Source organism: Pygocentrus nattereri, chromosome 16 (genome assembly GCF_015220715.1).
Source record: "Pygocentrus nattereri isolate fPygNat1 chromosome 16, fPygNat1.pri, whole genome shotgun sequence".
In the NCBI taxonomy this organism is placed as follows: domain Eukaryota; kingdom Metazoa; phylum Chordata; class Actinopteri; order Characiformes; family Serrasalmidae; genus Pygocentrus; species Pygocentrus nattereri.
Genome location: NC_051226.1, coordinates 37631999 through 37744498, shown reverse-complemented (window position 1 = coordinate 37744498; position 112500 = coordinate 37631999). Strand labels below are relative to the sequence as shown.

Sequence of the window (112500 nt, the reverse complement as noted above, 5' to 3'; positions counted from 1 at the left end):
CTTTAGGTATTAAACACCACTGCGTCTGAAGTGAATGTTTATTGGAACCATCTGTCGATCCCCTCGGGGTGGTGGGGGCGGTGGTGGGTGGAGAGGGGTGTTATTGCCACAGCTGCGTTATATGCGTTCGTTAAAGAGATGATTCAAAACCATATAAACAAAAATCCACTTTGGCTGGCATAGAACAGAGGTGGGTGGGTGGTAAACACACGCTTAAAACAGGTGGTTCTTCAAGGTTCATTAGTAAAGACAGTGGTTCTATACAGAACCATAAACACTCAAAAGAACCATTTGCATGCTTAAACGGTTCTTTGCATGATGGAAACGGTCTTCAGACTGATGGAAAACGTGTTATATATGGTTCTCACACAGCACCAAAAGGGTTCATCTGTTGTTACGATGTCGTAACAGGAGCAGAAAACTTTCCACACAGAAAGCATATGGCTCTATATCGAAGCCATGGTTCTAAACAAAACCCTTGCCTTTAAAGAACCCCTGAGGAACCATCGCCTACATTCACTCAGTTCCATGTATCTGAGTGTAATTGTTGATTCGTCTGCACTTCAGACATTTTCATAAGACTCTTATTTGACCTCAGTTCCTCTTTTGCTGTCATTCGTATTTAGTCTTTAAATCTTGGGCTGCTTTCCTGTCGCTCAGTTTGCCGATTTAGCATCTTATTTTGAGGCCAAAATGACACAAAAAGAGAAGAATGGAGTCTAACTCAACTTCAGTTCTACAGATCACTCAGTTCTTGAGGACCTGATAGATTTTATTTATTTTGTTTTTGTTTTGTTTTTTTTGTCGGCTGCTTCTGACATACTTTTCACTACTGACTGTGTCTCAAAACGCTTCTACCATACTAGAGAGTATAGCAAACATAGTACACTGCCATTAAACTCACTCATTAGTGTAGTGTGTGTAGTATAGCGGTGCGCGTTTCGAGACACAGCCATTTATTTTAATCGATTCGTGGGGGAGGGATACATTCTCAGGCAAAATAGCCCTCAAATAAAACCCCTTTTTCCCAGATTAATCACTATATTGCTATTTATTTACGTTCCATCTTGTATTAGGCCCAACATGAGGCCCAGTGTTTTTCAATTTCATCTTTCTTCCTTCCCCATTTCTTTAGCTTATCAGCGTATCTACTCATCATATTGATTATTCATATTATTGATGTTTTTGATGTCTGATGTGAAATTCCCTGTTCTAGGTAACCTTACCGAGTCAGAGCTGTTCACAGTGGTGGTGATAGGAACCAGACGTCCACCTCTAAAAGCTCCTCACAGAGAGTTCCTACATGTGCACTGCCTGATGCACAAGACGTTGTCTAAGATGTATGTATGTATGTACACGCAAGGTGTTGTGAGGCAAAAAAAAAAACACATAGATCTTCCACTATTTTCCATCATCAACATTCCATATAAACTCAGAAGACTCGTGTAGGTTCTCTGGTGGTTCTGGATGGTAAATAAAGTGTCTATATCTGTGTTGTAGTCATGGCGACGTCTGGTTCCCATCACCACCACTGTAAAGAGACACCAAACCCTCTCTGAATCGCTCTGTTGACGTCTCAGCTACTGAATTCTAAAACTCGGTGGAGTTCCCCTGTAAACCGACTCTAATGACTCTTACCTCAAACTCGCTGTGTTGAGTTTGTACATTGCACCACCTGGCGATGGGCTCCGGTACGACCTCCCACTCTTTATCATGTTCCTCCAAAACGCGGACAAAAGTGGACTTTCCCGCCGCTGAGGACAAAAAACACGACCTGTAACAAACTCTTTATAAATGCTTTATAAACGTCGTCAGATTTCACCCTGAAAGTACCGCAGCAGATCAGCGACAAATCCTAACGTCAATCCGTCCGTCGTCCTTCCTGGATAGCCGCCCTGTGTGCACTCGGGGGTTCTCCAGCAAAGCGATCGCTTCTATTTAGAACCCCGAGAACCCTTTCTTGTGTTGCATACGGTTCTATATAGCGCCAAAAAAGGTTCATCGTAATAACAGAGGTCCTTCTGGTGCTATGCAGAACCGTTCTCAAACATGTTCTTTACTCAAAAAAACCCGAGAACCCATCTGTTTAAGAGTGTCGCTGAATAACTGATTTATTACACCGTTCAGCGCAGTTTGGTGTTTATAACCTCTCATATCCAGTATCTATAACGCAGTTACGTCTTAACGCTGCTGTGGGAGGAAAACGGTCACTTCACAGGAGGGAAAATAAGCTACTTTTAATGTAAGTCAATGGAACCAGACGTCGTTTTGGGTCATTTCTTTTGGTCCATTCGTCAGGAAATTTAAACACGATGTAAAGGACAACAGGTATTTTCACATTACGACCAAAAAAAACTGAAAAAGGCCAAAACAGATACCAAGGCTTTCTACAGCTACATTAGCTGACATTTTTGACGAGATTTGTCTTATCACCCAAACGTCAAATGAGAAAGGTAGCTAGCTATATGGTGTAAAAATAATAAAATAATAAATAAATAAATAGATAGATAGGAAAATGAGAAGCAGTTGTTGTTCGCCTTTCCCGCTGCGCCGTAACGTTAACGGCTGCGCCACTTAAGGTGGACCGGGGAAATTCGAACAAGACGCCGGAGAGCAGGAAGCTAAATTCCACTCAGCCTCGTATATAATGCCGCTTCTTTACTCACCGATGTTCCCCTCGATGGAAATGCGCCTGATGCTCTTCTCCAGGCTGTCGTTCAGAGGGCTGGGATAGGCTCTTTTGGGAGTGCGGATCATTTTAATCGGTAAATCGATTAAAAACCGGCCGCAGCTGCGAGTCCAGCGACTGTACTGACAGCCAAGCGCGGGAAGGCGAAGCGCGAGGTTCATTTTTGGCGGTAAGCCCATCCAGCCAATGGGCGACGGGGAGGCTGCAGCAAAGGCTCCCCATTGGTCAGCATTAGGAGGATTTTGATTGGTTAGGCTGTGTTTTCGCTTTCGACGCCACAGCTGTAGTAGTTCAACCATAACAATGATTACACTGAATAAACAGGGAGAACCTGTTTACTTTAAAGGGCAACTCCACCGGCTTTTCCAAAGAATGTACACGTGATGAAATAGTCGAGATGTAAACAAAGTCATTCACAGCGGTTTGGTGTGAAATGCTCCCTTCTAGAGACACGCACAAAGCCAGAATTCTTCACAGTGGTGGCGATAGGAACCAGACCAGATGACCAGAAACTTTAAAATAAGGGTGGAATGGTTTAAAACGTGTTTATTAAGGGTTATTATTTAGATCATAAACACTTTATAACTCATTTATAAGCAGTTATGACATTCATGAAAAGGTGAGCTCATACACCTGATGAATATGAAGGCATGATGAAGCCAGCGGTTCAATGCTGACTGATGGATTAAGATCAGTAAGCATCAGAATATGAACTTTAACAGTATAAATGAACGTGGGTTCACTATTAGGCAATCAATAGACCTTTTATTGAAGTGTTATAGCTGCTTATTGATGATTATAAGGTGTTTATGACGTGATTAATAACCATTTATAAACTCATTTTAACCAGTATGAAGGGCAACAGTGATCTGATGTTTGTCTAACAGAGAACCCACATTCATTTATACTGTTAAACCTCAGGTTCTGACAAGTACGTTGCTAAAATATCTTATTTTCAAGATGAAATTGAGGCTTCTGTCCATTGGTCTCAACGATTCAGCTTCATTTTAATGAGCTTTGAGAAACACTTGAAATGTCACTTCTGCTCATTGATAAATAGCACCATGTCTTTTTCTTGCATTGTATTTTTTTACCACCTGAGCTCCACTGATCATGTCTGAGTGGTTTTATGTCACAAATCCAGTCATAAATCGTGTTTAGGACCATTTCCCAACCTCTCTTTATCCCTTCAGATTAATCAGGCTGGTTTCGTTACTGTGCCTTTAAGACTGATGTATGTAAATGCACAGAAAGCAGTCTAAAAGTCTGAAACACTCCTTGTAACTTCAGTGTGAGTGGGCGGAGCTTAACTGCTGCAGACTGAATAGGCAGACATATGTAAATGTATTGTGACATCACAAAACCAGTGAATTCAAATCAGCTTAATTTCCACGGTATTGGTATGGACTAGTATGGACTAGTGTGGACTGGTATGGACTAGTGTGAACAGTATGGACTGGTATGGACAGTATGGACTGGTATGGACTGGTGTGGACGATATGGAATGGTATGGACAGTATGGACTAGTGTGGACTGGTAAGGATGATAGGGACTGGTACGGACAGTATGGACTAGTATGGACTATATGGACTGATATGGACAATATGGACAGTATGGACTGGTATGGACAGTATGGACTAGTATGGACTGGTATGGACTAGCGTGGACTAGTGTGGACTGGTATGGACTGGTGTGGACTGGTATGGACTGGTATGGACGCTATAGACGCTATGGACTAGTATGGATTGGTATGGACTAGTGTGGACTAGTGTGGACGATATGGACTGTTATGGACAGTATGGACTAGTATGGACGGGTATGGACTGGTATGGACTAGTGTGGACTAGTGTGGACAGGGGAGCAAATGGTGGGCTTTGACATTTTAGCACTGTTTATGTACGACATCAAACTTTTCCATTATATCTTAAGAAAAACAAGGATTGAACATATTACCCCCCCACACCCCGCCCCCTCAGCCCCCCCCCCCTCAGCCCCCACCAAGTTATCCCATCATGTCATAAGCACCACTCATCACCACAAATGGAATTGAAAACCCAACCACTCTATTTTTACTTGCCAATGTACAGCATTTTATTACTGTAAAACAATCATCGGTAACCTTTCCTGTAAAACGCTCGTTCCAGCTGCCGCAGCTGTACATATCATTTAGATATAATTAAACAAAAATGCCCTAAATATTATACAATCCAGGGAAAATATATCTATCTATCTATTTATCTATCTATCTCCCAGTGGCAAACATTGCTATTCATATAAATATTTAAAAGTTTCCAATAACAGTTGGCACACCTGCTGTAATATTCCTGGGGAAAAAATAGCTGTTAAGGTTAAACCGTTAAACAATGCAGAGTAAACGAACGAACCCGCTAAGGAAAGAGAGATAGTGTTCTATAAACTAAAACAAACAGAGTGGTCAGTAAAAGTGGACGAACAAGAACTACAAACAAAACCAGACACTTAAAAGAGATAAACTCGCCGAGCGTTCATGGCCACTTAATCACCACCAGCGATTCCAATGTCAGATCTACAAAACTAACTACAGAGGGCCACAGTCCACACGTCGGCAGCTCCGATCGCTGACGGAAAACCGCACCAGCTCTGGCCCCAACGGTCCTGAGTTAGTCTGATTTTAACAGCTCTATTAAATATTAACGTATTTAAAGTGTAGATTGCAGCGAGCCGCTCTTTCCACGCGGAGCCAACGCTCGTCTAACATAACACAACTAACGGTGAGGATCTGTGCTTGTTAATACAACACCAAGGAATCCGCATTAAACTAAATCAGCATAAATCATATTCATATCACAATCCTGTCCATTTAAAAACAAAAAAAAAGGAACGCAATAAACTGAAAGCAGAGAAACGAAGGAGAAAATATGAACCGAATATTAATGACTAGTGTTGCTGAGCGTTAACATAAGCGAAACAGCAGTAATTGCATAGGAAAATAGACTTCATATATTCATCTGTATGGCATCCTTTCGCTGTCAGCTTCACCTGCACCGATAACCCAGATCGCCTCCGAGAAGAGACACGAGCACGTCGCGCAGCCTCACCGGTGGATACGTCGTAATAACGATGAGCGGCCACAAGGGGGCGAAACTAAACACGACTTGAAGGCTCGAGGTTAGAAAATAAACACTTTTCCTTCCTTGTAAAGCAACAAAACAACAGAATATATCGCCCAGTTAAGAGTGACCAGCTCACACTCCCTTTACAGCCATTAGCATCGCGCTAACTTGTTTTCTTGTAGCGTTTCCTGTTGCCCGGCTAACGTTAGCTTAGCGTGTGCTATAGAGTACAAATCAGGGAAGGGCGTCTGTACAAAGCGTAAGAGAGGCGGAGAGAGAGGCAGAGAGAGGCAGAGAGAGGGAGAGAGAGGCAGAGAGAGGCAGAGAGAGGCAGAGAGAGGGAGAGAGACGGAGAGAGACGGAGAGAGAGGGAGAGAGAGGCAGAGAGACGGAGAGAGAGGGAGAGAGGCGGAGAGAGGCAGAGAGAGGCAGAGAGAGGCAGAGCGTATGATGGAGAGCGGTAAGATGATGGAGGGATCACTCTTTCTTCCTCTTGTCTCTCTCTATCTGTCCTTCGTTGTCAGTTTCTCAATTAGCTCTTGAAGGGGTGCAAGTTCCTTCCTGTCGATCAGGTTAAACTCCTGAAGACATAAAAAAGACAAGAAACACAGCAATGAGCAAAGCAAAGCTGGACAGACGGTCCCCATCACTTAAAATAAAATAAAAAAACTATAAAAATAGAATATACTATAAATAAATACTACATTTATACTGGTAACCGAATTGTGAAGTCATTATAACGAGATGCTTTCTCGATATTCCGTCTCAGAATACAATTAGTATCTCAAATGAATCGCTTAGTATCTTAAAACAACGACTTGATACCTCAAAATAACGAGACGGTATCTCAAACTGATGTCTTAGTATCTCGGAGTCCGTACCTCAAAATAATGAGAAAGTATTTCAGAATAATCACTCTGCCTCAAATGAATGACACGGTAATTATTTTAAGATACTATCTCAAACTAACAAGATGGTACCTCAAAATAATGAGACAGAATCTCAAAATAATCCCTTAGTATCTCAAACTAATAAGATGTTCCATCAAAATAATGGGACACTGTGTCAAAGTAATCACTCTGTATCTCAAACTAATGACTTGCCATCTCAAATGAATGAGATAGTGTCCTAAAATAATTCCTGTCAAAATAACAACTTAGCATCTCAAAAATAACAAGACGGTACCTCAAAATAATGAGATATCTCAGACAGTACCTCAAAATAATGAGATAGTATCTCAAACTACTGAGATATAACCTCAAAACAATGAGACACTGTGTCAAAGTAATCACGTGGTATCTCAAACTAATGACGTGCCATCTCAAATGAATGAGATAGTGTCCTAAAATAATTACTGTCAAAATAACAACTAAGCAGCTCAAAAATAACAAGACGGTACCTCAAAATAATGAGATATCTCAGACAGTACCTCAAAATAATGAGATAGTATCTCAAACTACTGAGATATTACCTCAAAATAATGAGACACTGTCAAAGTCATCACGTGGTATCTCAAAATAATGATCTCAAATTAATGTGACGGCATCTCAAAGTAATAACATTATCTCATAATATTCAAGTATACTGTTTTGATCTTAATGAGTGTTCAGTTGACCTAAGTGGGCAAACAGAGAAACGAAGAGGCTGAGCGACCTGTACGAAGAAGATGAAGTGTTTGAAGGAGGTGTTGAGGTGGGCCTCTTCCTGTAGCTGCATGACCGAGTCAAAGTGCTGGTGGTAAATATGAGCATAGACCCTGAACAGACGCTTCAGGATGGTCTTTGCCACAGACATGAAGTTTTTAGGGAAGGGGACACCTGGAGAGAGAGAAGGAAAGTGAGAGAAGGAGGAGAAAGACGGGCACATGGGCGTTTTATCTCAGCACCACACTATTCTACACACGTCCTGCACAATACGGATAAAATTACATTCAGTCAGTGCTGCACAGTAACTGAGTAACTGAGTAACTGAGTAAATGTAATGAGTTTCTGTACTTTAGTATTTTTGGTGTATCTGTACTGAAGTTTCTCTGTTCTGGGCGACTTTTTCCTTTCACTCCACTACATTTCAGAGTCTAATATCAGACTTTTTCCTCCTACATTTTGAGAAATCTGTCGTTCCTTTTGGTTTCTGTGTGTATAAAAACGTCACATGTCAAAACGAAAGAAGCGCAAAGCCAGAGCACCAATCAGGGCCCAGCGGTCACTTTGTTTACAGCTGGTTTTGACCTGTTAAAACCTGGCATACTGAAAAGGGTGCGTAGACTCTTTACATCCACTGTATATTAAAATCACCTTTGATGTGATCGGGATTGTCACTACTGGCCCCTCCCAGTCTTCCATGTGCTTTTGTTTTGTTTCTTCCCGGTCCTGCCCCCTTGTTTCTAAACTCCACCCTTGATCGCGTTCGCCTGTGTCTCGTTAACCCGTCTCTGTATTTAAGCCCTGTGTTTCTCCCTAGTTGTTTGCTGGTCTTTGTAGTGTATGATATTGTATTGTATTGTGTTGTTTGGTGTAGTCTCTTCTGGCCTTATTGGTCCTAGTCTCTGTTTTTGTGTCTAGCCTGTTTTCCTTTTTATTTTGTCTGTCCCTCCATCTATCCGTGTTGGCTCTCTGACCCTGATTCCGGATTTGCCCCTAATAAATGTTGCTTTTTTTCACATATGCGTCCGCCTCATCATCGCTCCCTAACATTGGATAAAGATGGGCCTCTACTATAATTCCATCATGTGAATGGCCTGATTCAACAAAACTCCCACTGAAACTCTCATGTGGATCGGAGGTTTAGTCCGGACTCCCAGCCCTCATAAACTACCGTGTGATTGGCTGGAGTCTAACCTGTACACTGCAGCCTTCTATATCACTAATCTGCTCTAATCTAAGCGCTTATTAAAGGTTTGTTCAGTATTTTCTTTACCTATTTTGGAAGGGAAGAGTGTTTCGTCGTCCAGCTGGTCCTGCACCCAGGTCATCAGGTAGTCTATGTATTTTGGAGCAGAGCATTTGATTGGCTTCTTGATGTTGGTCCCGTCTGCCCAGTGATACTCATATCTGTTTAGGAGAACAGCCGTCCATTAACATACACACACACACACACGACTCCATAACACAGACATAGCCATGCCATAAGCATGTCGTAGCATCTGTAGCTGTCATGAGCCACAATGACAGATTCTGTCACGTTGCCATTACTGTAAACTGTCATAACAAACGTCAATATGTCATGAAGTTAACTAGACCACATTGCAAAAATTAAAAGGTGTCAGAACGTCAAACATGATAAGCACCGCTAATCTGTTATAACAAGTCATGACAGTTTGTGGCATCTGCCATGGCGTGTTTATAGCATGGTTATGTCAGTAGCGAACGTTCCTGCACATTCACATGGTCCTCTCAAGCCAAGAAGTATGAAAATGTCTGGTGCAAAACAGAAGGTCACATATAAAGACACGCGATCGGACAAGGTCGGGGTCAGAGGGCTGGAAATCAGGGACGCGCAATGATACCAGAATTATATCGGTATCAAAAGATATCTGCATAAAAAGAGAAGCAGCAGCGTCGGACAGATGTTTAGATTTGGCCGATACTTCAAACTGATATTTCATGACATGTTTATTAAACTCCAGAAGAGCAGAATGTTCAGGTGACACTGGGCTCCTACATTAAAACATCTGCATTTTACTCATTTTACTGCATGTGACCATCTACAAATAAATGCTATATTTCTCTTAGATGCCACTACAGTTTGATTTAGTCCTAATATGATATTTAATAAATGAAGATATGAAGATATGTACATATAAAATATCAGATATTGGACCACAATTTTTACTGAAAAGTCGCAGGGCTGTTGAAATTCACCCCAGGGGTCACCCAAGGACCCCCTTCCACCATGGAAATGCCAAGTGCAAAATCCCATTGCTTTCTTCTTTAATGAAGAAACCATAATCCACGTTTTTCAGCTCATTTTGTGGTAAAAAATCTAAAGCAAATCAAGCTATTAGTGATATATTAGGAAATCCTTCAGTACAATCCGTCAGAATATATGTAAATAAATATGAATATATGTAAATAAATATTAATATATGTAAAGAAAAGCTGATATAAACCGTTTTGTGTTAGCCTGGGAAATATGTGACAGTCCTGCCTCTACAAGCTTTTCGGTGAAATATGACTCGACACGGTTGTGCCAGATGTTGGCGAAGCTACGGCCGCAATTAAAGTGACTATTTCAGTGATGACTGAGATTTTCCTCATTTCGGTGTTGGTATGTTTGTAAATAAATGCTAAATGCTGTTTCCAATGATGAAAAGCTTTGTACTCTTCATATTTGTCACTTGGAGGTTGTGTTGTGTTTTCTGAATATTGCATTTAAGTGGCTAAGTATTTAACCCCTGTGTGGTGTTGGTGTGCTTGTTACCCACCAAATTATTGTTTATTTTAAATCAATACAGGCATAACAATTTATGTAAATACCAGATGTTTAAAATATCACGAGTGGCCAGCGTAGGGTTCTACTGTAGCAGCTGTAGCTAGTCAGCAGCCTGTCCATGTTGTCCACCCTCAAGAGCTGCTACATGTGGGCATTTTTAACAGTCCAGACAGGACATGTCAGTACAATAAAGGAGTGCTGTGGTTTGGAGAGTTTTCCTCTCTTTTTGTCCTCAGTGAGTTTTATGCCTCAACACCTAAGAGCACCCGATTCAAACAACAAGACTTTTTCAGTACAGAGCAGGCTAACGACTAGTCCAGTCAAAGTTCACAAGAGGCGTCGTCTCAAAGCAGCTTCCCAGTAAAATCATCCTTCTAAAATAAATATTCTTCTGCTGAGTTTTGACATTTCTTCATTTCGTCCTGTAGTGTACAGGTTCCAAACCATTTATATAGAAGGGTCTCTGTACACCCAGCCTAACACACACACACACACACACACACACAGGCTTACTTGGGTCCCGCTGACATAACCGGACAGCTGTCCTCAGAGCAGAAGTCTGTGATGGTCCCATACAGCATGTTGATCTGATTAAAGAAGTCCACCGCTGCAAAACACAACACAGACACTCTAACATGTGCGTTTAAAAGCAATAACAGCCAGAGCTGAATACTGAACAGCATGCAAAACATTCATAATCCTGTTACAGTCGTAGGAGAATACGGACTTCGGGGTTTTGCCCAAGGATTCTTATGTCGCTGTTGTTGGAAGCCCGAGTGCCATTAAAGCGACAGAAGGACACGCTGAACCAAATTCTGAAATTCATGTTTAAACTTTAGATACTGAGGTAAGATCCAACTTGTTACCGACATCATTTCCAATTTAAAAACTTTGAAAAACTATGAAACCAGAAAAGCAAAACAAGCATTCCTACTAGTGGTCTGAGAGGTTTGGACCCCACTGTAGAAACTTTAATTATATTGTAATCTACGTTTTAGGCTACACTATATCAGTTAGAAGCCCAAGGCTGGTGTCCATGCACCTCTCATGGGAACAAAGCTGTACAAACAATCTCAAAGAGGGTGTGTTTGGGTGGGTGTGTTTCCGGAGGGTGGTGGGGGTGTTGTTTGGGGTCAAACACTGTCCATCAGCTGTATGTGTGTGCGTGTGAGTGTCTCTGGTTCCGGACTGTGTGTCTCTGTGTAAATAAGGCTGCGCCACTGAAACGGAGAACAGGACAAAGCGGCCTACTTAAGATTCAGCGCAGAGCTCCACACGGTCACTTCAGAACAGGACACAATCAGATCGGCAGCGCTTACACTTTTGCACGACTCCCTGTTTAAGTCCCAGCGTTTTTACGATCGCTAGCAAGCAGCAGTACAAACCTGGCGGCCACGGTCAGCAAGAGCGCATTTGACCCTCATAGTTCATAATTACAGGCTGTTTGCACTGTGTGAGGTGTAGCTCCTCCTGTGGGGTCAGAGAATGATTGAGTAGTATGAGCATTTATGGGGACAGGATGAGGAGGAGGGGGTAACGCCAGTTTCCCATGTGGCTACTTGATTCACACACTGCCTTTACTTCAGAAAAGAGTAGAAAACCGATAAACAATGAATTTAACCGTTTATTTTGTTCACCCTAACCATCTAGATTTTACAGCAACAGTACATTTTCTGTATTTTTCTATAGGTTTTAATATTTAGAGAGATACACCCGATATAGGACGATACATATCAGCTTGATTTGAGCAACAGAAAACACAAGTAACTGCTTGAACGGTGCCATTCAGAGTGGTTTGTAGTGAAATGGCTGATTGTAGAGACTCGGACGTCTTTACAGTGGTGGTGATGGGAACCAGGGGTTACCATGACTACAACACAAATATAGACATTTTATGTACAATCCAGAACCACCAGAGAACCTACACGAGTCTTCTGAGTTTATATGGAAAAACACTGTCTCAGGCAAAGTATTTGCAACCAATCATTTTCTCTGAGATAGCTTTTAAAGGCATTTAATGCTTTGGGCATCTTAAATCAGCCACGTGTACATGCAGCCTAATAATCCGTTAATAATCCGACTAATAGCTTGACTGGAATAGAACAAGTTCATGTAAACCCGTCAGTCGGAATTGTCTAGTCCAATTGAGGCCATTCACACAGTTTCTATCTGACTGATCGAGGTGGGTAATCCTGTAAATAATCCGTTAAATAGAATAACATCCGTGTAAATGCCTGCATCCGATTACGTTCCCTATCGGAAAGTTTCAGTCCGTTCTGCATGAGCGTCGCGTCACAGTGAGAGTTCATACCGTTCAACACAGCGGAGCAGAAGCTGGTCTGCAGAGGAGACGAAGTTCATGCTCTGATCTTTAAAAGACGGCGGTGGGACGGACGTCCAGCTTATGCGTCTCAGAGCACGACGTCTTCCTCTCGGCCTTCTTTAATAAGGACGTGTGAAGGACGTTTTCCTGAGTCTGACGTCATTTTAAAGCAGTTAAAAACACAAGCACTGCTCACTGCTGCTCATCTCACTCTGACTGGTTGGCATGGTAACGTCTACACTAAGCGGTCCTCTATGTATGCACATCATTTTGGATAGGATTACTTGTAGTGCACATGTAAACGGGGATTTTCATCAGATTGTTGAGCAGAGTGAGAATAAATACCTCAGTCTGAATCTGTAATAAGAATGAATTCAATCGGATTGGAGAAAATCTTTGCATGTAAACACAGACAGTGAGAATTTGTAAAGAGAACAAGAAGTGGCTCTACTCTGGCATCACCCCATGTTTGTCTGTTTGTAAGATGACGAGGACGTACTTTATGATGATTTGAGTATAGTAAAGTTGTCTTGTTTAAAAAAAGCAATAAACATGTTTGACATGTTTGCATGTTTTTGACTTGAAAAGGGAAAGAACTGGTGATACTAAATGTGAGACAAATGTAAATGTAATTCATAACGTAGACGTGAAAGCAATGAAAAATCAACATGCCACAACTGTTCAGCGAAAAAAACGATGATGCAAGAAAAATCCAGAATTAGCCATCCAGTCCACCGAATTCACGATCGATTCACCAAATCTGAATGACGAGACACCGACAACACTTCAGTGAATTCTTCTCATCCAAAGCAATCCTAGAGCCAGCGCTGAAGAACTTGGTCAGCCAAAGTGACGCTTGCCTTTTCATCTATGGCCAGTTGCCATGGTCACCATCTGAAAGGACCAAGTGCTCTGGAGAGCTCCGGCCAACCCGGCGTGCCAGCAGACATGCAGACGACATGAAATCTACAGAGCGTTAACACAACTTGGGGTTCGCCAACGGTGAACGTTTCTAAACGCAGACCCCAGAGTCACTACTGCGGTTTTGCTTTGCTATTAAAATGTAATTACATAGTTACAAAAACCACATAGTTCATTACACAATGAAGTAGATTTGCATTTGGTTTGAATTCTCTTTTGACCGTTTTTTCATTGAAAGGATATTTTTTTCTTTCTGAAAAACAAGACTGTTCAACAACAATCTCCTCTTCTACACACACAGACGTGGTCCAAACTGAAAGTTTAAAATTTGCACTTTCGCCGCTTCTTTCAATGAGTTATGAGTCAGAAACAATTCATATAAAATCCCAGCATGATTTTGATATTGGCAGTAATAACTGTGATGGTTTCACTGTTCCACATTCAGATGTGAGCTTTACCCCCCCCCCAATCACCCACTAACATCATCAAAGAAACACTATAATATTCGTATTCTCATTCTAACAAAGACTTTGTTATTTTTTGGTTTGTTTATTGGTGTTTATATAGAAGTGAAATCAATTCCTGTGACAACGTTCCTGCCTTCTTCCCCCCATGGAGCCAATGGCTTTTCCGCTGAGCTTAATAGTAAAAGCATCACGGGTCTCAGAGGAGGGGAAGTTCTAGCCTTCACCCTCCCAGCTTGGTAGCATTGTGTGAGAACAGGTAGGAAATGTAAACGACTAAACAGGGAAGAAAAGTGCACGTAAGCTCCCTCTTACTGTTCACAGCCACCCATTCGTTGAGGTCTTCTCCGTCCGGCAGCATCACGGCCATCCGCAGGTTCCCGCTGCCCAGCGTGGCCTCCGCATGTTTCAGCAGCTCATACTGATGAGAACCTTCCGGGATGTTCTTCTTCGGCTTGAACGTCTTAGACGAGCGATTTCCACTGAGAGGAAAAACACAGGCAGACAGACGAGAAGGAGGTCAGAGAGACAGAGAGAGAGAGAGAGAGAGAGAGAGAGAGAGAGACAGAGAGAGAGAGAGAGAGAGAGACACAGACAGAGAGAGAGAGACAGAGAGAGAGAGAGAGAGAGAGACAGAGAGAGACAGAGAGAGAGAGAGAGAGAGAGAGAGAGAGAGAGAGAGAGAGAGAGACAGAGACAGAGAGAGACAGAGAGAGAGAGACAGAGAGAGACAGAGAGAGACAGAGAGAGAGACAGAGAGAGAGAGACAGAGAGAGAGAGAGAGAGAGAGAGAGAGAGAGAGAGACAGAGACAGAGAGAGACAGAGAGAGAGAGACAGAGAGAGAGAGACAGAGAGAGAGACAGAGAGAGAGAGACAGAGAGAGAGAGAGAGAGACAGAGACAGAGAGAGACAGAGAGAGAGAGACAGAGAGAGACAGAGAGAGACAGAGAGAGAGAGAGAGTTATATTCAAACACTTATACATGGGTTTATGAACCAAAAACAGCCATGGTCACTTTCCAGCCCCTCTTACTCCGACAATTAAACAGGCTGTTTTTGTTACTGTGCCTTTAAGACTGGCATATGTAAATGAGCTCTGTTCTGATTGACTGTCTCATTCAAAAAGCAGACTGAAGCACTCCATATAACTTCAGCGTGAAAGGGCGGGGCTAGACAGCAGCCTTCAGCCAATGAGTGATAATACAGAACATGGAGAGGTAAATACACGTCGATATTGTTACCACTTTTATTCTCTTTCTCGTTTTTCATTGCTTCACCTTTGTGACATCACAAATACAGCAAAAAATAGGCCACTTTTGCTGATTATCCTGCATGTATGGACATTACGGACTGGCACTTTTAGAACCTTTAACGATGTTTATATCCTACATCGAGCTCTTATCCCAAAAAAAAAGAGGAAATTCGGTTTCCCGGGACGCGGGCCCTTTAACGACCCCGGCTCGGGGGATGTTTACTCAGAGAACAGCTCCATTTGCTGAGCTGCTGGCTGTGGAAAGAAAAGCAGTTCCCTTTTCATGATGTGACATGTCTTGAGAGAGCAGTCATGGGATATTCACATCACGCACTGCTTCCTCACAACATCTCCGTCCAAGTCCTCCTTCCTGTCCGACAGGACCGCAAAGACAATGAGCTCATGATCTTGATTTCTCAGCCAACTTCAGGTCGGTCAGCTCAAACCAATCAACAGTGCAGGCTTCCAGAGTCCAGTCAAGCTCTGCACATCAATCAGCCACAACACTAAAACCTACGATTCACCTGTTTCTCTGATACTCCGTTACCCTGTTCTTCAGTGGTCAGGACCCCCATGGACCCTCACAGAGCAGGTACTGTTTGGGCAGTGGGTCATTCTCAGCCAACTGACGTGGTTCTGGTGTGTTAGTGTGTGTTGCGCTGGTGCGAGTGGATCAGACACAGCAGTGCTGCCCAAGCTTTTAAACACTGTGTCCACTCACTGTCCACTCTGTTAGACACGCCTACCTCATCGGTCCACCTTGTAGATGTAAAGTCAGAGACGACAGCTCATCTGTTTGTGTTGGTCATCCTCTAGCTCTTCATCAGGGGTCACAGGTCGCTGGATGTTTTTGGTTGGTGGGCTATTCTCAGTCCAGCAGTGACACTGAGATGTTAAAAACTCCGCTGTGTCTGATCCACTCAGACCAGCGCAACACACACTAACACACCACCACCACCACGTCAGTGTCACTGCAGTGCTGAGAATGACCCGCCACCCAAACAGTACCTGCTCTGTGAGGGTCCATGGGGGTCCTGACCACTGAAGAACAGGGTAACAGAGAAACAGATGGACTACAGTCTGTAACTGTAACTACAGAGTGAAACTAAGCGGTCAGCGGGGCTGAGAAAGTGGACAATAAATGTAGAAACTCCAATAGAGACCATCAGATTCCTGGAGAATACCTTTGGATCCCTTTAGGAATCCAGAATCAGTAGCTGGTCACCTGTTAAACCATTAGGCATCCTTTACACGGCGATAACAACCCATCAGAAAAGCCATAACACACTACAACACCATCAGGAACCAACAGAAACACAATGCTTTCTATGGGTTTTCCCAGCAGGGCTACCGGTTCAACGGCAACACACAGGCATTACATAAGACACTGCCACCCAAACGCTGCTACAGCTGGCTAAAAGTTGACTTCCGATTCGCCAACCTGTTCTTCGAATTGTCCCGTTCCACCTTAAAAGACGCCGCAGTTAGTGCTATAACGCCTGAGGCGCCAGAATGGAACTGCTGCGCCATTTAAGGTGGAACGGGACAATTCGAAGAGCAAGCTGGCGAATCAGAAGCTTCAGCTTCTTAGAAAAAAAAACATTTATCAGCGGGAAGATTTAAGACATTTACTGTCTAATTAAGAGTCAAATTAGTCGAACTGCTCCCTCAGCTCCCAGCGAAGCGGCCAGCCGGGCTGAGCAGCGCTGGAGCCTCAGCAGCTTGTTGTGCTAACGGCTTAGCTCAGTAGCGCAGAGGCGTAACTAACACCGACGTTTTCGGGCCGTTTCTCGACAAAAACAGGCGCTAGCGACTCTCGGGACTCACAATAAGAAGCTCATCGTCTCGTGTGAAGGTGGTGCAGGCGGGGAGGCTCCCTCCAGCTCCCAGCTCAGCCGCGCTTCTGCTGTTCGGGGGTTTATGGCCGGCTGCGCTGCTGATCTACAGACCATCTGACCGGAGAGGCTCGTTCCAGTCGTTTCCATCGCGCCCTCGTTCACTTCCCCTTACGGTGGAACCCAACGACGTTCGGCGTACGGTTAATGCCGGGAACCCGTTCCTATCAAAATATAGAGCTAGGAGAACGTTTTCCATAATTACGACCTAGTATCTCGTTGTTATGAGCCAGTATCCAGTCATCACAGCGTAGTATCTCATAATAATGGCTTAATATCTCATAATTATGGCTTAGTATCTCATAATTATGACTTAGTATCTCATAATGATGGATTAGTATCTCATTGTTATGAGTCAGTATCCAGTCATCATAGCGTAGTATCTCATAATTATGACTTGGTATCTCATAATTATGGCTTAATGCCTCATAATTATGACACAGCATCTCATTACTGTGACTTAGCGCTTCATAAATATGACAGTATCTCATAATATTGTCTTAGCATCTCATGATGGTGACTTATTATCTCATAATAATGGCTTAATATCTCATAATAATGATTTATTATCTCATAGTAATGACTTAGCATCTCATAATAATGGCTTAATATCTCATAATAATGACTTAGCATCTCATAGTAATGACTTAGCATCACATAATAATGACTTAGCATCTCATAATAATGGTTTATTATCTCATAATAGTGGCTTAATATCTCATAATAATGGTTTATTATCTCATAGTAATGACTTAGCATCACATAATAATGACTTAGCATCTCATAATAATGGCTTAATATCTCATAATAATGACTTAGCATCTCATAATAATGGCTTAATATCTCATAATAATGGCTTAATATCTCATAATAATGGCTTAATATCTCATAATAATGGTTTATTATCTCATAGTAATGACTTAGCATCACATAATAATGACTTAGCATCTCATAATAATGGTTTATTATCTCATAATAGTGGCTTAATATCTCATAATAATGGTTTATTATCTCATAGTAATGACTTAGCATCACATAATAATGACTTAGCATCTCATAATAATGGTTTATTATCTCATAATAATGACTTAGCATCTCATAATAATGGCTTAATATCTCATAATAATGACTTAGCATCTCATAATAATGGCTTAATATCTCATAATAATGGCTTAATATCTCATAATAATGGTTTATTATCTCATAATAATGACTTAGCATCTCATAATAATGACTTTCTCAGTTTTCCTGTTGACCCCTGTTCTCCCTCAAATGCAATGCAGGACAATTCACAAGTTTACAAGGTTTGTCTGACGACCTGCTTAGTCTTCTGGTTTTAAGGTAATTAAGTCACAGTCTGGTCATGGGACTCCAACAGGCAATCGTGTAATGTATTATTATTATTATTATTATTATTAATAAACCAATATTGAATCTCAACCACTTCCTCCATGTATATCCACAGCACTGTCTATCATTCTAAAACTGGTAGTCAGGTCACTTAACCTGCTTTTATTTTGTAGTACTGGTTCACTACAAAGTGAGCACTGGAGTGATTTGAGACGGAACCCCAGGTCTAGCCCGGTCACTCACTTTCGTTCTAAAGTAGTCTATAGTAGTGCACTACGTAGGGACCTAGGAGTCGGTTAGAACACAGCCAGGGCCTCACGGGACGGTGTGTTCAGCTGGGCTGTGGGTCTATGGAGGCGATGAGCCTGCACAGCTCTGAGGGGCGTTCAGGTAAAGCAGGTTCAGAACACAACAGACAAAAGAGAGCCAGGAGTGCCGCCCTGAAAAGAGATCCTACCAAACACCACCGACACAATGACGCGCTGTTACTGAACATGCAGCTGGTCAGCGGTTTTCAGTACTGACCATATCCACCATCCTCAAAGACGCAGACCGCGGCGTGAGCTGTAACCTGGCATGGCTGTGACCATTTCACACAGGCAGAGCAACAGAATGTTCACAGCAGTATCAGCGCAATGTATAGATGTATAGTGTAGCAGCTACTGGTAGACAGGTAGATAGAACAGGTAGATAGAACAGGTAGACAGGTAGGTAGACAAGTAGGTAGGTAGGTAGACAGGTAGGTAGGTAGACAGTTAGGTACGTAGGTAGGTAGACAGGTAGACAAGTAGGTAGGTAGGTAGGTAGACAAGTAGGTAGGGAGACAGGTATTTAGGTAGGTAGACAGGTAGGTAGGGAGGGAGACAGGTAGGTAGAGAGACAGGTAGGTAGGGAGGGAGACAGGTAGGCAGACAGGTAGGTAGGGAGACAGGTAGGTAGGGAGGGAGACAGGTAGGTAGGCAGACAGGTAGGTAGGGAGGGAGACAGGTAGGTAGGGAGGGAGACAGGTAGGTAGGTAGGTAGACAGTTAGGTACATAGGTACGTAGACAGGTAGACAAATAGGTAGGTAGGTAGACAGGTAGGTAGGGAGACAGGTAGGTAGGGAGGGAGACAGGTAGGTAGGTAGGGAGACAGGTAGGTAGGAAGGGAGGGAGACAGGTAGGTAGGAAGGGAGGGAGACAGGTAGGTAGGTAGGTACAAGTAGCAGTTAGACAAAGTGGCAGATTCTAGAAAATTAGGTACAAAAAGATATAAATGAGTTTTACCATCATGAAGTTTGACACATCATAAAAGCTACTGGCCTTTACAAATAATGAAAAACATTAAACTCTTACACGTTAAAAAGTAAAACATAAAAAACTCAAACCACGAACTCGGACGAGACCCGACCCGCCTGCGCTGATGGGACGGAACCCGGAGCCCTTGAAACGAGTAATGGAGAGTCGATTCCAGAAGAATCGATTCTGTGATCCTGGAAACGACTCCGCGTTTTCTGACCGAAGCGAGGAGCGAAAACCAAACGCGACAGCGAACAAATCGACTGATCAACTGCGGGATTCGCCGAATTCAGCCCCGTGGAAAGACGCGGAACACAACAAATGCTGCACTGGACAACTTTACTTTAAATCAGCCTAACTGGCTGAAAATGGTTTATATTGATATCATTATAAGCACAGCGGGTTAGTAAGTTTCTCGACGTCATGTTAAATAAAGGTTCATCATGTCATCATCATCGTCATCATCATCATCATCATCATCAATCAATCTGCAGCCACTCAAAGTAAAGTGGAGTCGATTCCATCGGCAGGAATCAGGAGTCGGAGTCGATTCCAGAAAACTCGAGTTTCGACTACTTGAAACAGGTGACGTTGCGCAGTGACGTGGGTGTAGACTCCGCCCATAACGCAACGCAACCGGGGGAACCTCCGAGAGAAGAAGCCAAACAATGGGCCACTGAATTATCTCGAGAAAATACAGTCGGCCTTTACAGCGGAGCAGCTTTAACCCCGCGGGGGTTGTTGGATCAGGTTTACAGCTTTCCACACACTGAAGGGCGGAAGGATCGGCGGCGGTTTGGAGGAGTTATCCGGCTGATTTTGCTGTATTATTAATGCCCGAGCGTCCCTATGATAAAGCAGGACGCAGGCTGATAAACAGGCGCTCAGTGTTTCTCACTTCCCTGCCATCTGGATCACCAAACGACACATCTGAGGCGCTTTCACCGCCGACTGGTTTGATAACGTCTGTCGTTTAACCGACTGGAGTCGTTACCGTGGCTGTCGAGTACTTTGAGAGCGTTGTGAGAAGCACTGGACTGGACTACAGTGGACTGGACTGGATTGGATTAGAGGTGGGCGATATGGCAAAAACATATTGTGATACTTTTTCACGATACATAATATCCCAACAAAATTTGTCTGGCCCACATCCCTGGGTTTGTTCTGGCCCAGATCCGGCCCAACAAACACCGTAAAGTGAGTAGAGCTAATGGATGATGTGGCCCAAATCTGGCCTAAGTACACATTTAGCCCGCAGGAGTCACGGCATTGGCCCCCAAATGTAGACACGAGGTATCTGATCCTGTTCTGGCCTGCATGCCTAACATCTGCCCAGCAATCGCATCGGAAAAGCCAGAATCGGCCCAAAACTTAGAAGAATAGGCCAAAAAGCTGAACTGAACACATTGATTTTTATTTAGTGTTTGGCTTAATTTGACACTAAATCCAGTTAAACGAGACTCGTTTTCTCTCTTCAGAATTCAACATGCAGTTGGTCAGTGTTTTTCAAGCACTGCTGATATACACAATGTGTTAAAACAAAACACAAAAAAAAAGCTTATTGTATTGTGACATCATTTATCACAGTAATGCTATACACTGTCCTGTTGCCCTTCTCTAGACTGGACTGAAGTGGAGCAGAGTGGAGAAGGACTCAGCCACCGTGTGCACTGGTGATCTGCAGGTGTTGTGAATAATTGAGGTGTAAGATGAGCTCAGAGGAGGCCACAGCTCCAGCCAAAGCAGCCAGCGATGACGACGGCATGTCATGGTGGTACCGGTGGATCTGCAAAATTGCTGCTGTCCTGGGTGGCATCTGTACGTATCACTCCTGTAGTTCACCATCACGTTGTTACCTAAAGATGAAGCTCTGGAGCTCTTTCAGGAGCAGTGAAATACACTATGTGGACACCTGACCATCACACCTATATAAGCTTGCTGGACATCCCATTCTAAAGCCATGTGAATTAATATAGAGATGCCTCAATTTTCCAGCTATAATAGCCTAGTCTGTCTTGGGAAGCTTTCCACAAGATTTTGGAGTGTGTCTGTGGAAATTTGTGCCCATTTAATCAAGAGAGCATTTGTGAGGCCCAGCTATGTGACTGTAGCTGAGCTTTTGCTTGTTGACTCTTCCTTTTCACAATAATAGCACTTACAGTTGTCTGGGGCAGATCTAGCAGGGCAGACATTTCACAAACTGACGTGTATCTCGGTGACATCCTATGATAAAGTCGCCAAATGACCTTGTTTACCGCCAGTGTTTACGTAGGGAGACTGCCTGGCCATGTGCTTGATTTTATACACCTGTTAGCAATGGGTGTGGCTGAAACACCTGAATATCATCATTAGAAGTGTCTGCATACTTTTGGTTATATAATATATGAAACTGCAAATGTAGGTGGCCCACAGGACTGGAGGTGGCCTCTGCAGAGTGTCAGAGTACAGTGTTCAGGGTAATTCAGTTGGATCCGGTTTCTAGTCCATTTTTTTCATTCCATCACTGGTGCTCAGGGCTCATCAATGATTGGGTCAAAGGTGCTGAGAGCTGGAATTAAGTAAACACATGGACTGGATATCAGGGGAGGGACCGGGATTTCCACAAATGCATTCTTTCCTAGCTAACAAACAAAATAGAACCTATAATGTAGTAATAACAATAATAATAATAATAAACCTTCAACTACAATGGTTTTTATAATGATTTAGTAGCTAGACTGCACTACATCCAGTAATGTTTGTAATGATGCATGTAGTAAGTCAATGTGTTATAAGTACTGATGATATTCACAACATACTCATAAAAGCGTATTGTAACATATTTTATTACAATAATGATAATATAATGCCAAATTGCCCACCCCCATTTAAAAACGTAGAAACTTTTAAAGGGGGCAGAATTCATAATCAGTCATGCAGTCTGGCACACATGCATGCAAATAACATACAAGGACAGGTACAAATGATATATAATATGTGTGTGTGTGTGTGTGTGTGTGTGTGTGTGTGTGTGTGTGTGTGTGTGAGAGAGAGAGAACATTTTTGTTTTATTTGCAATGCACATAATCTTATATCGTCACCATTGCAGTGCCAGTGGCCAGAATATTTCATGTTTTGTCCTAAACATGGACCACAGACCAACTTTCACACATTCCCAAATAAGCCTTGATTTTAAAACAAAAGAACTATTTTCACCTCCTACGCAAGATCCAGAGCCCACAACTAACTGCATCAGATCAGATCTGTAACTCTGTGATGGCTGAAGGGATGGCAGCGCACTCATCAATATAATTTTTGTTTTATTTCCTTCTTTAAAGCCTCGTCTAACCAACTTTTGGTATTGAAGCCTATCTGTTGCCGTCTGTTTACTTTATTGGCTATTTCAATTTCAAGACACTTATGGTTTGGAAGTGAAAAGCAAGAAAAAGCAAAAGGGCATTATATTATGTGGTATTTGCTCTTGTTTATGTAGTTCGTCTTTTGCAAAAATGGGAGAAAACATGTCCCAGCACTGGCAATCAAGATTTTGGTTGATGATTGGTGGAGTAAGCAGAATCTTAACTGGCTTCAGCTGTTCTTGCTTGGCCGGCTCGTAACCATAGCTATGAAAGAATGCCGTGAAAAATATGAAAGCTATGAAACGCCTCATTCAACACCAGAGAGGCGTGTTATAAAGTACACATGTTTCAGGAAAGCAGTCGAAGTCTGAATGAACGCGCTTAACGTATGAGCTACTACATCACTTTTTCATTATGGCAGTTGACAATACAATGAGGGCAGACCGCTGGTGTGAGCGGACAGTTGTATTGGTGATCAATAAAGTCGATTGGGTTTGCTCCCTGGACAAAGGTGCATGGACAGACAGGCGGCCCTGCACCATTAATCAGTCAAATGATTCCTCAGACCCACCAGGACTCCTGCGAACAGGCCTTACAAGGCACTTCAGTTTTGCCACATTCATCATGTTCATGCATGAAGGCCCAGGGTTTTCTCAGGGAAGCCAGTTCAGGGCGTATTAGAACCGTGACCCAGTCCTGATGACCGGCGTGATGTTTCATTAGACGTGTGGAACATGGAAAAAGCAGGTAGAGGGTCCTCATAACTAGGGATGGGTATTTCGCTCGAATTTGATGTTCAATTACATTTTTAAGCCATTATTCCAGAATAATTGACTACCCTGTAAAATGGATGGGAATTTGAAAGTTAAGGCCACACCAGACGCATCGGGACACTGTGACCAGAGATAGAGACGCATCTCTGTGCTCCTGAACTACATTAAACCCAGACCGCAAATCCATAGTACACCACTAGAATAAAGGGTTCCAATATTATTTTATTAGCGAGCCTAGGATTTAGCCAGGCTGGACGTTGAGCACATATTTCGCCCAAGGTACAGTGAGTCTTAGGAGTATATATGGGGTCAGTGCAGTGCAGCAAGATATGGCACAATTCAAAGTTGTTCCCTAACTAAAGGTACTGAAGATGCACTCTTGAGGGTATGAGAGAGCTAACGTGATTAGCTAAGCCACATATTTCACCACATTTTTGCTGAAAACAGTGAGTTTGTGAGGAGCTGGCTAACCAATACCAAACCTGATAGACCTGCTAACGGATGCCGAGAGTTTTATTCCATTAAATCTATACGAGTAGAGCGTAAAATGAAATAGCTTTTAGGTAAAAGCAGTGAGTTTGTGAAGAGTTAGCTAGCCGATACCAAACCTGACAAATCCGCTGATACTGCAAGTTTTATTCCATTAAATCTACAAGTAGAGTGTAAAATGAAGTTGAGCCTTTTTGAGGTTTTCTGTGACGCCTCCTATGTGCTAAGGCTGAGCTCTTTACTGTCTGCTACCCGGCATTCAAGATTCTCTAGCTGGGGCAGCTTCTCGTTAGTTGACGATAAGTGTTATAAGCTCTCTGGTGGGGTTAGTGTAGTGGGTAACACCTCTGCCTTCTACGCTGTAGACTGGGGTTCAAACACCCACCTGGGTAACCACCCTACACTATACCAATAAGAGTCCTTGGGCAAGACTCCCAACACCACCTTCACCTACTTGTGCAAAATGATCAAATGGTAAGTCGCTCTGGATAAGAGGACCAGCCAAATGCCGTAAATGTAAATGGTGGGGAGGATGGACAGGCGTGAAGCCCTCTAACGGACAGAGAGCTCGCGAACCCTGGCTCACTTGGGGGGCAACTAGCTAGCTGACTAACCATGCACCTGTCTCAGTGGGATTGTGCTGTTGTGAGTGAATGGCTAGACTTCTGCTCCTGGCCTGCCTTGTGAGTAAAAGCCACATATCGCCACCTAGCCTGCTTAACACACAAAACTTAACACTTTTTTTGCTAATTCCAGATTGAGGAACAGTAATTTTAACCTAAATACCTCAGATGCACAACCATGCACACAGAGTCAAGGAAGACGTCCACCACGCAGTCAGTATCATTCAGTAGGGAGACAGAGCTGTAGTGTGCACAAGACCTGAACACATGCATAGTGTGTGGGTGGGGGGTTGAGGGGGGTGTTCAACCCTCATGAATAGCTCTCTGTTCTTTCTAGCCTATGTGCCATAACCCCAATGACTTACACGGTTGTTCAGCAAAACCTCAGAAAAATGTTTGAGAGTGGCCTGTAAGATTTTCAGTCTCTCAGCTGCAGATCCTTCAGATCCCCTGGTGTGTATGTACACTATATTGCAAAAAAGGTATTCAGTCGTCTGGCTTCACACGCATATGAACTTGAGTGACATCCCATTCTTAATCCATAGGGTTTAATATGATGTCGGCCCACCCTTTGCAGCTATAACAGCTTCAGCTCTTCTGGGAAGGCTTTCCACAAGGGTTAGGAGTGTTTATGGGAATTTTTGATCATTCTTCCAGAAGAGCATTTGTGAGGTCAGACACTGATGTTGGACAAGAAGGCCTGGCTCACAATCTCCACTCTAATTCATCCCAAAGGTGTTCTGTGGGGTTGAGGTCAGGACTCTGTGCAGGCCAGTCAAGTTCTTCCACACCAAACTGGCTCATCCACGTCTTTATGGACCTGCTTTGTGCTCTGGTGTGCAGTCATGTTGGAACAGGAAGGGACCGTCCCCAAACTGTTCCCACAAAGTTGGGAGCGTCAAACTGTCCAAAATCTCTTGGTGCTGAAGCATTAAGAGCTCCTTTCACTGGAACTAAGGGGCCGAGCCCAACTCCTGAAAACAACCCCACACCATGATCCCCCCTGCACCAAACTTTACACTCGGCACAATGCAGTCAGACAAGTACCGTCTCCTGGCAACCGCCAAACCTAGACGCGTCCATCAGATTCCCAAACGTAGAAGCGTCACTCCAGAGAACTCGTCTCCACTGCTCTAGAGTCCAGTGGCGGCGCTTTACACCACTGCACTCCACGCTTTGCATTGCGCTTGGTGATGTAAGGCTTGGATGCAGCTGCTCGGCCATGGAAACCCATTCCAAGAAGCTCTCTACGCTGTTCTTGAGCTGATCTGAAGGCCACATGAAGTTTGGAGGTCTGTAGTGATGGACTCTGCAGAAAGTCGGTGACCTCTGCGCACTATGCCCCTCAGCATCCGCTGACCACTCTGTCATTTTACGTGGCCGACCACTTCGTGACTGAGCTGCTGTCGTTCCCAATCGCTTCCACTTTGTTATAATCCCACTGACAGTGGACTGTGGAATATTTAGTAGTGAGGAAATTTCACGACTGGACTTGCTGCACAGGTGGCATCCGATCACGGCACCACGCTGGAACTCACTGAGCTCCTGAGAGCACGTTCCATGGAAATATAGTGTATGTATATATCTATATCCATAGCACTGTTGTCCGAATAAAACCGCGTGTCTTCAAAATGAACTTCAGAGGAGAAGGGAATATACTACTTTACTTTCAGTGTAAGTCAATGGAACCAGACTTTTTTCCAAGTCATTTTGAGCCATTCATCATGGAATTTACACACAAAGTGAAGCGCAGCAGGTATTTGCAAATTATGTCTATGTGTAGTGTGTGTTGCGCTGGTCTGAGTGGATCAGACACAGCAGTGCTGCTGGAGTTTTTAAACACCTCAGTGTCGCTGCTGGACTGAGAACAGTCCACCAACCAAAAATATCCAGCCAACAGCGTCCTGTGGGCAGCGTCCTGTGACCCCTGATGAAGGACTAGTAGACGAACAACACAACCTATGCAGAGAGACATGAGCTGCTGTCTCTGACTTTACGTAACACAAAGTGGACCAACAAGGTAATAGAGTGGACAGTGAGTGGACACAGTGTTTAAAAACTGCAGCAGCACTGCTGTATCTGATCCACTCGTGCCAGCACAACACGCACTAACACACCACCACCACCTCAGTGTTCCTGCAGTGCTGAGAATGACCCACCACGCAAATAGTACCTGCTCTGTGAGGGTCCATGGGGGTTCTGACCACTGAAGAACAGGGTGAAAGGGGGCTAACAAAGTATGCAAACAGATGGAGGTTTAGAATGTATTGTTCCCTCCAAACTCATTTACATATGCCCGCCTATTCAGTGGACAGCAGTTTAGCCACACCCGCTCATACTGAAGCTGAAAGGAGTGTTTCAGCTGCGGCTGCTTTTTGAATAAGGCACAACACAGGGCAGCAAATTAGAACAGAGCTCATTTGCATACATCAGTCTTAAAGGCACAGTAACAACACCAGCCTGTTTTATTGTAAGGCATAACAAAAATGGAAAATGGTCATGTAAAATTTAATTACAGTGCTTTTTTTCTGCCGCCAGTTCGTTTTATTGGTCACTCTAATGTATTTTTTGCTTTCTCCTTCTGGTTCTCTCTCTCTAGCGTGTGCGGTGATGGGGGTTTGGAACTGTGTGACGGTGCACCCCTTAAATATCGCCGCAGGAGTCTGGATGGTGTGAGTACTCGTACTGTGTTCTGTTTTATGAGTGTTGGTCGCTCTGTATGTGTACGAGCCGGCCTACCGCAGCCACTGTCTTGTACTGATGTCCACTGTTGAAACCTGCCTGCGCGATTGTTACCCGAGACAGCAGGTGCTGCTGTGCACTATTAAGTGTCGCCCTCATCACAACACTACCTACATAACTCCAACAGGTGACAGAAGAAAGCAGAATCACATTTATTAAAACAATTTGTGGACAAAACAATAAAGGTGAGAACTTGAGGTTGAGCTGTGACTGACTTCCGTTTGGCTTGTTTGTTTATTTTGCCATAAGCAGTGTTGTTTATCTGTTGTTTACTGTTCCGGGTGAGGATGCAGCCACAAAGCACTAGTACATGATCACCAGAAGGCAAACTGCAATATTATGACGTGTCGATCGCTGTATTGAAAATGATGGTTGTGTAAAGGACTCCTCAAGTTAACTGAGAAATTCACCATGTTGGCATATACGCGGATGTGCCTAAAGCCCTGGGTTAGCTGTACGCAAATTGACCATGAAGTGGTGTTTCCTCAGGCTCGGGAATGCCCACACCTGTGTGAGCTGTGTGGTGTCATCTTGTGAGTGAGGCCGATCACTGGTCAGCACGTTTATTGCAAGGCAAAGTGAATTACCAGAGAATTCCATTCCCAAAGTTGTGCATGCATTTAACATTCCTTGATCCTCAGCGTCACATGTGTACCAGGAATACATCATAGAAGGCAGTACCACCCACAGTGGACACCGCAGTGGCTGACCACGAGTGCTTAATGATCGAGATCGGCGGCGTCTGGCTAGAATTGTTCGTACGAACAGACAAGACACTCTGGCAGAAATCACATCCACATTTAATATAGGAGGCCCCACAATCATATCCAGCAGGTCAGTGCAACGTTCCTTAACCTCCATGGTAGCAGAAGACCCACTTAGAGTGCCTCTGTTACCTCACCTGGGCTCATGAGGTTGCTAACAGGACCCTAGAAGACTGGTAACATGTGGTGTGGTCCAATGAGTCTCAGTACCAGTTGTTTCAGGCTGATGGTCAGGTTTGTGTGTGCCGAAGACCCCATGAAGCCATGGACCCGAGTTGTCAACAAGGTACTCTGCAACCTGGTGGTGGTTCCATTCCGGTGTGGGGTATGTTCTCATGGCACTGGTCTGCCTGAATACATCTTGGACTGGTTAACACCACATTTTACTGTTTGCTGACCATTTACAGCCCTTCGTGGACTTCATGTACCTCCATAGTGATGGGACATTCCAGCCATCGGGCCATTGGGCCCAAGGTGTCCAGAATTGGTTTGAGGAATATCGAGTTCTGATGAATGGTTTTTGCCTGACGTGAGCCCATTCCAGCATTTATGGGATGTGGTGGTGATGTCGGTTTGCACTGAAGATGCCATACCTACAAACACCACTGTGCTGTGAGTGGCTCTCCAGAAGGCCTGGCTCAAAGTCCCTCCAGACGTCTTCCAAACACTGAGTTGCTGCAGTTCCCCGGGACAGGAGGGGGTCCTTCACGATACTAGTTCCTGTCCCATGACTTTTGGCACGTCAGCGTATAGTCGTTGGCATGTAGTCAGTTTACTCTGCTGCTGTCTTGGCAGCACCACCGGGCAGATATTTTTAGTCCTACAAGACTGGACTTCTATCTTTTTGAATGGAGAGTAATCAAAAAATTTGACGGGTCAAATCCCATTTTAATAATCTTTTAAATTGCTGGTAAAATCTGACAAAACTCACATACTTTGTAGTGTTTGGCTGAAATAACAAACAAAATAGTGTTTTGCTGTTATAGCGAGTTGCTCTGGCTACAGCGCTTGCACAGATCTACAAAGAAGCAGGGAGTATTGTCGCTATTGGCTAAACAAGCAGGCTGATTGGCTAAGTTTATTGAAGGCGGGACTTTCTCCACAAATGGACGTTATATCAACCAGTGACCGTCTCCTCCTTTATTAAATATCTGGTTCTGCTCAAAATGAGCTAAAGTGACCCTTTATCTCAATTATGTCTCATTTTATTAAAACAATAATTGAGCTGTCCGTTTTGTCACCACCAGAACAACCACATCTCTACCGAAACCTTACCAAATGTTCCGCAGTGACTGTTCCGTTAGTGCTCTGATTGTTTTAGTAGAGGCAAAATGGAGCGGTCAACTATTTATTGTGATAAAATTATGATCATTTAGGTATAGGGTCACTAAAACAAAAGGATTTTAGTCTGAAGTCCAAACTCTGACTTTGAACCAGTTCAGTAGAATGAATTATGTTATATTGCATACATATAGCAACTGCTTTGCATCCATTCTAGTGATATATGGGGTGTTTTCCAAGTAAACATGTGGCCGTGCGTCCTCAGGTTGACGGCGTGTGTGCTGTTTATCTGCGAGGTGCCGTTCTGCTGTCAGTTCGTGGAGTTTGCGAACGCGGTGGCGGACCGGGCGGACCGCATGCGGCCCTGGCAGAAAGCGCTGCTCTACTGTGGGTGAGTGAGAGACATACAGACACTGCTTTCTGAGAATTTCAGCTTAATTCGGTGTGTGAGGCGTAAACAGATTCAGAGTGGGTTTGGTGTGAAGTGGTTCAGATGTATTTACAGTGGTGGTGATGGGAACCAGGCGTCACCATGACTACAACACAGATATAGACACTTTATTTACCATCCAGAACCACCAGAGAACCTACACGAGTCTTCTGAGTAGGTAGTGGAAATAGTGGAAAATCTATAAATATGTTGTTTTTTTTTGTTTTGTTTTGTTTTTTTGCCTCACAACACCTTGCATGTACATACAAACATACATACATCTTAGACAATGTCTTGTGCATCAGGCAGTGCACATGTAGGAACTCTCTCTGAGGAGTTTTTAGAGGTGGACGTCTGGTTCCTATCACCACCACTGCGAACAGCTCTGACTCGGTAAAGTTATCTAGAACAGAGTATTTCACATCAGACATCAAAAACATCAATAATATCAATAATATGAGTAGATACACTGATACGCTAAAGAAATAGGGAAGGAAGAAAGAGATGAAATTGAAAAACACTGGGCCTCATCCTGTCCACTAGATAAAAGCCCTTGTTACCTAATTAGCAATCACATTGTAATTAGAGACACAGCCTATACTATTCTGAGGAACAAATAAAGCTGCCGTACAGTTCTCAATCACAGACTAATTCTCTCTCTCTCTCACCCCCCCCCCCAGGATGGCCCTCATCCCCATCTTTCTGAGTCTCACCCTGACCACTCTGTTTGGGAACGCCATCGCCTTCGCCACAGGAGTGCTCTACGGACTCGCGTCCCTTGGCAAAAAGTGAGAAAATCCTTCATACGCGCAAATTTTTCTGTCATCATAACTAAAAGGGAAAGTTTGTGAACAGACGTTTAAGTTGGTTTGACGAAGCCAGTCCATAATGTTTCGAAGGTTAAAGCAGCTGCAGAGCACTGTTTATTCCAGGTGGTTGCTAATGGTGTTGCTATTAGGTCACTATGGTATTCCATGATGTTGTTAGGCCATTGTTAGGTAGTTGCTAAGGTGTTGCTAAGCTGTTTCTATGGTATCGTATATGGCTGTGAAGGTGTTTTTAGGCCATTGCTGTGGTATTCCAGGTGGTTGCTAAGATGTTGCTACACCATTGCTATGGAATTTCATGTGGATGCTGAGGTGTTGCTAAGGCGTTGCTGTGCTATCATAGGTTGGTTAAGGTGTTGCTAAGGTGTTGCTGTGCTATCCTAGGTTGGTTAAGGTGTTGCTAAGCCATTGCTGTGGTATTCCAGGTGGTTGCTAGGGTGTTGCTAAGCCATTGCTGTGATATCCTAGGCGTATGCTAAGGTGTTGCTAAACCATTGCTTTGTTTCTCCAGGTGTCTGCTAAGGTGTTGCTAGGCTGGTGCAATGTGAGCCAAAGTGGTTGTTAAGGTGTTCTTAAGTCATTGCTATGGAAAACCAAATGGTTGCTAAGGTGTTGCTAGGCCATTACTGTGCTATCTTGCGTGGTTGCTATGGTATTCCAGTGGTACAGTATAGCAATCTGGTTTTGCTGTATAACAGTGGTTATAATGGTATTATTACCATTAAGTAAAAATAAATAAGAGTAAACAAATATATATATTTTAGAAAGTTACATATCTAAGTGTGTTCTCTGTAGAGAATTTGTTGTTATTTTCACAATCAACTGGCACATGTCTAGACTAAACAGCCCTGCACTGTTTTCTGCTGTGAGTATGGTGAATGGCATTGTGAAAATACTCATTACTTTTCTCTCTTTTTCTCTTAATTTACTTTAAAACATTTGTGTTTTTCACTTTTTTTACTACTGATAATCATTTAATATTAATATTACGTGATTCACTGTTTGTTACATTTATTATTTTCATTTTTAACATTTTGATATTATTTACATTATAACGTGAAGTCGTGTGCCCTGGCTAATGTCTCCCTAATATACTGACTCACTGACATACTCATCCCCAACCCCCTTCTCTCTTCCTCTCTCTCTCTCTCTCTCTCTCTCTCTCTCTCTCTCTCTCTCTCTCTCTGTCTGTCTGTCTCTCTCTGTCTCTCTCTCTCTCTCTCTCTCTCTCTCTCTGTCTCTGTCTCTCTGTCTCTCTCTGTCTGTCTCTCTGTCTCTCTCTCTCTCTCTCTCTCTCTCTCTGTCTCTCTGTCACTCTCTCTGTCTCTCTCTCTGTCTCTCTCTCTCTCTGTCTCTCTGTCACTCTCTCTGTCTGTCTCTCTGTCTCTCTGTCACTCTCTCTGTCTGTCTCTCTCTCTCTCTCCTTTCTTTCTTTCTGTCTCTTTTTCTCTTTCTTTCTTTCTTTCTCTCTGTGTCTCTCTCTCTCCTTTCTTTCTCTCTTTCTCTTTTTCTCTTTCTTTCTTTCTTTCTTTCTTTCTTTCTTTCTTTCTCTCTCTCGCTCTTTCTTTCTTTCTCTCTCTCGCTCTCTTTATTTCTTTCTTTCTTTCTCTCTCTCTCTTTCTCTTTCTGTCTCTCTCTGTCTCTCTCTCTCTCTTTCTTTCTTTCTTTCTTTCTCTCTCTCTCAGGGGCGATGCGGTCAGCTACGCCCGGCTGCAGCACCAGAAACAGGCTGACGAAGAGAAACTGGCCGGCACGACAGACGGCACAGCCCCATGACCCCTCCTCCCGCCTCCTCCTCCTCCGTTATCCCTCGCTCTTCTACCTCTCCCACCCCTCCCTCCATCTCCCTGAGACTCCTGCTCTCCTGCGTTCAGTGATTGTGATTTTATTTCTGTGGAATTCCCTTTTTTCTTCTTTTTAAACATCAGGGTTGAGCTCCGTGTCCGAGTTCGCGAGTTGTCCTGTTGTTGTTTTGGAAGGTCGCTCTGGTTTGATGGGCTGCAACTTCTCCTCCTTATTTATCCGTAACTTATGAAGCAGACACTAAGTGAAGAGTAACCTCACGCTCCCACGTCCAGACATGAGAGCAGAATGCATGTCACTGACGTATCGGTCATCTCCTGTCCATCTGTCGCTACACCTTTACTCACTGAAGGTACTGGGAATGTCAGCCAGTGAGACTTTTCTACCAGAATGCTGTCAAATCCATGAGATTAGAACTAGAGCTAGAAATTTCCTCCAGTGGAAGTGCATGTGTGGTTGATGTGGTCACTAAAGAGGGTTTTAGCTGCGTAACTAACCCTGCTGGACGACTCTCGTGTGTGCGTATGAGTGCGTGGTCCTCTCACAAATCTGCCTTTACACACGTTTCCTGCTGCAACACGTCGCTCGTGATTAAAGAGAAGAATGTACTCTTCGCTATGCTGCTCGAAATTCAAGACACCCGCCGTCTCTTTACAGTGCACACGGTTGAGGAGAAACGTGGTCTTACAGGGGAACTCTACCGCTTTTTCAGAATTTCTGTATAATTCAGTGGTTGAGATGCAAAGAGAGAGATTCGGAGCAGGTTTGGTGTGAGGTGGTTCAGTGTCTTTACAGTGGTGGTGATGGGAACCAGACGTCGCCATGACTACAACACAGATATAGACCTTTTATTTACCATCCAGAACCACCAGAGAACCCACACTTCAGAGTTCATATGGAATGCTGATGATGGTTATGAAGTACCCTCACCTCTCCACCATGAATTCATTTAAAAAATCTGTTTTAAGCCAAAGCCTTGTGGCATGACTACTGTACAGACAACGTCTCAGGCATACGACAGTGCATTTCCATCAATTTGATGTACTACCTGTCCGTAAGGGAGCTTTTAGAGGTGGATGTCTGGTTCCTATCACCACCACTGTAAACCGTTCTGACTATAGAACACAGGGTTTCACACCAAACCACTCTGAACGGCCCCGTTTACATCTTCCATCCATCCATCCATCCATTTTCTAAGCCGCTTCTCCGTCAGGGTCGCGGGGGGTGCTGGAGCCTATCCCAGCAGTCTTCGGGCGGAAGGCAGGATACACCCTGGACAGGTCGCCAGTCCATCACAGGGCAGACGGACAGACACAGACAGTCCGTTTACATCTTAACTACCGAATTATACAGAAATTTTGGAAAACTGGTGGAATTCCCCAGTAACTGTACATTTGAGAGTGAGGAAATCTGTCCTCTTTACTCTTGAATGCTGTGTGCAAATGTTCTAGAACATCGTTCTACTTGTAGAACGTCAATGTTAGTGTTGGGGAACACTAGACTGAGCGACATATATTTAGAACGTTCTGTTCATCTTATTCACTGGTCACCGGTTTTTACCTCTGCTTGTGCAAATAAGGTCTGATGAAAGATGAAAGTTCACTTGCCAAGATACAATATTTCCGCCAGATGGAGAAGAAAAATCACACCGATGTTTTTTTTTCTTTCCTCCTTTGTTTCTGACGAAAAGTTTAAATGTCCAAAATCTGACTTCATATCTCAAAAATGACTTATTTTCTCAAAATATTGACAATTCAGTTTTTAATTTCACCAACTCGTTATTTCAACATGGCATGGAAATCTCAGGAAAATTGGTCAAAATTTTGGGAAAATGGTACTTATTCAGAATACCAAGTCAATATTTTTTAAGACGGGGAAAAAAGCAGTTATTTTTAGAGATGCTAAGTCAAAAATTCGGGCCTACGTCCACCAGAAACAGTGGAGAAGATGGCCTGTAAACTGACCTGTTCAAACCCATTATTTGACCTACAGGTGGCCGCCTGTGAATAAGATGAAGGTACTTGTGGCCTGTTGCCGGAGTGTGCTGGGTCGCCTGCGTCAGGAGGGCTGGTGGTAATCTAGCTTTTTGCAGCCGATTCTGGGCCGTTCGTATGCACGTTTGGGACTTTAGCTTCTCCTAAAGCCATCTTTTAACAAGGTTCCTGACCTGAAGGGCTCTTTTTCTTCTGAACTGAGAATGACTCTTACCTCCGCTCTGCGCTCTGTAGTGTGATGTTTGTTTTCAGGTGTTAGCCGTTAAATCTCTGGAGAATTAACTTAGGAGCTACTATTGTTGGGTTACCTTTACACTGCAGACCATATATAATTAGGGGAAAGAATATCTCTGCAAGCTCTAAAAGACGTTCACGGCACAGCTGGCGTCTGAAGTAGTTTGGCTCAGAGGAGTCATTTTTGTGAGGCCAAAATGTGAACAAAGTGAATCGTCTTCTGGACGTTTCTTAACATTATTCAGGTACCGCTCATTAAACGAAATGAACTCAAAAACGAATGTAGAACATGAAGAAAAAGCCCCCAACCCAGGTTCACCTAATGATGGGTGAACTTCGGTCCCACGACACAGTAAAACCACAACTAAACCAGCAAGACTTCAGACTTGACCAGCAGATAAACCAGCTTCCTCGGTTTGGATCATTTCTTTCTGAAGCGTAGTCTCACTGACCTCTATAAACCACAGTTCATCTTCACCCCCAGTCTTATAATATAGTCCTGTACTGCACAGGTTCTTCGAGGGTTCTTCGGGGGAACGCCGTGGTTCTGTTTACAACCACGGTCAGGAGTTTTATATAAAACAACTTCATGCTTAAATGACTCTTTGCACAGCAAAATGGTTCTTCAGATTTAAGGAGAATGTGTTGTATGTAGTTCTATATAGAATGTTTTTGAAAAGGGTTCTTCTATTGTTACAAGCTTGACCACTTTTTTTGGAGATATGTAGAACCATACACCGCACATTCTCCATCAATCTGGAGAGCCTGTTCATGCTTAAATGTTTCTTTGCATGGTGAAAAGGTACTTCAGATGTATTGGAATAAAAGGAACACTGAAGAACCCTTGAAGAACCAGTTTCTAAAGAGGGTAGACACCTCACGCAGAGCCTGATAAGCACCTGGAGAGACCAAGTGGGTGGTTTGGAGCAGAGAAACCGCCCGAATGTTCTGCGTAGAAGGTCCCCAGATTGAGAAGAGTGGGTTCTTCCTGTCTGCCAACATGGCCATTTCAACTCAGGCCCTCATCAGGTGCTTCATGGGGTGGTGACTCTATCTTGTGGACTTGAGAGTGAAGACCACTGCCTGTTAACAGTCTGTGTGTCGCCAGTAACATTACTAACTGTGAATTTGTGATGATGCTGCATTGTATATACGTTGTGGACACGTGTGGGACACTAGCCTTCCACTGACAGTGAGGTTTTCTGTCTGTTCTGATGGTAGACAGCCTTGTTATTGCCCCCAACGTTCTACTGACTGCATGCTGCTAATTCCTACTGAGGCATTAACCAAGTTTGTGTTTGTTGACTACTGAACAAAAAGATTTAGCTTGTGTTTAGAGCTCCCTTCTTCACAACCTGTCCTATTTGGGCCCATAAATCACCACAAAGCTGAAAGAGCTGCGGATAAAAACCCAGTGGAGGTGGCTAACTGTGGACGGAAGCTAGCTTGCTAACAGCTAGCCTTCACTGTAAGCCAAGCTACCCAACTATTCCTTCAGTAAAGCGCTCAAAATGGCTAGAATTGGTAATAATCAGTGAAATAGAGCAGCAGCCAGCTGGCACAGCAGGTGAAAAGAGCTGAACGACCCCCACGTAGCTTCAAAACACTGTTAGCCGTGTTAGCGTTGTTAGCTGATGCTATTTTCCTGTTACCACAGTACAATATGCTACTCACAGGTTCACAGACGTGTAGGAAAAGGGAAAAAACTTGACACCAAAATGTGCAAGCATGACTTGAATTATCTCTTCTGATTGTACTTAAGTGTGTGTGTGCATGTGTGTGTAGAACCGTGTTGGGTTGATGAGAAGATGGTCCTCAAACTGGATCTTCTACATTGTCTGACCATTTTGGTGATTGTTTTTGTTCCTCTGCTTCATGCACTACAAAATAAATTCATCTGCCTTTTACAGCTGTTTTGCTGGGTGCTCATTTTTCTTCAAGGCTGCAATATAGCCCATTCAGAATGATGACCACACCAGGCTTAAACGCTGTCCGGACCGCTACCCGATTTATACCAAATGGTCCCCTACCGCACAGGTTCTTCAAGGGTTCTTCAGGGAAGGCCATGGTTCTGTTCAGAACCAGTCAGGACAACTTCATGCTTAAATGACTCTTGGCACAGCGAAATGGTTCTTCAGATTGATGATGTGTGTAGTTCTATATATAGAACGTTTTTGAAAAGGGTTCCTCTAGTGTTACAAGCTTGACCACTTTTTTTGGCGATATGTAGAACCATACACCGCACATTCTCCATCAATCTGGAGAGCCTGTTCATGCTTAAATGTTTCTTTGCATGGTGAAAAGGTACTTCAGATTTATTGGAATAAATAGAACCATTTCCTTTACTAAAGAACCCTAGAAGAACCAGTTTTTAGAGAGGGTAGACCCCTCATGCAGCTTATGAAAGGCCTGATATGAGTCACAACCAAGTCATTCAGGTGAGGATTTCACATTTCTTTTAATATTACATATTCAACATGAGGGAGACAATCCTCAGAGAAAGTTCAGTCTGACAAACTTTGTCCTGCGCGTGACATCTTCGCTATAAAAAGAGCCTGAACAGTGAGAAATGAGCTCTAACGTGCAAATTTACACACAACCCAACCACAGGAACACAGGAACACACACTGTGTGCTCCTACATCGCACAGTTGGCCATGTAATGGTGAGCAGATGACGGGCAGGTATGAGTGAAACTTCTGATCCTCAACCAACTTGATGTATACGAACAAGAGAAAGGCATTAGCGTCACATTCGGGCCCAGTTCTGGAACTCTGGCTGGGAAAGGCACTCATTACTGGGAACACGGTGGAGTCAGTCTTATCCTGTTAGTTGCTTAAACAACAAAATGTCATCCGTCCCACACTGAATAGGATTTACAGCTCCGTACTGTCGATTGGGTTTTGTTGGTCTCTGGTGTCCAAGCTGTTCTGAGGTCAGCTAAGACTGTGTTTCTTCACTCACTGTATGCTGTGTAGGAGCTGCTCTCAGGTCAGCTTTCGCCTTGCGAGGGCTCTTCTGGGCTTTTATTCCAGCCTTAAGCTCTGCCTCCCACCGCTTCTTTACCATTGTGTACAACCGCATAGTGGCCTGGGCATCCTGGACCTGCAACACATGCACATACTTGAATGGTTCTGTCATTTGCTGTGGTAAAATAAATAGCACACAACTAGATAGGTTTTATTCGTGGTTGCTTGGTATTCAAAATATGAATACTACTACATACATCCTAAAAGAAATCTACAACTAGTAATGCATTATCAGCTACCCACGTTACAGGTATTAGTAGTCTAGTCAAGTAGTCTAAGGAATTTTACACTAGTTCAGGGGTGCGACTGCTGAAAACAACATTCATTTTCCCACGTAGAGAAGACCACCTTAGACGTGTAGTTCCTAATGTGGGGTGACGCCGACCACAGAATGACGACCAACAGAGGTTTAATGCGCAAAGCATAGAATGCATTGGGAATCTGAAAGAGAGATTTTCTAACAAAGTATATTGCAAATACAGAAGGCCTGATGGACTGTCAGACCTCCCATTCAATGTCACTACGGTTTCTGGCAGAAAATAAAAGCTTAAAAAATGCAAATGCCTGTTCGCTTTTTATGTCTTTTTTTATTGCTACGCCACCATCTCTGAAACTGCTGCACTGTCCTGATCAAGCAAATACCTTGAGGTTGTCTAGTTTTAGTCGTTTTAGTGTTTGAACGATTTTGGTTAATGATCAATAAGGTACGTACCTCTGAAATCATTTGCAAATCGAGCGGACACCTCATTTAAAATATCTGAGAACTGATGCCGAGCAGACAGAAACAAACCAGTCATCAACCATTTCAGACGAACTGACTGCTTAGTAATAACTATGCAAAGAAGTTACTGGCATAATGTCAACGATTTCCAGAAGCTCAGTTTTGCCCCTCGACATGAAAATACAGGGCGATTCAAAAAGATTCACCCGATGTCGAAGTGACGTATTTTCACAATTGTGAGGCGCCGAGGAACCAATCACAATCCAACTGTAAGAGGGGGTCTTAGAGTTTCTGACTGGCTCCTTCAGTCTGAGAGGAGCTGAGACCCCTGAGCAGAACGTTCTGCGTTCTCCACGTCAATAAGAGTGAATCCGTCAGAACTGTGCAGCCTGATTTTCATCAGCAGTGAAGCTCCAGCAGCTCGGAGCGTTCGGCGCTGGGTCCACAGCACTGGACGATCTCTGAAATCCCACTGAAAGAGCCGTGAGAGCAGCGACGCCCGACACGCTCAGTCCAGTCTGGGATGAGTCTGACTGTGGTGTTGATGTCGTCCGTCCAGCTGGAGGAGGTTCAGACTGAGACCTTGTACAGTTACATAATAAACTATATTCTCATTTAAACCGTTTACAGCTCACTGCACTGATCTGTGATGATTTACAAGGGAAATCAATCATTTGGAAATCAGACAAATCTTTTTGAATCACTCTGCATTAATGGAGATTCAGTTGGCGTGTGGTCGAGGCCGAGCCCTTCAACACACAAAAATCTCTCACTTCAACTTTGTACCGTGGGAATTTCTCAGAAACTGAGTGTCCATTACTGACACATAAGACTTATATGCTTCACGAGGACAATTAAGAGCAGCCTCAGAAGAAAACGAGTCTCTTAGCACTTTGTGTGTGAACTATTGTCCAAAAGAACCCGAGGAATACGTACAGAGGAGTGTTCGCCCTGCTGCACGTTCACATTCAGGACCTTCTTACTCAGAACTCTCAGCGCAGGACGGGAACTCTTAGAGAACGGGAGAGAGAGAGAGAGAGAGTTTAGTAAGAGTTAAATAGTGGGGGGAAAAAAAGACTCATTATATTAAATATTCATTGATTAATTGATTTATTACCTTTGTGATCTTCTTAAACTCTTTGTACTTCTGTGTATCTCTGATCATCTTCTTTGGGTGATCCAACAGCAGAATCTGCACAAAAACAGACAGAAAGCCAAACTTGACAAAACCTCTGAATGAGTTGAAAGCATCCAAAGCAGGTGACTGAACTGAAGCAGTGTCCTGCACCTTTAAATCATTGTGAATGGCGTGTCCCACTAATATTCTCCCCTTCAGAATCTCAGCCACTTCCTTCTGGACCGTGCTGATGTCCTCTCCTGCAAAACACGCACAACAAAAACGCACATTAGTGTGTCAGGGCCGTCGGGGAAGGGCTAATGATTTCTGGGAACTAAACAAAATACATATCTGTACTTTCAGTCCATTCATTTTCAACAGAATGATGTTTAGACTTAAAATCTGGAAGTATCACAGCACCTGTCGTTTCATTGTTAAGTTCTAGACGGAAACAAAAGGGTTACATTCTTCTAACGAAGAGAGGAAAGTTGGCCGGGCAAAATTTTCCGTGGCACCGAGGTAGAAATATCTAAGCGAGCTCTCTGATTGGTTAGAGCTTCAGGAGCTGAAGAGAAGCCCCAACACATTAGAGTAACAGGACAATTGTGTGACAGAAGAATCAACCAATCACTATTGAATTACAAAGGGACCAATTTTGCGAGACAAAACTGAATATTTTTGGAGGTTCTAGACACATCACTGACTAAATATGAACAGTAGTCTAGTCTAATCAGCTGTTAGAAACTAAATCAGCAGCAACAGCCTAGCAGCCCCTCACTGGGGGTCACTGCGAACCTTCTCCTCTGCTGATTTTTAGTTTTTGACATAACGTGAAAATGCCTGTTGTCCTTTACATCGTGTGTAAATCTCATGATGGACGGACCAAAAGAAACGGCCAAAAATTGCGTGGAAAAACGTCCGGTTCCATTGACTTACACTAAAAGTAAAGGAGGTTTTTTCCCTTTCTTGTAAAATTATATACATGTGTAAAAAGTCGCTCATACTCCAAGTAAAGCGTCTTTTAGAAGCTTCAGAGGTCTGTGTTTAATCTAAGACGGCCAAAAAATGTTCATGGGAATCACGGTTAGCTTAGTGCTAACAAACTATTCAAAGCCAATAGGGATGCTAGATGTTAGCATTATCGCAGCAATGGGTTTTCTCACATTTCAGAGTTTTGACATTTCTGGGCCGAAGGCCGAGCTCTAATATTCATGCTTCGTATATGCACCAGTCCTGCAGTTGGCACCACGCTAACTGGTGGCTTATAGGCTTTTTATTAATCGTCGGCTACTTTCGCCCCGTAGCTCTAATTCAAAAGCTAAAGCGGCAAACTTTAGACACACTGATATTTCACCACACCATCACTTTAATATCAGGACTGCGACTGTAATACAAGAACGAACCCGTCGAGACATCATAAGGAAAGAAGGCGTGTCCTCTCTCACCGTTCTCGATGTCTGCAGGGCGGATGCCGCTGAAGGCTGTTCGGTAGTCGGTGACCTTCTCCGTGGGTTTGACGTACTTGTCGTAGATGCACTTCCCGAAACGGTTGACGATAGAGACGCGCGCCAGCATGCTGTCCTCTCCGCCGGGCCCCACGCCCACCATCTCGCAGTCCATAGCGACTATGTGCGTCACTCTACACATGGCAGTGACAGCCAGCGGGAAAGAGAAAAGGACAGGAACAGAGCGAGGATTTCAGCTTCGAGACGTACGGTCGGGTGGAAAAGTTCGGTCAAATTTACTGTGAAAATAAGTGAACACGACCTCTACAGAGAACTTCTGCACACCGTTTCTTTTCATTTAACACACGTTCAAAACACAATATTAAAAACGTGCCGTCACCTTTGCACACATTCAGGCCCCCCCCCCTCCGAATTTAACGTTGATTAGTTAAAAATCAGCAAATAAACAGTAAGCCTGCATTAAAATGTGCAGAAGTGTGTGTCTGTAGAGGTTGTACTCACTTCTTCTCACACAGAAGATCAACAGCTCAATGGAATTTGAGCTAAACACACAGCTGTACATCTACAGAAAAGTCAATGTAAAAAAGTACAATGTAAGAATGATAAACAACATTGTTTTTCACTCGTCGCTCGCCGAAAGGCTCGAGAAACTGCAGGAGAGGGGACGCACCCAACCCAGAACATTAGTATTTTTAAGCAGAATATTTCATTATTTGAATTTAATAAGAAGTTACTGTTGTGTGTTGAGTCTTGTGCCGAAGAAAGAAAAAGATTTTACCATTTTTTTTTCAATTAAACCAGAAAAACATTCAACTCCCATCTCTCGCTTTGCACTCAAGCAGGAATAACCAAGATAACTTTAACATGCAGGTGATTTCTGCTAGCGATGTTTTCATCATGCAGTGCAGGTTGAAAGGTTCGGAGGTGAATAACTACAGTTGCTGTATTTGTCTTAAGCTTTATGGTGAGCTCAACCACTTAAAACGAGCTGCATTCATACGCTTCCAATACCTAAACCGCCTGCGACTGTAAAACGTGTGTCTTTATAGGGCCGACTGCGTCCCGGCGTGATGAGGACCGCCCGGATTTAACACCGAGACCTGTAGCTGAATGTGTGAGAATGAACTGCGGTGTGTCTGCGGATTTCTTTGAGAAACTGAAAGTGAGCTTGCTGAAAAGAACGGAAGACAGAATAAAACAAAAGATAATAAATATCAATAAATACTGAAATTTCAAATTATATTGAGTTGTTGAGGCTTCTGTTTAATGTGCGACTTTACAGGAGAAGGAAAAAAACAAGTTTTACTTTTAATGCAAGTCAATGGAACCAGAATTTTTCCCCCAAGTCATTTTGGATTGTTTCTGTTGGTCCATTCCTGCTGAAATGTAAAGGCCAACAGGTGTTTTCAGATTATGTCAAAAACTAAAAACGCCTTTTTGTTCAATGACGGTGAAAAACGAAGAGCACCTAACGGCTGTTTTGACTGGGAACTAAATAAACGAAGGTGGTCTCTTGAGGCACCAGCGAGTGAAGCTCAATTCACACAGAAGCGCAGGGGGCAGTTTTAGGGGCATACCCGTCGTAAGAGCGCTCCTTCACTAGCTCTTGCTCCGTACTCTCCTCAATGCTCTTCGTCACACCGCTCCTCTTCCTCACGATGTCTGCAGCCTCCGAGCCCAGTGCAGCCTCGATGTCATCAGGGTCGACATCATCAAACCAGATATCTGGCCTTAAACAGACAGCAGAGAAGATATTACTTCGCAACAGGGGTGGGAGATAAATCTCAGATTTATATTGTGGTGTTTTCTGGACATTAACAAAATAATCATTATCATTTTTTGTAAAGCACTTAGATCTGCTACATGTCAGACTGGTTATTGTTATTAATGTGTGTATATATGTATGTATACACACACACACACTATATATATATATATGTATATATTCACACAAGATCTCACAAAAGTGAGTGCACCCCTCACATTTCCGCAAATATTTTATTCTATGTTTTGATGGGACGACACTATAGAAGTTAAACTTAAAGTAGAGCAGATTTACTGTCCTCTGAAAAGAACACACAGCCATTAATGTCTAAACAGCTGGCAACACAAGTGAGTCCACCTCCCAGTGAACGTGTCCAGATTGTGTGGTCGTCCCTCCCTGGCGTCATGTGACTCGTTAGAGTGTGAATGGGGAGCAGGGCTGTTAAATCTGGTGTTTTGGGTACAATCGGCTCATACTGGCCACTGGATATTCAACATGGCACCTCATGGCTAAGAGTCTCTGAGGATGCGAGAAACAGAATTGCTGCTCTCCACAAAGACGCCTAGGCTACAAGAAGATCGCCAACACCCTGAAACTTGGGTGTAGCCCGGTGGCCAAGGTCATACCGCGGTTTTCCAAGAATTCTTCAACGAAACAATAAAACCGAAGGCACTTCATTTTTTAGTGTATAAAGAACGTGGACAAGACTTAAGATCTGAAGCTCGTCCAGTAGGGGCGCAATTAGCAGCTAGCTTAGTGTTGGTCACTTAAAGAAACAGTCATGAACCCACACCAGCAGGATCGGACAGATGCACGTTTACACCAACAAACCGGAGGTGAGAAAGATACTCAGCTACTCAGCGTTTGAGATTAATTCCATTAACAAATTCCATTAACGCTTAAAAATGTGCTCCGGCTCCCGGGTGGCATAGCCGTCTAAGCGCTGGCCCCGTCATCATCAGGAGATCGCGAGTTCGATCCCTGGCGATGCTACAGCCGTCCGTACCCAATCTTCAATCCCCTGCTTGGCCAAGCACCCTACACTATACCAATAAGAGTCCTTGGGCAAGACTCCTAACACGGCCTTCGCCTCCCTGTGTATAATGATCACATTGTAAGTCGCTCTGGATAAGAGCGTCAGCCGAATGCTGTAAGTGTAAACTTCACATGACGTGAACATCAGCGTTCACTTAGCGCATCTCCCAACACTACTTTGGTTTTGACCATGACTACAATAACAGATACGCACTGTGTCGGTTGCTTTTCCGTCTCTTCGGCTTTCTTCTTTTTGTTTCTCCAGGTCTTATCTCCGTCTCCGCTGTCCCTCGCTTTCCTCTTCTCAGCTTTATGCTGTTTGGGGCCTGAAGGACCCTTCCCGTTCTGCTGGGCTCCAGCGTCCTCTGGACTCTTCGTCTTCACATCGTGGGCTGCTTTATTGGTGGTCTTCGGTGGTTTATGCCCAGATTTATTTACGTGTTTGTCCGTTTTTTGCGCTGCACTGTGAAAGTCTTTATTCACTGCTGACTGGGGCTTCGGTTCCTCCTTCTGCCGAGCGCTCTTTTCAGTCCCTGCAGTCGGTTTCGAGTTCAGCAGCTGAAACATGAACACAGCGTCACTCACACGAGACAAACGGTCATCTGAAAAGTGTCAGTCTAACACCCTGTGCATTCTACTGCACTATTCCTAACGTGGTAAAGCTATTTATCTGGGCTGCGAGCATGTAAGCCCTCAAAAAGCACATAAACAATATACTGAGACTTCAGTGGAAGTAAATGGTTGAGATGTAAACAGAGCCGTTCCGAGTGGTTTGGTGTGAAACGCCCTGTTCTGTTCACAGTGGTGGTGATAGGAACCAGACGTCCACCTCTAAATGCTCCTACATGAAATGGTTATGAATTCACTGCCTGGTTCATCTGAAATATTCATTAAAATATATATTTTAGGACATTCACGATGGAGGGATACGTGCAGAGTGTTGTGACGCAAAATAGCCCCCACAGAAAAAGCAGACCATAAAACAAAAGTTTCAAGTTTAATGCTTCAGACGTCTGGTTCCTATCACCACCATTGCAAACGATCCTAATTCAGTAAGTTTCTCTAGAACACAGCATTTCACACTAAACCACTCAGAATGACTTAATTAACAACAACAAATTAACAACCTTTTAACTGTGGAGAGATCCTGAAAAACAGGTGGTCCTGTAGTCCATCTGTTTCTCTGATACCCTGTTCTTCAGTGGGCAGGACCCCCATGGACCCTCACAGAGCAGGTACTGTTTGAGTGGTGGGTCATTCTCAGCACTGCAGTAACACTGACGTGGTGGTCGTGTGTTAGTGTGTGTTGTGCTGGTGTGAGTGGATCAGACACAGCAGTGCTGCTGGAGTTTTTAAACACCTCAGTGTCGCTGCTGGACTGAGAATAGTCCACCAACCCAAAATATCCAGCCAACAGCGTCCTGTGACCACTGATGAAGGACTAGAGGATGACCAACACAAACTGTGCAGCAGCAGATGAGCTGTCGTCTCTGACTTTACATCTACAAGGTGGACCGACAAGGTAGGAGTGTCTAATAGAGTGGACAGTGAGTGGACACAGTGTTTAAAAACTCCAGCAGCACTGCTGTGTCTGATCCACTCGCACCAGCACCACGTCAGTGTTACTGCAGTGCTGAGAATGATCCACCGCCCAAACAGTACCTGCTCTGTGAGGGTCCATGGGGGTCCTGACCACTGAAGAACTGGGTAACAGAGTATCAGAGAAACAGATGGACTACAGTTTGTAACTGTAGAACTACAGAGAGCAGCTCTACAGTAAGTATATATGATACAGCACGATAAGAACTTACACCAACAAAGTTTTTCCAGTTGGTTGAAAAGGCCTGAGCCTCTTTGGGTGGCAGGTGTGCGTTTTTCTTCTCTTTCTGTTTCTTCTCCACACATGGAAAGAAATGCATCCTTTTCTTTTCCCCACTTTTCTCCTCCTCTTTCCCTCCTTTAGCTTGAGCTCGGTGCTTCCATCCAGCATGTTTTGCCTTCCTCTTAGACATTTTTTTAGACCAGGCAGTGCCTTTCATTTCTCAACTCGACAAAACTGTCAGAGAAAAAACACAAAAGTTTGGTGTTTCAAACGATTTCCAGCCTCTTGTTCTTATTTTCCGCTACATTTTGAGAAATCTGTCGCTCCTTTTGGTTTCTGTGTGTATAAAAACGTCACATGTCAAAACGAAAGAAGCGCAAAGCCAGAGCACCAATCAGGGCCCAGCGGTCACTTTGTTTAGAGCTGGTTTTGACCTGTTGGTCATACCGACCCAGTGCAGCACGCGGTTCGACGTCAGCGCAGCAGCGTAAAACTTTGGGAGAGTCTGTTCAACATAAATGATGAACTAACCTAACTTTGTGTAAATAGAGCTCAATATAGAAATATGTCCACATATGCAGTCGAGACTGACGCGGCTTTTTTCTGAATTTCTACAAACACCATTTCATTTTATAGTAAATGAGTTTGGGCTGGTTTATGTTTATGAACAGACGCCTACAGATCAACATAGTAAAGGAGCTCATCTGTGATCCTGAGTTTAAAGCCAGTTTTTATTCAACTTAAACTTGGAACTAAGTTGTAAATAAATCTGAAACTGAAACTTTGCTTGTGTGTAAAAAGTGATTTCAGAGCCACTCGGTTCTCCCTGATGGAAACTGTTTACCTTCAGTGTTTTGTGCTTCTGATCATTTTAATAGACGTCAGCGTCACTAATTAATGACGTTCTATTAAAAGACTGGTTTACCAAGAGAGACGCTGGAGGACTTTCACCTGAAATGAGTTCATGAAGCCAGTCTGGTTATAAAAATGATAACAGGACATCAGAGCCAGAATTACTCTTTTAGTACTTTTACTTTATACTTAAGTACATTTGAAGGGAAATACTTTAGTACTTTTACTCCAGTGGAGGTCTAAAGGGAGGAACTTCTACTTTTACTGGAGTGATATTTTACCTTGGGTGTCTCTACTTTAACTTTAACTGCTGGTGAATGTAAATGCTGCACCATTTAAGGTGGAACGGGAATATTCGAACAAGAACGAGGCTTTAGACTCACCTGTGAGACGTTCCTCCCTTTTTCACGGAAAGGAGTGAAGAGGAAGACCGCTGCAGATGTACAGGAATGTGCTAATTGAGAGAAATAGTAAAATAAAGGTGTTTATTTCTCGTTTTCATGGTTATTACTGACCGCTCCAGGCGCATCCAGCTGCCATGCGTGTCTGTGTGGTGTGTAACTCCTAAAAGAGTCCGGAAAATGAAAAAGGCGCCTGACTGCGAAGCGTTCCGCCCAGAGGACTCTGGAAGAGACGGACGTCGTGCTGTAGAAATTATGTCGTTTTTTTGTTTTAAAAACAAACTAAATATATTATTAAAGGCATTAACGTCGTATTAGAACCCTGACTCTGTCTTACGGTAAAACGCGACCGAGTGCGGTTCTTAATAATCGCCGCAGGCTTCCTTTGCCCTTTAAAGGGCTTTTCCGAGCAGCACCACTAGATGTCGCTAAAAGCGCAATTATTATTTTATATAATACAACTGTCCATAAACACCGATCAGACCTATCATCAATATTCTGACCACCTCCTCGTTTCTACGCTCACTGTCCATTTTATCAGCTCCACTTACTGTAGAGCTGCACTCTGTAGTTCTACAGTTACAGACTGTAGTCCATCTGTTTCTCTGATACTCTGTTACCCTGTTCTTCAGTGGTCAGGACCCCCATGGACCCTCACAGAGCAGGTACTATTTGGGTGGAGGATCATTCTCAGCACTGCAGTAACACTGACATGGTGGTGGTGTGTTGGTGTGTGTTGTGCTGGTGCGAGTGGATCAGACACAGCAGCGCTCCTGGAGTTTTTTAAAACACTGTGTCCACTCACTGTCCACTCTATTAGACACTCCTACCTTGTCGGTCCACCTTGTAGATGTAAAGTCTGAGACGACAGCTCATCTGCTGCTGCACAGTTTGTGTTGGTCATCCTCTAGTCCTTCATCAGTGCTCACAGGACGCTGTCGATTGGATATTTTTGGTTGGTGGACTATTCTCATAAAAATCATCCATCACCCACTCAGATATAAAAATATTAAAATATAAAACTTTTTTTAGATAGAATTTATTTGATTCGAATAAGTTCACAGACAGAAAGACCCTTTTACAACAAACATTTCATGACATCTGATCACACATGATCATAACACATCTTAAAAAGGAGTTTAATAAAATAAAATAAAAATAGAAATAAAATATCAAAATAAAGTTAAATAAACTCTCAATAGAAGTCCTTGCCTTTGCCCGTCTTTCCCCACAATGCTTACGTTCATTAATATTCATTGAAACTAATTTTACTAATGAATGCTTATTAAAAGAAACAATATGCAGCTAAAAAAATAATTACCATTAAAGTTTTTTGCGTCACAATCAATGAAATCTCTGACTACATGAACTTTGTCATAACGGAGGTTCAGTCATCCGACCATTAAAACACAGTAGCAGAACAAACAGCTACAGTCCAGCAGCTGCTGGACACTGCACGTAAACTCAAAGGCTAAAGCACGACCAAAGAAATAAATACGCTAAATAAAATACGATAAAAATGCTCAATGCACAGCAACTGGGAGTGGGTGGCACGCAGGTTTACCAGCTTCTTGACATTCCAGCATTAATCTGAGCACTTCGGAGGTCACGTATGGAGGCTGAAAAGGTACCAGAAGGCAGAGAATTTTCCAAAAATTTAGTGGTTGAGATGGAAACAGAGTTTATTGCAGAGACTCAGACGTCTTTACAGTGGTGGTGATGGGAACCAGGCGTCGCCATGACTACAACACAGATATAGACACTTTATTTACCATCCAGAACCACCAGAGAACCTACACGAGTCTTCTGAGGTTATATGGAGTGTTGATGAGGGTGAAACATAAATAAAAAAAAAAAAAAAACTACAACCCCAATTCCAGTGAAGTTGGGACGTTGTGTAAAACATAAATAAAAACAGAATACGATGGTTTACAAATCCTTTTCAACCTACATTCAGTTAAATACACTACAAAGACGAGATATTTAATGTTCAAACGGATAAACTTTATTGTTTTTTGCAAATATTCCCTCATTTTGAATTTGATGCCTGCAACACGTTCCAAAGAAGTTGGGACAGGGGCAACAAAAGGCTGGGAAAGTTGAGGAATCCTATAAAAACACCTGTATGGAACATTCCACAGGTGAACAGGTTAATTGGAAACAGGTGAGTGTCATGATTGGGAATAAAGGCAGCATCCCAAACAATAAAGTTTATCCGCTTGAACATTAAATATCTCGTCTTTGAAGTGTGTTCAACTGAATGTAGGTTGAAAAGGATTTGTAAATCATCGTATTCTGTTTTTATTTATGTTTTACACAACGTCCCAACTTCACTGGAATTGGGGTTGTACTTTGCCTCACAACACTCTGCATGTATCCCTCCACCAGGAGGCGTACTAATAACTGCCTGTGAGGAGCTTTGAGAGGTGGACGTCTGGTTCCTATCATTAACACTGAACAGATCTGACTCAGTAAGCTTCTCTAGAACGGAGTGTTTCACACCAAACCGCTCTGAGCGGCTCTGTTTACATCTTCACCAGTTAAAAATCAGAAGTCTGCCTTGCGCTCGTCTCTGCTTCAGTCTCTCGCTACTTATGGCTTTCCAAATGGCAATTAAAGGGCAGCAGAAAATGAAGTCTGTGTTTTTAAGGCACGGTGCTGATAATCCTCAACTGCCTCCTGCTAGGCACTGACCCAGAACTGCGTGTCGATTTCTCACCGCTGACTCTTCAGGGCTGGGGCGCAGCATTAAAGGCTTCAATAGCTCAAGGCTTTAACTGTACCAGTGTTGATTTGCAAATTATTCACTCAAAGTGGGTAAAACACTGTTCTCTTGAATACACGACTGTCCAACACTCTACCTGTATGTTTACAGTGGAGTGTGACTGCCCCCTGTGTTTAATACAGTGTGCACATGTGGTGAACAGTCTGACTACAGTAACAGACACAAAGAGACGGCCAGGTCCCATAAAAAGCATGAAGACTGCACAGCATGGCTACTCCACAAAGGGCGTAGCTCTAGGTTTTCTTTCCGACAGCGGGCTTTAAACTCTCTTGGGCTGTAACTGTATTTAATGAGCAAACCTCATCAACTAATCAACTGTTTGACTGAGGTCAACGATCGCTGACCCCAACTACAGAGGCTGCGACGGGAGGTGATCGAGGAGCTGCATCAGAGCAGCTGTCCATGATACATGCCTAGTCTATAGTAGACTGGTCTATAGAGCAGCTTTTGAGTAGGGTAGTCTGTCACATAGGACTGGTCTATAGTAGACTCATCTACTATAGAAGACTAGTCTATAGCAGACTGGTCTTCGACAGAGGACTTGTCTATAGTAGACTGGTCTTAATTAGAAGAATTGTCTATAGCAGACAGGTCCACAATGAAAGACCAGTCTGTAATAGACAGGCCTGCAACAGAAGACAGGTCTGTAGTAGACTATAACGTTCTGTATAGTAGACTACATAATGGTCTATAACAGAAGAATGGTTTATAGCAGACAGGTCTACAACAGAAAACAAGTCTATAGTAAACAGGCCTGCAAAAGAAGAATGGTCTATAGTAGACAGGTCTATAATAGATGACAGGTCTATAATAGACAGGTCTACAGTAGTAGTAGACTTGTCTACAGAGCAGCTTTTAAGTTGGGCAGTTTATAATTGAAGACTGGTCTATAGTAGACTCGTCTACAATAGAAGACTGGCCTACAGCAGACTGGTCTTCAATAGAAGCCTGGACTTCAATAGAAGACTGGTCTACAGTAGGGCAGTCTACAGAACAGCCTTTATGTAAACTGTCCTACGACAGACGACTGGTCCACAATACGCTTGTCTACAATAAAAGACTGGTCTTCAATAAATTTCTGGTCTAAAGTAACCGAAGATTACAATAAAGATAGGTCTTCTGTAGACTGGCATACAATAGACAACTGGTGGAGTCCAAGGAACAGCTTTGAAGTAGTCTATAGTCAATTAGTCTACAGTAGAAAGCAGGTGTATAGTAGACTGATTTACACAGCCGTTTTTAGGCAGGACAGTCTATAATAGAAGAACAGTCTATAGTAGACTGGTCTATAATGGGAGAGCTGATCTTCAGGAGTTCCTTAGTTGAGCAGTCTATAATCGAAGACTGGTGTGTAGTCTTCAGCAGGCAGACTTGTAGAACAGCTGGCCCTCGCAGAGGCGCCGTTTGAGCTCGTTGTATAGAAGGCTGCGCTCTCTCTGTGAGCCCTTCATGATACCGCGGTTCTCCTGTGCCCGGCGACATAGGTACGGGATAACCTCGTTCACTGGACCGTACGGAACATATTTGTACACAGGGAACCCGGCCTGACCTGTTTACAAACACAAACCCACAAGCACAGACTTAGTTACATTACATGTGCATGTTCATCCTTTGAAACACCATTTCTTCAAAAGCGGTTTTCAGTTTTGGTGAATGTGAAATCGGAATGCATTCACCTTCCATACTACGACATACTTCGCTCCGGGAAAGGTGGGAGGAGGAGTACAAAGATGATGTTATTGGCTAACATTACTTGGCAACCCTCTATTTGGATAGTCCACTTCAGATGCTTTGTAGATACTTCAAGTTACATTCAGCTAAATATCTACTCAATTTACCAAAATTGTCTTCAATTCTAAACCTGGCTCTCATCTTAACCACAATCCAAAACCTGAACCCCACCCTCACCCAGCTCCTAGCTCTAACCCTACCCTCACTCCACCACTGTTCAGAATCAACTGAGCTTCAACAGATGTGAACATTCACAGTTCAGGGTGGAAAAAGTATGTGAACCTTTGGATTTAATAACTGGTTGACCCTCCTTTGGCAGCTGTAGTTGCAGATCAGACCTGCACAATGGTCAGGAGGAATTTTGGACCATTCCTCTCTACATAACTTCCGTTCAGGAATATTCTTGGGATATCTGGTGTGATTCGCTCTCGAGGTCATGCCACAGCATCTCAATCGGGTTGAGGTCAGGACTCTGACTGGCGTACTTTCTTCTGTTATTGATTTACTTCTATGTTTTGGGTCGTTGTCCTGTTGCATCACCCATCCTCTGTTGAGCTTCAGTTGACGGAGAGGTGGTCTTAAGTTTTCCTGCACAATGTCTTGATAAACTTGGGAATTCATTTTTCCAGTGATGGAAGCAATCTGTCCAGGCCCTGAGGCAGACGAGCAACCCCAAACCATGATGCCCCCTCCACCATATTTCACAGCTGGGATGAGGTTTTGATGTTGGTGGGCTGGGTCCTTTTTCTCCACACACAGTGTTGTGTGTTCCTTCCAAAAAACTCAACTTTGGTTTCATCTGTCCATAGAATATTTTGCCAGTAGTGCTGTGGAACTTCTAGGTCCTCTTTTGCAAACTTCAAACGTGCAGCAATGTTTTTTTCGGACAGCAGTGGCTTCTCCGTGGTGTCCTTCCATGAACTCCATTCTTGTTTAATGTTTTACTTCTTGGAGATTTGTCAACAAAAATCTTCGCATGTGCCAGAGACTTCTGTAAGTCTTTAGCTGGCACTCTAGAACTGTTCTTCACCTCACTGAGCATTCTGCACTGTGCTCTTGCAGTCATCTTTACAGAACAACCACGTTTCAGGAGAGCAGCAACCATGCTGAACTTTCTCCATTTGTAGACAGTCTGTCTTACCATGGACACATGAACATCACGGCTTTTAGAGACACTTCTGTAAAACCTTCCAGCTTCATGCAAGTCAACAGTTCTTGAATGTCGGTCTTCTGAGAGCTCTTTTGCGCGAGGCATGGTTCACATCAGTCGATGCTTCTTGAGAACAGCAAACTCCAAACTGGTGCGTGCTTTTTATTGGGCAGGGCAGCTTCAACCAACACATCCAATCTCACCACATTGACTGGACTCCAGGTTGGCCGACTCCTGGCTCCAATGAGCTCTTGGAGAAGTCATTAGCCTAGGGGTTCACATACTTCTTCCACCCTGCACTGTGAATGTTCACACGTGGTGTTCAATAAAAACATGAAAACATCTCATTTTTTGCGCGGTATTAGTTTAAGCGGACTGTGTTCATCTACTGTTGCGACTTAGATGAAGATCAGAGCACATTTATGCAGAAATCCAAGTCATCCCAAAGGGTTCACATACTTTTAGAACATCTGTAGATGATCTACAGGGACTATAGTGGACTATCCAAATAAAGTGGTATAAAGCCCTGATACGTTTCCCTGCCTGCTGACGCAACGTGGCGTAATCAAAACTAAAGCTGATGTTCTAGACGAGTGCAAAATCATTACATCCACAATCACAGTTTACTGGGAATCAATAATTCTGCCTTTTAAACAGTTTTCCATGATAAATTCTGCTTAATATGACCAGGGATATGAAACTAATAAGGTAAAAGATGTAAACGTTAAGCCGTCCTAGAAATCAAGAAGTGGATTTCGAATTTAGCGGACAAATATTATTACGATTGAGTAAACACAGTTTTGTTCTCAGAAAAGGACTCAAAAACACCTAGTGATGTTTTTGCACTGACCATGTTTGCACACACACACACACACACACACACACACACACACACACACACACACACACACACACACACACACATACATATCAACTGAGTTTTAGGGCCCCAATTTGTTAAAATTATCTCTAACTGTTCCATTGCTTGGCAACCCCAGTCTCCATACCTTGGTGCAATAACTGTTCATTGCTTTTGTTATGTTATGATTTATGGAACACTGGTGCATTTTATTAATTGTATCTTGCTGTTTTATTGAAGCTTTGGGGTAAAGTCACTGTAACACACAGCCTTGGCTTCTTGCTTTTGTTCAGAGCTGTGGAATATTAAGAATGTAATCCAAATAAAATAATTCAACCTTAAAATAATCCAAGTGTCATGCATCCGGCAAATTCTCAGAAAGACACGGACTCCACCTCCTAGACTCCTCTGAGAGATCATATGACTGAGATACTTCCCTCACGCCCAGAGTCCGGCTCAGACTCCATTACCCAGAATGCTTCGGGGAATCACATGACCTCTGACGCTCTCTCACTCCTGAGTGTCACCTGAATTCGAATGTGAATCACCTGTGTGTGGAGTCATGTGACTCATATAGTCTAGTTTATAAGCCGTAAGCTACTGAGCGGTCTTTCCTGTTTGTTGGTTGCCTGTTATTTGACTCGGCCTTGTGCCTGATCCCTCTGTACCTTTGCTGAACTGTTTTGATTCGTGTTTTGACCACTTTTGCCTGCCTCTTCGACTCCGACTTTCACCCCGCCCTTCTGTTTGTTTGCCTCGTCTTACGTTCACCATAACACTTCTGCTATGGTTTCTGGCTTTGACCCACGCCGGTCCTTCGGTTTTGAACCGTGATTTTGAAAGTTAAGCTGCTCTTGTCCTTTTTATCTGTGCGCGTCTGGTTTCTGTTGATCCGTCACACCAAGCTTCTACAGTACTCACCCAGAGGGAAGCTGATCTGATCACACATGCCCAACAGCTGGCCGAAGCAGACGTTATTCTCCGTGGGAGAGAGTCCCATCTCGTTCATCCTGCACAGAGAAAACGGCTCGGATGAAAACGGTGTAACACACACCGACCACAGCGCAGGAGTTGAGGAACAGTGCTGTCTCTGCTCCGTTAGCCTGGTCTTACTTTTCCAGTGTGAATTTGACAGTGTCCTCGTTGTGTGATGCCACCATGACACTGGCCTTCCTGTTGTGGTTGATCTCCTCCAGGATATATTCCAGACACCTTAAAGCCCACAAGAATCAGACATGAAAAACAAAGACCATAGCCAGAAAGCAGATGCAGCAGGATCCCCCCAAATAGAAGAAATTGGACTGAAATTGTCCACAAAATTTGGAAAGACTTGCGTTTCTGTTACAAATGAGGATGGAACACTTTGCAAAATACTGGGGGAAGTGGATCTTATACCCAATTAACATATAATCAATTGCAACAGGCAATATTACACTATATTATTAAATTATACTAAAACGGCCCTGTAAGGAACGGGACTATAGAGTACCTGCTAGACAGCCTCTGTTCTTATATTTGTTCTTTTTTTTAATTAAAAGTTATCTAACTGTAATCATAAATGGGAAAAAACAGACATAAAAACTCAAAGAAAAAGATGAAAAGCTAAAACCAATCAGGGTCCAGCAGCATTTTTCCTAGGAAATTGTCATTTTTACATAAAATTCTGGTGACTAAAATACATCAGTACCCATACTGACGCACGTAAATACATTTTATAGCTCAATTATTTCCTTCACCTGTGGTACATCCTGTTGGTGGACTCATAGTCGGGGTTGATGGGATCCTCGTAGCCGATCTCGGCCGCTCTCTGTCTCTCCTGGTGCATGTAAGCCCCACGGACCAGCTTGGCCCCGAAGCACCAGCTCTCGCGGCGGGACAGCTCCACGTCCACGCTCAGGTTATCATAGGCCTCCTACACAGTGTTTAAAACTGGGTTTCACTGCAAACTTCATGATGACGATATTCAGGGCCACAAGAAAGCCGGCTGTAAAAAAAACCCCCCAAAGCTGTAGTGTGTGTTGGGTGACAGGAGAGAGTCAGTCCCAGCACCAACGTTCTACTCCGTCTACTACAAAACAGAGACTGAGGGTTTATACTTAAGCTCAGGATTAACCGGCTGTAGTTTACACACAAATGGACAGAAAAACAAGCTAAGAGATTCTGCAAATGTAGCCGACTCGTCCAAGTACAGCTGTGTAATGTCCATGTGCGTTTGTTTTGGTTTTCTAGTCCTGCCCCCTCGTTTCATGACTCCACTCCTGATTGTCTCCACCTGTGTCTGCACCTGTCCCTTGTTACTCTTATGTATTTAAGCCCTGTGTTTTCCCCGCTCTGGTTACTGGTCTTTGTTTGAATCTCTGTCTGTGTTGGTTGTTATATGCTGTGTTGGATGTTCTGCTTGCTCTGTTATATTCTGGTTTACGTCATATCATGTCTGTCCCCCGATCTATCCGTGTTGGCTCTATGACCCTGGACTGTCTCGACCCTGATTTTGGGGACCCTCACTTATCTCCGCATATGTGTCCGCCTCCTCGCTCCTCGTTACAGTCAATCCGTTTTCAGTCTCTCTCAGTGATGTTTCAGGGAGTACCCTGCTGCTGAAATGTGTGCAGGAGGGGACCCTGTAAAGGTCACCACACACTTTACAGCCGTGTTGTGTAACAACGGCGTCGCGTGAGCGGCAGTTCAAAAAGGCGTGGCGGTGTTTCTCAGGTCTTGGAGGAAGTCTGTGCTGCCTTCACCCTCCCAGCACTGGTAGCATCGTGTGATTGGGGGAGTCCTAACTAGTGGGTGGAATTGGACACGACTAAATTGGGTAAAAATCCCCACAGAAACTTCTACGGAGCTCCGATCGGTTAAAAGCATATTTGCATACTGCTGCCTTCAGTATTGCACGGGCCATAACGTGTGTGTGTGTGTGTGTGTCTGTGTGTGTGTCTGTGTGTGTGTCTGTGTGTATCATACCTTCAGGTAACACTGGTAGGTGTTGAAGATGATGGGTTTTTGTTTGTTGAAGATTCTCTGCATCTCCAGGGTCAGTCGGCTGATCGCTGGCTGGAAATACGTCTGCTCGGCGTCCACCATCAACCTCACGCCGTTCTCAACCGCATGCTGTAACGCAAACATACAGAAAAGAGAACAGTTATGTAACGTGTGCTTTTCAACAGCAACCTGAGAATGTTATGAAACGCACACAGCGAGGACCACACGGCATCCCCGCGGAGATCTGAGGCCCCAGCCAGGCTGAAGGTTTATTCTATTCCATTGCTCTAAGAAGGCAAACCAGCACAATGAGAGACATAACTACATGTGTAAGCATATTCATTCCAGATCTACATCAAACTAAGTTAGTTTACGGAAAGTCCGGCACATAAAACGGACATTCAACACTCCGAGTGGACTGTGCTCTGATTAATAAGGAACAATGATTATTGTTTCCTAGACATGAAACAAGACACAATAATCAACCCACTGGGGATCTGCACTCTTGCCGTGCTGCAGGTAGTGATATTGCGGCGAGTCGAGACGTGGCGCACATCAGGTCAGGCTCATTTGGCTGCGTATCTTCTAGATGTGTCCTCAGGTCGTTACTGCTGGAATGGTGGGCTGACTGTTTGAATATCTCGAGGTTCCACAGTTTTGCCGTCTACTGACCAAAATCTCAATTTCCAAACAGGGCCTGTTAAACTGCTCAGAGTGCACATCGCTCTCTCTGCGGCCGAGCTGGGTCGTGAACTCTCTGCCATCGTTACCACACACTTGAATTATTCAGTCCTAAATATCATTTTAACCCCTCAAAAGTTTATTTACACACGTCTGTAATCTAAGAATGACTTCGTTTACATCGGCATCCCTGTAGTTACTGAACAATAAGCCTGGGAGTTTAGGTTAAATCATGAAAGTGATGTGTGACTGCTGTCCATCATGCGGTGCATTCAGTGCAGCAGTCCATGCCCAGGCAGACAGATCAGCTCCTAATAAGAGTCCTTGGGCAAGACTCTTAACACCACCTATCAAACTGTAAGTTGCTCTGGATGAAAGTGTCTGCAAAATGCTGTAAATCTTGTGTTTTTCACAGAATCAAATTTTCATTTTCACAATTGAACGTCTGTTTTTTTGGCTGTATAATGAAATTTACAATATTTGTTGACAGCAGTAATATGGGATAATCCTTTATTAGTCCCACAACGGTGAAATCCTCAGTGTTACAGCAGCAAATTTAAAAACTGTGCGCACTTTTTTTACTGTTGTTTTTAGTGCTATTCTTTTTCTATTTTCTTCTAAGATTATATTAAGATTACATTTGGTGAATGGAGGAATCAGCAAAGTAAGAATTTCACTGTACAGCATAACCGCCTGCTCTGCTGTGCGTACGACAATAAAACTCCTGAGTCTCTCAAACGGATAGAAAGAAAAGAAAAAGAAGCAACATGAAGAGAATCAACGGGCAGGTAATCAAGCTTGTTAATTACTTAAAAAAGCTTTCTACATTTTCTAATAGTAAAAATAAAAAATAAGATAAAATATAAACACTGTCCTTCACAAAGATTCACACTGAAGAGGTCATAATTTGGCCGTTTTGACTGGAAATGAAACGATGAAGGGCGGTCTTTTGCTCGTCTACTCAGAAGTTAAGAGTCGACTATTCTCTACTCGCTGACACACCGTGTCTAAGCTTGGGGTTCCCAGCTGTAAGGGCCTCCAGGCGAGAGCATTATTCCCTCATTCCTGCCATTTCTGTTAGATTTAGAGTTACGTAACCTTGTCTCACAGCACGACTGCTTATCTTCACAGAGTGTAAATTTGCGCAGGGAATACAAACACTATCAAACCACGGACGCATTCAGGCATGAATTACTGCCCACCTCCGCTATAGAGGGCATTAAAGGCATCGGAGTGGCAGAGTTGTTGAAACACCGGCATTGTTCAAATACTCAAACAGCCAGACCAGCTCCGGGTCCTTCCGGGGCTGAATCAGAGGCGTTCGAGCAGAAACAACAACACTGTGAAGGTACATCGCGAGACTAAAAAGTGGAAAACACTGCTTTCTTGTGTCAAACACTCAACCAGGGTTCGAACTGAGGGGCGGCTGGGAGGGTCCTGGATGTACCATCAGACTAACATGCAATGAGTAACATTAACATGAGGTTATTGCATCACGGGACCAACACATGACCAGGATTTAACCTATTTGTCTGGCAAACCGAGTTGCAATGTGGTTTTACCGTTTGCGGGACCCACCAAACCACCTGCTGGTCACCAAATCAATTTTATTACCTAAACAATTTATTTCGGTTCATTAACTGAGAAAAAATAAACTTCTAGACCAACTTTCTGGGTCTTCTCATCTGTAATAATCATGTAATACAGAAGACTGCTGCCAGGTAAAACATATGAAAAACTGCATAAATAAGTATAACGTAAAAATACATCATTCTGAAGTCACGTCATAGTCAGACTTTAGAGTAGAGGAGCCCCTGAGACCTCTGCCATAATTTGTACCTTGTCTAACCACAAAAATCTCTTAGGAGGGAACAAATGACCTTGCACTCTGTTAACAGCTTGGCTATTAGCCCTATGGAACCGAGCGTCTCGCTGGAGATCCCTTCTGAAAATGTGCCATTGGCTTCTTTAACCTAAGCTACTATGAGAGCTACCATGTTTCCTATCACTGTATAAAAGATGCCTGAGTCTGTCGTTATTGTTGTGATTCCGTAATGTGCCGATTATTCCGGAGCGACTGCGCTCGCTCAGTCAGAACAGGACTGGGACTGATGAGCGCTTTTTAAGTTAAGTGATACTTATTAGTCCCACAACAGGGAAATTTAACCCATCCGTGCAGTGAAACACCACATACACACTAGTGAACACCACACTAGGGGGCAGAGAGCACACTTGCCCAGAGCGGTGGGCAGCCCTATCCATGGCACCCAGGGAGCAGTTGGGGGTTAGGTGTCTTGCTCAAGGACACCTTGCAAGACACCTAACCCCCAACTGCTCCCCGGGTGCTGTGGATAGGGCTGCCCACCACTCCTGCCAAGCGTGCTCACTGCCCCCAGTGTGTGTGTTCACTAGTGTGTATGTGGTGTTTCACTGCACGGATGGGTTAAACGCAGAGGTCTAATTCCTCTGTGTGCAAAACACAGTTGGCTAATGGCTCTGAATTCTATTCTATTCTAAAATCGATAGTGCCAATGTTTTCTCCATCTTTCATTGATAAAAAGCCACAAATACCCAAACAGTGATTTCACGATTTCAGTACTGACGCCTTGAATAAACGTCACCATTGGCTACGCAGTGTTTTTTGCGAAGAGAAAGATATCGCCCGTTCTCAATTAGCCAAAAACTTGAAAATCAAGCATTAACGACAGCAGCTTGTCCAGCTAAAGCCCGGGACAAACAGGGTACATGGTATTTTCAGTCTATGTCTCCAGGGTAACAGCCGAGCAGGATAAAAGCATTTGAAGTGGAAAACAAGAGAGAGCTGACCTAAAAGCACACACATGTAACCAGATACTCGAGTGCCTGTGCACATCCCGATCACACTCACGTAGATCCATTACACTAAAAGCTCGAGTGAGAAGCATCCAGACTAGTTTGGATCATAAAAGAGACAAAATATGAATGAAAACTTTGCAGTCGCCCATTCATGGCAACTAGATGGTAAAGCAAAAAGCTTCATCCTGCGCTCCACCACCGCGTTTGGTCAAGGCTAAAGCTACTCCAGCTCCTCCCTATCGGTCAGCTTATCACTCGGTGGCCACCAGTTACACTGTGCAAACATTCCAGACGCGCACAGAGACACTCCGGTGCGTCAGAGTGTGAGACTAACAACCGACTCTGTTTGACCACCAGCTGCACACAGGTCACCACGGAGCGATCGATCTGCGAACAGCCGTGTCCAATGATGGCTGAGGAGCTAAAATAAGCAAAACGAGGACAATCGTCCTTCATGTGTTCTTCACAATACACAAAGCCTGATCTGGATTATTTCACAACTGCCTGCTCACCGTTTTCCCATCCCACCCCAGTGAGGGATCAATTGAGCTACGTGATAAGCTGGACATTGAGAAACGGTCTGGAACGGCAACTTTGGCCCATGTGTTGACGTTTTATTAGCAAAAAGATGTCACGACCCGGACCTTCTGGAATGGAATCATCAGCACGAACAGCAGAACATCAATAACGCAAGCACAGCTGCTTTCATGAGGCTTCTGTGTTTGACCAAATCTTTGTGCTGGCCTTTTTCAATTTAGAGTTGTAGGTAGAGAGTACCCTGTCCGGTCCCTGTCCGGTCAAGGAATGAAGTTTCAGTTAAAAAAATGTTTTAAAAGGGTTTCTTTTTCTTATTCTTCTTGAAACACTCAATAGAACTGACACTGGCTTCCTTTTCTGTTCAACTCTGTCTTGTCTTCTTAGCTCCGCCCCTTAGTTATCATCGTTTCCACCTGTGTTTAGTTTGTAACCTCAGCTGTCTGTTCAGCTCAGACAGGGTTTCTGACTGTTCCAGCTTCACGAAAGTCAACAAACACACGAGGGCTTATTTTGCAAAGCAGGAAAAAAATGACACTATGAAAATATGAAAGTATTTATAATGGCAACAAGTGTGTGTCAACTTGTTTCTTATAGCTTTCACTTTGCCTTGTGTTCCTCAGCACCTCCCTACATGAGCAGAACACTTGACTGAGGCTGTGAAGATCTGCCTGACCAATTCTCGGCCATAAAGATATTCGCCTTGACACATTCCCTTTTGGGTTAGGCTGAATATTTACTCTGCTGCACTGTGTTCTAGTGTACCTTGGCCAGAACGTCCATCCGCTGTAGCATCCTCTTCATCTGCCGCTCCTCTTCGTCGGTGAATCGGCTCAACAGAGGCTCCAGGTGACCCGTCTAAAGGGAAAACACACACACACACACACACATACACAGTGACTGATGTATCAAAAGAAGAGAAACAGGAATGGGTTTGAATGGTCAGATATCTGTATAGTCAACAAACCTTATAGTAAATTAGGATTTTTAGTATGCAAATGAGCTGGTAACTAATGTTACACATTCTCTTGAGAACCATGCGCTGTCTGAACTCCACCAGAGGGCAATGAAGAGCCTGCATCCCAATGTTTTTGGTCAGAGTTTCCTTTCGGTTTACTCCAAAAGAAGGACAAAGACTACTGCACTCGTTTGATGTCAGACAATGACAGAGTGGGTAACTGCAAGAGTCGGGAAAATTCCTGGGGGGCTTAGGTGAGCTATAAATGTTACATCAAAGCGTAAACTGTAGTAATTTAGGGGTTAATGCAGCACCTCCACCCTACCTCACCTTAAGTGGTTTAGCCCCGGTGTGCTGATTCTACTGAGTTTCATATAGGGGATAGGGGTCAGATGAAGCCCACTTCTCATTCCACCTTAAAAGATGTAGCAGTCACGTTCAGACGCCGGTACGGAGCTCAATACTGTCTCAAGACCTCCTACTTAAGGAGGATGAGAACATATTCGAGCAGAAGGGCACTGAGAAATGCTCACCTCAACTTACGTGGCTAGCATTAGTTTGTAGCATATTGGCTCCTGATGGTCAAATTTAAGATAAAATCTTTCAGCCATTTTCATTTTTATCCTTTGCTGTCAACCATATATCATATATCAGCGAAGAACATAAATGATAAAAAAAAAAAGAGTAAATACGATTTAAATACATAAATACGTAAATACAGCGTTGTTAGGGTAGTAATACCAGCACTGGTGAAACATTAGCAATTAACATTGGTCAGTTTTTCTAAAAGGCTTTAGACCGATACCTCCATGTAGCTTCCAAACCACCTGCTATGGATTGCTTTGGGTTATCATAGACTGGCAATAATAAGACACTAAGTTTCGTAATTGGGCAGTCTTGGGCTGGAGGTTAGGGATCCAGCCTCGACACCGGAAGGTCGCCGGTTCGATCCCCAGAGCTGACAGCACATGACTGAAGTGTCCTTGATCAAGACACCTAACCCCCAACTGCTCCCCGGGCGCTGCAGATTGGGCTGCCCACTGCTCCGGGCAAGTGTGCTCACTGCCCCCTAGTGTGTGTGTGTGTGTGTTCACTAGTGTGTATTTGGTGTTTCACTTCACGGATGGTTAAATGTGGAGGTGAAATTTCCCCGTTGTGGGACTAATAAGGGTCACTTAATCTTAATCTCCAGATAAAATCCAGTTTCAAAATATCATTGTAAATAAAGTACTGTGTAATGATGGAGTGTGGCTATGTATTTACATTATTTAGGATTTATTTACCTCCACATTGGGCACCACAAGCAGGTTGGAGATCTTCGTTCTGTCGTTGATGAGGCTGTTCCAGTCCAGCAAGTCGATAGTCCTGCATACGGACACACAAACGACAAATCCAAACCAGCCCAGAAAAAGCAGTGGACCAAAGATTCTGTGGGTAACTGTGACTGTCATGATATCAGAAAGATGTTTTACCCAGACGAGCCCAGTTTCTCTCCAGTGAACCAGTTCTCAATGTCCTGCTTGGCTCCCACGCCCAGATTGGCCAAACTGTCCTAAAGACAAGAGGGAACGAGATGTTAGAGTGAGAGGCATTCTATGTGTGCCAGTATCTCCAGATAACGGCACTCTAACCAAATCTCTATAAGTATTGATTTGTATTATTTGCCTATATCAATGACAACCAGCCATTAAAAGAGTAACAAACAACTAGCCTTTAAAAAAAAAGTGACAATGGCAACTTGATTACAAGTCACTGAGGTCGCTTGTGTTGTTATAGTTCCAGTGTACATTTCCACAGCAGACGTTACGAAGGTATTGTGTACTTCCCTTAGTAGCATTCATATGCAGTAGTGCTAGATACTGTTTTTTACAAACTGTGCCTGTATAGGTCCAGCCTGTACCCCAGCCGTCAGCAGAGGGCGACAGCGGCAAGGTGCCCAGCCTGTACCGCCGGCCACCAAGCGCCATAACTTCAGGGAACTCCAATACCCAGAAGCCCTTGGGCTGATTACGCCGAACCTGATACACTTGTGGACTCCTCTACTTAAGGCTGTGGCAAAGCAGCCCGTTGTCACACCTTTGTAGATGGGTGACCGGTACGGTACACAGCCCAGGTAGGTATTTAAACAAAAAGAAAACATGAAGTCTGCCATCTCTTCATAATTACAGAGGAAGTGTCTCTTGTTTTCTCATTATCTTTTATTTCACATTTCTATCTCAGCTTTTGTTTGAGCTGCTTTCAGCGTCCCCTTTGTTTGCCCTTTTCCCGCCTTTTTATTTCCCATTCCTTGAGGTGTTTTACCCAATGTCACCTGTGATTCCCAGTGGCGCAGCAGTAACTCGACGCAAAACCTTTGGGTTCAAGCCTGGCTCTGGGTGAACTCAACCCCAACGTGCCAAATTCACACTCCTCAAAACATTTAACACACTTTCTCACGGGTTTTCATTTCTGCACTTGGGTCCGCCTCGCTGCCGCCCCGTAACAGTGCCACAATCGCTGGATGACCAGCATACCACCTTCTGAAACACAACTTATCATGGTTTTGCTACTGATGAGCTTGCTGGTCTATGCTGGTTTTCCTAGCAGGGAGTATAACTAACAACTGAGGAATCTCACGTAATCCAAAACCTGACCCAAATTTCCATGGAGTCTTTAAAAGCTAAAAATGGTTTATGAAGACTAAAAACAGATTAAAAAAACAGATTATTGAGCTTTATTGGAGCAAATACAGGCTCATAGACAGAAATGAAAGTGAATAATAGGAAAAAAACAAAACAAACAAAGAGAGCACTAACAAGGCTGGTGAAGACTAACGAAAGACTAACCAAAGATAAAAAAGGCTAACAGAGATTTTTGAAGGCACCTGAAGCTGCTCAAACTCGAGTTTCTGCTCCAGCACAGCCATGCCGTCCTTCCCCTGCTGCGCGGCAAGCAGGTTAAAAAACCTCCTCCATTTCACCAGCACCTCTGAGAACTGCAACTATGTGGAAGAAAGAAGAAATCTGTTAACGTAAAGTTTGCTATTTAAAAAATTCTATTTGTCTATTTGTCATAAAATGTTGAAACACACAAGATTTCTGGATGGATGGATGTATACTTAGAAACACAGACATACAGAGAGACAGATAACAGACAGTTACCAGGAACTGAGGCCGACCCAAAGCAGTCATCTTAATGGCTGAGAATCCATCCACTGAGCTGCCGGCTGCAATGTGCACACATCCCCACCACAGAGATTAAGAGACTAAAATAGTCAATAAATCTTTAAAACATCTTCAGATTCAGCACTGAGAACCGTTCAGGTCAGACTCACCGGACGCTTTGATGCATTTGATGAAGGTCTCCATGTGGCTGTCACATTTGGTCTCGTCGGCGTAGAAATACGTGCGGGCGCTGATCACGCCCCCTCGCCGGTCCCCGAACTGCCGGTGTGCCTTGTACTTCTTCTCACGGTGATCAATACCTGCGCAGCAACCAATCAAGCGGTTCCAGCATCACGGTGATCTCAATTATTAAGCTTTCAATACTGAGACTGATCATTCAGTTATTTTGGTACGTTCTTGTTAAATACACTGATCAGGCAGAACATTCTGACCACCTCATCGTTTCTACGCTCACTGTCCACTTTATCAGCTCCACTTACTGTATAGCTGCACTCTGTAGTTCTACAGTTACAGACTGTAGTCCATCTGTTTCTCTGATACTCTGTTACCCTGTTCTTCAGTGGGCAGGACCCCCATGGACCCTCACAGAGCAGGTACTATTTGGGTGGTGGGTCATTCTCAGCACTGCAGGAACACTGACGTGGTGGTGGTGTGTTAGTGTGTGTTGCGCTGGTCTGAGTGGATCAGACGCAGCAGTGCTGCTGGAGTTTTTAAACACCTCAGTGTTGCTGCTGGACTGAGAATAGTCCACCAACCAAAAATATCCAGCCAACTGCATCCTGTGGGCAGCGTCCTGTGGGCAGCGTCCTGTGACCACTGATGAAGGACTAGAGGATGACCAACACAAACTGTGCAGCAGCAGATGAGCTGTCGTCTCTGACTTTACATCTACAAGGTGGATCGACAAGCTAGGAGTGTCTAATAGAGTGGACAGTGAGTGGACACAGTGTTGAAAAATGTTTTGGACCCACATTCAGAACATTAAGGTCTGAGGGGTTAATAACTAACTATGTAAACATTACTGTAGCTCCACAAGCTCCAAAAGCTTCAAAAGAGATTTAAAAATGATTCACTCATGTCCAGTTCAACAAACCTGCTGTACTAGAACCAGATTAACCCCATGAACAAGAACGGATGGTGCCGAGCGGATGTTTTGCCTCCCTCCCCATATTACAGTGTAACATGTCTGTCAAGCTTTTACAGGGGTCAGTTTCAGATGATGCACAGCAGAAATGTGTTTTGTGGTCTGACAGGTTAATCTTTCAGATTGCTTATGGCAATAACGTACAAATTAAGGCCAAAGACTAAAAGGACCATCCAAACTGTTACCGGCGTAAAGTTCAAAACTTTGTCTGTGATGGTACAAGGGCGTAATGGATAACTTATACATCTGTGATACCAATGACACTGAAAGATATGTACTCATTATGGAGAAACATATGCTGCCTTCTAGACAACGTCTTTTTCAGAGACATCAGCATGACACATCACATTCTGTAGTTAGCTCCCACCTCAAAATATGACTGATTCTTGTGCCTCTTTACACATCAGTCCACCTTATTTATCGCTTACCTAGCAATAGTAACAGTAATACAGTTAAAAATTGTGTTTTTACAAGTTTTCCGAGCAAACTAACTGAGCAAGAGTCCAGCGGGTTCCACCTGTTTACTCAAAACAGCATCAGCCCTTTGTAGACTACATTTAGATTAAATCTAGATTAAATTAGCAGAATTATTAGTTTCTTTGGGTGGGGTTTCTGATTTACTAGGGTTTAAATTAAGTAAAAATTGAATATACATACCATGACTTTCCTTTTCAGCCTCTGATACGCAGGAGCTAGAAATATAAAAAAGGAGAGAGAGAGAGAGAGAGAGAGAGAGGGAGAGGGAGAGGGAGAGGGAGAGGGAGAGGGAGAGGGAGAGGGAGAGGGAGAGGGAGAGAGAGAGAGAGAGAGAGAGAGAGAGAGAGAGAGTTTGGATGACTGGTGGAAAAGTGCGCCATAACCTTGTAATGTTTAATGTCTTTTCAGGTTTAGATTGTCAGCAAATAGTTTGACTGCTTGCCTAAAGCAACAAAAATGATAAGAGGACCTACAAAGTTTTAGTAAAGTGTGCAAACTGGAGACCCAGTGTGTACTCACTCCAAAACGCTGCCAAAGACACACACACACACACACACACACACACACACACACACACACAAAAAGCACCCTATCCTTTGGCAGCGTCAGGCTTCAGGACAGAAACCCAGTCTGAGCTGGTTGGCTCTGGCTGGTCCGGTCCAGCTCAGTCTGGCATATTCATGACACACAGAATGGGCCTCTACTTCTCTGTGACCCAAAACTACAGCCCAGTCTCCCCAATCAAGCTCACGGTCAGATCTCCTCACCACATAGGACTCACTTATAGCGATTTGAAAGATTTTGTGCATTTTGAGATTTTTAATTTTTGAATTTTGAGATTTGAAGATTTGACGAATTTTGAGACCGAGAAGTTTGGTGAATTTTGAGATTTGAAGATTTGACGAATTTCATCAGATCAACCTATAAAAATATATATACCTTGTAAGAACTCAAATCGAGTTACTTTACTTTTACACTGGACAAACATTTACATGATAACAAAAGAAACAATCACTAAATAACCAAAAATATAACGTCTCAGGGGGCCTGAATACAATCAGCTCAGTTTGAACTCGACAGTGCGGTTGCTGTTCACAGGCCCCCTCCTGTTGGTCTAAAGACCCATTATATATTATTATGAAACTACTGCCATTGGCCAATGCTCTAAAAATACAATATCATAAAAATGCTATCATGTCTTTAATATTTTAACCCACTGTGTGTAATTTTTCAGCTCTCAATATGTCTGAACTTGCACTTGGAGAAGAGCTCAGCCTCACTGTGTTTGAGGACGGCAGATAAGCTCTGATAAGGTTATTTCACACAGCACCACCCACACTTCCACATGTTTGTGTTGATAAAGCAAGTGCCACAGTTTGCGTGTTGCGTGTTGCCCTTTACATTGTATATAAATTTCGTGAAGAATGGACAAACAGAAATGGCCAAAAATGACTTGGGAAAACATCTGGTTCCATTGACTTACATCCAAACTAAAGCAGGTTTTTTCCTTCTCCTGTAAAGTTATCATTCTGGATATACAAGGTTTTGTTCTGACAGCAGTGATTATAGTTATAGATACATTTATATTTGTACATGAAAGGTTCTGCTTTTTCATTCTAACCACAAAAATTCCAAAAGAACACTGTGTCCTCATGTTGGGCTGCTTATTTTCATAAAGGGCCCACAGGAACACCTTACAAAACACGGCACGCCTCGTCTTACTCTAACCTCTTTATATAACCGGCGCTGTTCCCGCAGGGTGGGAGTGATATAACAGCCAGCGCTCGCTTGACTCACTCTCATGTGACCAAACTGCCAAGCAGAGGGTGTGTGGGGGGTGTAAACACTTTCCTGTTAAGTCAGCCAATCAAACAGGGAGGCCTTGGCCAAACTGACCAATCAGGCCTCAGAAGCTGTGGATATTTTCCACTGTTTGGTGGAAAAGCTGGCCGAGTTAAAGAGCACATGGCTATGCTATGATACCAGCTTTTAAAGGACAGGACAGTCTGGTCAGCCACCCGATGATCACTGACAGGGCTTGGTTCAATTGCACAACACATTTCATAACTATATCATAATTTGACCTACAGGAAGACGCACAAAGCTTACACACACACTTAACACCAGATATTCCAGATATGAACGTCGCCTTGAAAATGAGCACCAAAACAAAAACACCACTCAGACATGACATGAGCTCTGATTGGTTCAGGGCTTTTTATGTCCAGTTAAAAACGTTTATACTAAAAAAATACATTCAAGCGCTGCTGATTACTGATTGACGTGACACGGTGACTGGGGGTTGATGCGAATTTCAGATTTTTTCCATGTATTTATCTGTCGATACCAATGCTGAGACCTAAAAATGTATAAAAAGTAGAATCAGCGCTACGGAGAAATGGAGCATTTATGTCTGTAGGGTTTAAATGCAGTAAAGTGAATAAAGGGCAGATATTTTAGCGCTGTAACCCATCATCATTATGTTCTTACTCACATAATTACAAATACTCCAAACTGAGTAAATGAGTTCTTACTCAAATAATTACAAATACTCCAAACTGAGTAAATGAGTTCTTACTCAAATAATTACAAATACTCCAAACTGAGTAAATTAGTTACTCAAATAATTACAAATACTCCAAACTGAGTAAATGAGTTCTTACTCAAATAATTACAAATACTCCAAACTGAGTAAATTAGTTACTCAAATAATTACAAATACTCCAAACTGAGTAAATGAGTTCTTACTCAAATAATTACAAATACTCCAAACTGAGTAAATGAGTTCTTACTCAAATAATTACAAATACTCCAAACTGAGTAAATTAGTTACTCAAATAATTACAAATACTCCAAACTGAGTAAATGAGTTCTTACTCAAATAATTACAAATACTCCAAATGTAGTAAATGAGTTCTTACTCAAACCATTTTAAACAGATTAAAATTTTCAGACGGAGTAAATGTGTTGTATTAGTAATTAGGTTATATGTATATATCTGCACAGCCGTTGTGCTTTTCAAAGAACTCTGTGTTCAGATGTGAAACTTCAGCCCATTTCTTGGGGCTCCAGGAACAAAATCGGGAGGCCTCTAAAGGCCAGAGCTATAGATCAGCCCCTGCACCGTCACCGCAGCTCTATTTTTAATGCTGTTGATATATCAGCTTTCGTTTTCCCTGAACGTGAGCAGGTCTTAAATGAAAGAGCATGAGAGCGAGCCAGCTGAACACCGGCCAGTACGGTAGTACGACAGGAATAGACCCCGCACCCCTGTGGAGAAGAGGCAGAGGCCCTCCTCGAACATTTCACTCCACCAGAGCCGAGAGCTCATCCCTCAAAAGGGTGGATCGGTAAGAGCAGCAGGATGTAAACGCTCTTTACCGTGTCCACAGCCTGGCCTATAGAGACGCGTATGTGAGCAGGGGTGGTCTGTTTTATTACTGACCGTGTAATATATTTAGTTCAATATGCTTTAATATCAAAAACTCAACCATAATAACAGAAGAATTAACGGACAATTACTATTACATATTACACAATGGTTATAAACTACTAACTATTTTAGTAATACACGTACTGTCCACTCTATCAGCTCCACTGACCGTATAGCTCCACTCTGTAGTTCTACAGTTACAGACTGTAGTCCATCTGTTTCTCTGAGACTCTGTTACCCTGTTCTTCAGTGGTCAGGACCCCATCAGAGAATCAGGTGGACCACAGTCTGTAACTGTAGAACTACAGAGTGCTCCTATATGGTCAGTGAAGCTTGTTTGACGTGTACATAATTACGCGTGAGGAACCGAAGTGTGGGCCCACACACAGACCCTGTGAGGGTGGTGATGAGTGTATGAAGACAAGCGCGCATCTAAACTAAGCTAGTTTACTCACTCCATCTCCTTTTTCTCCGCCTCCTCCTGCGTGAGGTCTTCTTCCACGCTGTAGTCCAGAACCGAGCCCACGCCGAAAGCCTTGTTCTTCGCAATCAGGGGCTTAATGGCGTCCTGATCTTCTCCCGCCACAAACTGCCCGTAAAAAGTCATCTTCATCAGCTTCTCGAACAGGGTCTGGCCCAGGATCTTCTTACTCAGGTCCAGCAGCTGCAGGGAGGTAGTGGTTGGTTAGTGTAGTGGGTAACACCTCTGCCTTCTACGCTGTAGACTGGGGTTCAATACCCTACACTATACCAATAAGAGTCCTTGGGCAAGACTCCTAACACCACCTTGGCCTACTTGTGTAAAATGATCAAGTTGTAAGTCGCTCTGGATAAGAGCGCCAGCCAAATCCCGTAAATGTAAATGTCAAGGTAACATATTAACACAGTAATAAGCCCACAACACTATACTTTGTCCAGATATCAGAGCAATTAAATCACAGCCAACAATTTACTTGGAATATGTGATCATTCCCAATGTTCCACACTGATTTTCAGACTGGGATGCAGTCTCACTTCCTGCTCTAAAATGGGGTGTGGCTAAATAAGGCTACGCCCACATGTAACTTCATTCCAGCATTTTTTGAATTTTGAAAAGTTTGTTATTTAAAAAATGTAAGTATTATTTTCAGATGTGCAAATTTATACGTCTGCGAGTTTCAACCGTGCCTTCCACATGGCAGTGGTAGTATGAGGGAGGACTTGAGGATTGAGAGAGCGGGGGTAGAACTGATGCAGGACTGGGGAACTGGGGGGAGGTGGGGTGGTGGTGGGATTGCGGACCCCTTGTCATGGGAACAGAAGGTGAGGGTTTTGGATTTAGGACAAACGCCTCCAAAAGAAAGGTACACATGAATGTGTACGCACCTTATATTTATCCTATTACTATTTCTGACTATGATCTGGATATAAATACATCATAATATAATGCTTGTAAATGTCTAAGATATAAATACTTCATTTTTTTTATTATTGTGGAACCGCAGTTTGGTACAATGGTCCATAGGAACCCACACAAACTTTATAGATGAACCTCAAGGGAGAACAAAAACAAAATACATAAAGTATGTAGAACATCTCAGTATCTGAAAGAAGAAGTGGTATTGTTCCATGTCTGGCTGCATCACACCACTGCATTCAACGGTGGGCTTTGGTTCTCGACTGGACCAACCATGGAAGGCGAATGATCCAGCAAGGTTCCACCGCTTTACAGTGCAGAACATCTACTAGGACCACAGGCACCACTGGTAACGTTTTCTTAAAATGGCTTTATATGGCAATGTCAAGCTTGTAGAAGAACCCATCTTGGTGCTTTTTAAAAAGGTTCTATACAGAACCGTCTACACATTCTCCATCAATCTGAAGAACCCTTTTATGATACAGAAAACCCTTTAATCATGCAGTGTTCGTGGTTCTATAGAACCATTATCTTTACTGAAGAACCCTTGAAGAACATAGACTGCAAAGAAATGGAGAAGAGAACCTCAACAAAGAACCTCGGGATCTGAAGTTAAGTAAGGCATGTGAAGAGGAAACCAGACAGACGGCTTCCTATTCTCCAAGTTCTTCTACTTGTTCTAACTTTTCTGTTCCACCTTAAATGGTACAACAGAAAGCTCTAACAAGAAGAATGAGAAGAATGTAACTATTGCACCATTTAAGGTGGAATGGGAAAAATCGAATAGAAAGAACGTAACTACTGTATCATTTAAGGTGGAACGGGGAAAACTGAATAAGAAGAATGTAACTACTGTATCATTTAAGGTGGAACAGGGAAAGCTGAATAAGAAGAACGTAACTACTGTATCATTTAAGGTGGAACGGGGAAAACTGAATAAGAAGAATGTAACTACTGCACCACTTAAGGTGGAACGGGGAAAACTGAATAAGAAGAAAGTAACTACTGTATCATTTAAGGTGGAACTGGGAAAATTGAATAAGAAGAATGTAACTACTGTATCATTTAAGGTGGAACGGGGAAAAACGAATAAGAAGAATGTATCTACTGCACCATTTAAGGTGGAACGGGTTAACGCGAACAAGAAGCTGACTTCAGCCTCGTAAACCCGAACGCGACTTGCCTCCTTGTTCCTGTCGACGAGAAAGTCGAAGGCGCAGAGCCTGAAGACCAGCAGGCTGCGCAGCAGCTCCAGCGTGTCTTTGCTCTTGTACGCCTCGCGCGTGTTGTCGAAGTCCACGCAGATCTTGGTGGTCCTGTCCGGGTGGGCAGCTATCAGGTCCACATCGCACGGCTTCTCCACGAGCGTGCACGCGGGCTCCAGCTGCGCCTCCTCGCTCTTCTCCTGGGCTCGGCTCGAGGCCGCTGTCGAACGGAACCGGATCAGCCGGTCGGGCTTCAGGCGGGCGAGAGCCGGTAAAGCTCTGGAGTAGGACATCCTGACCGAGACGCCGGGACTGTGAGGGGGTTCTGAGGTGAGTAACGGGCCGAGCCGCTGAGAGAGTCCGTCAGTCTGTCTGGGCGCGAAGAAGCTTCCTGACTCTCATTCATAGTAGTCTGTGAGCGTATGCAAATATACGCAAATATATTCCGTGAGGCGCAAGGGCATTGGCGGGCGAGCGCCGACGTCTTCCAGTAAATGCAAACATTTACTGTGCTGCGAAAAGGGGATTGGCGGACGACCTCTGACGCGCTTGGCGTGCGGCTAGCACGTGTTTCGGCGCTGTTCTGGTTTTATGCGGATCTCAGGTCGGATTTTCTGGGTTTCGTGCGTTTGTTGAGGTACCGAGTGTCTGATCCTGAGTCAGCCGCCCTAAAGCCTTCTAGATTCCAGCCTGAGGGCCTGCAGCCCTAAGACGGCTTTAGCTTTAAGTAGAGGAGTTTAACCGAATAACACTGATTATTTCAAGATCACAGTACTTATCTCAAGATAATAACTGTTATCTTCAGATCACAAGATACTGATCTCAAGATAACTTTGTTATAACATTGTGATCTTGACATCACAAGATACTTAACTCATTATCTCAAGATAACTTTAATATTTGGTGATCATAAGATGCTTAGCTGGTAAACTTTGTTATCTCGAGATTAGAAGATAATTAACTAATTATCAACTTTGTTATCTTGAGATCACAAGATATTTGTGATCTCAAAATAACAATCTTATTTTGGATTCTTATCTTGTTAACTCAATCCTAAAACATGGCCTCAACTTAGTAAGGCATGGGAATGAGCTGCTCAAGTTGTGGCCATGTGGGAACGAGATCATGGTTTACTAAGTCGTGGCCACGCATTAGGATCTTGTTCCCACACTATACTAAGTTGTAGTCATGACTTAATTATCTCATTCCCACTCCATACTAAGTTATGGTCACACATTATTTTTATTTATACAGGATGTCTCTAGAGTCACTCATTATGTCAAGATCCCAATATACTTATCTCAAGATAATAACTGTTATCTTGAGATCACAAGATACAGTTTTTTTAGAGTGACTGGTACATTTTGAAACTTTCAGTGTTTATATGTCAAAAAAAGAGGAAACTGAGTTCAGCTTCTTTTATTATAAGGGTTTAAAATGACATCACCGTCTATTAGACTGGAGAGAAGAGCTACAGCCTCACACGACGCCCAGCTTCTGAATGGAGCTTATGGAGTATGAACGTCAATCAATGCACTGGATGTAAGTAGGTTTGGCCCAAGAATCCTTATAAGATTAAACTCAGGGTAGTTCTGTGTGGTAAGCCTTATTGCATTGCTGAGGATGCTGATGGTCAGCCAAACTCTTCATGCAAGACAATGACATGTCAACAATGCAGGCCATTGAAACTCTTGCCTGACGCTCCTCCCTGTGATTCAGTGTCTGTTGCTCCACCGTTTAATGAGCACAGTTCATTCCCTGGAGCAGAGCCTAGTGTTAGAACATCAAGAGCCGTAGTGTTTCCTGCGCAGCCGAACGTGTTAGGTGTTAAATTAGAGTGGGTTTAATTTAGCTATGCTTTTATAGCCTGAGCTAAAGTTACATGATTGCTATGTTACTGTTGCTTTCACTGCGCCAGCCGTGAAGAGTTCCTTTAGCTAATGAAATAGATGGTTTAAAACATCGGCATCATTAAAAGAACAGTAGAAAATCCTCAGAATCTTGTTTTAAATAAGAGTTTGATGTAGTATGTAAATATTATTTAAGTTTCAAAGTGTACCATCCACTCCCCAATACACACAGACCACGTATGGAAACTAAGGTGAAAAAAACAGGCCATTTAAAATGTACATTTACATCTAGAGTCCGTCTACAGCACCTTAGCCCTGCCCGTTCTAGAACTTTCTGTGAGGGAGCTTGGGAGGTGGACGTCTGGTTCCTATCACTGTGAGCACGGTCTCTAATACTCTAGCCACTCTGAATTACCTGAAGGTGCAGTGTGTTTAGAATTAGGTCTCTTGTTCAGTTTAGAATCAGCAAAGACCATCTTAACGCCTTTATAGCTAAATTATTGATTTCAGTTATTATTGAAAAGTTATTTTCAGAGGGTTTGTGGGGTTTGGACACTGCAGCTTTACGTCACGGGGCACCCAAGGGTTTTAATCTGAGCCTGCAGACAAAAGGGAACCAACTGGGGGTTCATTTAGTTATACTGGATGCTTAATTTGATACAAGAGCAGCCTTTTAAAGAACGAAATGGTTTCTAGTGACACCCAGTGGTCGAAATGTCTAATTACAAGCTTCCAACTGTCAAAATATCTAGCATCTTTACAGTATGGACCCACTTAATTTCATTATTTGTTACATGTTTCTAGTATTTTTCTATTTTGTCTTATTATATTGACTTATTTAAAATAATTCCCATGTGATTATGACTTCAATTGTATTATTTTAGGGACGAATTTAAATATATTCACCACCGGGTGTCACTAAATTGTGTTCCAGTGACACCCAGCGGTGAATAGGTCTAATTACACTCTTCTTGCTGTGAAAACAACGAGCATCTTTACAGTAAGAACCCAGTTAGTTTTATTATTTACATATAATCTAGAATTTTATCCGCTTCTTTCTTCTTATATTGACTTACTAGACTTTATTAAACCTTAAAATAATTCTCATGTGATCATGATTTACATAAGTCACAAAATGACTTTGTGGCCCGTCCTTCAATCGGATGCAAAATGAATGGCAGATATGCCTGCTAGGGTTGAGGGCTGCCTGCTTCAAGCCAACACAGCCAACCGTACACTAGACTGTAGCCCATGTTTCTCTGATCCCCCCCGGACCCCCACGGACCCTCACAGAGCAGGTACTATTTGGGTGGTGGGTCATTCTCAGCACTGCAGTAACACTGACGTTGGTCTGAGTGGATCAGACACAGCAGTGATGCTGGAGTTTTCAAACACCTCAGTGTTGCTGCTGGACTGAGAACCAAAAATATCCAGCCAGCAGCGTCCTGTGACCACAGATGAAGGACTAGAGGATGACCAACACAAACTGTGCAGCAGCAGATGAGCTGTCGTCTCTGACTTTACATCTACAAGGTGGACGACAAGGTAGGAGTGTGTAATAGAGTGGACAGTGAGTGGACACAGTGTTTAAAAACTCAGCTGAAATCCTCAGAGTGAACACGTCTGACAGGCCTGAGACTGGGGGTCTCTTGTTACTCTCACCCCCAATTACAGGCCTACAGCCAAACAGCTAAATAAACCACAAGCGACCGTTATTTAATGGATTTATTAACAACTTTTAAATTTACATTTACAAACTGTGAGGAACATGAGGCATAACACAACGCTAAGGAGGGGCATCTTGATGGTTTCGGCATTCCATGATGGTCATAGCCAGACTCTCCAGCTCCCCATGCAGTGTCTGAAGAAGAGTCAACACCAGGACGATGTCCAAGCTGCGGATGATCTCGGGAATGGGACGGCGGCTGGACCCTCCGGCCAAGAAGCGGCATCGAACCACACCGGTCACTCCTCCTTCTCGTAGTTGTGTTTAATATGTTTCCACAGTTTCTAAAAGAATAGCAACAGTCGTAGACGTTAGTAAGACAATGACTGAGTTCTATTAGACAGCAACTACAATCAGACAACTAGACAGCTGGGACTTTCAGCCTGATAAACAGCAGCACCCATCAAAACTTCCAGGGAGCCAGTGAAGTGCTGGACATTATGTGAGGACTAATGTGCAGGATACACTGACTGAGCACTTTATTAAGAACACTACACTATCACTAAGTAAGGCTTCCGTTTATTCTCAAAACAGCCAGAATTCTTCACGGCTTGGACTCCACAAGATGTTGGAAATACAAGGCGACTCAAAAAGATTCATCCGATTTCAAAGCGGCGTATTTTTACGACTGTGAGGCGCCGAGGAACCAATCACATTCCAACTGTAAGAGGGGGCCATAGAGTTCCTGACTGGCTCCTTCAGTCTGAGAGGAGCTGAGACCCCTGAGCAGAACGTTCTGCGTTCTCCACGTCAATAAGAGTGAATCCGTCAGAACTGAGCAGCGGGATTTTCATCAGCAGTGAAGCTCCAGCAGCTCAGAGCGTTCGGCGCTGGTTCCACAGCACTGGATGATCTCCGAAATCCCACTGAAAGAGCCGTGAGAGCAGCGACGCCTGACACGCTCAGTCCCGTCTGGGATGAGTCTGACTGTGGTGTTGATGTCGTCCGTCCAGCTGGAGGAGGTTCAGACTGAGACCTTGTAGAATTACATAATAAACTTTATGATCATTTAAACCGTTTACAGCTCACTGCACTGATCTGTGATGATTTACAGGTGAAATCAATCATTTAAAAATCAGACGAATCTTTGTGAATCACTCTGTATTGTGGAGACGCTGGTCCATGTTGACCTCCTTCAGATCCTCCAGGTGCCCTTCGTGCATTCCGAGACACTTTTCTACTCACTACAATTGTAGATCAGTTATCCGAGTTACCGTAGCCTTTCTGTCAGCTCGAAGCAGTCTGGCCATTCTCCGCTGACCTCTCCCACCAGTGGAACTGGATGTTTTCTCTTTACTGTACCACTCTGAGTGACTCTAGAGCAGGAGCCACCAACCCTGCTCCTGCAGATGTACCTTCCTGTAGAGTCTAGATGCGACTCCAATCTATGACACCTAATTAACTGCTTCAGAAGTCCTTGACTGGCTGGATCAGATGGTGTTGGGTGAAGGAAGGGGCAGTATGTCAGATGCAGGTTGGAACTAAACTCTGAAGGAAAGTAGATCTCCATGGAGAGGGCTGCTGACCGCTGCTCTAGAGACAGCAGCGAGTGAAAACCCCAGATCATCTGTTACGGATGACGGGGCACCAATAATCATGCCAGACCGCTGAGATAACCTATTCCTCCATTCTGGTGGCTGATGTGAACATTACCTGAAGCTGCGGAACCATATCTGCAGGATTTTATGGACTGCTGCATGAATGACCAGGTGTACAGGTGTTCCTAATAAAGTGCCCAGTGAGTGTTAATTGATGCTTAATTGATCCTCCTGAATGAGCCCATGTTCTCTTAAGTTCTTTTTACTGTACAGACATACACTGATCAAGCATAACAGTAACACTATCTTGTTCCTACACTCACTGTCCACTTTCTCGGCTCCGCTGACCACACAGTTTCACTCTGTAGTTCTACAGTTACAGACTGTAGTCCATCTGTTCCTCTGATACTCTGTTACCCTGTTCTTCAGTGGTCAGGACCCCCATGGACCCTCACAGAGCAGGTACTGTTTGGGTGGTGGATCATTCTCAGCAGTAGTGCAGCAGCAGATGAGCTGTCGTCTCTGACTTTACATCTACAAGGTGGACCAACAAGGTAGGAGTGTCTAATAGAGTGGACAGTGAGTGGACACAGTGTTTAAAAACTCCAGCAGCAGTGCTGTGTCTGATCCACTCGCACCACCGCAACACGTCAGCGTCACTGCAGTGCTTAGAATGAGCCACCACCCAAAAAACATGCTCCCTGGTGGTCCTAACCGTAGAAAAACAATGTGAAAGGGGGCTAAGGAGGTCTGCAGAATCAGATGGACTACAGTCTGTAACTGTAGAACTACATCGTGCAGCTGATAAAACGGACAGCGAGCGCAGAAACCAGGCGATCTGACGTCGTGGCTGACCGGGGTGGATGTAAACTCTCTGACACGGAGGGAAATTTCATTTCACTCTCAGACTCCATGAAGTCCCGTTCGCTAGCTAAGCTAACGGCTAGCAGCAGAGCTAACAGCTAGAACTGACGGCTGCTCAGCAACCGGACGTCGTGTCTCAGTTACACAGGCCAGGTGTGGCCCCGTGGGGCCTCGGTCGCCGTTTTAGTCGGAAGGGTTTATTATTTTCCACAATTACACCGACACGCGGCCTGTTTCAGCGCTCGGTGGGGGCTAGCGCTGGCTAGCCGCGTCCTCTGAGGCGCCGCGGTAAGGTCAGCCTTTAGCTTTAGCCTTAGCTACACGGGTCACGGCTTCCTCCGCTAAAACACCCAGAAAAACAGCCTCACCCCTCGGTTTAAATTCTCATACAGCGCGTCTCCGGCCTGGTCGAACACCCGCTCGAACACCACGGCTCCCACCATGATAGTGACGGCGAAAGTCGACGTCCTTTTGAACAGCAGGTTGTAAACGCTCCTCGACAGCGCCATGATGAACCGGGCTTCGGCGGAGGGAGGGGCGGGGCTTTACTGTGTCAATCGAAGGGAGAGGGGCGGGGCTTTACTGTGTCAATCGAATGGGGAGGGGCGGGGCTTTACTGTGTCAATCGAATGGAGGGGGGCGTGGCTTTACTGTGTCTATCGAATGGAGAGGGGCGGGGCTTTACTGTCAATCGAATGGAGGGCGGGGCTTTATTGTGTCAATCGCAGCAAGAGGGGCGGGGCTTCATGTGTCGACTAACCCCTAATCATATACACGGGTCAGGCAGAACATTCTGACCGCCTCATCGTTTCTACGCTCACTGTCCACTTTATCAGCTCCACTTACTGTATAGCTGCTCTCTGTAGTTCTACAGTTACAGACTGTAGTCCATCTGTTTCTCTGATACTCTGTTACCCTGTTCTTCAGTGGTCAGGACCCCCATGGACCCTCACAGAGCAGGTACTGTTTGGGTGGTGGGTCATTCTCAGCACTGCAGTAACACGTGGTGGTGGTGGTTTGTTAGCGTGTGTTGTGCTGGTCTGAGTGGATCAGACACAGCAGTGCTGCTGGAGTTTTTAAACACCTCGGTGTCGCTGCTGGACTGAGAACAGTCCACCAACCAAAAACAGCCAACAGTGTCCTGTGGGCAGCGTCCTGTGACCACTGATGAAGGACTAGAGGATGACCAGCACAAACTGTGCAGCAGCAGATGAGCTGTCGTCTCTGACTTTACATCTACAAGGTAGGAGATTCTAATTACGGAGCCCAGCTGGTGGCATCCTGTATAAATAAAAATAATGCCTGGCCACGACTTAGTAAGGCGTGGGAACGAGATCCTAATGCGTGGCCACAACTTAATCATCTCATTCCCAGGCCTTACTAAGCCACGCATTATTTTTATTTATACAGGATGTCACCAGCGGAGCTACGTATCTAATAGAGTGGACAGTGAGTGGAAACAGCGTTTAAAAACTCCAGCAGCGCTGCTGTGTCTGATCCACTCGCACTAGCGCAACACACACTAACACACCACCACCTCGTCAGTGTTCCTGCAGTGCTGAGAATGATCCACCACCCAAAAGAGCTCAGGAAAGAGGAGTTTTAGACTAAACACCCCCCTCCTCTCCCCTGTTGGTCTCTCCCACCCTCCCCCTCTCTATAACGCAATGGAACATTCCGCCGTGAACCGGTAGATGTCCGCGCGCCCCCTCCGCTCCTTCCTTTCCTGTGGCAGCCATCGATAAAAATGGTGAGCGGTGTATTTTCAGCCGGAGAATCTAACGCCATCCCGGCGCCTCTACGCGGTTAAACCGGCCGAGCGGAGCTCTGAGCTTACATCAGTCTCCTCGAAGCTGTCTGAGTGCAGTATTTCGAGGGATGATGGCGAAATTGTGCTGTAGTTTGATGTTTAAAGCTTCGCTGCTTGTAGCCGTAGCCGCTCGGAGCTTCGGCTGTTTTAAGAGCGCGTAAAAAGTCGTCCCCGTTTCAGAAGCGAATAAAGAAATCGGTACAACGGTCGGGCTCTTCAGGGGTCTATGATTTTCGAGAAAACCGGGCGTTTTAAGGCGAGATAATGCCGTTAACCGACGCTCAGCAGTGCTGTAGCGTTGCTAACGAACGCCATGAGCCGAAGAGGCTTCGCCGAATAAAGCCGAACGTTTCCGATGTTTAGCCTCGCCGGCTTTCGACCCCTTTCCTCCATAAACTGTGTTTAGGGTCGGAGATAAAGTTCGAGGGGCTTGTAGATTAGCTGTGGTTGTGTAATGTGTCGGTTGAAGTAAGCACTCGGTTCTTATTGGCTCACGAGGCTGTTAATATGAGGTGAACTGACGTTAAGCGGCGTTAGTAAGGCCACGCGATATGGGCAACGGGTAACATTGAGAAACATACTGGTGACCACTGGATGTGACTTTTGATTCTGGTTATAATGACTTGGGTCCGCACCTTACTGTACGTACTGCACTTGGGTCTTGCACATCTGGACATGCCACAGCTGGACACGTTATTTTGGTACCGATATCTGCGCATATTCAGTCAGCACTGTTATGTGCTGCTACCTGCGCCTCCTCGTGCAGTGATTGGCCTGCCTTTTTCATCTCGCGTCAGATCCAGGTGTTTATTTTTCTGTGTATGTCTGTAGATAAAAAAAATTCTATGTTGTTTTCACCCGTATTGCTATCACTGTCCTGTGACTGAAACTGGCTGCTAAATTTCCTTTGGATCAGTAAAGTGTCGCATGAGACGAACACCCACGAAAGCTTAGGGCATCTAATAGAAACCATGTTTTGGTGAAGGGCTCCAGATCAGTGTGTTCTGCAGTGTCATTACTATGAAGGCCAGTAACGTTGATTCTCTTAACGGGATGTGCTGTGTTCTCAGTTGATGCTCTGGTTGTAATCGCTGCCCAGAGTGACCAGGTATGATTTGTGCTTTCAGGCAAAGATCAAGGCCAGAGATCTGCGCGGTAAGAAGAAGGAGGAGCTGCTGAAGCAGCTGGATGACCTGAAGGTGGAACTGTCCCAGCTCCGCGTCGCCAAAGTCACTGGTGGTGCTGCCTCCAAGCTCTCTAAGATGTGAGTGGTCCTGGTCCGTGTGCATCGCAGTCTCTGACCTGTCCTGTTCGGTTACAGCTTATAAAGGCACTGAGCAGAGCACAGGGACCACTAGCCTGTGTACTGCAGGGCAGAGATGCAGCATGGGCACATGAAATATTGGATAACTCCATCAGTCCACATGGTCTGTCTGTCTCTAGTAATTTTCTCATTGAGCAGAGACCAATTTCTGAACAGAGCTAAATTACTTTGGGGAAGGGTGTTTGTATGGTGCTGTTCAGCTTTACCTAAAGCCCAGCCGAGTTCAAGTTTAGCCATGTAACTCTGTGTCTACTTGCGTTTTGGTGAGTTGCATTTGCCCAGTTGCCCTGGCTGTCTTTTTAAGTATTTGTTAGGGTTTTGTTAAGTATTCTTTTTTTTTTCTCTCTCTCTCTCTCTCTCTCTCCCTCTCGTCTTTCTAGCCGTGTGGTGCGTAAGTCCATTGCCAGAGTTCTTACAGTCATCAACCAGACACAGAAAGAGAATCTGAGGAAGTTCTACAAGGTGAGTTTGGTGATCTCAACATGGTCATTTTGGAGAGAGTAGACAGGGGATTAAGCTTGAAGTGGAGCGCCAGTTGCATTTTGTTTTGTAGTTGTGCCAAAACTCAGGTTGTTATGTCTGGTTCTTTTTGGGAAAGTGTACAGGACCCGCTGTATTCTGAGGCTGGGAAACCTGGTTTTCAACTGGGGGGAGGGGGGGTCCGACCCATCCTGCTTCTGGATGACCCTGTGATGAGTAGCTGGAGCTGAAGGATCCCCTCATTAGTGTTTGTTCATATACATTTGCAGCAGTGCAGCCTCAGTCATCCAGCTTCTTGAGCTTAAGTGTTTCAGTGATTGCCCCAGAACACTGGTCCAAAATGAGTGAGACCGAAGCCCTTGGAGCCTGGGTCCAGGCATTTACATTGGCCTCTAGACTCTGGGGGGCAAGGGGAGCTCAGCCTACTTAGCCCTTGTCTGCCAGGAGTTGGATCACTGCTGAAACAGTGACTCTTCAGGGTCGAAAAAGTTCAGGCGCACATTTATTATAGATCAGAAGGTGGCGCACCTGCTGATGGAGGAGTCATGTTTGAGCAAGATCACCCAGCGCTGCTCCTGTGTCTGTGGAGATGGTGTGAATATTCTCTTGCTACAGTAATCCGGCTGCCTGCTGCAGAGTCCCCTGTGACACCCATCTGCTGTGGGCAGCCTACAGTCGTTTGCAATTTGGTCAAGTTTTTCATTTGTGCGTCAGATCAGTCGGGGGCGGTCGTGGGCTGGAGGTTAGGGAACTGGCCCTGTGACCGGAAGGTCACCGGTCCAACCCCAGAGCCCACAGTCCATGACTGAGGTGTCCTTGAGCAAGACACATAACCCCCAACTGCTCCCTGGGCGCCGTGGATTGTGCTGCCCACCGCTCCGGGCAAGTGTGCTCACTGCCCCCTAGTGTGTGTATATTCCCTAGTGTGTATGTGGTGTTTCACTTCATGGATGGGTTAAAACCGGAGGTGGGATTTTAAAAAAGTATCACTTAAATCTGCGTTGTAGGGTTGTTGAATGCTGTTGGAGGGATGAAGGTTCACCTTGCTTTAATGCACCTGTTAAAAATATTTTTTGTAAAACTTGTAAATACAGGGCAGAATACGTTGAGTGAAGTACACACGATTCGTTATCAAAGTGAAGTGTAGTCTGATTCAGTTTTACAGCTCTAGTGCTTTAACCTTCCAGTAGACGGTGCATCCAAACTCATCACACAGACACTGCACACCTTGAGCTTTCTCACCTTCTGTTTTTCAGGGAAAGAAGTACAAGCCCCTGGACCTGAGGCCCAAGAAGACTCGCGCAATCCGCCGACAGCTGACCAAGCACGAGCAGAACCTCATGACCAAGAAGATGCAGAGGAAATCCCGCCTGTATTCAGTCCGCAAATTCGCCGTCAAGGCATAAGGCTGTACTGCTGTTTTTTCCACCTGAATAAAACACCCCACCTTTGGACAAAACGCCCTCCTCCGTGTCTGTCTGTCCGAGGAAACGAGTGTGAAGGATCACAGCGATTTTCAGCTTAATCCGTTCGCTGCGTACCATGAGATTAATTACCACAGGCTGTAGACAGTACTTGGACCCAGCAACGCACTGGTTCAGAACATAAACCAATGAATAGGTGCTGACACTGTTGGCTTCTTGAGGCAAGTCTGAGACGATTGCTTATAGAAAATTCAATTCAATGATTCAGGGCAGTTTTAAGTGAACGCTGTGCGGCTGACTGTTTAGAAGAGGTTCTCCTGGGAAGAATCTGGTGACTACAGTTCAAAAAGGAGTTTATTATAGTGAGGGTGAGGAATCAAGATCGTCTCTCTAGATAGATAGATATATCTATATCTCGAGATATATAATCCCTAAAATTAAGCTTTAATCTGAACTTGAATGTAATGATAAATTAAGAACAAATTAATTGGAAAACAAAATTCATTACATCTCAACAGCGGTTTGGTGTGAAACGCTCTGCTCTAGAGAAGCTTGCAGAGTCAGAGCTGTTCACAGTGGTGGTGATAGGAACCAGACGTCCACCTCTAAAAGCTCCTCACAAAGTTCCTACATGAGATGGTTATGAATTCACTGCCTGATGACCGAGACACTTTAGCGGTTGGTTCAAATCAAATCACATTTAAACAGGTGGAAAGAGTGAAAATCTTGTGTGTAGCTCCCTTATAGAATTAAATACAGAAATATCTAGGAAGACAAGTGTGTGTGTGTGTGTGTGTATATATATATATATATATATATATATATATATATATATATATATATATATATATATATATATATATATATATATAACACACCAACTCAATGTACACTAGTATTGTACTATTTTGATGTACAGTTGTACAGTAAGTTGTGAAATGTGCTGTTGTCCACAGTCCGTATGTGCAGTTAGTCTGAGGGAGATGATGAGATGCACACGGGACAAGATACTGATATAGAAATCTTCCAGATTGTACAGGATATGGATAGATGATGTACAAGATGTCAGTCTGTATGTGTGAGTACAGATTTGCTGGATTGAAGGTGCAGAGAAACCAGAGCGAGTCTGGTGGTGTGCATGAGGTGTGGATTGTCCATGGTGATCATCATGATGACTCCGGTGCAGTGACTGGCCTATAGATCACCAGCACTACTGGCTGTTGGCCAGCCTGGCGGCCCGGGGGGGAAGAAACCGTCTCGGAACCGGCTGGTTCTGGACTTTATGCTTCTGTATCTCATCCCGCTCGGCAGCTGTGGGAACAGTCAGTGGCTTGGGTGGGTGGAGTCCTTTAGAATCCTCCTGGTCTTCCTCAGGCAGCGGCTGGTGTATGAATCAAGGAGGTTTGGGAGCCGGACCCCGGTGATGTGCTGTGCTGTCCGCACCACCCTTGGCCTCAGTTGGGTTTTTCATGGTGGAAGGACACATGCAGGGTGTTGAAAGGCAAAATAGTACCTAAAGAAATCCTATTTTGCTTAAAGTGGACCACGTTGTACTATTATGAGTATTACATGTGTAGAAGACTCGTGTAGGTTCTCTGGTGGTTCTGGATGATAAATAAAATGTCTATATGTGTGTTGTAGTCATGGCGACTCCTGGTTCCCATCACCACCACTGTAAAGAGATCTGAGTCAAACCTGAATGACTGAACTATGCAGGTATTTTGGGAAATCGGTGGAATTCCTCTTTAAGGGAATGTGAGGTTCATCAAATGTAGCGTCTGAAAGACCGAAGGAATAATGTTCACGGTTTAAAACTACCAGCAAGCCACTACATAAAATACATAGTAATACTATGTAGACAAAAGTATTGGGACACCACACCTTATGGATTATGGAGTTCAGATGTTTTAGCCACATCCATTGCTACCAGGTGGATCAAGTCAAGCACATAGTCTAGAACCCTTAGTTCCAGAGAAGTGAAATCTTTTTGGGCATTTTGGACAATTGTACACTTCCAGCTTTGTGGGAACAGCTTCTGGATGAAGGGGTAAAAATTCCACCAAAATCTTGTGGGAAGCTTCCCAGAAGAGTGGAAAAGGGAACCAACTCCATATTAGTGCCTGTGGATTTAGAATGGGATGTCATACACTCACCAGCCACTTTATTAGGTACACCTAGTAAAAGGTTGGACCCCCTTTTTCCTTCAGAACTGTCTTAATTCTTCATGGCAGACTTTCAACAAGGTGTTGGAAACGTTCCTCAGAGATTCTGGTTGGTTATTTGAGTTCCTGATGCCTTTCTATCATCTGGAACCAGTCTGCCCATTCTCCTCTGACCTCTCACACCAACAAGGCGTTTTCGTCCACACAACTGACCGCTCACTGGATATTTCCTCTTTTTCTGACCGTTCTCTGTAAACCCTAGAGATGGTTGTGCGTGAAAATCCCAGCAGATCAGCAGTTTCTGAAATACTCAGACCAGCCCGTCTGGCACCAACAACCACGCCACGTTCAAAGCCCCTTAAATCCCCTTTCTTCCCCGTTCTGATGCTCGGCCTGCACTTCAGCAGGTTGTCTTGACCACCTCTACATGCCTAAATGCAGTGAGCTGCAGCCGTGTGATTGGCTGATTAGCTATTTGTGTTAACAAGCAACTGAACAGGTGTACCTAATAAAGTGGCTGGTGAGTGTATAAGCGCCTGTAGGTGTCCCAATACTTTTGCCCATGTTGTGTATTTCGTGCCAAAAAGCTGAGACACACATTTTTCTTCACTTGCTTTTATTAAGCGTTGACGCTCAGTCGAATCACAATATCCTGAGCCCCACTTCCTGAGCCAGTCACGACATTCGAGAAGAGCAGAAATGTGTCATACGTTCATTATTTTCACCTAACAAGCCGAATAGTTTGTAGAGATACAGCTGTAAACAAACGTCTGAACACTCCTGTTAAATTCCCTGTTGAAATTCCGAGCGAAAATAACACGTCCTTTACAGAGAACACACTTCCATGTGGTATTTTTCCAGAAGAATTCCCAGTTATTTGCTGAATCTAACGAGAAACGAATATAAAATGTGCCATAACTTTTGCACAGGCCACACTTTGTGTTTCTGTTTCACTCCAACGTTAAATTCAGCAAACCGACAGTAACTGCAGTAAAATGTGCCGGAGGTGAAGTGTGTTTTAACTTCAGCAGGACATGGAATTCGACCAGGGGTCCCCAAACTTTTGCACATGACTGTAAGCGTGGGCAGGGTTGACCATCTGGTGGGTGGAGCGCCCGACCAATGAGACTCATCCTACTGTCGTCCAGACGTCATTACGGACCTGAAGGTTCCCAGAAAGGAGCGTTGGCATGACCGGCCTGGCCTGGTCTCTCCTCTCCGTGTTTGACCCCTTGTCTTCGTCCAGGCTGCTTCTTCTTCTCTTGGTCCTCTTCCTCTTGTTCTCCGCTATCTTCGTCCTCCTCTTCTCCCAGGTCCAGCTGGTCAGAGCCAGTGGTGAGGAGCGCACCGCTGGGGCTGAATACGCACCCATACGCAGAGTCCTTGTGGCCCTACAGCACATGCACACATACAGGGCTAAATTACTCAGGGAGGTCAATTCAAATGTACAGGTGTGGTTATTACGCATAATGATGATGCTAAATTATTATATTATTAAATTTTACTCATCACTTTGAGTGAGAAACTCCCTGATGAAACCATTTATATACGCTGTGTTTTTGCTGCATATTATTTTCTGAACAGTTGAAAGACGAGGCACTAGTTTTTGTGTTCATTCAAAGGGGAATTCCACAGATTTTTCCAAATTTGTGCATAATAGTGCATAATAGTGTCTAAATCTTATAGGAATTAAAGGATCCGCCCTCACCTGGTTCAAATCCTATCTTAGTGATCGCTACCAGTGTGTTCATTTAAAGAATAAATGCTCTTATCAGTCTAGAGTTAAATATGGTGTCCCACAAGGGTCAATTCTGGGCCCAATACTCTTTACACTCTACATGCTACCGCTGGGTAAAATAATCCGTAGGCACGGTATTAACTTTCACTGTTATGCAGATGACACCCAACTTACATATCAGCTAAACCCAATGAGGACCTCTGTCTAAACCAAATAACTGACTGTATTAGAGAAATAAGAAAGTGGATGACACTTAATTTTCTCCTACTAAATTCAGATAAAACTGAGGTCCTCCTACTAGGTCCCAAACTTGATAAAATCGATAATATTGTAGTAGAAATAGATGGTCACCTAATCATACCAGGTAAAACGGTGCGAAACTTAGGAGTCATTTTTGACTCAGTTCTTTCATTCGATGTGCATATATGCAGCATAGTTAAAACCGCATTCTTCCATCTACGTAATATAGCTAAACTCCGCAACATACTCTCTCATGCAGATGCTGAGAAGCTGGTGCATGCATTCATAACCTCCAGACTGGACTACTGCAACGCTTTGTTGGCTGGAAGTTCATGTAAATCTTTGAATAAGCTCCAGCTGGTTCAAAATGCAGCTGCTAGGGTGCTCACCAGAGCTAGAAAATTTGATCATATTACACCAATCCTCTCATCCCTACATTGGTTACCTGTTAAATTCCGTATAGACTATAAAATACTCCTTTTGACGTATAAATCTCTTAAAGGGCTGGCCCCGCAATATCTGGCGGAACTCCTTATCCCTTATAACCCGCCACGTACACTCCGCTCGCAAGAGGCCGGCTTATTATCAGTCCCGCGTATTAGAAAAAACAACGCATTAGGTAAAGCTTTCTCTTATAAAGCTCCGCAACTTTGGAATAATCTCCCTATTAATATACGGGACTCAGACACACTCTCAGTCTTTAAATCCAGACTCAAAACATTTCTTTTTGAACAAGCTTTTAGATAAATTTATCATAGCGGTTCTCTCTAGCTGTAGCCTGCAGCTATTCTACTATTGTCCAGTGCACACAAACTTAGTCTGTACTGTTGGTCTCCCTTTAACGATTTCTCTTACAGCTCACACACCAAACACAAACCCTGTTCTAATCATTATCTTTCTCCTTTTCCCCTCATGTCCTGAGCTGCTGTCTGGAGGTGTCCATCCAGGGTCCCTGTGCTTTTTCACAGGCGTGCCCCGCTCTTCAGCAAAGTATAAAACCATTCTAACCTCTTTTTCTTCCCTCCCACTCTGTTCTCTCTCTCTGTCTCTCTCGCATGCGTCGAGATGTTCGGTTGGCCTGTCTGGAGGTGCCGATTCGTGTTTGCAGCACTCTGGAATCGGCCCTGTCCCGCTCAACAGGGATTAACACAACCCTTCTAACCTATCTTTCTTCCCTCCCACTCCGTTCTCTCTCTCTATCTCTCTCACATGTGTCGAGATGCCCCGTTGGCCTGTCTGGAGGTGCCCCATTCGTGGTTCCAGCGTTCCAGCCATCTTTTTGCACTCTCTTTGTACTGTTGTTCTTGTTTCTGTTCTGTTTCTTCTGTGCGGGTCGACCCACGGGGGTTGGGTTCCTCGGACTGAGCCTTGGTCCCTTCTAAGGTTTCTTCCTCTTAAAGGGAGTTTTTCCTTACCACTGTAGTCACCACAAAATTGGCTTCACTGTGGTGATGCTCATAAGAGGCGTGGACCTGTTTTTTTCTGTAAAGCTGCTTTGTGACAACCTTGTTGTAAAAAGCGCTATATAAATAAACTTGAATTGAATTGAATTGAATTAATAGAGTGGACAGTGAGTGGACACAGTGTTTAAAAGCTCCAGCAGCACTGCTGTGCCTGATCCACTCAGACCAGCGCAACACACACTAACACCATTAATGCGTCTAAAAGCTGCCTTCACTTTTGACTCACCTGTAAACGCTTAAGGCACCTGCCGTCAGCCATGTCCCACATTTTCACCTGTGAGAGGGAGAAACATAGTGAACCACTGTCTCGGTTCTCTGTCTGCAGGCTTCTGCGCGAGCTCTCTCACCGTGTCCCCTTCAGCTGTGGACGCCAGCACCAGTCCATCTCTGGAGAAGACCACACACCTGACCCAGGCACGGTCACCCCCGCCCAGCACGAACACGCACACGCGCCTCTGTGGTGACCACACGCGCACGGTCCCGTCCCACGACCCGGACGCCTGAAACGGACAAAATCCGGAAGAACCGTGACATTTTCAGTGTAAGTCGATCTGTTTAAGAACGTGGTGAAAAATACCGGAACGTTTTTACTGAACATACAAACGTCAACGTATTAAACTGGCGTCCCTTTGAACTTTGTGAGGTTATATAACTGCCCCAAGTGGACTGTCTCAAGCATTTGAGCCATCTTGTGCCTAGTGGTTTAAGGCCCACCCAGGCCCCCTGTTGCCCTGAGAACTGGCCCAGTCATTAATCCATCCCTGTTTGTGGCCAGTAATCAATACTTCAGTTTTTTCTGTGATTGATAGCTATTAACTAGCAACGTGGCATGTGGCCTGACTGAGCCTTTTCCCAGGACTGCCAGACTGTGATGCAACAAAATCGGACAAATATTTATGGGACATTCTAATATTGCTAGTCAAAAAGCTGTAAGGAGGAGGGGGCTGCCTCCTGACCTCGCTCACAGTGGACGCCCGGACAAACCTGGTCAATGAAATATAAATTTATTATACTTTTTCTTTTAGACTAAAGGCGGCACAATTTGCAAAATTATGGTTAAAGTGGGTCAACTGTATTACGTCCATAAGGCCAGAGTTTGTTGAGGTACAATGTAAATGAGTACTCCAAATTTTTTTATTTATTAGCACCCAAGGGGGCGCTATTGGCACTCAAGGGGGCACTATTGGCTCTCAAGGGGGCGCTATTGGCACTCAAGGGGCCGCTATTAGCACCCAAGGGGGCGCTATTGGCACTCAAGGGGGCACTATTGGCACTCAAGGGGGCGCTATTAGCACCCAAGGGGGCGCTATTGGCACTCAAGGGGGCACTATTGCACTCAAGTGGGCACTATTAGCACCAAAGGGGGTGCTATTGGCACATAAGGGGGCGCTATTGGCTCTCAAGTAGCTTTTTTTTTTTTTTTTTTTTGCATCTTTTAGGGGGCGAGGAAACCCAGGCTATCACCTTTGGTTGGAGTCATAAATAATTATACATAAATTATACATAAATAATAATAACGAAATTCATACTATACAAAAGTAAGACTGAGTGTTATTTAATATGTGGTTTTGACTGAATCAGAAACAAACTGGCAAAAAAATGCTATGTAGGCTAAAAACAGTAGGAGCAGCAGGGGGCGCTTTAGTTCGTGGGCTGGAGGTTAGGGAACCAGCCTTGTGACCGGAATATCGCCGGTTCAGTCCCCTTGGCTCACAGTATATGATTGAAGTGCCCTTGAGCAAGACACCTAACCCCCAACTGCTCCCCTGGCGCTGTGGATAGGGCTGCCCACGGCTCCGGGCAAGTGAGCTCACTGCCCCCTAGTGGGTGTGTTCACTAGTGTGGCATGGATGGGTTAAATGCGGAGGTCTAATTCTTCTGTTGGCAAATGGTTCTGATCAATTATAAAGGCAGGAAGGTGTTTATTTTTCAGTAGGAAAACTGTAAAATCACAAATTATTGCTTTTTGTATGACATTACGGCTCCAAACTGAACAACTGACGCATTTTATACACTGTAGATTCGTTCTTCCGGTGTTACCTGATAGACTACAACTACCATAAACCCCAGACCCTAACCAGCTCACACAACCGCACCATGGGCAGCTGGGAAATTGTGCACACTGTAGTTGGAACAGATCATGAGTACCTGACTGCAAAGTTTTTATCCCACACCCAGAATGTGAAGATGAGGGCGTAACAGCTCTAAGTACAACTTGACCCTTTAAGTATCACAAACTCTGACCAAATAATATGTTTAACCAGAAGAACCCGGGTTTGGACCTCACCAGCATCCCGGTGGTGGAGAAGCAGAGGCAGGCCACGTTTCCCTGATGCCCATCCAATGTTACCACCTCCTTATCACCACTGAGACCCCACAGTTTCACTGAGTGGTCCCAAGAGCCTGTGGCCTGCAAGCACACACAGATGAACCTAATATAACATCATGCAAGCACATTCTCTCAAGGGTTGTCTCTTAACATTATCCCCAGTCCAGACAGTCCATGCATGGAAACTATGCTGTTGTAAACTTACTGTTTCTGTGATGTCACAAACTGTGATGTCTTAAAGGTGCAGTAACAAGAAAATGCCTGTTTAATTCTAAGGGATCTTCACAATCAGAGAACGTTCACAAGCTGGGAGCACAAGCACTTTCACAAAAGTGTCAATAAAGGCAATGTTTTATTATTAAAAACTGCAGGTATTTTAAAGTAACTTACTATGAACTTTACTGAAAGTGCTACGTCACAGTATCCACTGGTGCCTGAGAGGGCTGCCACACTAGGATGGTAACACTCACAACACAGCTTAATGCTCAGGCATACAAAAATAAAGCGACGCACCAGAAACCGTGAGTCGGTGGAGAACGCACTGCTCTGGACAGCAGCACTGTGACCCAGTAGCTCCCTCATCTTCAGCCCAGTCTGCGCAGTGGAACACAGTACATTCTCCGTTAAAATACCAAAACAACAACACTTTAACCAATCCATCATCCAGACGGCCCCGCAGGGCTGAGCTGCAGATCTTGTGTCAAGCGCAAGGCCTGCAGGTCAAGTCAGGCCCACAGATTTGGCCATTTTAAAGGGTACAAATTGTGCAAAACTGAATTTTTTACTTTTACTTTTATTTCTAGTTTCATGTAGCATGTAAACAGTGATGGTTGCAAGTTTCAAAACATGCACTTGGAGTCTAAATTTTGTGATGTCACAAACAAACACACACTTTTGAATGAGGCACAATACAGGGCAGCCAATCAGACCAGACCTCATTTGCATATATCGGCCTTAAAGGAACTGTAGCAGAAAAGGCCTGTTTAATTCTAAGGGATGAAGAGAGGTGGTAAAGATGTAGGATAAGCTTCCTTTAAAATAATCAGCTACATGTTGTTTTCCAGTTGTTTTTGCCCAGAGATTTCAAAAATGTTATTGCATGGACATTTTCAGACCTGTGAACATTAGCAAAAGTTACCCTTGGTAATCCATCCATCCATCCATCCATCCATCCATCCATCCATCCATGCATTCTCTAAGCTGCTTCTCCTGTGTCACGGGGGGGTGCTGGAGCCTATACCCTTGGTAATGCTACTGTAAATACAGCAAACATTCCGGTCCGGCCACCTGGCAGCATCCGTAGCGCTTGTGTTAACAGACCAAAAAGCTCGGGAGCATATTTACAGTAAACCGACCTGAGAAATCTTTCAGTCACTGGACGTTAGAAGCTTCAGACTTCCCCGTTATCTGAGGCTGCCTCTTCAGATGAGCTAATACCAAAGCTAATCTGAATGCTATTCTGTAACATTATTTATTCATATTAACATGAATAAACTTCTTCTTCAGGAATGAAATAACCAGGATGACGTGTGTTTGAAGTGAAATTTCCTCAGTTTCCTTTCACATGTATAATAATTCTGACTAATTTACTGCCACCGCCGTTCTCACTGCAGGTTTGTTCTGTGGACTTTTTGACAGAGTAAAGATGGTTGTGATTGGCTGAGAAGTGTGTCAGTCATTATTTTGCAAACAGTCAATTGGCCAGTACATTGGCTAGTGCCCGTTCCGCAGTGTATGGCATCGGATTGGCTAGACTTCGCCTGTTCTGCGCTGCAAAGCCTGCGATTGGCCATCACTCACCTCAGTGTCCCAAAGTAGAGCCGTGTTGTCCCACCCCCCTGACACGAGCCACTTGCTGTCCACGCTGAAGCTCACCGTCTCTACACTCCGTGCGTGGCCTGAATATGGAGATTTGGTTTAACGCTGTCACACAAACACACTACTCCACTATTACAACGAACTAATCAATGAGACAGTGTAAGCGAAGCTTGGCCACTATGGCAAAGTGCTAGCAGGAGGCCATGAAAGAGTCCTCATTGAATGGAGGTGGAGGGAGCCACATGGCTGAAATGTTATGCGTCATTTAAAATGATTTGTTTCACGTTTTTCAAGCTTTTCATGCAGAATTTTCACACATAAAAAAAACTCACTGAGATTCGCTTCTGTAGCTGGATGGAAATTTGCTAATTATTGCAATTGTAACATGGAGCAAGGAGGCGGACGCATATGCGGAGATAAGCGAGATTTATTAAGGGCAAATCCAGGGTCATCGTCATAACAGTCCAGGTTCAAGTAGCCAATACAGAGAGATCGGGGGGGGGGGCAGACATGCCGGACACCAGAATTCAACAGGACAAGCAGAACAGAACATCCAACATACATCAAACAAAGACCAGCCAAGACAAGGGGCATATATATATATATCATTGTGGTCATAGTTTTTTATTTATTTATTTTTTATGCTGCATTACTTTGTCTTTTCCAATTTATCATAAGTCTGAAAAAGCAAACATTGTGGCATTGGCATACAATAAGTCCCTTTTCCGGAGTTTTACGTTATGTTAATGTCGCGTCTTCTTCTTATTTTCTTAGCTTCTTAATAAGCTAAGCGTCTTAGCTTATTTTCTGGTTGCACTGTCTGACTCGTGTAGACCCGGAGTTTCCCCATTATCTGATTACCCAGGTGCAAACGTGTTGAATATTGTGACAGCTTGTTTAAAGCATTGTGATATTACATTTTTGCCATATCACCTCCTTCTGGAATGAATATATTAACAACAGTGATAATGATATAGCATTTAAAATTCACACAAACCTGTCAGTGCACGTACGCGCTCAACGCTTGAAGTGAGCCAGATTCCAACGGAGCAGTCATGAGACGCGCTTGCGAAGAAACGGCCGTCCTTGGAGAAAACGCAGCATTTCACCGGCCCTGAAACAGAGATAACGTTACAGAAACAGTTCCCAGCGAACGGTAACAGAGAGTGTAACGACTCGCCCAGCCCGAACCTGCATGTCCGCGCACTTTAGCCAGGAGTTTCCCGGTCGCTGCTCTCCACAGATAAAGCCCACCGTCATCCGAGCAGGTGAGGAGGATCTGACAGTCCGGAGAAAACGAGCAGCAGTTCACCTGAGAACATAAAAAGTGGTCAAAGGGGATTTTTCAACCTGTCTGCAAAATTAAATGGTTCAGATGTAAACAAAGTTGGTGCGAAATGCTCAGCTATAAAGAAACTCACTCGGTCAGATTTGTTGACACTGGTACTCATAGGAACCAGACGTCTGAGGAGTTTAATGCCACTAAAGGCTTCCTCAAATAAACTTGTTGCATTACGTCTTTATGAACGTGCTACCTGACGTCTGAGACGTGGTTTAATGACCATTTTATGAGGCTTGGCCTAAAACTTCAACCCACTGGTGGTTCTGGGCGGTAAATAAAATGTCTATATCTGTGTCGTAGTCATGGCGACCCCTGGTTCCCATCACCACCAACTGTAAAGAGATCCGAACCATTTCACACCAAACCGCTCCGAATGACTTTGTTTACATCTCCACCCACTATTTTATGTAGAAATTTGGAAAAATAACACGGGCTAACGGAGGACGTTTGAAATAGCATTCGGTTTCAATGAGCAATGACGTCTGCAAGCCCTCAGTTAGCATACCCTCACAACATAGATCAACCTCTTAGTAGTAAAAGTTACTTAATTTATCATTTGGATAAACAATGTAGGCTAAAAATGACATTTCAGTCGCTCTGTTCAGAATTTCTGTTCTTTTAGAAGCAGCAAGTGATAAGGTGGTAAGCTTATTTATAACGACAGGCTAACAAACATGGGTTTAGCCGTCGTACACCTTCTTACTAATAATGTCAAGCTGAGTATAGAACTGGAACAAAATTACAGTCGTTTTATACATTTTACACCTTTTTTTTCAGTTCCCTGCTGAAAAAACAGCACAGACTGGCATTACGTCCATGCTAGTCTGAGCTGGATTAGGCTGATTTAGCTGTTAACCCAGCATGGTCATGCTAGTTGACCAGCATACCAGCATCCAAAATACAACATGTGCTGGTTTTGCTGGTGACCAGCCATACTGGTCTTTGCTGTTCGGGATTAGCCTACATGCTATTAGCTATTAGCATCTCCACCCACCTCTCCTTCATGGCGGGAGAAGTACTTCACTCCTGAAACCCTGAAATCCTCACAGGGATGCCGCCACATGGCCTCTCATGGGAGGGAAGGTGAGCAGTAAGTCCTGAGGTATTAATTCAGTAGTAAGGTTCTCCACATGAATCCTGTTCTATCCTTTAGAGAAGGACGGCGGTGGAGCTTCAGCAGCCAGTGTTTTGGTTTTGTCTCCAGAGTTACGGTCTCCTGAGCTGAGGCCTGGGCTGACTGTTAACTTTTAATGGAGGGTTTAATTATTCTCCAACACGGTCGCCCAAGCCGCTCATTCACTGTGTATACTGTGTGTGTGTGTGTTGCTATAGTTGTGAGGACCTGTGAAATGTACACTGTTATTTAGACAGCCGTTCTAATTCATCCGCCATAAAAGGCCTTCCAAGAGATTTTGGGATCATTCTGAGGGGTTTGGTGAGAAACGGTTCAGATGCCTTCACAGTGGTGGTGATAGGAACCAGAGGTCACCACGACTACAACAGTAATTTTATTTACTATCCAAAAGCTTTTATATGTTATATTGACATATTCTTATATAATATCTATGGTTCTAAGTATACAACGAACGTATTCAGTAAGTTTTACTTCGTCGGTCAGTTTTCCTCGTATAGTCCTTGTGTTATGTTGTTCGAGAACGTTTGAATGAAGTGACCTGCTCCAGTTCACTGCCGCTGCTACAATATGCTTAGGCAACGCTGCCCCCATCTGTCTGTCTGTGGAGTAACTTCAGGGGACCCTTATAATGGCTCACTGTCCACTTTATCAGCTCCACTGACCGTGTGGCTTCACTCTGTAGTTCGGTACAGACTGTAGTCCATCTGTTTCTCTGCCTACTGTTACCCTGTTGTTCAGTGGTCAGGACCCCCTCAGAGCAGGTAGTATTTGGCTGGTGGGTCGTTCTCAGCAGTGATGTGGTGGTGGTGTGTTAGTGTGTGTTGCGCTGGTGCGAGTGGATCAGACCCAACAGTGCTGCTAGACTATTTATGAAAGCACTCATATATTGATTTTCTCAGCACATGACTGTTTTTGCCATATGGTGGAGGCCCGGGAACTTTTCTCACAGACCGACAACCCTTTCTTAAACATAGCGAGAAGAGCAAATCTGTCCAAACGTGTCCTGAATGTGTCAAGTGTGTGCTTGCAGATGTGTGTGTGTGAGTGTGTGTGTGTGTCAGGGGGTCAACCCAAGCAAACTGCTGAGGAAATTCAGCATATGTGTGTGTTTCTCGTCACTGTGAGTGGGGAGCTCTGATCGTGCACTAGGAGCTGAACAGATTTCTTTCAGTATGTGCTCCAATCTTTGCCGTTCTTCTGGACCACCAAAGGCTGGACCACCATTGAGCTTCATGCTGTACAACACTGTGCAATCCACACCCTGGTGAACGGACCCTCCCAATGATGCTGCTGCTCATCAGAAACTAATCTAACCTGTATTTTAATACTTTATACTAAGGCTGTTTCCGGTGTATCCGGTGTCGACCAGAAGAGGATAGGTTCCCCTTCTGAGTCTTGGTTCCTCTCAAGGTTCCTTCCTCCTGCTCTAAGGGAGTTTTTGAATACTTGCCAAGTATTCAATAAAAATCACTGTGTTCACAGTTTCTGATATCAGCGCTATTGAAGAACCCTCTTTTTTAAGTGCGCAGAAGGCTTTTAGAACCATATACAAAATATTCTCCATCAATCTGAAGAACCTGAACGTTTTACCACACAAAGAACCATTTAGGCATGCACGTAAGAACACATGGTTCTAAGTAAAACCATTATGTTAATTAAAAGAACCCTTAAGGAACCATCTTTTTGTGTGCACCTTTTTGGTGCTTTATAGAGCCATATACAATGTATTCTCCATCACTGAAGAACCCTTTGTAGAACCAACTTTTTAGGTGTGTAGAATGCTTCTTTGGTGCTATATCGAACCGTATACAACATATTCTCCCTCACTAAAGAACCCTTAAAGAACCATCTTTTTTAAGTGCATGGAACACTTTTTAGTGCCATATAGAACCATATTCTCCATCAATCTGAACCATTTCCCCATGCAAAGAACCAATTAAGCATGCTTCTGAGAACTGATGGCTCTAAGTAGAGCCATTATGTTTAATAAAGAACGCTTGGAGAACCATCTTTCTCAAAAGTGAAGGGTAGTGATTCCCAGCAGCACCAGACCGCGTTCCAGCCAGCGGAGAGAAAGTCTCAGTAAGTGCAGCAGAAAGTAAAGGACTGGGTTTGACCGTCATTCGGTTTATTTTGTGACTGAGACTCTGAGCCTGGATGACCTGCTGCATGACGAGCGCTGAAACGGTTCTCCGCAGATGTTCTCTCTCGCTCTAACAGCAGGCTGGAACTTGATGTTTTCACGCTGGTCGTACAAACTTATTTTAGCACCATCTGAAAGCTTAGTCATAACGCGCCTCTGAGCAGGGCTCTGCAGGGGCCGCCGACACGTTCACCTCTACTGAGGAACAGTCGCTTTGGTAGAAAAAGAAACGGAACGTTTTCTCGGCCTGTGCATGTGGTTTTGTGCGCTCGATAGCTGTTTACCAAAGAAAAGGTCCTGCATACCTGGGGGCCACATATGCGTCATACAGCTGTTCCAGGCCATGGGTCTGTTTATCTGAGAGTGTGTGTTTTTCCTCTTCCTCTCTTTGTCTGAGTCACTGTATCTCTTGCGGTTCATAAAAACAACAAAAATTATTCACTAAAAAGCGGGAAAATTTAGACTTTAGTTTTAAATGTGAACTTCAGAATACGAACCTAATCTGCATTTCACTTAATGCACACCGAACAGCCTCATTTCTACACTCACTGTCCACTTTATCAGCTCCACTTACCGTATAGCTGCACTCTGTAGTTCTACAGTTACAGACTGTAGTCCATCTGTTTCTCTGATACTCTGTTACCCTGTTCTTCAGTGGTCAGGACCCCCATGGACCCTCACAGAGCAGGTACTGTTTGGGTGGTGGGTCATTCTCAGCACTGCAGTGACACTGACGTGGTGGTGGTGTGTTAGTGTGTGTTGTGCTGGTTCAAGTGGATCAGACTTTGGATTTCTGTGGACTGTTATAACTGCAATGTGAGCTAAACAGCCATCTACAAGTGGCAATTGTCGGGGTCCAAGCACTTTATGGAACCCGAGATCAAAGATCAAAGATATAAATGTTTGGTCTCAAAAGAATATGCCTGACAAATTTCATACACATTGATATTTCTACCTTGGTACACTGATATTTAAAACAATATCAAAACAATATTTCGACATGACTTGGTTGATCCAAAATGACTCGAAGTGGGGCTAGGATCAGCGTGTATATGAAGTACGAAGCCCAAAACTATAAAACATACCCTACTTAAGAATCTGATTTTGTCTAAACTAAATATATGTAGTCAGATCCATAAGTATTTGGACAGAGACCATTTTTGGCACTTTGCATCTGCGCACGACCACAGTGGATTTAAGAAGAAGCAGTCAAGATGTGATTGCAGTGTAGACTTGCAGGAGGTTTAAGAAAAATATTGCATTAACTATTTAGGAATTACAGCCATTTTTACTTACTCAAAAGTAATCGGACAGTTGACTGATCAGCAGTTTCATGGCCAGGTGTGTTTTGTTCCCTTATTATAATTAAGCAGAAAAGGAGAGTTGATTTCAAGTGTTGAATATGCATTTTAATATACTGTCCAAAGATATGTCAATGCAAATTGTGTCACTGTCCAAATACTTATAGTCCTGACTGTATGTTGATGATTATATGACCAAATGCTGAAATAAATGATGGAACGACTGGAATATACAATGTTGAGAAACTATATTCAAAAGTTCTAAGTTCTATATTTATCAGTCATTACCAGCCCAAGTTAAAGGGACCATAAAACCCATGAACAGGGCAGCTTTGACGTAGTGACCTCAGTGGGTCCCAAAAGCTGTTACTGACCACAACATCCTCCTCTATAATGCTGCACACCCATGTGTGAGTTCCTCACATCGCCACAACCCAAAACATCACACTTTTTTTGAGAACATGGGTGGAGCAGTAGTCGGTCTTACCGCTTGGTTGAAATGTGGTGCATTTAAAAATAGTATAGAACCCTTTGCATGATTAAAGGGTTCTTTGCATCATGAAAGGGTTCTTCAGACTGTGAATGCGCTGTTGATGATTTTATATATATATTTTATATAGAAGCTTTTTGAAAAGGGTTCTATGTAGCACCAAAAAGGGTTCTGCTATTGTTATGATGTTATAATGAGAAAAAAATGTTCTTTGCATTGTGAAATGGTTCTTCAGATCGATCTAGAATGTGCTGTAGATGGTTCTATACAGCACTAAAATGTATTTGTTTACTGTTATGATGTCTAGTCTGTAATAATAGAAAAAAACCTAGAAAAGGTTTTGTATAACCATATAAAACACATTCCCTGTCATTCTGAAGAACCCTTTCACGATGCAAAGAACCCTTTCGAAAGGTTCTTTGAGTGTTCATGGTTCAATACAGAACCTTTTTTTTTACTAAAGAACCTTTGAAGAATAGTCTTTTTTAAGTGTGTAGGGAACCACAGACATGCTCCAATAACAATAACACCATAGCAACCACTTGGGATACCCTAGCAGCCACCTAGCAACAGCCTAGCAACCACTAGGCATATCGTAGCAACCATTTGCAACCATTTAAAATACCATAGTAACTGCAGAGCCAGTTTATGAGGAGTCTGGCCACTTCCTATTTCCCCCATTATATTAAAACAGGCCTGCTGAACAGCAGAGGGCGCCCGCGAGCGAGTCCTCAATGAATGGGAGTGAATGGAGCTCAACGGCTAAAAAACGAGCAGTTAAAATAGCCTCTAATGACTCGCCCAGAACTTTCCTTTCATCTTAGACAGTAGAAAGATGAGCTTCACTAAAAAAGCAGAGAAATCTCACCTCTATGTTTCCTTTATTCCACAGCATGAGGCACCGTTTTAAACTCCTATAGCTCGAGTTTTAAAGCTCTTAAATATATATCAGCGGTGTTAAAATGTTTTATACTGTTCAGGAAATTATCGCATTCTTTTACACTAAAAATGTTTCAGCATTTATAAACTTTGATTTTGCTCAAATGCTCCATATAAATCCATTTATTTTGGACGTTTGAGAAACCCCGGAAGTGGTAATTCTCCTCGCTGCAAGTTCTCTGGTAATTGTAAGTTGACACCCTAGCAACCACCTGGGACCTGCTTAAGCTGCACAATCACCCTTCTAGTTGTCTGTTATTGTTGTCAGCCCAGAAATTCGATATCAGTGCGTCCTCAGTTTCTCTCTGTCTTGCTTTCTTTCCCGCCGTGATTTTCAAGCCAAATAAGTTTGTTTTTCTTAACAGCAAGACGTGCGCTTGTCCAGAACAAAAGGAGGACAATTAGCGAGGAGAGACGCTCCTCAGGCCGTGTGAAGCCACACTGAAGTTACAGGGGTTGTTTTTCTAGGAAACTGAATTAGAAAAGGCAAAGAGAGAACAGCTGAAACAATCACCCACTCATATGCCTCATCAGCAGGCTGTCGGACAGAACCGGGCCAGACAGACAGAAGCAGAACGTTATTGCAGAAGCGAGTTCCGCTAAACCAGGTTCACTGCAGTGTTTTCAGGAATGCTCTCTTTAAAGGCCACAGCTCAGTGACCACTGACCCTGTGGGCCTTACCTGTGTTATTGGGAAGTGGTTAAATGCTCTTCCCCATTCACACAATTCTAGAATGTTCTCCCCCATTCACACGGTTCTAGAATGTTCTCCCTAAACACAGTTCTAGAATGTTCTTTTCCTTTCACACTGTGCTAGAAAACTATCAACTATCAACATACACGGTCCTAGAATGTTCTCCCCCAGTTTATGTTGTGCTAAAACGTTGTCCAGAATGTTCAGACTGTAATCAGTTCTACAGTTTTCTCCCCGTTCTCACTCTTCTCCCCATCCACAGTCCAAGATTGTTCTTCTCTTTTCACACTGTTCTAGAATGCTCCCCATTCTTACTGTTCTAGGATATTCTCCCTATACACAGGTCTAGATTTTTCTCTTCCTTTCACATCATTCCAGAATGTTCTCCCCATTCATACTGTTCTAAAATGTTCTCACACTGCGTCAGACTCTTCTAAATCTGGTGGTCTGAAACTATCAGCAACACCACAAACACAACCGCGTCATAGATACACAGAGACGGAGGTTCTACAGAAGAGATGGTGCTGCCACACATAAAGCTGCTTCGCACATCACAGGGCAGGCCTAAACACAGACCCCTGGAAAGAGAAGACCACCGAATAACTGGAGAAGATGCCTTGACACAGAGGACCGCTGTTAATATTTCTCCACCAAATGAATCAACATAACTTAAAATCCCATTCATTGTAATTATATATCCACATGTTATATGGAAGAGTGTGTTAATAAAGTCAAATTACATTTGTTTTATATCTGTAAAAGTTGCGAATAGTGATGACAACATAGTTCAGGTTATAGTCGTGGCTCAGCCAATCAGATTTTAGAACTGGAAAAGCCAACTCAACATTGGCATTTGTTAGGAAAAACTGAATGAAGTAGTTACTGGATAATTCAAAGTAATTACTTGATAGTTCAAAGTAGTTGTTGGATAATTTAAAGTAGTTATTGGATAATTCAGAGTACTTGATAATTCAAAGTAGTTACTGGATAATTCAAAGTAGTTACTGGATAATTCAAGGTAGTTATTGGATAATTTGAAACAGTTATTGGATAATTTGAAGTAGTTCTTGGATAATTCAAAGTAATTACTTGACAATTCAAAGTAGTTTCTGGATAAATAAAAGTAGTTATTGGATAATTCAAAGTAGTTATTGGATAAATCAAAGTAGTTATTGGATAAATAAAAGTAGTTATTGGATAATTCAAAGTAGTTAATGGATAAATCAAATTAGTTATTGGATAATTCAAAGTAGTTATTGGATAAATCAAAGTAGTTATTGGATAATTCAAAGTAGTTATTGGATAATTCAAAGTAGTTAATGGATAAATCAAATTAGTTATTGGATAATTCAAAGTAGTTATTGGATAATTCAAAGTAGTTATTGGATCATTTAAAGTAGTTATTGGTTAAATAAAAGTAGTTATTGGATAAATCAAAGTAGTTATTGGATAATTCAAAGTAGTTATTGGATAAATCAAAGTAGTTATTGGATAATTCAAAGTAGTTATTGGATAAATCAAAGTAGTTATTGGATAATTCAAAGTAGTTATTGGATAAATCAAAGTAGTTATTGGAAAATTCAAAGTAGTTAATGGATAAATCAAATTAGTTATTGGATAATTCAAAGTAGTTATTGGATAATTCAAAGTAGTTAATGGATAAATCAAATTAGTTATTGGATAATTCAAAGTAGTTATTGGATAAATCAAAGTAGTTATTGGATAATTCAAAGTAGTTATTGGATAAATCAAATTAGTTATTGGATAATTCAAAGTAGTTATTGGATAAATCAAATTAGTTATTGGATAATTCAAAGTAGTTATTGGATAAATCAAATTAGTTATTGGATAATTCAAAGTAGTTATTGGATAAATCAAATTAGTTATTGGATAATTCAAAGTAGTTATTGGATAAATCAAAGTAGTTATTGGATCATTTAAAGTAGTTATTGGTTGAATAAAAGTAGTTATTGGATAAATCAAAGTAGTTATTGGATAATTCAAAGTAGTTATTGGATAAATCAAATTAGTTATTGGATAATTCAAAGTAGTTATTGGATAAATCAAAGTAGTTATTGGATAATTCAAAGTAGTTATTGGATAAATCAAAGTAGTTATTGGATCATTTAAAGTAGTTATTGGTTGAATAAAAGTAGTTATTGGATAAATCAAAGTAGTTATTGGATAATTCAAAGTAGTTATTGGATAAATCAAAATAGTTATTGGATAAATCAAAGTAGTTATTGGATCATTTAAAGTAGTTATTGGTTGAATAAAAGTAGTTATTGGATAAATCAAAGTAGTTATTGGATAATTCAAAGTAGTTATTGGATAAATCAAAATAGTTATTGGATAAATCAAAGTAGTTATTGGATCATTTAAAGTAGTTATTGGTTGAATAAAAGTAGTTATTGGATAAATCAAAGTAGTTATTGGATAATTCAAAGTAGTTATTGGATAAATCAAAATAGTTATTGGATAAATCAAAGTAGTTATTGGATCATTTAAAGTAGTTATTGGATAATTCAAAGTAGTTATTGGATAATGTGAAGTAGTTATTGGATCATTTGAAGCAGTTATTGGATAATTAAAGTAGTTATTGGATAATGTGAAGTAGTTATTGGATAATTTAAAGTAGTAATCGGATAATTTAGTCGCTGAACAACAAGCCTTACAGGCAGTCAGATGAAAATATTTTTTAAAAAACTTAATAAGAATTACATTTATTTTATTTAAAAGGATGTGGTGTATTTTTTTCTATCATTAGTTTATAGTGATGACAACATAGTTCAGCTTTAGTGTTTGGGGAATTTCAAATATTTTGAGAAACAGATTATAGCCGTGGCTCAGCCACTCAGATTTTGGAGCTGGAAAAGCCAACTCGGCATTGGCATTTGTTGGGAAAAACTGAACATTGAAACAAGATGAAGTGGTTTCCTAAACTCTCCTTAGAGAATAAACAGTGGCCAGTGGAGCAAAGATGGACATTCTCATGCGCCTGCTTGAAGTGAAAATCTCCCAGCAAAGCATCTTTATCTCATACATATGGGCAGTTTCCTTCCGATAGCAGCCCAGCTTCAAATCTCTCCTGACCTCACAGTCACAAGCAAATAAAACAAGCCTTCAGCTAGACAGACAGAATCTGAGTCACGTACTTCCTGCACGATCCAGTCTGTGTGTAGTCTGCAAGTCGCGGTCATTTCTGGGATACATCAGCGAAAAAATGAACACATGAGGGTCAATTTTCTGTGTAATTTAACCCCTTAAAGGGTCTAAGAGACTGGTGGCAGTTCATTTCCTCACATAATATAACACACTGCATCTTCTTTTCATCGTAGTTACAAATAATTCAGTTTTTATTGAAAATGTCATAGTTAGAATAATTCAGTTATTCATTGTTACTGAATAATTTAAAGATGTAACCTGACAATTTAAAGTAGATATTGGACTATGCAAAGTAGTTGCATAATTTAAATTAGTTATTGGATAATTTAAATAGTTATTAGATATTTCCAAGTAGTTATTGGGTCACTAAAGGTAATTATTGAATAACACAAAGTAGTTATTTAATAATTCATAGTAGTTAGTTAATCATTCAAAGTAGGTATTGGGTAATTTAAAGTAGTTATTGGATTATTTAAAGTAGTTATTGGATAAATCAAAGTAGTTTTTGAATAATTTAATGTAGCTATTGGATAAATCAAAGTAGTTATTGGATCATTTAAAGTAGTTATTGGTTGAATAAAAGTAGTTATTGGATAAGTCAAAGTAATTACTTGATCATTCAAAGTAGTTGCTGGATAATTCAAAGTAGTTATTGGATAATTCAAAGTAGTTATTGGATAAATAAAAGTAGTTATTGGATAATTCAAAGTAGTTATTGGATAAATCAAAGTAGTTATTGGATTATTTAAAGTAGTTATTGGATAAATCAAAGTAGTTATTGGATAAATCAAAGTAGTTATTGGATCATTTAAAGTAGTTATTGGATAATTCAAAGTAGTTATTTGATAAATCAAAGTAGTTATTGGATAAATCAAAATAGTTATTGGATAAATCAAAGTAGTTAATGGATAAATCAAAGTAGTTATTGGATAATTCAAAGTAGTTATTGGATAAAACAAAGTAGTTATTGGAAAAATCAAAGTAGTTAATGGATAAATCAAAGTAGTTATTGGATCATTTAAAGTAGTTATTGGATCATTTAAAGTAGTTATTGAATAAATCAAAGTAGTTATTGGATCATTTAAAGTAGTTATTGGATAAATCAAAGTAGTTATTGGATAATTCAAAGTAGTTATTGGATAAATCAAAGTAGTTATTGGATAAATCAAAATAGTTATTGGATAAATCAAAGTAGTTATTGAATAAATCAAAGTAGTTATTGGATAAATCAAAGTGGTTAATGGATAAATCAAAGTAGTTATTGGATAATTCAAAGTAGTTATTGGATAAATCAAAGTAGTTATTGGATCATTTAAAGTAGTTATTGGATAAATCAAAGTAGTTATTGGATAATTCAAAGTAGATATTGGATCATTTAAAGTAGTTATTGGATAAATCAAAGTAGTTATTGGATAATTCAAAGTAGTTATGAACAATTAACAGTACTTATAATTTATAGTAGTCTCTGAATATTTCATAGTAGACACAGATTAATTCATGGGAGTAAATGGATAATTTAAAGAAAATACTAAATAATTCATAGTGGGCACTGAATCATTCATTAAAGTTGCTAATAACTATGATGACAGTTGTTGTTACAGAATAATTTTAGTAGTTACTGAACAACAAGTCAGATTCAGAGAACATTTAATAATAATACAGAGTTAAGTGAGGCATACAGCCATGATAATTATGTATGTGAGCTACTAAATAAGCTTTAACAATGGTAAAAACAATGTTTTACTGCGATTACACACAGTTACAGATTATAATGAGTAAGTATAGGAAAAACAAGCAGCAGACGGGCTCTGAAACGTACAGGTGTGTGAAGAGAAAGGGAACGAGCTGACATGTGAAAACAGCACAGAGGAGTGAGATGTGGTGATGTAAGTGCCGGGGAATTTCACTGGACGGAGGCCTTCCGGAGGTGTTCAGAAAGGGAACGAGAAGAGAGAGTGAGTGGGTGAGAGAGAGAGAGAGAGAGAGAGTAAAGCAGAGAGAGCATGTCAGGAAAAGAGCAGCGTAGTGCGATGTGAGCGGGGCTTATTTATTTTGAGTGGTTTCACACGGACAACAGGAGGTGGGCTCGGCATCTTGGTGGTTCACAGCGTTGATCCTTTCTAAGAGTAACAGTGAAAGACAGACGACAGACGGCAGTTTTCCGTGTGGAAGGGCTGAGTTAGTTGGTCCAGCCATGGGAAAAACACTCCTCATTTTCATTATGACTTTACTTCTCCTGGAGCTCACGCGAGGTAAGACTAAACCTGTTTTGTTTGACTCTTTCTAATCTAAACCATGTGAGTGCTCTGGCCTTCCTTTGTCTTTGGGGTCATTTTGACCCCATTCAATGTTCATTGTCTCTACAAAAATGGTTGACTTCATTTTGTTGCTTCATATCATGATTTTTACATATCGCTGTTGTAGGAAGAAAACCTTGTATCTCCAAAATGGTAACTTTACAGGAGAAGGAAAAAACCTGGTGTACTTTTAATGTAAGTCAATGGAACCACAAGTTTTTCCAAGCGATTTTGGACCTTTTTTTTATCCATTGGTTGTTTTGGGTGATACTGAACTCACTATAACATCTTCAACAACTCATCTAACCTCGCAGAACCACACCTGTAGTAGTCTGAGAACCACAGATTGTTCACTCCACATGGGGGGGACCTAATTCACACCAGAACTTTGATATTTATTAGAGGTTTAAATTCCTGAGGTTAAACTGCTGAAAGGCGTGAGGCCTAAAGTGTTAAACAGTTTGTAGTTTGTGGTGTTGGTCAGGTTTATGGCAAACCTCTATAAGCCCTGTTCAGTTTTGTAGGCTTCCTATAGGTCAATAACCTGCTTTGGCTTGCCTACTGTTACAATACGGCATGTAATGTAGTAGCATCATATTGGCATGATTGGAAGGAAACCTTGTAAGCTCTAAAATGGTCACTTTATAGGAGAAGAACAAACATTCTTAACCCCTTAAATGGCCAGGACCCATCAGCTTCATTACACACCTCTAAAACTTTAGAATACATCAGGGACGTTACACTGAAGTCCATGTAGTTACTGATTAATAAGCCTTTGTAAGTAATAAGCCTGGGATTTTAAGATATTGACTTGGAATGGAGGTCAATGTAACTGTGTTACCATTTCATTTGCAAGAATTTGTACACAAAAGGTTTGTGTTTTCAGTGATTGATTCATTTTATTATTATTGATATGTCTATATTTATTCAATAACTGACAACTTGCACATCGCTACTGTTGTATCAAACCTTGTATCTCCATTTTTGTCGTTTTTCAGCTTTTGACAAAGTTTGAAAACGCCTGTTGTCCTTTACATTGTTTGTAAATTTCACGATGAATGGACCAAAAGAAACGGCCCAAAATGACTTGAAAAAACGTCTGGTTCCATTGACTTACATTAAAACTAGAGTAGGTTTTTTGCTTCTCCTGTAAAGTCATTGTTTTGGAGATTTTCGAGGTTTTGATCCAACAACAGCAATATATATATATAAATATAGAAAACATCATTTTTAGAAGCTTACAAAGCAATGATTAGGGCTACTTAGCAATTGGAATATTTGGAGTATCAATTTTCTTTTTTTCAATTTAATTTTTGTTCAATATTTGCCAGGCCGGCACTTTCAGTCCTGAATAAAACATAATAAACATAAGTAAAAAAAATAGTTTCTGTGTCTGATTGACTCCCTTCTCCATTCAAACAGGGTCTAAAAGTGGGAAGAACAGGCATAACAGGACGGAGGGGATCAGCCCGAGAACTTTCAGAGGCCAAACAATCCCTGTCCAGCTTCCCCTCCCTCCAAACTCCACGGAAACACTGGCACGCTCGTCCCCCTCTGGAGTGGTTGAACCAGGACTGCAGTTGCTCAGCAACAGCACAGCGATGTATCTCAGGGGCGCTCTGAGCACCCGGGCCATTCCCGCCGTTTACATCGTGTCCATCGTCGTTGGAGTTCCAGCCAACGTTGCCATCTTGGTGTCAATCGGCGCTAAAGTGCGGAGGGTGTCGTCGGCTATTTTGTACTGCAGCTTAGCGACGTCAGACCTTCTCCTTCTCCTTAGCTTGCTGCTGAAGATGCACTATCACTTCACCGGCAACGACTGGACGTTTGGCGAGGCCACTTGTCGCCTCGTCACTGCCTGTTTCTATGGCAACCTGTACTGTTCAGCGCACACATTAGCCTGCATCAGTGTGAAGCGCTACTTAGCCGTCGTGCACCCGTTTTTGTACAAGAGCCTGCCCAAGCGCTCCTGCACAGCATGGGCCAGCCTAGCCGTGTGGGTCATGTTCTCCATCGCCATTGTGCCTGAGCTCCTCGTCCATCAGACTTATAGAATCCCTCAGCTTAGGATCACCACCTGCCATGATGTCCTTCCGGTTGACCAGGGCAGCTCTAACTTTCTGGTGGTTTATAATCTAGCCTTGACTCTATTAGGCTTCCTGCTCCCCCTGATGGTGACCACTGCATGCTACACCTCCATCGTCTGGGAGCTGAACCGCTCTCACCGCGACTGGAGTCTTTACATCAAGGCCAGCACTTTAGTCTTCTTCATCTTCGTCCTTTGCTTCGCACCAAGCAGCTTCATCCACTTCCTGCACTACGTGCGGCTGTACTCGAGCGGAGCGGAGAACTTCTACGCCTACTTTAACGTCGCCGTGTGTCTGTGCTGCCTCCACAGCTGCTTGGACCCCTTTCTGTTTTTCCTGATGTCCAGGACTGCAGGCTCAAAGCTCTACTTCATGACCCGCAAAGGAAAGACACTCAGCATCTCCACTTAAAGCGTAGTCCCATCAATTTTACAAGATTTCTGTGTAATTCGATGGTCGAGATGTAAACAGAGCCATTCAGAGTGGTTTGGTGTGAAATAGTTGATTGTAGAGACTTTACAGTGGTGGTGATGGGAACCAGAGGTCGCCATGACTACAACACAGACATGGACACTTTATTTACCATCCAAAACGTACACATGCTTATTTCTAAAGTTTTATATGTAATATTGATGGTAAAATAGTTTGAAAGAAATACGTGTTCTCTGGGGACGACTTTGCCCAACAGCACCTCTTCACAATGAGCGCATTTTAAAAAATACATTTCAAGCCAAAATCTTATCCCAGAAAACTGTGTGACAGACAGTTTTGTCCTAACTTTCGGCGAGGGAGCTTTTAGAGGTGGACGTCGGGTTACTATCACCACCACTGTGGTTTCAGTCCACTCTAAATGGCCTCGTTTACACCAATTGAAAAAACTCGGTGCAATTCAATTTTAAACTTACTGGCCAGTTGATATCGACCAACTTCTGTTTGTGCTAATGCCCAGGCTGACCCATAACCCACTCAAATCGACCAGTGTGGTCAGTACTGATGTTAAACGGGAGGCCGGATGACCGACACAGTCACGATGTTGCGTTTGATTACGTATTGGACAAATTTATTTGAAAGAAAAGACAGAATCGTGAATCATATATACTAACAAACTGAGCACAACAACAACACAGCCAATACACAGCACTGTTAGTTTGTAATATTGTCTTTATAACACTCTTAAAAAAAAGAGCCTTCAGGAGCTCTTTAGTAAAGGGGATGGTTCTGTTTAGAACCATGGGTTCTAATCGCATGCTTAAATGGTTCTTAGCACGGTGACATGGTTCTTCAGATTGGTGGAGAACGTGTTGGTTCTACAGAGCACTTTTGTGGTTATGATGTCAAGCTTGTAACAATAGCAGAACCCTATACAACACATTCTCCATCAATCTGACGAACCACTTTAGCCAGCAAAGTTTTATATAGGACTCATATTTCTAAACAGAACCATTGCCTTTACTAAAGAACCCTTGAAGAACCATATTTTTTGTCCACCATTGGTGGTGCATAGCAGACGCTGACCTAGTGGCTAGACTTGCTTGCCATTACGTGATGTATGGACTCGAGTGAGTGTGCTGTCAAACAGAGAGCGTTTTCAGGTCTGTCATGATTAGAATTGGATGTTTGATAATCTCCCAAACGCTCTGTTCTGATATTCCAGTCCACCACCACTGAAGAACTGAGCACAGAAGGTGGATTTGGGGCTTTGTTTAAATGTGCAGTGTGTAAGGTTTAGTGGTATATATTAGGGGTATATATATATATATATATATATCTTGTAGTAAAGAAAACCATGTTTTTATTGGTGTATAATCACCCGTTTTCATTGCCTTAGAATGAGCCCAGAACAGAAGGTCGACGGTTCGATCCCCTTTAGCTGACAGTACATGACTGAGGTGTCCTTGAGCAAGACACCTAACCCCCCCAACTGCTCCCTGGGTGCTGTGGATAGGGCTGCCCACCGCTCCGGGCAAGTGTGCTCACTGCCTCCTAGTGTGTGTGGGTTCACTAGTGTGTGGGAGTTTCACTGCATGGATGGGTTAAATGAGGAGGTCTAATTCCTCTGTGTGCAAAACACAGTTGGCTGATGGCTCTGAATTCATGTTTTCTGCTGTCGCCCAGAACAGACATGCCAAACACTGCCTCTAGAGGGCACCTTTCTCGTTCTTACACAGTTCAGAATCAGCGGTTCCGGCTGGTGCTAGCTAACCATTTCGTGTCGTGAGAAGTTTGAGAACCCAAAGGTTGACAAGTAGAGGTTCAACTTTATTATTTAGCGCAAGAGAAAGCGAGGTAGGGTGAATCCTCGTCATCGAAGAAGTGAAAAAACGAAGCATAGCGAAATCAAGACAGGGATGGCTACATGCTTGGAAAGGGAGGTGTGCTCAGTTGGTTGCAATCTGCAACTTCGCCACTAGATGCCGCCAAATCTCATACACTGCACTTTTAAAACCGCCATGCGTCTGCGAAGACACAAAACAACGTTCTGATACTGGAATCGGAGCGGTTGTTGAGTTCTGGATCGAAGCTGGAACATATGTGGTCAGTTTATTTGTCCACTCACATGTACTTTCATCAGTAGGAAAGTAAAGGACTTTGGTCTGAAACGTTCCAACCATTTGGCTTCAAACTGTAAAGCAGGCAGCAGCAATTATGCATGGAAACAAATCAGGAGCCGTTTGAATAGCCGGGACTGAAAGGGGCACAATGTGCCTCCTGGACTGTGATGTATGTTTGTGTCGATGAAGGGGGTGGGGATGGGGTGTGGGGGGGTGGGGATGGGGGTTAGAGGAGATGGAGGAAGTTAGCACAAAGCTACCCTTGTTGATCAAGGTGAACCTTGTACATAGACCCTTTTTTGCCTGTTGTACAGAGACTGTGATAATTTCTGTTCCGCTTAACGCTTGACATTTGTGTGTAAGCGCTCTTTATGTTGTAATGGAATCATTAAAGCTAATAACAAAGCTCAAATTTACACCCTGCTTTTCCTACGTGTGTGTTTTCCATCCATAGTGAGCGTCTCGCTCAGCGAACTGCTGAATTACATGTTTACCACTTGGGAGCTACTGATTTAGAAGGGCCTAAAATAATCATTTATCCAGTCGTCTCTGTGATTACATTGTTTTGGAGACATTTGTAATGTTTAAATTGATGTTTTTATGAGTAGCATTAGGCAAATGTTTTGCCCAAAGTAAATATTTACTATTGATGTGAAGGCAGACAATGAAAACACATGTCATGTAATTTAGGGACACATGATGATACCTAAACCATAACTGTATTGGCAGATATTGATGGTACACTATAAAGTCAGAATGTGTAGGTGACGCAGCGTTACTGCACTAAAACATCTGCATTTTACTCATTTTACTGTTCCACCTAACCCTTACATTTGCCTTTAACACCAATGCAGGTAGATCTGTTAATATAATATCACACTAATCCAGGTAGATTTACTCCTAATATCTACATTTAAAGCTCCTCTATGTAAGTTTTGGGGATTTGGAGACCTCTCTGGTGGAAATGTGTAATGGCACGCAATGTGTGGAAGAACATTTGAAGAGTTTTGTTCCAAGAAGCATAACAAACTAGGGCTGGACGACTAATTGTTGGAC

General features: G+C 43.2%; 9 protein-coding genes across 11 annotated transcripts in view; 3 read left to right on the top strand and 6 right to left on the bottom strand.

The window, feature by feature from the left end:
* Positions 1–2814, bottom strand: part of dck (deoxycytidine kinase) — a 10339-nt gene extending 7525 nt beyond the window's left edge. For both annotated transcript variants that reach the window (XM_037545774.1, XM_017718032.2), the window contains exons 1-2: positions 2667–2814; positions 1639–1754 (exon numbers count right to left, since the gene is read on the bottom strand). In XM_037545774.1, the coding sequence (XP_037401671.1) occupies positions 1639–1754; positions 2667–2757 (207 nt within the window). In that variant the 5' untranslated portion in view covers positions 2758–2814. The remainder of the gene's footprint in view (positions 1–1638; positions 1755–2666) is intronic.
* Positions 2815–4755: 1941 nt separating this feature from the next.
* Positions 4756–17171, bottom strand: mob1bb (MOB kinase activator 1Bb). Its single transcript, XM_017717982.2, has 6 exons — positions 16999–17171; positions 14236–14402; positions 10726–10819; positions 8698–8831; positions 7435–7598; positions 4756–6362 (listed from the first exon to the last, which is right to left on the bottom strand). The coding sequence occupies exons 1-6, from the start codon at positions 17154–17156 to the stop codon at positions 6285–6287; spliced, it is 795 nt and encodes a 264-aa protein (XP_017573471.2). The 5' UTR covers positions 17157–17171; the 3' UTR covers positions 4756–6284.
* A 3125-nt stretch (positions 17172–20296) lies between these two features.
* cacfd1 (calcium channel flower domain containing 1) lies at positions 20297–32908 on the top strand. Of its 2 annotated transcripts, none has more exons than XM_017717985.2 (6): positions 20297–20767; positions 21316–21512; positions 27517–27589; positions 29970–30095; positions 30815–30922; positions 32024–32176. In XM_017717985.2, exons 2-6 carry the CDS (start codon positions 21404–21406, stop codon positions 32049–32051), a joined length of 444 nt encoding a protein of 147 aa, XP_017573474.1. In that variant the 5' UTR covers positions 20297–20767; positions 21316–21403; the 3' UTR covers positions 32052–32176. The 2 variants fall into 2 exon arrangements, with proteins under 2 accessions (XP_017573474.1, XP_017573473.1); XM_017717984.2 differs by lacking the exon at positions 32024–32176 and adding an exon at positions 32647–32908 and having other exon boundaries at positions 20299–20767.
* Positions 32909–37431: 4523 nt separating this feature from the next.
* Positions 37432–47378, bottom strand: rexo4 (REX4 homolog, 3'-5' exonuclease). The gene is made up of 9 exons (XM_017717986.2): positions 47182–47378; positions 45936–46180; positions 44339–44682; positions 42902–43054; positions 41304–41497; positions 40030–40118; positions 39859–39933; positions 39678–39752; positions 37432–38096 (listed from the first exon to the last, which is right to left on the bottom strand). Exons 2-9 carry the CDS (start codon positions 46161–46163, stop codon positions 37932–37934), a joined length of 1323 nt encoding a protein of 440 aa, XP_017573475.2. The 5' UTR covers positions 46164–46180; positions 47182–47378; the 3' UTR covers positions 37432–37931.
* Positions 47379–50063: 2685 nt separating this feature from the next.
* On the bottom strand, positions 50064–72946 carry prodha (proline dehydrogenase (oxidase) 1a). The gene is made up of 14 exons (XM_017717987.2): positions 72512–72946; positions 70388–70596; positions 66680–66714; positions 65028–65177; positions 64855–64919; positions 64578–64694; positions 63187–63266; positions 62998–63079; positions 61522–61614; positions 56689–56835; positions 55461–55636; positions 54838–54936; positions 54646–54734; positions 50064–51533 (listed from the first exon to the last, which is right to left on the bottom strand). The coding sequence occupies exons 1-14, from the start codon at positions 72824–72826 to the stop codon at positions 51343–51345; spliced, it is 1848 nt and encodes a 615-aa protein (XP_017573476.1). The 5' UTR covers positions 72827–72946; the 3' UTR covers positions 50064–51342.
* Positions 72947–76093: 3147 nt separating this feature from the next.
* Positions 76094–79058, bottom strand: LOC108439566 (cytochrome b-c1 complex subunit 9). Its single transcript, XM_017718033.2, has 2 exons — positions 78880–79058; positions 76094–76393 (listed from the first exon to the last, which is right to left on the bottom strand). The coding sequence occupies exons 1-2, from the start codon at positions 79018–79020 to the stop codon at positions 76349–76351; spliced, it is 186 nt and encodes a 61-aa protein (XP_017573522.1). The 5' UTR covers positions 79021–79058; the 3' UTR covers positions 76094–76348.
* A 1099-nt stretch (positions 79059–80157) lies between these two features.
* On the top strand, positions 80158–83584 carry rpl35 (ribosomal protein L35). Its single transcript, XM_017717988.1, has 4 exons — positions 80158–80261; positions 81449–81585; positions 82026–82107; positions 83382–83584. Exons 1-4 carry the CDS (start codon positions 80259–80261, stop codon positions 83529–83531), a joined length of 372 nt encoding a protein of 123 aa, XP_017573477.1. The 5' UTR covers positions 80158–80258; the 3' UTR covers positions 83532–83584.
* Positions 83585–86310: 2726 nt separating this feature from the next.
* On the bottom strand, positions 86311–95834 carry wdr38 (WD repeat domain 38). Its single transcript, XM_017718034.2, has 9 exons — positions 95636–95834; positions 94491–94611; positions 94297–94413; positions 93282–93379; positions 91995–92075; positions 91440–91562; positions 89500–89652; positions 89379–89426; positions 86311–87102 (listed from the first exon to the last, which is right to left on the bottom strand). The coding sequence occupies exons 1-9, from the start codon at positions 95702–95704 to the stop codon at positions 86866–86868; spliced, it is 1047 nt and encodes a 348-aa protein (XP_017573523.2). The 5' UTR covers positions 95705–95834; the 3' UTR covers positions 86311–86865.
* Positions 95835–106482: 10648 nt separating this feature from the next.
* LOC108439568 (proteinase-activated receptor 3) lies at positions 106483–111635 on the top strand. The gene is made up of 2 exons (XM_017718035.2): positions 106483–106760; positions 108228–111635. The coding sequence occupies exons 1-2, from the start codon at positions 106703–106705 to the stop codon at positions 109301–109303; spliced, it is 1134 nt and encodes a 377-aa protein (XP_017573524.1). The 5' UTR covers positions 106483–106702; the 3' UTR covers positions 109304–111635.
* Positions 111636–112500: the final 865 nt, after the last annotated feature.

What these genes read in the sequence shown, in the direction of transcription:
- wdr38 (XM_017718034.2), bottom strand. Translation starts at nt 95,704, where the DNA reads ATGTGGCGGCATCCCTGTGAGGATTTCAGGGTTTCAGGAGTGAAGTAC. An exon ending in TCTCCCGCCATGAAGGAGAG is followed by an intron (nt 94,612 to 95,635) that starts GTGGGTGGAGAT and finishes TTATGTTCTCAG; the next exon opens with GTGAACTGCTGCTCGTTTTC. An exon ending in TAAAGTGCGCGGACATGCAG is followed by an intron (nt 94,414 to 94,490) that starts GTTCGGGCTGGG and finishes TCTCTGTTTCAG; the next exon opens with GGCCGGTGAAATGCTGCGTT.
- LOC108439566 (XM_017718033.2), bottom strand. Translation starts at nt 79,020, where the DNA reads ATGGCGCTGTCGAGGAGCGTTTACAACCTGCTGTTCAAAAGGACGTCG. An exon ending in ATGAGAATTTAAACCGAGGG is followed by an intron (nt 76,394 to 78,879) that starts GTGAGGCTGTTT and finishes CTATTCTTTTAG; the next exon opens with AAACTGTGGAAACATATTAA.
- prodha (XM_017717987.2), bottom strand. Translation starts at nt 72,826, where the DNA reads ATGTCCTACTCCAGAGCTTTACCGGCTCTCGCCCGCCTGAAGCCCGAC. An exon ending in TCGTCGACAGGAACAAGGAG is followed by an intron (nt 70,597 to 72,511) that starts GCAAGTCGCGTT and finishes ACCTCCCTGCAG; the next exon opens with CTGCTGGACCTGAGTAAGAA. An exon ending in TTGTGGTGCCCAATGTGGAG is followed by an intron (nt 61,615 to 62,997) that starts GTAAATAAATCC and finishes TTTTCCCTTTAG; the next exon opens with ACGGGTCACCTGGAGCCTCT.
- mob1bb (XM_017717982.2), bottom strand. Translation starts at nt 17,156, where the DNA reads ATGGAAACGACTGGAACGAGCCTCTCCGGTCAGATGGTCTGTAGATCA. An exon ending in GAGACGATGAGCTTCTTATT is followed by an intron (nt 14,403 to 16,998) that starts GTGAGTCCCGAG and finishes TTTTCCTCTCAG; the next exon opens with TGGAAATCGCTCGTCTAAGA. An exon ending in GTTATGTCAGCGGGACCCAA is followed by an intron (nt 8,832 to 10,725) that starts GTAAGCCTGTGT and finishes TCTCCTAAACAG; the next exon opens with ATATGAGTATCACTGGGCAG.
- LOC108439568 (XM_017718035.2), top strand. Translation starts at nt 106,703, where the DNA reads ATGGGAAAAACACTCCTCATTTTCATTATGACTTTACTTCTCCTGGAG. An exon ending in TCTCCTGGAGCTCACGCGAG is followed by an intron (nt 106,761 to 108,227) that starts GTAAGACTAAAC and finishes CCATTCAAACAG; the next exon opens with GGTCTAAAAGTGGGAAGAAC.
- rexo4 (XM_017717986.2), bottom strand. Translation starts at nt 46,163, where the DNA reads ATGAAAGGCACTGCCTGGTCTAAAAAAATGTCTAAGAGGAAGGCAAAA. An exon ending in ACGGAAAAGCAACCGACACA is followed by an intron (nt 43,055 to 44,338) that starts GTGCGTATCTGT and finishes TGTCTGTTTAAG; the next exon opens with GCCAGATATCTGGTTTGATG. An exon ending in AGCAGGGCGAACACTCCTCT is followed by an intron (nt 38,097 to 39,677) that starts GTACGTATTCCT and finishes CATGTGTTGCAG; the next exon opens with GTCCAGGATGCCCAGGCCAC.
- rpl35 (XM_017717988.1), top strand. An exon ending in GCCTCCAAGCTCTCTAAGAT is followed by an intron (nt 81,586 to 82,025) that starts GTGAGTGGTCCT and finishes TCGTCTTTCTAG; the next exon opens with CCGTGTGGTGCGTAAGTCCA. An exon ending in ATCTGAGGAAGTTCTACAAG is followed by an intron (nt 82,108 to 83,381) that starts GTGAGTTTGGTG and finishes TCTGTTTTTCAG; the next exon opens with GGAAAGAAGTACAAGCCCCT.
- cacfd1 (XM_017717984.2), top strand. Translation starts at nt 21,404, where the DNA reads ATGAGCTCAGAGGAGGCCACAGCTCCAGCCAAAGCAGCCAGCGATGAC. An exon ending in TGCTGTCCTGGGTGGCATCT is followed by an intron (nt 21,513 to 27,516) that starts GTACGTATCACT and finishes CTCTCTCTCTAG; the next exon opens with CGTGTGCGGTGATGGGGGTT. An exon ending in AAAGCGCTGCTCTACTGTGG is followed by an intron (nt 30,096 to 30,814) that starts GTGAGTGAGAGA and finishes CCCCCCCCCCAG; the next exon opens with GATGGCCCTCATCCCCATCT.